At 47.9% G+C, this 126,363-nt stretch overlaps 2 protein-coding genes across 2 annotated transcripts; both read right to left on the minus strand.

Moving 5' to 3' along the window:
- Positions 1–9,244: 9,244 nt before the first annotated feature.
- LOC137543866 (golgin subfamily A member 6-like protein 25) lies at positions 9,245–15,420 on the minus strand (the record flags this gene model as incomplete). The annotated part of the gene is made up of 3 exons (XM_068264935.1): positions 15,371–15,420; positions 10,003–10,100; positions 9,245–9,904 (listed from the first exon to the last, which is right to left on the minus strand). A coding segment is annotated over exon 3 (580 nt), but the record flags the coding sequence as incomplete, so codon positions are not given.
- A 7,885-nt stretch (positions 15,421–23,305) lies between these two features.
- On the minus strand, positions 23,306–90,586 carry LOC137543867 (zinc finger protein 585A-like). The gene is made up of 6 exons (XM_068264937.1): positions 90,074–90,586; positions 75,818–77,107; positions 32,838–32,938; positions 27,201–27,293; positions 26,515–27,103; positions 23,306–24,628 (listed from the first exon to the last, which is right to left on the minus strand). The coding sequence occupies exons 1-6, from the start codon at positions 90,537–90,539 to the stop codon at positions 23,496–23,498; spliced, it is 3,672 nt and encodes a 1,223-aa protein (XP_068121038.1). The 5' UTR covers positions 90,540–90,586; the 3' UTR covers positions 23,306–23,495.
- Between the last annotated feature and the right edge of the window lie 35,777 nt (positions 90,587–126,363).

A 126,363-nucleotide genomic window follows, 5' to 3' on the forward strand; every position in this document is an offset into this window, starting at 1 on the left:
GCCTACCCTCCCACCCGGCTACCTAACTGCCCTCCCGGCTACCTAACTGCCTACCCTCCCACCCGGCTACCTAACTGCCCACCCGGGCCGGCTACCTAACTGCCTACCCTCCCACCCGGCTACCTAACTGCCCACCCGGCTACCTAACTACCTACCCTCCCACCCGGCTACCTATCTACCCACCCGGCTACCTAACTGGCTGCCCACCCGGCTACCTATCTACCCACCCAGCTTCCTATCTGCCTACCCTCCCACCCGGCTACCTAACTGCCCACCCGGCTACCTAACTGCCTACCCTCCCACCCGGCTACCCTTCTGCCTACCCTCCCACCCGGCTACCTAACTGCCCACCCGGCTACCTATCTACCCACCCAGCTACCTATCTGCCTACCCTCCCACCCGGCTACCTATCTGCCCACCCGGCTACCTATCTACCCACCCAGCTACCTATCTGCCTACCCTCCCACCTGGCTACCTAACTGCCCACCCGGCTACCTAACTGCCCATCCAGCTACCTATCTGCCTAACTGCCCACCCGGCTACCTAACTGCCTACCCTCCCACCCGGCTACCCTTCTGCCTACCCTCCCACCCGGCTACCTAACTGCCCACCCGGCTACCTAACTGCCTACCCTCCCACCCGGCTACCTATCTGCCCACCTGGCTACCTATCTGCCCACCTGGATACCTATCTACCCACCCAGCTACCTATCTGCCCACCCGGCTACCTATCTGCCTACCCTCCCACCCGGCTACCTATCTGCCCACCCGGCTACCTATCTGCCCACCCGGCTACCTATCTACCCACCCAGCTACCTATCTGCCTACCCTCCCACCCGGCTACCTAACTGCCCACCCAGCTACCTATCTGCCCACCTGGCTACCTAACTGCCTACCCTCCCACCCGGCTACCTAACTGCCCACCCAGCTACCTATCTGCCTACCCTCCCACCTGGCTACATAACTGCCTACCCGGCTACCTAACTGCCTACCCTCCCACCCAGCTACCTATCTGCCTACCCTCCCACCCGGCTACATAACTGCCTACCCGGCTACCTATCTGCCTACCATGCCATGGGCGTCCCTACATAGGGCAAAATGGGGCATGCGCACTCCCCTGGCTAGCTGCTGCCCCCCCCTAGCTACCCGGACGTGGCTGGCCCGCCCGCCCTGGGGTGGCAGCGGAGAGAGAAAAGAAGCGGCAGGCACAGCGGCGCTGCCTGCCGCATCACTTAATTCTAAAGGGGGGAGCGAGAGAGGGGGAGCCCCAAGGTGAGGGAAGGGGGAGGGGGAAACGTCCTCCCTTCCCCACCGCTTCTCTTCTCTCTCCGCTGCCACTGAGGACACCTATAGATCTGGCTATTTAAACTGGGGACACCTATAGACCTGTCTATCTATACTGGGGGGCCCTGTCACTACATACACCGGGGGGGGGGGTCCCTGTCACTGCATACACTGGGGGCTCCTGTCATACCTAAACTGGGGGTACCTGTCACTAACTGAACTGGGGGGGGGGGGCGCCTGTCAATACCTGAACTGGGGGCACCTGTCACTACCTGAACTGGGGGGCCCTGTCACTACCTAAACTGGGGGCTCCTGTCACTACATACCCTGGGGGGCACCTGTTACTACCTTAACTGGGGGGCACCTGTCACTACAAACACTGGGGGCTCCTGTCACTACCTAAACGGGGGGTATCTGTCACTAACTAAACTGGGGGCTCCTGTCGCTACCTAAACTTGGGGGTCCTGTCACTACCTAAGCTGGGAGGCTCCTGGTGCTACCTAAACTAGGGTGCACCTGTCACTACCTAAACTATCCAGGCCAGCCCAGCATCACCACCAGCCAACCAGCCCAGAATCACTGTCAAAAAGGCCACAGCATCACCACCAACAGTCAGGCCAACATTTACTTCAACCAGCCAAGTACAGCCCAGCATCACCGCCAGGCCGGCCACAGCATCACCGCCAGGCCTTTCAGCCCACACATCATCCCCAATCCAGCCAAAAACAGTATTGCCTGGCACAGCAGCCAGTAGAGGAGAATTCAGAAGCCAGGTGAGAGGTGTCTACCATATTAAGGGGGCATTCTGCCTATTTATGTGAAATGCTGTTTATTTATGTGCCTCATGACTGCTGAATTTGTCTTGTTGGGGGCCTCATGGTTACTGAATGTCTTGTTGGGGGCCTCATGATTGCTGAATTTGTCTTGTTAGGGGCCTCATGATTGCTGATTTTGTCTTGATGGGGGACCTCATGATTGCTGAATTTGTCTTGTTGAGGGTCACATGATTGCTAACTGCGAGACTATGGAAAAAGCTGAATCATCATCATATGAGACAATAGCTACTTTTTAGCTTTTTAAAACAGAAAATAAAACTGGGAGGTTCTAAAAAAAAAAAAAAAAAAAAAGAATACCTTTTTCAGGAGTAGGATGGATGAAATTGTTTATCTTCACAGTTTATTTTCAACTTGGATTTTCCATAATGTTCATGTATGAGTTAAAACGTTTTTATTTAGTTTAAATTGCTGTTGCCACTTTGCAATAGATAAGTGACTTTTGGGTTGCAGTTTGGGCACTCTGCCTTCAAAAGGTTCGCCACCACTGTCCTAATCTAATGTCCCACCATTCATGCAAATTTGTCTCCACCCATGACTACACCCACATTCTGGTCCATGACCACACCCAATTCTTCCATGACCGCACCACTTCTTCCCCCTCCCCCTTTTTTCTATCTGCCCACCCGGCTAGCTATCTGCCCGCCCTCTCACCCTGCTAGCTATCTAACCTATACTGGGGGCAGCTACCTATCTAACCTATACTGGAGGCACCTACCAATGTAACCTATACTGGGGGCAGCTACCTATGTAACCTGTATTGGGGGCATCTACCTTGCTAGCCTTTACTGGTGGCAACTATACTGGCTACCTATATTGGAGGCACCTACCTAACTAACCTATACTGGGGGCACCTACCTATCTAACCTATGCTGAGGGAAACTATTCTGGCTACCTATATTAGCCCACTGCCTTACTGTTACAGTTACATTACAATTACCCCCCACCCATGTGATGTCATGTCCACACCCATTTTTTTTTGTCGCTGCGCGCTTTGCTTTTTGGGGGGGGGGGGGGGGTGTTGGTAAATTATCCTCACCGGGTGTCAAACACCCTAGCTACGCAACTGGAGGGGGGCGCAGCTTGGAAGGGGGGGAATTGGGCACAATTACATGTGTGAGCCTCAAAATGGGGGGGGGGGGGGGGAGGGAGGAGGAGGAGGAGAGGGGGTGGGCCCCAGGCTGAAACTTCCTTGGTGGGCCCTTGGTGTCCCAGTCCGACCCTGGTCCCACAGCGCTCTTTAAACTGCGGGACCTTCTTTCTCCCTGTTGTGGCTGCTGCTGTGACTGGCTGCTAGGCAGCAGAGGTCCTGCCCCCTGCCTGCAGACACAGCCAGTCAGTAAGTACAGAGGCGCATGGAGCGCGTCATTTGAAATGGCAGAGGGGCTGCTGTCCCAGTCCTGCCTGATGTCTGCAGCTTTCCTGCGGTGCGTGTGGAGTGCCAAATGTGCCCTCAGTCCCAGCCTCCTGCCGCTTGCTTGAAACACAAAAGGACAGGGACACTGGCCATGCATGCAGACTTCAGCTCCGGACACTCTTCCTGGTAAGCTGACACTTCCTCTCCCCATTTGTCTAGCCCTGTGCTCACACAGCTGCCCCCTCCCCGTATCTCTGTCTCTCTTCTGTGTGTAACCCTTTCACTGCTGGTGCCCTGTTAGCCAATTTAGCTTGTTGCAGCAATGGAAGTTTTATTTAAAGTTTGTTTAAAAGTAAAAAGGTTTCACTAACCTGGGGCTTCGGCCACCCCCTGCAGCCATGCTGAACGATCCTCCGGTCCAGCGCCGCAGCTCAGTTTTATAATCGCAACCCAATGGCCGCCGCATCTGCGTGGCCCTGGCCGTACGCAACCTTGTTCATGTTCGCCAAACCGGAAGCATCCTGCGCAGCTGCAATATGTTTTCTCTACATGAATGAATGTGTGCAACGAGGGCTGTGCAGGTGCAGTGGCTATTGATTTGCAAGTCGGCGAGATGGAAATGTAGCCACTACAGGGGACGGGGGGATCGTTCCAAGACAGTGTGGGCAGAGGGCAGCGGCAGGGGCCTGGCAGAAGCCCCAGGTAATTGATTTTTTTTGTTTTGTTTTTAAGTTATTTTAGTCTTCCTTCAAGTGTACCAGAGACATTTTAAAATAAAGGTTTTATACATACCTGGTGCTTCCTCCAGCCCCCTCCGCACCAATCGTTCCCACGCCGCCATCCTCAGCCTTCTGCAGCTCTGATACCGTAACTTCCTCCAGTAGTGGCCAGTCTGCGCAAAAGAAGTGCGCCGTCTACGTCTCTCTCCGGCAGCTGCAGACTGGCCGCGACAAGAGGAAGTCACGGGACCTGGTGCCGGCGATAGAGAAGGCTGAGGACGGCAGCGTGGGAGCGATCAGAGCGGATGCGGCTGGAGGAAGCCCCATGTATGTATAAAACTTTTATTTTAAAACGTCTCTGGTTTCCTTTAAGTAAACCTAATGTGGTCAGTGTAATTTACCAAGGGCTTCTACTAGCCCGCTGTAGTACTTCTGGTCCCTCTCTGCTATCCATTCAGCAGCTGTTCCCTCCGAAAGCTGCATGTGCCTCCTCATTTGCGCTCCCAAACCTGGGAGCATTCTGCATTTGCACAGCTTGTAAAAATTGCTACTGCGCATGTGCCAAATATTTCCAACTATGGGAGCCAGATCGGGGAGGCATGTGGCCGCTCATGTGTAATAGCCAGTAGCTGACTTAGTCTGGCAGCTTTCAGAGAGGCACAACTGCTGAATGGATCAGACTGGAAGCATGCATTTGAAATCGGTGCTGGTAGACTTGGGCGCAGGATACAGCCGGTATATGGCTGATCCTGCTTCTGCACAAGTCCGGGACGATTTAATTACTATTCCCCCTCCAGGCCGCCATGGATAGTGGGGAATGAAATAATTCGGCTTCCAGAGATTGCTGGAGGCCGAATTATTGTGTTTTTAAGCAACTTCAGCTCCGTCTTCTGACGGCGCCGACGTTACTCACTGAGCGCCGCTATAGGACTGATTCCTATAATAGTCTATGGTGGCGCTGGCTGCGCCCAAATCTAGCAGCGTTGAAAAGCACTGCTCTGGACTGGAATGTCAGCAAGGGGCCTGAAGGACTGCAGGGGGCTAGAAGAAGCCCCAGATAAGTTACACTGGGCACCTTAGATTCACTTACGGTATCGTTTTAAAGGGAACCTTAACCAGAGGAAGAAAAAAAAAAGAGTTTAACTTACCTGGGGCTTCTACCAGCTCCCTGCAACCGCCCTGTCACTGAACAATCATCTGGTTCCTAGCAGTGCCCCTCTTCCGGCCAGGCGACTCGACGACCACTGCACATGAGCAGCCCTGGCCGCGCTCCCTTCCTTGGAAGTGTTCTGCGGATACGTAGTAGAGATTTGGAGTGGCTGGATAGTGTACTGGTTAAGGGTCCTGCCTTTGACATAGGAGACCAGGGTTTGAATCCTGGCTAGTAAGGAGTTCAAGGCAAGACTCACTAACACTGCAGGGTGGCCTTCTGAGCGCGTCCCAGTGGCTGCAGCTCTTGAGCGCATTGAGTCTGACAGGAGAAAAGCGCTATACAAATGTTTCGATTACTATTATTATACATTTCCCGTCCACGCACAATCAGGAGGTGCACGGACTGGGGCCGCACATCCAGAAGAAAAAAAAGTGCTGCGGGGGACCGGAGGATCGGTATGTCCCGGTGCGGGGGCCTGGAGGATCGGTATGTCCCGATGCGCGGGCCCGTAGAATCGGTATGTCCCGATGCGGAGGCCCGGAGGATCGGTATGTCCCGATGCGCGGGCCCGTAGAATCGGTATGTCCCGATGCAGGGGCCCTGGGGATCAGTATGTCCCGGTGCGGGGGCCCGGAGGATCGGTATGTCCCGATGCGGGGGCCCGGGGGATCGGTATGCCCCGATGCGGGGGCCCGGGGGATCGGTATGCCCCGATGCGGGGGCCCGGGGGATCGGTATGTCCCGATGCGTGGGCCCGGAGAATCGGTATGTCCCGGTGCGGGGGCCCGGAGGATCGGTATGTCCCGGTGCGGGGGCCCGGAGGATCGGTATGTCCCGGTGCGGGGGCCCGGAGGATCGGTATGTCCCGATGCGGGGGCCCGGAGGATCGGTATGTCCCGGTGCGGGGGCCCGGAGGATCGGTATGTCCCGGTGCGGGGGCCCGGAGGATCGGTATGTCCCGGTGCGGGGGCCCGGAGGATCGGTATGTCCCGGTGCGGGGGCCCGGAGGATCGGTATGTCCCGGAGCAGGGGCCCGGAGGATCAGTATGTCCCTATTGACATTATAGCATCATGCAGTTGGCCCCGCCCACATCATTTTATGACCACGCCCCCAGGGCCTATGGGTTGTGTTTTCCCCCCAGGCCAAAAGTTCCCAGTCCTCCCCTGTGGCGTACAGTATCTCCTCCTCATTTGTTGGCGCTATGATGTTATACTGAGGAATGGAGATGGCCTTTCATATGGTGTACAGTATCCCCTCCTCATTTGTTGGTGCTATGATGTTACACTGAGGAATGGAGATGTGACTTTCATATGGTGTACAGTATCTCCTCCTCATTTGTTGGTACTATGATGTTATACTGAGGAATGGAGATGGGCCTTTCATATGGTGTACAGTATCCCCTCCTCATTTGTTGGTACTATGATGTTATACTGATGAATGGAGATGGGCCTTTCATATGGTGTACAGTATCCCCTCCTCATTTGTTGGTACTATGATGTTATACTGATGAATGGAGATGAGCCTTTCATATGGTGTACAGTATCCCCTCCTCATTTGTTGGTACTATGATGTTATACTGATGAATGGAGATGAGCCTTTCATATGGTGTACAGTATCTCCTCCTCATTTGTTGGTACTATGATGTTATACTGAGGAATGGAGATGAGCCTTTCATATGGTGTACAGTATCTCCTCCTCATTTGTTGGTGCTATGATGTTATACTGAGGAATGGAGATGGGCCTTTCATATGGTGTACAGTATCTCCTCCTCATTTGTTGGTACTATGATGTTATACTGAGGAATGGAGATGGGCCTTTCATATGGTGTACAGTATCTCCTCCTCATTTGTTAGTACTATGATGTTATACTGAGGAATGGAGATGGGCCTTTCATATGGTGTACAGTATCTCCTCCTCATTTGTTAGTACTATGATGTTATACTGAGGAATGGAGATGGGCCTTTCATATGGTGTACAGTATCTCCTCCTCATTTGTTGGTGCTATGATGTTATACTGAGGAATGGAGATGGGCCTTTCATATGGTGTACAGTATCTCCTCCCCATTTGTTAGTACTATGATGTTATACTGAGGAATGGAGATAAGCCTTTCATATGGTGTACAGTATCTCCTCCTCATTTGTTGGTACTATGATGTTATACTGAGGACTGGAGATGGGCCTTTCATATGGTGTACAGTATCTCCTCCTCATTTGTTGGCACTATGATGTTATACTGAGGAATGGAGATGGGCCTTTCATATGGTGTACAGTATCTCCTCCTCATTTGTTGGTGCTATGATGTTATACTGAGGAATGGAGATGGACCTTTCATATGGTGTACAGTATCTCCTCCTCATTTGTTGGTGCTATGATGTTATACTGAGGAATGGAGATGGGCCTTTCATATGGTGTACAGTATCTCCTCCTCATTTGTTGGTGCTATGATGTTATACTGAGGAATGGAGATGACCTTTCATATGATGTACAGTATCTCCTCCTCATTTGTTGGCACTCTGATGTTATACTGAGGAATGGAGATGGGCCTTTCATATGGTGTACAGTATCTCCTCCTCATTTGTTGGTACTATGATGTTATACTGAGGAATGGAGATGGGCCTTTCATATGGTGTACAGTATCTCCTCCTCATTTGTTGGTGCTATGATGTTATACTGAGGAATGGAGATGGACCTTTCATATGGTGTACAGTATCTCCTCCTCATTTGTTGGTGCTATGATGTAATACTGAGGAATGGAGATGGGCCTTTCATATAATGAACAGTATCGCTTAGAATGAATGAATAAACCTGGAATTTCCCGCTAAAATGACTGAATTTATAAAGCCTTCCTGCAAGAGGTATCTTTAGTTTTGTGATTTGCCTTACAAACTCCATACTTATCTTAAGGGGCATAACTAGGAATCACTGGGTCCCCCTGCCAAACTCTGGATGAGGCCCTCTCCCCCATTTGCTTTTTGCACAGGTAAACTAAGAACCAAAGTTATTCAATTGGCTAGCGCCAATGTGTTTCTCCCATGCGCCAACTTGAATGTGTTTTCCCCATGCAGATAAAAACAGACAGCAGTAAGGGACTGCACTCATTTTCTCTATCAGTAACATTAGCTTCTGTAATAAAACCTGCATGTTTTCACACATACAGACACACATGGTGTGCAGAAAACACATACAGAAAACCAACAGATGGTCCCAGCCTCAGCATATTACACTCACTCTGTCCTCCTCTCATGGAACCGAAGAGGCTCTGCAGACTTCTCCAGCATCACTACGGTACAGAACACTTGGAGAGGGGAGAAGAGGCAGAGGCTGGGGGCGGGGCGTTGTACAGAAGACTCAACTGCACACTGAATAGGGACTGTCTACAAATCTTAGTCTACAAAACTTTGTATGATTTGTTATCAGTGGCTGAGTAGATTTAGTCATTAGAACAGATGTGCAGTGAGCAGAAAGCTTTTTTTATCTCCGTGCCCAGACTCCTCAAGCATCACTACAGTACACAGCATTTGGGAGGGGGTACAGCAGCACTGTACACAAGATGCTGCTGAACACTGAATAGGGACTGTCTACAAATCTTTGTCTACAAAACTTTGTATGATTCCTTATCAGTGGCTGAGCAGATGTAGTAATTACAAAAATTGTGCAAAGAGCAGAACGTTTTTTCTCTCCATGCCCACAGTTGTCAGTCTCTCAGGATAGGGAAAATAAACCATTACCCCCACGGGGCCCCCTGAGGCTTCTGGGCCCCCTGCGGCTGCATCCCTTGCAGGGTCTATTGTTACACCCCTGCTTATTTTATGAAATCATGTGAGGATCATTCTGCTTATGTTACACTCCCAGACATAAAATCAATATGTGAAATATTTCTAATTTGTTTCTTACTTACTTTCACTGATATCTAGAGAACATCCCTCCTCCTTACTTGTCCTCCTTATGTCACCCTGCTCGGTAGACTGCTGATCACTCCTCATATACATCTCTTCTTCCTCCTCTTTACTCATCATGTCCACCTCCTCAAAAGAGTACTGATTACTCCTCACATAGGTCTCTTCTTCTTCCTCTTTCATTATCCTCATGTCACCCTCCTCCATAATCTGCTGATCACTCCTCACATCTATCTTTTCTTCTTCCTCTTTACTTGTCCTCATCATGTCACCCTCTTCCATAGACTGCTGATCACTCCTCACATATGTATTTTCTTCTTCCTCTTTAATTGTCCTCATCACATCACCCTCCTCCATAGACTGCTGATCACTCCTCACATATGTCTCTTCTTTTACCTCTTTAATTGTCCTCCGTGTTTCACCCTCCTCCATAGATTGATGATCATTCCTCACATATGTCTCCTCTTCTTCCTCTTTAATTGTCCTCCTCATGACACCCTCCTCTACAGACTGCTGATCACTCCTCACATATGTCTCCTCTTCTTCCTCTTTAATTGTCCTCATCATGTCACCCTCCTCCATAGACTGGTAGTCACTCCTCACATACGTCTCTTTTGTTTCCTCTTTAACCTTTGTTTTGAAAAAATAAACTGGTCTTCATCCTTAAAAAAAAAAATACAAAACAACATTTTAGCATTGAAGGATTGAGACTACAAATATAAAATAGTCATAGTTACTGCCCATTCATAGTTCCACCTACCTGATAATGGTGGGGAATGGTGATATCTTCCTGTGGACAATCCTGGTAATAAAGAGGACCTGTACATCTCTCTGGTGGGGTTGTCATACGGGATCTACCTGTAGGGAACACACACACACTGACTGAATATGAGGGGACAAGGCAACAAACAATTCTCAGAGTTTTCTCACAAAGGTTTCCTCAGCTCATTAACATAATACTTGTCCAACACCCAGCAAGGGAAAAACACTGAAACATAGGTAAGAAAAATAAAAGTATGGAAAATTTGGTACAAACTTTGAGTACTTTTTTGTTGGGTTCTGAAGAGACATCTCAGTGATACGGTGTAGAAATATCTCATGTGAGAAAGCTGGAGAGAATCTAATCAGGGACAATGTTTCTATGGGCCTTGGTCAGTATAAAGGAAAAGAAAATAATAAAAATCAGACTTTGTACAGCGAGGGACACAATATGTCCCAAAGCCTCCTGAGGACTCCCAGAAGCGGTGTTACGTCACATGGGGGACAGCGGGGGAACGAGAACGCCGAGAGGGGACAGGAAAGGCTCAATAGGATTAATCACTAAAGATTTGCTTTAACTGGAACTTTCCATGGGACCAATGATATTCAGAAATGAATGATTACTTAAAGGTCAACTGAAGTAAGAAGAATATGGATGCTGCCTTTTTTTCCTTTTAAACAATACCAGTTGCCTGGCAGTCCTGCTGATCTATTTGGCTGCAGTAGTGTCTGAATCTCACCAGAAACAAGCATGCAGCTAATCTTGTCAGATCTGACAATAATGTCAGAAACACCTGATATTCTGCATGCTTGTTCAGGGTCTGTGGCTAAAAGTATTAGAGGCAGAGGATCAGCAGGGCACCCTGGAAACTGGTATTGCTTTAAATGAAATAAATATGGCAGCCTCCATATCCCTCTCGCTACAGTTGTCCTTTAACTTCCACAAAAAGTATGCAAGTCCTCGTGTATCTAAGCAAGTATACAGTCTGCATGTATCCTATAAAGTATACAAGTCCTTGTTCTTCCCACTCCCTGCTATTAAAGTGAACCTAAACTGTGGATAAAAAACAGAGTTTAATGTACCTGGGGCTTCTACTGGCCCCCTGCAGAAGTCCTGTGCCCTCACCTTCATGGAACGATCCTCCGGTCCCCCGCAGTGGCTATGCAGTGGCCAGTCGCTGAGCCACTGCGCCTGCACAGCCCTGGCCACGCACATCCCCGCTCACGATGCCATCCTGCTCAGGTTATACGCTTTTTTTTTTATCCGCAGTAAGGTTCACTTTCAGTATCCAGGACTTTGTATATCCCCCATAAAGTATGACAGTATATCACAAGACTGAAAGTGAATCTTAAGTGAAAATAAATGTGAAATTCACAGCTACCTGCTCCTTCCTTAGGTTATCAGGCCCCTTCTTGAGGCCAGCCTCCTCCTCCCATTCTGCCCACTCTGCGTCCTCTCTTTGTGCGCTCCTGCACAGCTGTGTACTGGGCATGCACTGTTACTACTGTTTCTAAACCATGCATGTCAAGGCCTCATCCTCACCTGTGGGCGCTGTGCACAGCCATTTGAAAGCGCTATCCACATGGACAGCGCATGCACCCCACTCCAGCTGGAACCAGTCAGAGATGGTCGGGGGGGGGGGGGGGGAGGGGGACTACAGCAGCAAGACCAGATTTGTACCCTTTACCGCCCAAGGCCACTGCCAGCAGCCACCCCCCTTTAGCATAGGTAGCCAGATGACCCTCCCCTTTAGTATAGGCAGCCAGATGACCCTCCTCCCCACCTTCAGTATAGGTAGCCAGATAACCCTTCCCCCCCTCCAGTTTACATAGCCTGATATCCCTCCCCCACCCCCCTTTTCTCTAGTATAAGATGCCAGACCCTTTGCCCCCGTAATATAGCTTGCTGCCCACCTGCACTTGATCCTGTGGTGCCCTAGACCATGGCATATGTGGCCTTGGCTTAAAGGGAAGGTTCAAGCAAAATAAAAAAAATGAGTTTCACTTACCTGGGGCTTCTACCAGCCCCATGCAACCATCCTGTGCCCTCGTAGTCACTCACTGCTGCTCTAGTCCCCTGCTGGCAGCTTTCCGACCTCGGAGGTCGGCGGACCGCATTGCGTAAATTTTTACGCATTCCCGCTAGTGCAGGAACATTAACACATACATTTTTACGCATTACTGGTTCAATGCGTAAAAATGTACGCATTGAACCAGTAATGCGTAAAAATGTATGTGTTAATGTTCCTGCACTAGCGGGAAAGCGCAAAAATGTACGCAATGCGGCCTGCTGACCTCCGAGGTCGGAAAGCTGCCAGCGGGGGACTGGAGCAGCAGTGAGTGACTACGAGGGCACATGATGACTGCATGGGGCTGGTAGAAGCCCCAGGTAAGTGAAACTCATTTTTTTTATTTTGCTTGAACCTTCCCTTTAAATCTGGCCCTGAGCAGCAGTATGGAGGGGAGGCCAGGCACATGAGGGGGCCACTGAGTGTCTGATAAAGATCTAGCTATGAACATTACATCTACTTTTGTGTCAGGTACACTTGCAGTAACTGCCCCAGAGTGCTCACAGGCTGCCAGAAGCTGCAGGGATTGGCAACGGCTGAAAAGCCAGCTGAATAAGATTTACCTCACACTATCCATTGCTGATCCCTGCCAGGATAGAATATTCTGGGGCAGCAACCTCTGCTTGGATCCCGGGCCAATCAAATGCATTTCCAGGTCATTTGGATCAGTTCCAATCAGCATAAGATTTGCATGGGACCCGGAATCACCAGGAAGTCATTAACCCTTTCCAAACCGCTTTTTATGATCACACACTGTCTCCCTATCTCTTAATTTTACATGGCTGTGTGGGGGGAACGTGGGTGATCTCTGAGCGCTGCTGCAAAGGGTACCGGTGGAGTTTGTACACAAGGAAGTAACTCGTCTATAGGGGGATTGAGAACCATGCCAGCTCTCGCGCTGTAGCTCCGCCTTGTATAGCATGCTCGCCAGTGTAATATGCAATTACACAGCGTGGCGTGGTGCAGAAGTGCGACAAAGTGTCAGGCTTAGTAATAGTCTGAGCAGCCTGATGCCGGGCTGAACTATATCCCACCACAGTGCAGGCAACAGTCTACTTTAGGGGACCCAGCGGGAAACCTCATAGGGAAAGGTTCTACCTTGGCGGTAATGACGAGATCGGTTCATCCATTACCGCCGCGGTGGATTTCTCAGCCCCTGGAGGGTCTTTTTACATAAAATTTTTGGAGAAAAAAAATTTTTGGAGCACGCACTGATCCCCCCCGATTGCGCTGTTTTAAACATACCCCCCAGAGCCCGCGCCAGCGCAGCCTCTCCATAGCCTCCAAGGGTCGCAATGATGGCATTTAGAACTGCGCTTGACGTCAGACGTCATGCCCGATCATCGCGATAGCAATGCCTGAAGCTATGGCGGAAGTCTCGGCCATCGCGGGATCGCGGCCAGATAAATATTGCCGGGGGCTAACGGAGGGAGGAGGACAGTGCCGGGGGACTTGGGGGCAAAGTGTAGCTAGCCTAGAGCTAGCTACATCAACATAAACACATTTAAAAAAAAAAAAAAGCCACCCGTGGCCGCAATTGATCGAACGCCAGGGTAGTTAATCATAGCACCCTCTTACAAAACAAAGTCTTGTGATTGGCTAAACAGCGTGGGCGGAATTTACTCCTACCAATTGGAAACCTAGCAGTTTAAAGAGAATCTGTATTGTTAAAATCGCACAAAAGTAAACATACCAGTGCGTTAGGGGACATCTCCTATTACCCTCTGTCACAATTTCGCCGCTCCCCGCCGCATTAAAAGTAGTCAAAAACAGTTTTAACCACTTCAGTGCCGGGGGGGGGGGGGTTGCCTGATCGGTGCTGCGTGGGCTCTCCAGCCCGCAGCACCGATCAGCTGGCAGCCAGGGCGATCAGGCTTCCCCCCTTTTTTCCCCACTAGGGGGATGTCCTGCTGGGGGGGTCTGATCGCCGCTGGCTGCTGCGCTTTGCCGGGGGGGGGAGGGGGCTCTTCAAAGCCCCCCTCCGCAGCGCTTCCTGGCCTCCTTCCCTCTCCCTCCCTCCCCCTTGCTCTGTGAGCGGCGCAGGACGGAATTCCGTCCTGCGCCGGATAGGATAGGCTTCAGCCTATCAGGTGCCGGCGGTCCCCGGCCAATCAGAGGCCGGGGATCGCCGATCTCTGCCACGGCGCTGCTGCGCAGCAGCGCCGTTTACATGTAAACACCGGGGAAGATCTTCCCCGTGTGTTTACATTTACCCTGCGAGCCGAACTGACATGGAACGGCCGCTCCATGGACGCCACTTCAGGATTCAGGGGCGTAGTTAAGCGTACGTCGAATCCTGAAGTGGTTAAAAAAGTTTGTTTGTAAACAAACAAAATGGCCACCAAAACAGGAAGTAGGTTGATGTACAGTATGTCCACACATAGAAAATACATCCATACACAAGCAGGCTGTATACAGCCTTCCTTTTAAATCTCAAGAGATCATTTGTGTGTTTCTTTCCCCCTGCAGCTCACTGAAGAGTTACAAGCTGATTGTTTGTTTACTCTTGCAGACAGCTCTGCCTGGTTGTCTGTAATTCTGCAGTATGTGACTCATCAGTATGTGAACAGAGGATTTATCCAGCTTGTAAAAGATAAGAGAGCAGAGAAAAGCTGGCTAATGTAAATAACACACACACACAGGGGAGTGTGCATAGAGGGGGCCTGCAGGGGAGGCGTGCATAGCAGATTACACTGAAGAGTTGGCAGCCTTCCAGACACAGGACGTCAAGTCCGACAGGGGAAAGATAAGCTGATTTATTAGAGATATGGTGATAGTAGAAAGTGCTGCAGTAAGCCAGAGCACATTATAATAGGTTTAGGAACCTGTAGGATGGTAGAAAACACAATGACATTTTTGTTACAGAGTCCCTTTAAGAGTGTGCCATCCAGCCAATCACATTGGCTAAATTTACCAATGAGGATTTTTGCTGGGTCCCCAAAATGCACCAACGTAATATTTATATCACGTGGCGCAGCGGCAGTCTAAATGGTTCAAAGTGAGGGAGTTAGTGGCAGATGCTGGGCCACATCTGGTGAGTGCACCTCCAGCGACAGACATACTTTTCCAGTCTGACAGCAGGTGCTGGGGGGACAGTCTACTGTCAGATGATCGGGAAGGGGTTACCCTTTCTCCATATTCAGGGGAAGTTAGAGTAATCACAGTATATACAGTTAAACTATTTTAACTAAATATGATTAGCTATTTGTTCAAAAAAAAGTTACCCCATGCATCAGTAGCACACAGGCCATGTCATCATTTATTTTAATGTGGTGTTATTATTAAGCAAAAACTCATTACCTCCTCTGCTGTCAGTTCCAGAAATGTCTGCATTTCACTTCCTGTTACCTCTAACCCAGAACTTCCTGTTCGTATGCTCCGCCTTTTCCTGCTTACTGCTTCTGGCTATATGTCACCACCTGGTGTTTGATATAAAGAACTGCAGCTTCAGCAGGAGACTTAATGGTCTGGAGGGGGTTTTGAAACAGCTGCCCCATTTTAGTCATTACTGTTCCATATATTACAAGTATTAATGGGCAACGTCCACTGACGGAGTCAGAAATTGAGTCAGAAATCTGGAGACTTTATTAAATTCTAGAGCCGCCAATGAATCAATCAGCAGCATGTTAAGTTGCCCCTTCAGGAAGGAATTAGTCCCCAGATAGTTTCACTTTAGCCCCAGAAGTTCCACTTCATGTGGCGCAAACTTTTCCAATTTCACAAATTTTTTGATCATCTCGAAGTGCCAATGATGATCCAAACATTCCTGTTTGACAGGATCCAGGATTGCTTAAAAGCAAAACACTGAGGGCTTGTTCACACTTTGCGTTTTGTTTGAGTGCCGGTGATTTAAAAAAAAAAAATCGCGATTGCATTCACGCTTTTTAAAATTCATAAGTGAAAGAGTTCACTTCCTGACTGATGTCAGGAAGTGAAAAAATGGAATCGCTCCGCAAAAGCGCTTACAAAAGCACTTTGTACAAAACCGTAGCAGTGGAGCACCGGGAAGGTGGGAAAAACGCGCAAAAAATTTAAAATCGCTGGCGTCAGCGATTTCCATTTTAGATGTGAAAAAAGCCAAAATGTCAGATTGAAAGAGGCACTGTAGTGGCATATACCTGTAGAAGAATATACTAAAGATAACACTTTCAATTATCCTGGTTTCAGCATCAGAAAAACTTCCAATATCTATTTAATTCTGTACATTGGTATGTAGCACCGCCTTCCCAGTGATGTCACAGCCTAGGCTGATTAGTTATGCAGAATTCTCACCCCAGAGCATTCTGGGAGACTGGGTATATTTTGTACTGGCTTCAGAACAAAGACTAAACAATGATTCTGCAGAATCCTGACAGCACTAAAGATGTCGCCATCTGTGATAAATTTCAGATCGTAAATCAGGGTAAGGAGAGATTTCACAAGGCATAAACACTAAATTAATGAATACGGGGACTGAGAGGGAGAGAGGAAAGGAACAGACAATGCACAGAGGTATGTGGATCCAGCAAGGTATACCTATAAAAATGGCGCCCGCTAAAAATAGTGCAGAAGACCAGCCAGCACCTATTCAGTAAGGAGACCTTGGGCAAGACTCTCTAACACTGCTACTTCCTACTGAGCTCTCCCTAGTGGCTACAGCTCTGGTGTTTTGAGTCTCACTCAGGGGATGCCGACCTGGCAAGGGGATCCCAGAGCTGCTGCGAGGGACAGATCGGCTGCAGGGGCTGGAGGAAGCCCAAGGTAAGTAGATTTTTTTTTTTTTCATCTTTGGATGTTTCCTTTAAGTAGCTTTGCCTCAGGTCACCATTAACCTTTCTGGAGGTATGATTATTTCTGAATTTTAGCGTCTGAAAGCAGTGCAATTTTTTAACCTGGTTTTAGACCCTGCAGCATTCCCTGCACATTACTCATCTCCCATGGATCCAGCTCCGAGTTACCGATCTGAGCTGCGGATTTCCGTAATGAGCCTGACTCGGGGTTACTGATAAGGAGGTTAAGACACAGAGGAAGGGTGGGGCTTCTTACTGGGTGGGGCGCTTGTGACCGCAGGACCACTGGAGACTGTTCCTGGAGGGATTATTCCCCAGAGGATGCAGCAGAGCAATTAAATAATTTCAGGCACAAATGGAGAACATAGATCGCTTATATTATTTCATCTTTTTAATACAAAAAAACTACAACAACAATGCAAAATAATACAGAAGGAATAAAAACGAGCTTTATGAAAACAAAAAGACAGGACAGTTAAAACAAACTTTACAAATAAAAATGAATATGCAGCAATATTCAGTGAAGCTATTGGTTACCGTTTTCAAACATTTTCTGCAAAAAAATGTTGTGTTTTTGAGAAGGATGAGTCCTCTGTGTACTGATCACATTCTGCACTGAGGACTGTGAGTAGGTGGGACCCCCCCCGTAATTCTATACACATAGAGGGGCTGGAGGGCTGTGTATAGGTGGGGCCCCTTGTGATGCTGTGTGTGGGGGCTGGAGGGCTGTGTGTAAGTGGGACCCCCTGTAATCCTGTGTGTGGGGGCTGGAGGGCTGTGTGTAAGTGGGACCCCCATGTGATCCTCTGTGTGGGGGCTGGAGGGCTGTGTATGGATCGGACCCTTTGTGATCCTGTGTGTGGAGGCTGGAGGGATGTGTGTATGTGGGACCCCCTGTGATCCTGTGTGTGGAGGCTGGAGGGATGTGTGCAAGTGTGATCCTGTGTGTGGGGGCTGGAGGGCTGTGTGTGGGTGGGACCTCCTGTGTCCTGTGACCTCCTGTGATCCTGTGTGTGGGGGCTGGAGGGCTGTGTGTGGGTAGGACCCCCTGTAATCCTGTGTGTGGGGGCTGGAGGGCTGTGTGTGAGTGGGACCCCCTGTGATGCTGTGTGTGGGGGCTGGAGGGCTGTGTGTGAGTGGGACCCCCTGTGATGCTGTGTGTGGGGGCTGGAGGGCTGTGTGTGAGTGGGACCCCCTGTGATCTGATGTGTGGGGACTGGAAGGTTGTGGCCACTGTGCACAAATTCCTGTATTCTGGGAAGTGGGAGTCAGACTCCTCTACACACTCTTATGCAGCAATGTGTACTACTGCTGTACTACGATGCAGCTACTGCTGATCCCAGATGAGTACACATCGCAGTGTAAGAGTGTTTAGAGGAGCCTGTCTCCCACGTCCAAGAATACAGGTATTTCTGCACAGCGGCAGACAGATGTTTGCCTCTGAGCAAGCATTACCTTGATAAAGGGGCCTTACACGGCTCTGGAACGTTGGGCATCTGCTATTACATGGAACCAATAAAGATTTACTTTGGATGTGCCAGCTCTTTTTTCTATTGAATATTGATGAGAAGGCTCCACTCCACCCAGCAGACTCCACGTTTATGTTCTCTGTAGGGTCTCCACTACGTTCTCATACAGCTCTTACTATTGATAGAACAATTCATACTTTCCAAATGTGAAACTGTAACCTCACCAGCTCTCAAGGATGTAACATAAAAGGCATTTCATTGCTGCCAAAGCTTAGGAATTTCAAAGTTACAGTGGGATGCGAAAGTTTGGGCAACGTTGTTAATCATCATGATTTTCCTGTATAAATTGTTGGTTGTTACGAGAAAAAATGTCAGTTAAATGTATATATTTGAGAAGTGAAATTAAATTTATTGGATTTACAGAAAGTGTGCAATAATTGCTTAAACAAAATTAGGCAGGTGCATAAATGTGGACACCACAAAAAAGAAATGAAATTAACATCTAGTAGATCCTCCTTTTGCAGAAATTACAGCCTCTAAACGCTTCCTGTAGGTTCCAATTAGACACACTAAAAAACATCAGATGCGCTCTATAGCTTGTAACAATGAGAGTTCAGTTCACATAAATCACCATCCAGTAGCATAAGTCCATCCAACTGAATATCCCAGGGATTCAATCACTTAGTCTAAACGCTTTCGGTAGGTTCCAATGAGAGTCTGGATTCTGGTTGAAGGTATTTTGGACCATTCCTCTTTACAAAACATCTCTAGTTCATTCAGGTTTGATGGCTTCCGAGCATTGACAGCTTTCCTTACCTCACACCACAGATTTTCAATTATATTCAGGTCTGGGGACTGAGATGGCCATTCCAGAACGTTGTACTTGTTACTCTGCATGAATGCCTTAGTGGATTTTGAGCAGTGTTTAGTGTCATTGTCTTGTTGAAAGATCCAGCCCCGGCACAGCTTCAGCTTTATCACTGATTCCTGGACATTGGTCTCCAGAATCTGCTGATACTGAGTGGAATCTATGCATCCCTCAACTTTGACAAGATTCCCAGTCCCTGCACTGGCCACACAGCCCCATGCTGATGGAACCACCACCACATTTTACTGTAGGTAGCAGGTGTTTTTCTTGGAATGCTTAACCACAAGAAAATGTATGCGTGCTCAACATCAAGCTTAACCCTTACAAGTCTGGCTGTGCAAATCTGGCTAAAATGGCTTATCATGAGGCATGCTCATGCAAAAATGCATTTGCTTTCACATGCCAAACTTTGCAGGGTCAAAAACTAATACATTTTTACGTTTTTCTTGGAATACTGTGTTGTTTTTCCTCTATGCATAACGCTCCTTGTTATGCCCAAATAACTCAATTTTAGATTCAGCAGTGCACAGCACCTTATTCCAAAATGAAGCTGGCTTGTCCAAATGTGCTTTAGCATTCCTCAAGCAGCTCTGTTTGTGCTGTGGGCGGAGAAAAGGCTTCCTCTGCATACAGCATCTCCTTGTGTAAAGTGTGCCGAATGGTTGAACGACGCACAGTGACTCCATCTGCAGCAAGATTATGTTGTAGGTCTTTGGTTCTGGTCTGTGGGTTGACTCTGACTGTTCTCTTTTCTAGGTCTGCCACTTGGAGCCTTAACTTGAACTGGGCCCGTGGTCTTCCATTTCCTCAATATGTTCCTAACTGTAGAAACAGACAGCTGAAATCTCTGAGACAACATTCTGTATCCATCCCCTAAACCATGATGCTGAACATTGTTTGTCATCAGGTTATTTGAGAGTTGTTTTGAGACCCCCATTTTGCTACTCTTCAGAGAAATTTAACAGAGAAGGGAAACTTACAATTGACTCCCTTAAATACTCTTTCTTATAATTTGATTCACCTGTGTATGTAGGTCAGGGGTCACTGAGCTTGCCAAGCCAATAATTGGTTCTAAAGGTTTTGGAATCAATAAAATGACAAATAACAAATGACCAAATGTATGCACCTTCCTAATTTTATTTAAACAATTATTGCACACTTTCTGTAAATGCAATAAACTTCATTTCACTTCTCAAATATCACTGTGTGGGTCTCCTATATGATATATTTAACTGACATTTTTTCTCGTAACAACCAACGATTTATATGGGGAAAATCATGACAATTATCAAGGTTGGATGCGGTTGACAGGTGAGTGGTTAGGGAGAGGACCGTGTGGGAGATGTGCCTACACGAAGCGTCCCTGTTAAACGACGCAATTCACGATTGCGTCCAACCGAAGCCTCCCACCTGAATGCTAATCTATGTAATTCCTGCTAGGTATGGTACAGCAGGCAAAGGGTGTATGACAGTGCACCTGATTGGCTGACTAGCATCTGCTGGCCAGATAGAGGCAGGATATTGCTCTGACTGGAAGTTAGCAATTGTGTTGTTTGCAGTAGGCATTCAGTTTAGAGGTGGTGGGATGAGTTCCCTGGAGGTGAGAGGTCCAGGGCTTGCTCGCACTTCCCTCTAGGTGTCGCATGGTGGTTTGGGGGCCCCAGTGAGTGAGAGAGACCTGGGGCCCCTGGGCTGTCATGTGGACCAGTGTTTGTAATTATCAAGGTTGCCCAAACTTTTGCATCCCACTGTATATTATGATGGCATCTTCTGTTGGGAACAAAAAAACTCCTTGCCAGGTAGCTGACATTCTACCCTGTCAGCTACCCGGCCTGTCATTGCCAACGTGGATGCCCCAGCATGTCGTCGATACAAGAAGATTCACAGGAGCCCCATATCAGCTGAGTTCTGGCGTGTAGCCCTGCCACCTTGCAGAAAAAGGCCATTGCCTTATTTTATATTAAAGGCCAGCGCCATTTCATGCAAGGGGCAATGGCAAGGGACAATGGCCTCAATTCACTAAGCAGTTTAGACTAGTCTACTGATGGTTTTTAGTCTACTGATGGTTGGGTCAGTTGCATCAAAGGGTAATTAGGTCAGTAAAGCAGGGGAAATCATCAAAAGATGCAATTCACAAACGAGTAGTTATGAATGACTGACATCCTTCTCCTTTGATGAGCTCTCCTCTGCATACAATTAAACTCCTGCATAATTAATTCAAAAGGTTCCATCCTCAAATCTAAACTACCTCACAGAATTACTTTACCGACAGAAATCAGCTGGTCTAATCTCCATCAGAAAAAGTGGGCGTGGTTACTCCTTGTTTGCCTTTGTGAATTGTGTAATTGCTGAATATTAGACCAGGTCTAAAGGTGCATACACACGCACTACGGAAGTCAACGACGGGTCCGTCAAACCCTCCCGCTGGGCGGACTTGAGCAGATCATTCAGGAACAGCCTTATCAGTCCGCCGACAGTGCGTACACACGCACTACTGTCGGCTGAAAGTCCGCCCAGCAGGAGGGTCTGACGGTCCCGTCATTGGCCTCCGTAGTGCATGTGTATGCACCTTTAAACATTACATCAAACCATAAGTAGACAAAAAAACATCTGTAGACTAGTCTAAACTGCTTAGTGAATTTAGGCCAATGTGTTAAGACATTCCAACTTTTAAGCATTAGTGTACCTCTGTGTTTTTTCTGTACACCAGAGATGCAATTTAACTAAACTTAGGAAATAGCTGTAGAGTAGCTGTTAAATTGAAATCAAAACTAGTCCTTGATAGGAGTACATTTAGAATATGCAGACAAAAATAAAGAACATCCAATGGGCCATAAGCAATCTAACGGTGGGGGGCATGTAAGAGAGATGTGCAGGTACTCTGCAGGAGAATGAGGGGATTCTTCCTCCATTACACATTCTTCATGCACAATCTGAACATGAATCAGGCCCTAAGCAATATAACTGTGGGTACATGTAAGAGTGATGTGCAGGTACTCTGCAGGAGAATTAAGGGATTCTTCCTCTATTACACATTCTTCATGCACAATCTGAACATGAATCAGGCCCTAAGCAATATAACTGTGGGTACATGTAAGAGTGATGTGCAGGTACTCTGCAGAGGAATTAAGGGATTCTTCCTTTATTACACATTCTTCATGCACAATCTGAACATGGATCAGGCCCTAGGCAATGTAACTGTGGGTACATGTAAGAGTGATGTGCAGGTACTCTGCAGTAGATTGAGGGGATTCTTCCTCTACTACACATTCTTCATGCACAATCTGAACATGGATCAGGCCCTAGGCAATGTAACTGTGGGTACATGTAAGAGTGATGTGCAGGTACTCTGCAGGGGAATAAGGAGATTCTTCCTCTACTACACATTCTTCATGCACAATCTGAACCAGGTCTATTGGTGATACCAATATACTCTATGTTCAATGTGCACGATATTATCAGTGGATTCACAGCAGCCCTGCAGGGAGTGCATATGTAGAGTATAGCACTACTTTATGACTCAAATATAATAACATATCAAATGTATTGATTTCATGAGCAAATGGAGTTTGCAAAACACGTAGAATTGGTACAGGAGCTGACAATAGTTACATGTGTTAAGCTAACACCCAAATGCACTTGTTTAAACAAATGACAGCTGATATAAAAAAAAGAATTACTCTCTTGTAATGAACTAAAATACATTTTAAAATGACAAATGAAGTTCAGTTTGCAAAATAGCCCAGCTGGATGTTGCTATAGTGACTAGAGAAGGTCAATAAAAAGCAAATAATTCTGAGTTGATGCAGGAGCATGCAAATTTAGCATGGAAATGTATGCAGCTTGAGAAAGGACCAATCAACCCCTGCAAGCTGCACACATTTGCATACCAAATTTGCATAAACCTGCATCCACTTAGATTTATTTGTATGAGAGAGAGAGAGAGAGAGAGAGAGAGAGAGAGAGAGAGAGAGAGAGCTCTGTTGGTGAGGAGAAAAGGGGGGGGGGGAATCAACCATGTGCTGAGTTGTTCAGCCGGCAGTTTGGCCTTAATGCTGCAGTGGCCATTTTAGTAATAAATGCCCTGGTCACTGGAGGGGGGGGGGGGGGGGTTAACACCACGGTCCTCAAGTGGTTAAATACAATTTAAATTCATTAGGAGTTGGAGTTAGAACATTTTAGTACGACTCAGATTATGGGTATAAAACTCTGAATCCAGATATATCAGGATAGGGATGGGGGCAGCCCGGCACCCAGAATGGTTTGTAGCAGGTCTCCTTGATTGATAGTTATGTCCCATGGTGTATATGTCAGCTGTATCAGTGGGTGTAAGACTTTTGGTGTCTGCTTAGATTTGCTTTAGCTGTAAAGCTTTTCCCACACTCAGGACAAGAAAAGGGACGCTCTCCTCTATGAGTTCTCTGGTGCTTAAGCAGGCTTCCTTTCTGACTGAAGCCTTTCCCACACTCTGAACACACAAACGACCGCTCACCAGTATGTGTTACCCGGTGTCTGAGTAGGTTACCTTTCATACTGAATCTTCTTCCACAATCTGAACATGAAAATGGCTGCTCGCCTGTGTGACTTCTCTGATGATCAATTAATTCCTTATTCCGAATGAAACATTTCCCACACTCAGAACATGAAAAAGGACATTTACCTGTGTGAATCTTCTGGTGCATAAAATAGTTTTCTTTGGTAGTAAAGCATTTCCCACACTCTAAACATGAAAAGGATCGCTCGCCTGTGTGACTTCTTTGATGGGCAAGAAAACTTTCCTTCCGAATAAAGCTCTTCCCGCACTCTGAACATGTAAAGGGACGCTCTCCTATATGAATTTTCTGGTGTTTAACAAGTTCTCCTTTCAGAGTAAACCCTTTCCCACACTCTGAACATGATAAAGGAAACACACCTGTGTGAGTGCTTTGATGTGCAAGGAGGCTTACTTTTGAAGCAAAACCTTTCTTACACTCTGAACATGAAAATGGCCGCTCATCTGTGTGACTTTTCTGATGTCTCTCAAGACTTTGTTTCAAACTAAAGCATTTCCCACACTCTGAACATGAAAAAGGACGCTCACCAGTGTGGCTTCTCTGATGCATAACAAGACGCGACTTCCTTGTGAAATATTTATCACATTCAGTACATGGAAATATCTTCTCACCTCCATGTCTGACACTACGAGATTTACCAGGAGATTCCTCAGAACCAGACAGGTCATGTGACTTCTCCTCACGGTGACCTCCTGGATGGGTATTTAGGCCCACTGGATGTGACCTATCAGAAGATTCCTCAGAATTAAAAGGATCTGGTGGTCTATCTGCAGCGTAAAGTCTGTGATGTGTATTTGGAATAATGGGCTTTACTCCTGGAGGATGCTGGGTAATGTCATTATCTCCTGCCGATACAGGAAAACTCCTCTTCAAGATATTTTCAACACTGTGCCCATCTGCTGGGAAATAAGCAGAGCATGAAAAGAAACCTCCATATTCTGTACTCAGAGGTCATGTATGTTCATCTTGCAGAATAAATCTCACATAGGGGTTGATGCACTAAGAAAATAGCGCACCTTATGCACACTACGGGCACTATTGGCAGCATAGCATGCATTATTACCTTTAGTCAGAGGAGCACTGCACAGCATAGCGAGCGCTTAGCCAATAACGTCATCCTGCCCATGACCCCTTCGGGTCCCGTAACTTTAAAGGAAGTGATCCCTGCACTTTCATTGGCCCAATAGGCTGCCTGTCATGACAGTCCATGAAGTTACTAGACCCGAAGGGGTCCAGGGGGGGATGATTGGACCGCCTGCTATTGGCTAATCTCTCGCTATGCGAGTGCTCCTCTGACTAAAGGTAATAATGCACGCTATGCTGCCAATAGTGCATGTAGCATGCATTAAAGTGCACAAGGTTAACTAGCGTTAGTAACAGGAGTTTGCTCATGCTATTTCTTAGTGAATCAACCCCAGAATTACAGCAAAAGAATGCAAATCACTAATATAGGAATAAAATACTATAACTGTAACACACTGAGGGATACGACATGAGGCAAAAACTCCTTGTTTGTTGGAAACATAATGTTATACTGAGGAATGGAGATGGACCTTTCATATGGTGCACAGTATCTCCTCCTCATTTGCTGGTGCTATGATGTTATACTGAGGAATGGAGATGGGCCTTTTATATGGTGTACAGTATCTCCTCCTCATTTGTTAGTACTATGATGTTATACTGATGAATGGAGATGGGCCTTTCATATGGTGTACAGTATCTCCTCCTCATTTGTTGGTACTATGATGTTATACTGAGGAATGGAGATGGGCCTTTCATATGGTGTACAGTATCTCCTCCCCATTTGTTAGTGCTATGATGTTATACTGAGGAATGGAGATGGGCCTTTCATATGGTGTACAGTATCTCCTCCTCATTTGTTGGTGCTATGATGTTATACTGAGGAATGGAGATGGGCCTTTCATATGGTGTACAGTATCTCCTCCTCATTTGTTGGTACTATGATGTTATACTGAGGAATGGAGATGGGCCTTTCATATGGTGTACAATATCTCCTCCTCATTTGTTGGTACTATGATGTTATACTGAGGAATGGAGATGGGCCTTTCATATGGTGTACAGTATCTCCTCCTCATTTGTTGGTACTATGATGTTATACTGAGGAATGGAGATGGGCCTTTCATATGGTGTACAGTATCTCCTCATTTGTTGGTACTATGAGGTTATACTGAGGAATAGAGATGAGCCTTTCATATGGTGTAGAGTATCTCCTCCTCATTTGTTGGTGCTATGATGTTATACTGAGGAATGGAGATGGACCTTTCATATGGTGTACAGTATCTCCTCCTCATTTGTTGGTGCTATGAGGCTATACTGAGGAATGGAGATGGACCTTTCATTGCATTTGGGGAGGGGTAAAGAGGCTTGGGGTAGAGCAGCACTGTACACAAGATCCTGCTGAACACTGAATAGGGACTGTCTACAAATCTTAGTCTACAAAACTTTGTATGATTTGTTATCAGTGGCTGAGTAGATGCAGTTATTAGAACAGATGTACAGTGAGCAGAAAGCTTTTTTATCTCCATGCCAGAACGTTTTTTCTCTCCATGCCCTCAGTTGTCAGTCTCTCAGGACAGGGAAAATAAACTTTAACCCCCACGGGGCCCCCTGAGGCTTCCGGGCCCCCCTGCAGCTGCATCCCTTGCAGGGTCTATTGTTACGCCCCTGCTTATTTTATGAAATCATGTGAGGATCATTCTGCTTATGTTACACTCCCAGACATAAAATCAATATGTGAAATATTTCTAATTTGTTTCTTACTTACTTTCACTGATATCTAGAGAACATCCCTCCTCCTTACTTGTCCTCATCATGTCACCCTCCTCGGTAGAGTGCCGATCACTCCTCATATACATCTCTTCTTCCTCCTCTTTACTTGTCCTCATCATGTCCACCTCCTCAAAAGAGTACTGATTACTCCTCACATAGGTCTCTTCTTCCTCCTTTTTAATTGTCCTCATGTCACCCTCCTCCATAGACTGCTGATCACTCCTCACATACGTCTCTTCTTCCTCCTCTTTGATTGTCCTCATCATATCACCCTCCTCCATAATCTGCTGATCACTCCTCACATATGTCTCCTCTTCTTCCTCTTTAATTGTCCTCATCATGTCACCCTCCTCTATAGACTGCTGATCACCCCTCACATATGTCTCTTCTTCTTCCTTTTTAATTGTCCTCCTTGTTTCAGCCTCCTTCATAGATTGATGATCACTCCTCACATATGTCTCCTCTTCTTCCTCTTTAATTGTCCTCCTCATGTCACCCTCCTCCATAGACTGCTGATCACTCATCACATACATCTCTCTTGTTTCCTCTTTAACCTCTGTTTTGAAAATAAACTGGTCTTCATGCTTAAAAAAAAAATACAAAACAACATTTTAGCATTGAAGGATTGAGACTACAAATATAAAATAGTCATAGTTACTGCTCATTCCTAGTTCCACCTACCTGATAATGGTGGGGATGGTGAGATATTCCTATGGACAATCCTGGTAATAAAGAGGACCTGTACATCTCTCTGGTGGGTTTGTCACACTGGATCTACCTGTAGGAGACACACACACTGACTGAATATGAGGGGACAAGGCAACAAACAATTCTCAGAGTTTTCTCACAAAGGTTTCCTCAGCTCATTAACATAATACTTGTCCAACACCCAGCAAGGGAAAAGCACTAAAACATGGGTAAGAAAAATAAAAGTATGGAAAATTTGGTACAAACTTTGAGTACTTTTTTTGTTGGGTTCTGAAGAGGCATCTCAGTGATATGGTGTGGAAATATCTCATGTGAGAAAGCTGGAGAGAATTGAATCAAGGACAATGTTTCTATGGGCCTGGGTCAGTATAAAGGAAAAGAAAATAATAAAAATCAGACTTTGTACAGCGAGGGACACAATATGTCCCAAAGCCTCCTGGGGGCTCCCAGAAGCGGTGTTACGTCACTTGGGGGACAGCGGGGGAACGAGAACGCCGAGAGGGGACAGGAAAGGCTCAATAGGATTAATTACTAAAGATTTGCTTTAACTGGAACTTTACATGGGACCAATGATATTCAGAAATGATTGATTATTTAAAGGTCAACTGAAGTAAGAAGAATATGGATGCTGACTTTTTCTCCTTTTAAACAATACCAGTTGCCTGGCAGTCCTGCTGATCTATTTGGCTGCAGTAGTGTCTGAATCACACCAGAAACAAGCATGCAGATAATCTTGTCAGATTTGACAATTTCAGAAACACCTGATATTCTGCATGCTTGTTCAGGGTCTGTTGCTTAAAGTATTAGAGGCAGAAGATCAGCAGGGCAGCCTGGAAACTGGTATTGCTTTAAATCTCTACAGTTGTCCTTTAACTTCCACAAAAAGTATGCAAGTCCTCGTGTATCTAAGCAAGTATACAGTCTGCATGTATCCTATAAAGTATACAAGTCCTTGTTCTTCCCCCTCCCTGCTATTAAAGTGAACCTTAACTGTGGATAAAAAACAGAGTTTAATGTACCTGGGGCTTCTACTGGCCCCCTGCAGAAGTCCTGTGTTCTCGCCTTCACGAAACGATCCTCCGGTCCCCCGCAGTGGCCAGTCGCCGAGCACTGCGTCTGCACGGCCCTGGCCACGCACATCCTCACTCACGTTGTCACCCTGCGCATGTTCAACTTCATGCCAAGGCCTCATCCTCACCTGTGGGCGCTGTGCACAGCCATTTGAAAGCGCTATCCACGTGGACAGCGCATGCACCCCGCTCCAGCTGGAACCAGTCAGAGATGGTCGGGGGGAAGGGGGGCTACAGCAGCAGCAGCAAGGCCAGATTTGTACCCTTTACCGCCCAAGGCCACTGCCAGCAGCCACCCCCCTTAAGCATAGGTAGCCAGATAACCCTTCCCCCTCTCCAGTTTACATAGCCTGATATCCCTCCCCCCCCCCTCTTTCCTCTAGTATAAAATTCCAGACCCTTTGCCCCCCTAATATAGCTTGCTGCCCACCCACACTTGATCCTGTGGTGCCCTAGGCCATGGCCTATGCGGCCTTGGCTTAAATCCGGCCCTGAGCAGCAGTATGGAGGGGAGGCCAGGCACATGAAGGGCCACTGAGTGTCTGATAAAGATCTAGCTATGAACTTTACATCTACTTTTGTGTCAGGTACACTTGCAATAATTGGCTGCCCCAGAGTGCTCACAGGCTGTCAGAAGCTGAAAAGCCAGCTAAATAAGATTTACCTCACACTATCCATTGCTGATCCCTGCAAGGATAGAATATTCTGGGGCAGCAACCTCTGCTTGGATCCCAGGCCAATCAAATGTATTTCCAGGTCATTTGGATCAGTTCCAATCAGCATTACATTTGCATGGGACCCGGAATCACCAGGAAGTCATTATCCCTTTCCAATCTGTTTTTTACCATCACACACGGTCTCCCTATCTCTTAATTTTACATGGCTGCCTGTGTGGGGAAGAACGTAGGTGATCTCTGAGAGCTGCTGCAGTGGGTACCGGTGGAGTTTGTACACGAGGAGGCAAACCGTCTATCGGGGGGGTTGAGAACCATGCCAGCTCTCGCGCTGTAGCTCCGCCTTGCATAGCATGCTCGCCAGTGTAATATGCAATTACACAGCGTGGTGTGGTGCAGAAGTGCGACAAAGTGTCAGGCTTAGTAATATTCTGAGCATTCTGATGCCGGGCTAAACTATATCCCACCACAGTGCAGGCAACAGTCTACTTTAGGGGACCCACCGGGAAACCTCATAGAGAAAAGTTCTTTAATCATAGCACCCTCTTACAGCACAAAGCCTTGTGATTGGCTGAACAGCGTGGGTGTAATTTACTCCTACCAATTGTAATCCTAGCAGTTTGAGAGTGTGCCATCCAGCCAATCACATTAGCTAAATTTACCAATGAGGATTTTTGCTGGCTCCCCAAAATGCTCCAACGTAATATATATATCACGTGGAGCAGCCGCAGTCGAAATGGTTCAAAGTGTGGGAGTTAGTAGCAGACACTGGGCCGGACTACATCTGGTGAGTGCACCTCCAGCAACAGACATATTTTTCCAGTCTGACATCAGGTGCTGGGGACAGTCTATTGTCAGATGATCGGGAAGGGGTTACCCTTCTCCAGTATACAGGGAAAGTTACAGAGTAATCACAGGTATATACAGTTAAACTACTTTAACTAGAGATGATTAGCTATTTGTTCAAAAAAGTTACCCCATGCATCAGTAGCACACAGGCCATTTCATCATTTCTTTTAATGTATTGATATTATTATATTAAGCAAAAACTCATTACCTCCTCTGCTGCCAGTTCCAGAAATGTCTGCATTTCATTTCCTGTTACCTCTAACCCAGAACTTCCTGTTCGTATGCTCCGCCTTTTCCTGTTTACTGCTTCTGGCTATATGTCACCACCCGGTGTTTGATATAAGGAACTGCAGTTTCCACAGGAGACTTGGGGTATTGAAACAGCTGCCCCATTTCAGTCATTACTGTTCCATATATTACAAGTATTGATGGGCAACGTCCACTGACTGAGTCAGAAATCTGGAGACTTTATTAGATTCTAGAGCCGCCAATTAATCAATCAGCAGCATGTTATTTAAGTTGCCCGCTCAGGAAGGAATTCGTCCCCAGATAGTTCCACTTTAGCCCCAGAAGTTCCACTTCATGCGGCGCAAACTTTTCCAATGTGACACATTTTTTGATCATCTCGAAGTGCCAATGATGATCTAAACCAGGGGTAGGGAACCTTTTTGGCCGAGAGAGCCATAAACACGACATTTTTTAAAATGAAATTCCGTGAGAGCCATACAATACGTCACCAGTAAATGCACATAAGAGACAGCTTTTCACCAGTTAATGCACGTAATGACAGACAGCGTTTCCCCAGTAAATGCACACGAGAGAGCTTTTCACCAGTTAATGCACATAATGACAGACAGCCTTTCCCCAGTAAATGCATGTAATGAGACAGCGTTTCACCAGTTAATGCACATAATGACAGACAGCCAGTGTCCCCAGGTAGCCAGGTGTATAGATATCCCCAGTATATGTAGCCAGGTGTATAGCTGTCCCCAGTATAGGTAGTCAGGCTAGTGATGGTGGGCTGGGGGCCCCAGGGCACCTCAGGCCTGGCTGGTGGTGGACTGAAGGCCTCAGACCTGGCTGGTGGTGGTGGGCTGGGGGCCCCAGGGCAGCTCAGGCCTGGCTGTTGGTGGTGGGCTGGGGGCCCCAGGGCACCTCAGGCCTGGCTGTTGGTGGTGGGCTGGGGGCCCCAGGGCACCTCAGGCCTGGCTGGTGGTGGTGGGCTTGGGGCCCCAGGGCACCTCAGGCCTGGCTGGTGGTGGTGGGCTGGGGGCCCCAGGGCAGCTCAGGCCTGGCTGTTGGTGGTGGGCTGGGGGCCCCAGGGCAGCTCAGGCCTGGCTGGTGGTGGTGGGCTGGGGGCCGCAGCGCAGCTCAGGCCTGGCTGTTGGTGGTGGGCTGGGGGCCCCAGGGCAGCTCAGGCCTGGCTGGTGGTGGTGGGCTGGGGGCCCCAGGGCACCTCAGGCCTGGCTGGAGGTGGTGGGCTGGGGGCCCCAGGGCACCTCAGGCCTGGCTGGTGGTGGTGGACTGGGGGCCCCAGGGCAGCTCAGGCCTGGCTGGAGGTGGTGGGCTGGGGGCCCCAGGGCACCTCAGGCCTGGCTGGTGGTGGTGGGCTGGGGGCCCCAGGGCAGCTCAGGCCTGGCTGTTGGTGGTGGGCTGGGGGCCGCAGCGCAGCTCAGGCCTGGCTGGTGGTGGTGGGCTGGAGGCCCCAGCGCAGCTCAGGCCTGGGTGGTGGTGGGAAGGCTTCAGGTCTGGCTGGTGGGCTGGGACCCCCCAGTGGGGCGCTCAGAGTCAGGCCTGGTGGTTGGTGGTGGTGCCGTGCCGGGCTCAGCTCAGGGCAGCTCAGGCCTGGGTGGCTGGTGCAAAAAAAAAAAAAATATTAGGGCAGGTGGCTGGCTGGACAGTGGACACCCACCCACCCACCTTGAGCTGCCTTGAGTCTTCCTTCCTTGAAGTTCCCATTCCTGCTGCTGCTGAGATCTAGCTGAGTGGCTTGGCTGAGTGACTCGCCTGCTCCCCCCCGCCAAGCGTGATGGATGTTCTGCCTGTTCCCGCTGGCTGCGCCGACGTCTACGCGTCACACGTAACGTGTGACGCGTCACACACACACACACACACACACACAGACAGCGCCAGCGAGATGGAGGAGAAAGGAGAAAGGCGGAATTCTGGCAGGGGAGGCGGTGCCGATGAAGGAGGCACACATGTAAATATAAAGACCCGGCATGGAGGAGGGGGCGGCGGCGCAGATTTCAGAAGTAAACACAGGCTCTCTGGCCGCTCTGTCACACGTATTTTAGCGAGCCAGAGAGCCATATGCGGGCATGAAAAGAGCCATATATGGCTCGCGAGCCATAGGTTCCCGACCCCTGATCTAAACATTCCTGTTTGACAGGATCCAGAATTGCTTAAAAGCAAAACACTGAGGGCTTGTTCACACCTTGCGTTGTGTTTGAGCGCCGGCGATTTTTAAAAACGCTCTGAAATCGCTAGTGCAATGATTCCTTATGGGATATCAGCGTGTTTCCTCCGCTTTTCACTCAGCAAAGCCCTGCATGTAAGGCATAGAATGGAAGGTATAGGAAAAGCGCAAAACGCTCACAAATCGCTTTATCCGGCGATTGCGTTCACGCTTTTATGAATTCATAAGTGAAAGAGTTCACTTCCTGACTGATATCAGGAAGTGAAAAAACAGAATCGCTCCGCAAAAGCGCTTACAAAAACGCTTTGTACAAAACCGTAGCGTGCAGTAAAGCACCGGGAGGGGGAGGAACGCACAAAAAAATTAAAATCGCTGGCGTCAGCGATTTCCATTTTAGATGTGAACAAAGCCGAAATGTCAGATTGAAAGAGGCCCTGTAGTGGCATATAGAAGAATATACTAAAGAGAACACTTTTAATTGTCCTGGTTTCAGCATCAGAAACACTTCCAATATCTATTTAATTCCGTATATTGGTATGTAGCCCCGCCTTCCCAGTGATGTCACAACCTAGGCTGATTAGTTATGCAGAATTCTCACCCCAGAGCATTCTGGGAGACTGGGTACATTTTGTACTGGCTTTGGAACAAAGACTAAGCAATGATTCTGCAGAATCCTGACAGCACTAAAGATGTTGCCATCTGTGATAAATTTCAGATAGTAAATCAGGGTAAGGAAAGATTTCACAAGGGATAAACACTAAATGAATGAATACGGGGACTGAGAGGGAGAGAGGAAAGGAACAGACAATGCACAGAGGTATGTGGATCCAGCAAGGCATGCCTATAAAAATGGCGCCCGCTAAAAATAGCACCGAACACCAGCCAGCACCTATTCAGTAAGAAGACCTTGGGCAAGACTCCCTAACACTGCTACTTCCTACTGAGCTCGCCCTGGTGGCTGCAGCTCTGGCGTTTTGAGTCCTCCAGGAGAAAAGAGCAATATTAATGTTCTGTGTCTTGTCTAATTCCTATAGTAAAATATTGCTAATCTTTACCAATATTTTACTATGACCTAACCTAACCCACTCTCACACAGAACCCTCCCTCTACCTATGCCTAACCTTAGCCACCCCATGGTGCCTAACCTAAACCACTACCCATGTTGCCTAATCTTAATGATCCCCCCTCCCCCGTGCCTAACCATTTTGTGCCTAACCTTAACACACCTCTTCTTTTTTTTTGAAAGTATAATTTTTATTGATATTTTTAACATACAAACAAACGGTGGCGCTTGCTGAACCATGGCAGCGCCAAAACATTTAGTAACATTTGACATGACTGGTTTCGCTGGTGGATGGGCTCGCAGGCCCATATATTTCAGAATCAAAACACAACATTACTGTCATCTTTGGCATAAAAATAACCCAGACATAAGAAAAAATAGTATTGGCTCGGGTGTATCCCCGCGCAAACTCCCAGTAGAGACCTCTATCAATGTTTGGCAACTAATCGTCAAATTTGAGCTTATAGTGTGATATCCAGCAGGACCATATTTTTTTAAATTTCTTAGGACATTTTCTCTTGAGGTATACAGGTTTAATAATAGCCAGTTCCTTGTGAACATAAGAGGTCCAATCTTTTTTGCTAGGGGGTTGAGGTTGCTTCCATCGTAAGATAATGATCTTTCTAGCGTAAGCTATAAGAGACCTGTATGTTTGCATTTTATGAGTAGATAATGTGCTGTCAGGCAGAGATCCAAGCAAGGTTTGTTCAGGACTTAGCTCAAAAGCTGTTCCAAATACCTTTTGAAGTTCCAAATTAATCTGGGACCAGTAGGAACAAATTCGTGGGCATAGCCAGACTATATGGAAAAAATCTGCCCCCGGTTGCTGACATCTGCCGCACCTACCCGACGATGCGGGATCAATTTTAAGCAATTTGGCAGGTGAAAGATAGCTTCTATGGAGAAATTTCAGCGCGATGAGGCGATCTCGTGCCGCAACCCCCACTGTAGCAAAGTACCCCAGGATGGTATTCCATGTTTCAAGAGTTAAGTCTGGGATATCTGCCTGCCATGCTAAAAATAATTTATCCATTTTTGCTTGCCCCCTTAAGGGGAAAGTTTTATACATTGCAGAGATAACATGTTCAAGATCTCTCTTAATTATTTCCCCCTCAGTGGTATGGGACTGTACCAGCAGCTCTCCATTACCCTTCAGGAATTGGGCCCTAAACGCATGGTGTAGCTGTATGTATCTAAAGTGCATATTACGGTGTAAGTTATTGTCCTGTTGCAGAGTATTGAAGGTTTTAATTTGGTGGTTGCTCGTTATGTCCTTTAGTTTGTAAATCCCATGGTCTGCCCAGATTTTAGGGTCTGGTATAGTTAGAAATTCAGGCAGGGCAGGGTTCATCCACAGTGGGGTATGCGGAGAAACCTGCCCTGGGTGTTGTAATGTTTTATTAATTTTTTCCCAAATTTTTACCGTCACTAACATGTTGTGTGTTGCCCGGGGAATGTGCTTACTTCCCCTAAAGGGTAGGCTGGAAAGAGCTAGGAAGGATCCCATTATCTCTGCCTCAAGAGCAGTAGCCGGATTATTTGGTGACTGTTCAAACCACCACCGAATAGTGACAGCGACTGAGGCCCAGTAATAGTGCTCAAAATCGGGTAGTCCGATACCTCCGCTGTTTTGATCCCGTTGTAAATTGGACAGTGCTATACGTGGGTTTTTGGGATACCACAGTAAGGAGGTAATCGCTTTATTTATACTCTGGAAGTATTTAGTAGGTATGTATACTGGGCTATTCCGGAAATAATTTAACACACCTCTTCTAGTGCTTAATCTTAACCACCACCCTAGTGCCTAATAGAGATGGCCCAAACAGTTCGCCGACAAACCGACTCGCACAAACTTCGGTGGTTCGCAATCGCGGTAAACCGTGAACTATATGCGAGTTTGACCCGCCCCTATACTACATCATTAGGCTCAACTTTGACCCTCTACATCACAGTCAGCAGACACATGGGGCTTGATTCACAAAGCGGTGCTAACCTACTTAGCACGTCTAAAGTCTTTAGACGCGCTAACCAGGGTGCTAAGTAGGTTAGCACCGGATTTCTCAATCAGATCGTGCGCTAACTTTGCGCGCGTAAAGTTTTACGCGCGCAAAGTTTTACGCGCGCTAAGTCCCATAGGCTTTAATGGGCACTTCGCGCGGTGCGCCCTGTGCTCTGTGCAGTACGCGCATAAAGTTTTGCGCGCGTAAAGTTTTATGCGCGAAAAGCTTGTTTAGACGTGCTAAGGGGGTTTTCACAGGCGTGCTAACAGTTAGCACCGCTTTGTGAATCAAGCCCATGGTAGCCAATCAGGCTACACTCCCTCCTGGAGCCCCCCACCTTATAAAAGGCAGGCAGCATCAGCCATTTCCCTCACTCGTGTGGCTGCAGACAGTATTTAGAGAAGGGAGAGCTTGCTGCAGAGAGACATAGGGAAAGCTTAGTTAGGCTCTTGTTAGCTTGCTCCTTGCTGATACTTATTGCTAAAAAGTGCCCCTCAACCAGGGGCGTAACTAGGCCCCACCGGGCCCCCCTGCAGAATTTCTGAACGCACCCCCCCCCCCCCCCGGGGCGTTTTGTGGGGTTTGGTGGGGACACAGCATGAGGGGAAAGCCATGGCCACATTCGGCGGGGAGGGGGAACGTTCCCCCCCCTCCCTCACCTTGGGGCTCTCCCCTCTGCGCTCCCCTCCAGCTTAAATTAGAGTCCGGGCAGCAGACAGATACATACCTTCCGTGCGCTCCAGCGTGCGTTCCTCTCTCTAGTCTCTGACATGGCCTCCTGTTATACAGGCCCCCCGGGGGCTGCAGGCCCTATTGTTACGCCAGTGCCCTCAACAGCACTTTTAAGAGCTAATGTTGTTCTTGTGATCTATTTTGTTTGTGTGTGTATGTGTGTGGCCCACTGACACTTGCATATACAGCCCTGTCAGTCAGTCGCAGCTGGCCCTTGGCCCCTAGCTAATTCCTACTGTGCCACTGCCAGGCCCAGCACATTCAGTGCCTACCTTTTCACTGCACGTGGGTGACAGGCAGCTACACATTTGTAATACCAATCACTGCATACCTGTTCATGTTTACTGCACCTGCATGACAGAAGCACGCAGTGTTATATGCCAGTCACTGCATACCTGTTCCTGGTACCTGTGTGTGTGAAAGCTGCACATTTGTAATACTAGTCACTGCATATCTGTTCAGGGTACCTCTGTGTGTGACAGCTGCACATTTGTAATACCAGTCACTGCATACCAGGGATGCTCAGCAGAGCTCGAATATTCGAGTAGCTCGAATATTCGAGCTCTTTTTCAGCTATTCGAGCTCGGTATTCGAGCTCGAATAGCTGCAGCTATTCGAATGGGCTATTCGAGTGAACTCGAATAGCCCACTCACTATTCGCGCTATTCAAGCAAACAGCGCTATTCGAGCTCGAATACCGAGCTCGAATAGCGTCATAGCCCAGATTGATGTCCTTAGAGCCAATCAGAGGGCTCCCAGGCCCTCTGACGGCAGCCAATCACAGAGGGGGACCCTGGCCAGCCCCTACCCTATAAATAGCGGCCGCCATGTTAGGTTTTTCCGTCCTTGCTTGACTTGTACAGAGAGAGATCTGCTCCTTTGTGCTTTGGCTTAGCAAGTGCTCTATTGTGGTCATTCACCTAGCGTTTTTGCTCACATACACCTGCTATACACACCTATATTGTTGTTAGCTAGATAGAGATTGTATTTTAGTTAGTAGCTTGTGTGTTACATAGAGACAGCTGCTGCTGCAGGCAAGCTTAGAGCTTTAGGCCTCAGGGCCTTGCCTGTGTGGGCAGCTGTCCTCCTGTCCTCTGTTAGTTTATTTCTCATCTATACCAGTGTTTGTGCTGTGTATTCTACCCTGTCTTGTCCTTTACTACTGAGTGATTATTGTATTTTGTAGTTATACTGTACTAGGGACACTCACTGTCACTGTTCATAGCTCCTGCGTGTGTGTGTGCGTGTACTGTCTGTAGTGTACAGTACACACACTCTATTTCCTTCCACTGAATCATCTGATTACTACTGATTATTGTATTTTCTAGTTGTACTTACTGTACTAGGGACACTCACTGTTCATAGGCTAGCTCCTGCGTGTGTGTGTGCGTGCACTGTCTGTAGTGTACAGTACACACTCTATTCCCTTCTACTGAATCATCTGATTACTACTGATTATTGTATTTTCTAGTTGTACTAGTGTACTAGGGACACTCACTGTTCATAGGCTAGCTCCTGCGTGTGTGTGTGTGCGTGCACTGTCTGTAGTGTACAGTACACACTCTATTCCCTTCTACTGAATCTTCTATTCCCTTCTACTGAATCTGATTACTACTGATTATTGTATTTTCTAGTTGTACTAGTGTACTAGGGGACACACTCACTGTTCACTGTTCACACTTACTGATTACTGATTATTGTATTTTGTATTTGTACTGTACTAGTAATCACTTAGCGATCTAATCACTTAGTGATTAGTGTCACCTCACCCACCAACCCACTCCATTAAAGTACCCCACTTTTTCACCCGCCCTTTTAAAAAACTTTTTTGTTTACGCCAAAAACATCTAAGATGTCTGGAAGTGGCAGCCAGCGCGGTTTGGGCAAGGGGAAGGGCAGCAAGGGAATCAGGAGGAGAGGGAGCAGCATTGTGGCAAGCCGCGCCACCATGCACAGTTCCGCAGCAGCAGCAGCTGCGTCAGTGGCTAACATTCCGCCTATAGCCACTGGCCGTGGACGCCTTGGGCGCCCAGCAGGAGCATCTGCAACTCACGCTGCAGAGACACAGCAGCAGCAGCAGCGTGTAGTACCTGCTCCTATTTTCCTCCAGCCGGGTCGGAAATGTCCCATTGAGGAAAAGGATGCAGCCACTGTGATGCAACTGATGACGGAGGATGAGCAGCCCGCCATCAGCTCTGCATCCGAGGCCTCCACCCTCACCACCACCACCACCACCACCACCACCCCTGTTCGCAGCAGCCGCCCAGCAGGGCCTGGGGAGGAGGAGGAGGCCAGTTCACCGTCACAAGTTGGCGACCTGTCACTCAGCAGTATTTTTACTCCAGGCACCATCAGGGTATTGTCTGCTGTTGTTGGCGATTTTGAGGAGGAGATGCTGATGGGCACTTTGGGGGAGGAGGGATTGGACAGCAAGACTGTGGCGACAGTCAAGCAGCCCATCCATGCATCAGCAGAGGAGTTTGGGGGGTCATCATCCCAGCAGGACATGTTTCAGGAGGGGGAGGATGATGATGATGATGACAGGGTGACAGACAAAGACTGGGTGCCACCAGCTCCTGGGGATGTCATCATCAGCAGCTCTGAGGAGGAGGATGCGCTTGTGGGCCTTGCAAGGAGGCGCATCATTGCAAGCATTGGCAGCAATAGGCAGGTCCCACAGCCTGCTGGTGTTTCAGGCTCAGCAGCAGCAGCAGCAGCAGCATCTGCCAGTACCACCACCAGCTGCACCCAAGCCCCCCCCCCCCCCCAACCACCACAGGGAGACAGGCAGCAGCGGCTCCAGTCCGTAGGGGGTTTTTCACGTCACCAATCTGGCAATTTTTCACCATGCCCACAGTTCACAGCAAGTACGCCACTTGCAACCACTGTCAGTGGAAGTTGAGCAGAGGTGCAGACCCCTTAAAGTGCAGCACCAGCTCTCTTATAAACCATCTTGCTGCTAAACATTACCACCAGCATGAGGAGTTCAAGAGGCTGAAGGCATCTGGTGCTGGCAGTGGCACCACACCCAGCACTGCACAGCCTTCAGCAGCAGCAGCAGCCACCCGCCCTCCTGCTCCTCCAGCACCACCAGCAGGAGTGCGGAAACGCACTGCTCCTCCCCCCTCTGCAACTCCTGCCGCCGACACTGAGGCCTGTTCTGGCAGCCAGTCCTCAGTGGCCTCCTCTGCTGTCTCCGCTGATTCCCGTGCCAGCAAAAAGCGACGCCAGAGCCTTTTGAGCGAGTCCTTCCAGGGGGTGGTTAGGGCTCTGCCTCCCAGCAGCCGTCGCGTGCGGCAGCTGAACGGCTTGCTGGCACGGGCCATGTGCTCCCAACACCTGCCGTACACGCTCGTGCAGGAGGGGAGCGACATGCGTGCGCTGCTTGCTTGTGCAGCCCCAGACTGGCAGCTCCCCAGCAGACACTTCTTCGCCCGCCAGGTCATGCCAGCACTGCATTGCTTTGTGATGGCCAATGTGGAGCGAGGGCTGGAGCATGCGGTTGGTGAAAGGGTCCACGTCACCATGGACTCCTGGAGCAGCCGCTTCGGGACAGGCCGCTACCTGTCCTTCACTGTCCACTGGGTCAGCTTGGTGGAAGGGGGTGAGGATGGGAGAGCAGCAGCGGGCACAGCAGCAGCAGCAACACAGTGGGTGGTGCCACCCCGCAGGGTCAGGGGAACTGCAGCAGGTTCCTCCGATCCTCTGCTATCCTCCGGCACACCTGGCCAAACCCCCCGCCTCAGCAGCAGCGTGAAGCCACGCCACCAGGGTTGCTCGGGTAGTGCTTTTCATTACCCGCCCGGATCCGGATCCGGGTACCCAGATACCCGGATCCGGATCCGGATATCCGGATCGACCTTGTCGATATCCGGATCCGATCCGGATATCCGAATAAATTACCCGCGGGTATCCGACCTATTCGGGTATCCGAATAGAAAACCCGGAAGTGCCCTTTAAATAGCTTTAAAATGGTTTTTAAAGGGAAATACTTCGTTCTGAGTGTGGGAAATATAAAAAAAAAACGACGTGGGGTCCCCCCTCCCAGACCTCTTTAACCCCTTGTCCCCCATGCAGGCTGGGATAGCCAGAATGCGGAGCACCGGCCGCGTGGGGCTCCGCACCCTGACTATACCAGCCCGCATGGTCCATGGATTGGGGGGTCTCGGAAGGGGAGGGGCAGCCAAGCTTTCCCCTCCCCCTCCGAGCCCTTGTCCAATCCAAGGACAAGGGGCTCTTCTCCACCTCCGATGGGCGGTGGAGGTGGAGGCCGCGATTTCCTGGGGGGGGGGGGGTTCATGGTGGAATCTGGGAGTCCCCTTTAAAAAGGGGTCCCCCAGATGCCTACCCCCCCTCCCAGGAGAAATGAGTATAGAGGTACTAGTTGTACCCCTTACCCATTTCCTTTGAGAGTTAAAAGTAAATAAACACACAAACACTTAGAAAAAGTATTTTAATTGAACAAAAAACATAACCATGAAAAAAGTCCTTTAATAGTCTTAATTAACCATTCATACTTACCTGTCCCTTTAAAAGCCAGTTCCCACGCAATATCCTCGGAAATATACTAATCAGTTACAATGTAACAAAGTTATTACAATGTAACAACTTTGTTACATTGTAACTACGCCGCACCCAACGTCACTCGCCGCTCACCCGCCGCATACGCGTCCGTGCAGGACCCGACAGAGCTCTGAGCTATATAGCTCAGAGCTCTAAGCATCTTTGAATTTGGGGTCCAAGGAGGAGCCCCATTGGTCCTTAGCAGACCAATGGGGTTCCTTCAAATCAGAAGGAACCCCATTGGTCTGCTAAGGACCAATGGGGCTCCTCCTTGGAGCCCAAATTCAAAGATGCTTAGAGCTGTGAGCTATATAGCTCAGAGCTCTGTCGGGTCCTGCACGGACGCGTATGCGGCGGGTGAGCGGCGAGTGACGTCGGGTGCGGCGTAGTTACAATGTAACAAAGTTGTTACATTGTAATAACTTTGTTACATTGTAACTGATAGTATATTTCCGAGGATATTGCGTGGGAACTGGCTTTTAAAGGGACAGGTAAGTATTAATGGTTAATTAAGACTATTAAAGGACTTTTTTCGTGGTTATGTTTTTTGTTCAATTAAAATACTTTTTCTAAGTGTTTGTGTGTTTATTTACTTTTAACTCTCAAAGGGAATGGGTAAGGGGTACAACTAGTACCTCTATACTCATTTCTCCTGGGAGGGGGGGTGGGCATCTGGGGGACCCCTTTTTAAAGGGACTCCCAGATGCCACCATGAAACCCCCCCCCCCCCCCCCCCAGGAAATCGCGGCCTCCACCTCCACCGCCCATCGGAGGTGGAGAAGAGCCCCTTGTCCTTGGATTGGACAAGGGCTCGGAGGGGGAGGGGAAAGCTTGGCTGTCCCTCCCCTTCCGAGACCCCCCAATCCATGGACCATGCGGGCTGGTATAGTCAGGGTGCGGAGCCCCACGCGGCCGGTGCTCCGCATTCTGGCTATCCCAGCCTGCATGGGGGACAAGGGGTTAAAGAGGTCTGGGAGGGGGACCCCACGTCGTTTTTTTTTCTATTTCCCACACTCAGAACGAAGTAAGTTAAAACTCTTCCCACTTGGGGGAATCTATGAAAATAATACACTATTGTTACCTGTGCAAAAAAAAACTGACATTTTCCGCATTTAAAAGACATTTGTTATGGTTTATCGCGAAATTACGGTATGGTTTAATGCGAAATTATGGTATGGTTTAATGCGAAATTATGGTATGAACGAAACACGAAAGGGGGGCTGGCCAGGGTTCCTTTCTGTAATTGGGTGCCAGGGCTTAGGAGCCCTCTGATTGGCTCAATGACTTTTTCCTACCCGGATCCGGATATCCATCGGATACCCGCGGGTACCCGCGGGTATCCGGATTATGCGACCAGATATCCGGATAGAGCTATCCGGATATTGGCCCAGGTATCCGGAATCCGGATCCGACCCGGATAGCTGAAATGGGTCGGATACCCGAGTTAATCCGGGTATCCGGGATCCGGATGAGCATCCCTGCACGCCACTGCCAAGCGCTGCTGCAGTTGGTCAGCCTTGGGAAGACCAAACTGACGGCAACCCATGTGTTGGCCAAACTCCAGGAGCAGGAGAGGATTTGGCTGACCCCCAGAGGCCTCAGAGTCGGAGAGGTGGTGGCCGACAATGGGGCCAATCTGGTTTCCGCAATCGACAGGGGAAACCTGACCCACATCCCCTGTCTTGCCCACGTGCTGAACCTGGTGGTGCAGAATTTCTTGCGCACCTACCAGGGGATGGGCGAACTGCTGGAAATGGCAAGGAATGTTGTGCGTCACTTCCGGCGCTCGCCTGCAGCCTCTGCGAGCCTGGAAGACGTGCAAAAGGAGCTGGAGCTGCCACGCCATCGGCTGATCCTTGACGTTCCAACTCGCTGGAACTCCACCCTGGCGATGTTGGAGCGTCTGGTTGAACAGAAGCACGCTGTCAACCAGTACCTTGCCCTGGCCACTGTGTCCGCCGCTCAGAAAAGGGACAAGACCAGCAACATCCCGTCCATCGTCCCCGATGACGACTGGGGGCACATGCAGCAGGTGTGCTTAGTGCTGGCTCCCTTTCTGCAGGCCACTAACATGGTGAGCAGGGACCATGCTATGGTGTGCGAGTGGGTGCCCCTGGTTTGTCTGCTGAACAGGGCCCTCGATGCTTTGCTGGAACAGGGAGCGGCAGCCTTGGCCCAGCAGGAGCGGCATGCAGCTGCACAGTCCACCTCTGAGGGGGAGGAGGAGGAGGACTTGGTGGAGGTCCCTGACCTTGCTGCTGATGAGGGGGATCAGCACAGTGCAGCTGAGTTGGTGCGGGGGTGGAGAGAGGATGAGGCGGCAGAGGAGGAGGATGAGGACAGCACTGCCGTCGATGTGCCAGCACACGTGGCCCGCCTCTTCCCAATGGCACCGCACATGCTGACGTGCCTGCGCAGGGACCCCAGGGTGATCCAGATGAAGCAGAGGGAGGATATCTGGATCAGCATGATGTTGGACCCGCGCCTCAAGGGGAAGTTGAGCCAGTTCCTGCCTCCTGCAGGAGGAGACCCAGCGCAACAAATAAGGAGCTTGCAGCAGGCCCTTGTTGAGCGCTTGGAGGAAGCCTTCCCCCAGCCTTCCACCCCCACTGTCCAGCCAGCACAGAGGCAGCAGCAGGTGCCTGCATCCAGCAGCAAGCGCCCCACAGACCTGCTGTCTCTCAGCAACGAGCTCTACAGGACTGTAGAGGCTCCAGCAGTGACTAGAGAGGAGGTGCATGCAGCAGCATCCTCCTCCGGTCACAGCCAGCGCCTGACCCGCATGGTGGCTGACTACATGGGGTCCTACAGCGGGCTTGACAGCGATGCCCCTGTTGATCCCATGGAGTATTGGGTCAAGCGCCTGGAGATCTGGAGCGAGCTGGCGCAGTACGCCCTGGAAGTGCTGTCCTGTCCCCCTTCCAGCGTGCTGTCCGAGCGCTGCTTCAGTGCAGCTGGTCAGTGGTGCTCACCGCCAGGTCGTGATCACGCTTACGCGTGGATTCACGACCATTTTGACGCATTCCGCCTCGGACACGCTAAGCCGTGAATAGATTTTCAACCACGAAAATCTGCTTCGGCTTCGCGTGAATGCGGACAGAAATCCGCATTCACGCTCGTGAAACCCAGCGCTGAAGTCGTGGTTAGCGGAAATGCGTCAAACTATGCGGAAGTGACACATTGCAGGCCAATCAGAGGGCCCCAGCCAGGCCCTAGCAACCAATCACAGGAGGGGAGCTATGCCCTCCCCTCCTGAATATAAAGTGGCGGCCATGATGGAAAAGCTCTGTCCTTGCTAGACTGTGGTGCTGAGAGGATTATCTCCAGGCCATTGTTGTTTGAGCAAGTGCATTTATTGTGTTAAAAACAAAGCGTTTTTTTTGCTAACACTGCTCTTATACTGTACACAGTTAGCTAGTCAGTGAGTGATTGCTGTAGTTAGTTGTAGTCAGTGTAGTGGGAGTGTGGGAGTCTAGTGATTATTTAACTGTGTGTAGTGCAGGCAGGTTCAGTGCTGCAGTGTAGTCAGTGTAGTGGGAGTGGGGATTATCTGTGTGTAGTGCAGGCAGGCAGGTTAGTGCAGCTGCAGTGTTCACTTGTATATTCCAGTGACAGTTATACACTTGTACTATTTGCAGGCAGCCAGTCACACCGCCGGCGCCGCCACTCTCTGCCAGCGCTGCCACTCTCTGCCAGCGCTGTTCATTCATTCTGTCAGTGACCTTGTGCCATGCCCAGTGCCCACTGCTCGCTCGCTGGCATATAAGCATCTCATTACACACTTGTATATTATTTCAGTGACAGTTATACACTTCACTTGTACTATTTGCAGGCAGCCAGTCACACCGCCGGCACCACCACTCTCTGCCAGCACTGTTCATTCATTCTGTCAGTGACCTTGTGCCGTGCCCAGTGCCCACTGCTCGCTCGCTGGCATATAAGCATCTCATTACACAGTGTGACATCCTTGTGTGCCCACTGCATCCTTCAGTGACCTAGTTGTATATCCAGTGCCCACTGCTGTGCCCACTGCATCCTTCAGTGACCTTGTACTGTGCCCACTGCATCCTTCAGTGACCTAGTTGTATATCCAGTGCCCACTGCTGTGCCCACTGCATCCTTCAGTGACCTTGTACTGTGCCCACTGCATCCTTCAGTGACCTAGTTGTATATCCAGTGCCCACTGCTGTGCCCACTGCATCCTTCAGTGACCTTGTACTGTGCCCACTGCATCCTTCAGTGCCGTTGTACTGTGCCTGGTGCATCCTTCAGTGACCTTGTACTGTGCCCACTGCATCCTTCAGTGACCTAGTTGTATATCCAGTGCCCACTGCATCCTTCAGTGACCTTGTACTGTGCCCACTGCATCCTTCAGTGACCTAGTTGTATATCCAGTGCCCACTGCTGTGCCCACTGCATCCTTCAGTGACCTTGTACTGTGCCCACTGCATCCTTCAGTGACCTAGTTGTATATCCAGTGCCCACTGCTGTGCCCACTGCATCCTTCAGTGACCTAGTTGTATATCCAGTGCCCACTGCTGTGCCCACTGCATCCTTCAGTGACCTTGTACTGTGCCCACTGCATCCTTCAGTGACCTAGTTGTATATCCAGTGCCCACTGCTGTGCCCACTGCATCCTTCAGTGACCTTGTACTGTGCCCACTGCATCCTTCAGTGACCTAGTTGTATATCCAGTGCCCACTGCTGTGCCCACTGCATCCTTCAGTGACCTTGTACTGTGCCCACTGCATCCTTCAGTGACCTAGTTGTATATCCAGTGCCCACTGCTGTGCCCACTGCATCCTTCAGTGACCTTGTACTGTGCCCACTGCATCCTTCAGTGACCTAGTTGTATATCCAGTGCCCACTGCTTTGCCCACTGCATCCTTCAGTGACCTTGTACTGTGCCCACTGCATCCTTCAGTGACCTAGTTGTATATCCAGTGCCCACTGCTTTGCCCACTGCATCCTTCAGTGACCTAGTTGTATATCCAGTGCCCACTGCTGTGCCCACTGCATCCTTCAGTGACCTTGTACTGTGCCCACTGCATCCTTCAGTGCCGTTGTACTGTGCCTGGTGCATCCTTCAGTGACCTTGTACTGTGCCCACTGCATCCAGTGATTCATTACTAGCAACATGTCTGGCAGGGTTTTGCGGGGTGAGAGGAAAGGGAGTTCAATTGCCTCAGCCACTTCTGGGACTGCTCCACGTCCAGGGAGAGGATGCCCAGCTGTACGTGGTCGTGATGCAGCAGAAAGGGGGGCAGCAAAGCCTGGGCTGAGTCAGCGGACGCCATTGTCCAAATATTTTAAAGTTTCTGGTCCCCGTGTGGTGGTTGAGCAAATGGAACCTGACGTACTCATGGACATCATGACTTCCTCCCAGACCTCTACTGTGAGCACCACTCCAAGCAGCAGCAGCAGCAGCCAACGTCCCACGCTTGTTGTGACATCCACCCCAGCACCCACTGGTCAGCAGCCCTCCCAGGATGACAGCGTTCTGTCCCTCAGTCCGGCATCTGGGAACCTGCTGATGCAAGAAGCTCAGGACTTACTGGGGACTGATGTGGCAGAGATCGAGATCGGGCCACAATCACAAGCGTTGTTGAGTTCTGGTGATGAAGAAGAGGGATCTGTGTCTGGGGATGTAGGGACAGAAGAGGAGGCGGGGGAGTCAGAGGAAGAGCTGGATTATGATGATGCTGCTGACGATGATGACGACGTTGTGGACCCTAACTATGTGCAGCCTGCTGAGTCCGGGGAAGAATGGTCAGAGCAGGATGACGAGTCACCTCGGCCTAGGCAAGGATATCGCCATATGTCAGGCAGGGGCAGGGGCATCGGCAGCAGTGGGCATGGAGGAAGTAGACAGGACACTGCTTCAGCCGGCACCACCACCATGCAACCCCCGGCAACTACTACCACACATTGTTCCACTGCACCCTCTGCTAGTGGGGGCCACAGTAAATTAAAGTTACCAGTGTGGGATTGCTTTGAGGAATGTACTGATGACAAAAGGTATGCGTTGTGCAGGTTATGCAGCAAAAGATTGAGCTGTGGGAAAAGTCTGAGCAAGATGGGTACCTCATCCCTCCAGGGCCACCTGAGAAGCCGCCACTGCCGCGAGTATGCGGAGTTTAAGAGGAAGCAGGCACTGCTGGCAGGGGTTCCTGAGAGCAGAAGGCCCACCAGCGCAGCAGCATCATCCCTCCCTCAGGGTCGTGAATCCCCCACAGCAGCAGCAGTAGTAGCACGCAAGCGCTCTTCCACCTCGGCTACTCAGGACACAGACATTGAGGCTGGCAGCCAGTGGTCGTCTCTCTCCTCTGTCTCCCCTGCATCCCAGCGTCGTCAAACCCTGCTGAGCGACACCTTTCAGGGTCTGATCAAGCCTCTGCCTCCAAGCCACAGGCGGATCCGCAAACTAAATGGCTTGCTGGCCCGGGCCATGGCATCACAGCTGCTTCCCTACTCCCTGGTGCAGGAGGGGAGCGCCATGCGGACGCTGCTCCAATTTGGCATCCCCGAGTGGCAAGTCCCCAGTCGCCACTATTTCAGCAGGAGCGCGATCCCAGCACTCCACAAGTTTGCGGTGGAAAACGTGGCCCGTTCCCTGGACTACTCTGTGGGCAAGCGGGTCCACGTGACCATGGACTCGTGGAGTAGCAGATTTGGGACAGGTCGCTACCTGTCCTTTACGGCCCACTGGGTGACACTGATGGAAGGGAGGGAGGACAAGAGTGCAACAAGCCAGCTAGTGGTGCCACCACGCGGGATCAGGGGGGATGCAGAAGGGTCCTGTCACGACACTCCCTCTGCACCCGGAAAGCAAGCCCGCCTCGGCAGCAGCAGCGCCAAGCCTCGGCACTGCCAAGCCCTTTTAAAATTGGTGACCCTGGGGAAGGAGAGGCTTACGGCCACCAACGTCCTGGCCGCCCTCAGGAAGCAGGAGCGGAGGTGGCTGACCCCCAGAGGCCTGGAAGTGGGGTATGTGGCAGCCGATAACGGGGCCAACCTGGTGGCAGCAGTGCAGCAGGGAAACCTCCAGCACATCCCCTGCTTGGCCCACGTGCTCAATCTTGTGGTGCAGCGCTTCTTGCGCACCTACCAGGGGATGAGCGAGCTGCTGCAGGATGCCCGGGCGGTGGTACGCTTTTTCCGCCTGTCAGCCACTGCCTCTGCACTCTTGTCCACCTTACAGCAGCAGTATGGAAGGCCACAACACCGGCTGATCATCGACATGCCAGTTCGCTGGAATTCGACTCTGGCCATGTTGGAGCGGCTGTGTCAGCACAGGCTGGCTCTTAGGGCCTACATGCTAGACCCAAGTGTCCCCAGCAACCAGCAAGTCCCCATGTTTACTGCCACTCAGTGGACACTGATGCAGCAAGTATGCCTGGTGCTGAGTCCCTTCCTGGAGGCAACCAAGATGGTCAGTGAGGAGCGGGCCTCTGTGTGCCAGTGGGTGCCCTTGGTTTGTCTACTGGAGCAGGCAATGGACAATTTAATTGAGCGTGGGGATGAAGCCCTGAGGCAGTTGGAAGAACAGGAGCAGACGGCAGCACAGTCCAGCTCAGAGGAGGGCTCACAGCAGGTAGTGGAAGAGTTGGAGGTCCCTAACCTGAATGAGGAGGAGGAGGAGGAGCAGAGTGCAGCAGGCGTTGTACGTGGATGGCGGTTTGAGGAGGACAACGACATGGCACAGGAAGAGGACAGGCATGCGTTATGGGACAATGGCGAGGACGAGGAAGATCTTGCTGGCAGGGCCCACTTGTTTCCCATGGCTGTGCACATGTTGCGCTGCCTTCGCAGGGACCCCCGGGTGATCCAGATGCGTTCAAGGGAGGACATCTGGATTACCTTGATGCTTGATCCCCGTCTGAAGGGGAAGCTGGGAGACTTCATGACGCCATCCACCACCGAGCAACGCACAAGGGAGTTGAAGGAGGCCCTTGTGCGCAGACTACTGGAAGCATTCCCCCAGCCTTCCACCCCCACTGTAACTGCTCTGCCAAGCCAGCAAGAGGTGCCTGCCATTGCCACTAGCAGCACAACAACAACCACCAGCAGCAGCAGCAGCAAGTGGCGCCCCGGAGACCTGAAGAGCCTAAGCAAGAGCCTGTATGCAGTGCAGCAGCCCAGAACAGAGGTGCCCGCCACAGCATCCACCACCAACCAGCACAAGCAACGACTGACCACCATGGTGTCTGACTATATGGGGTCATCCAGCGGGCTCAATGACACCGACAGCCCCGTGCACCCCTTGGAGTACTGGGTCAAGAGACTGGACATCTGGAGCGAGCTTTCCCAGTACGCCCTGGAACTCCTATCCTGCCCTCCTTCCAGTGTCCTCTCAGAGAGATGCTTTAGTGCGGCCGGTGGCGTGGTCACAGAGAAGCGCTCTCGGCTCTCCCACGCCTCTGTGGACAAACTCACCTTCCTGAAAATCAACCAGGCTTGGGTGGAAGGTGAGTTCCTGGCCCCTATTGTCGGACACAGGGGGACATGAAGTGGCTGCTGCATGTGCTGTTGTTAACTATGCCTGCCTTTATAAAGACAGTTACTACCTGCCTAGTGCCTACCTTGGTTAATTTTTGGTGTTATGGTACTACTACCAGTAAGTTGCCATGGTCCTCCTTCTGAGCTGCTGAACTGACCGCCCGCTTTGTCCTCCTGACTCGCTACTACACTCTGCGTTCACACTGCCCGGTCACTGGGTGCATTTAATTTTTTGGCCAGCACTATGACGCTGTGCTACTACTACTACCACCAGTATGTTGCCATGGTCCTTCTGTGCTGCTGAACTGACCACCCGCATTGTCCTCCTCCTCCTGACTCAGTCGCTTCCACCAATGTACTCTGTCTGCGTTCACACTGCCCGGGTCACCGGGTGCATTTAATTTTTTGGCCAGCACTATGACGCTGTGCTGCTACTACTACCACCAGTATGTTGCCATGGTCCTTCTGTGCTGCTGCTGCTGCTGCTGAACTGAACGCCCGCTTTGTCCTCCTCCTCCTCCTGACTCAGTCGCTACCACGGTACCACCAATGCACTCTGTCTGCGTTCACACTGCCCGGGTCACCGGGTGCATTTAATTTTTTGGCCAGCACTATGACGCTGTGCTGCTACTACTACCACCAGTATGTTGCCATGGTCCTTCTGTGCTGCTGCTGCTGCTGCTGCTGCTGCTGAACTGAACGCCCGCTTTGTCCTCCTCCTGACTCAGTCGCTACCACGGTACCACCAATGCACTCTGTCTGCGTTCACACTGCCCGGGTCACCGGGTGCATTTAATTTTTTGGCCAGCACTATGACGCTGTGCTGCTACTACGACCACCAGTATGTTGCCATGGTCCTTCTGTGCTGCTGCTGCTGAACTGAACGCCCGCTTTGTCCTCCTCCTCCTCCTGACTCAGTCGCTACCACGGTACCACCAATGCACTCTGTTTGCGTTATCACTGCCCGGGTCACCGGGTGCATTTAATTTTTTGGCCAGCACTATGACGCTGTGCTGCTACTACTACCACCAGTATGTTGCCATGGTACTTCTGTGCTGCTGCTGCTGCTGCTGAACTGAACGCCCGCTTTGTCCTCCTCCTGACTCAGTCGCTACCACGGTACCACCAATGCACTCTGTCTGCGTTATCACTGCCCGGGTCACCGGGTGCATTTAATTTTTTGGCCAGCACTATGACACTGTGCTACTACTACTACCACCAGTATGTTGGCATGGTCCTTCTGTGCTGCTGCTGCTGAACTGACCGCCCGCATTGTCCTCCTCCTCCTGACTCAGTCGCTTCCCGCTGCTGCACTCTGCGTTCACACTGCCCGGGTCACTGGGTGCATTTAATTTTTTGGCCAGCACTATGACGCTGTGCTACTACTACTACCACCAGTATGTTGCCATGGTCCTTCTGTGCTGCTGAATTGACCGCCCGCATTGTCCTCCTCCTCCTGACTCAGTCGCTTCCACCAATGTACTCTGTCTGCGTTCACACTGCCCGGGTCACCGGGTGCATTTAATTTTTTGGCCAGCACTATGATGCTGTGCTGCTACTACTACCACCAGTATGTTGCCATGGTCCTTCTGTGCTGCTGCTGCTGAACTGAACGCCCGCTTTGTCCTCCTCCTCCTCTTGACTCAGTCGCTACCACTTTACCACCAATGCACTCTGTCTGCGTTATCACTGCCCGGGTCACCGGGTGCATTTAATTTTTTGGCCAGCACTATGACACTGTGCTACTACTACTACCACCAGTATGTTGGCATGGTCCTTCTGTGCTGCTGCTGCTGAACTGACCGCCCGCATTGTCCTCCTCCTCCTGACTCAGTCGCTTCCCGCTGCTGCACTCTGCGTTCACACTGCCCGGGTCACTGGGTGCATTTAATTTTTTGGCCAGCACTATGACGCTGTGCTGCTACTACTACTACCAGCAGGGTTGCTCGGGTAGTGCTTTTCATTACCCGCCCGGATCCGGATCCGGGTACCCAGATACCCGGATCCGGATATCCGGATCGACCTTGTGGATATCCGGATCCGATCCGGATATCCGAATAAATTACCCGCGGGTATCCGACCTATTCGGGTATCCGAATAGAAAACCCGGAAGTGCCCTTTAAATAGCTTTAAAATGGTTTTTAAAGGGAAATACTTCGTTCTGAGTGTGGGAAATATAAAAAAAAAACGACGTGGGGTCCCCCCTCCCAGACCTCTTTAACCCCTTGTCCCCCATGCAGGCTGGGATAGCCAGAATGCGGAGCACCGGCCGCGTGGGGCTCCGCACCCTGACTATACCACCCCGCATGGTCCATGGATTGGGGGGTCTCGGAAGGGGAGGGGCAGCCAAGCTTTCCCCTCCCCCTCCGAGCCCTTGTCCAATCCAAGGACAAGGGGCTCTTCTCCACCTCCGATGGGCGGTGGAGGTGGAGGCCGCGATTTCCTGGGGGGGGGTTCATGGTGGAATCTGGGAGTCCCCTTTAAAAAGGGGTCCCCCAGATGCCCACCCCCCCTCCCAGGAGAAATGAGTATAGAGGTACTAGTTGTACCCCTTACCCATTTCCTTTGAGAGTTAAAAGTAAATAAACACACAAACACTTAGAAAAAGTATTTTAATTGAACAAAAAACATAACCACGAAAAAAGTCCTTTAATAGTCTTAATTAACCATTAATACTTACCTGTCCCTTTAAAAGCCAGTTCCCACGCAATATCCTCGGAAATATACTATCAGTTACAATGTAACAAAGTTATTACAATGTAACAACTTTGTTACATTGTAACTACGCCGCACCCGACGTCACTCGCCGTTCACTCGCCGCATACGCGTCCGTGCAGGACCCGACAGAGCTCTGAGCTATATAGCTCAGAGCTCTAAGCATCTTTGAATTTGGGGTCCAAGGAGGAGCCCCATTGGTCCTTAGCAGACCAATGGGGTTCCTTCAAATCAAAAAATAAAGCTGCGCTAATGGAAAGGCAAATCACATGGAGCGCACTAATAAACAATACTGTAAAATTGTCACCAAATGTCACTTTTTAAAGATTAGAAGCGCTCAGGCTGAAAGTAAGAAAAAAGTCACTTCACAAAGTCACCATCCAGTATTTTGAACTATGTCCAGCTGATTCTAGGACTCAAAACAGCGCCAGATAGTATAAAATCATTTAATAAAAAACGGGTAAAAAAGTATCAAACTCACAAGCGTAGGAGGTAAACAGGCATGTAACACATATGCGCAGGGCCGTGCAGAAGGTCCTTAAGTGGGGGGTGCTCAAATGTAAAAAAGGGGCCTGTCAATGCCTTCCCCCGCATGCCCCCCCCCCCTCCTCGTTTCTGGCTAGGGGAATATTGATTGTCATGCTGCTGAATGCAGATGATGGGTGCCATGTGGGTTCTGTGTGTAAGTACTGAGTGTCATGTGGGTTCTGGCTATGGGTGGGTATCGAGTGTCATGCGGGTGTTGATTGCAAGAACTTAGTGCCATGTAAGGTCTGGGTGCATGTACTGGATGTCATGTGGGTGCTGGGTGAAGGTACCGGGTGTGACATGGGTGTGAATACTTGGCGCCATGCCTGTACTGGGTGCTGGCTATGGGTGGGCTTTGGGCATCACATTGGTTTTGAATGCAGGTACTTTGGGTGCGGGTACGGGTTAAGTGGATACTTGGTGCAGATAGTGGGTGCCGTGTGCAGGTGTGAGTACTGGGTGCAATTTTAGGCCTGGGTGCAGATACTTGGTGTCATGTGAATGTGAGTACTGGTTGCCAGCTATGAGGGGAAGGGGTGGCTGATGGGAAAAGCAGAGGTCAGTGTAGGTGCTGCAGGAAGGGGCAGGGCCATGCAGAAGATCCTCAAGCTTGTCGTGCTCAAATTTGAAATCGATAAATCGTGTTAAATTGTGTATGTAATACCCCCTCTCCAGAAAGCAATAAGGCATTCTTAACCCCCCCCCCCCCCCCCCCCCCACACACACACACACACACACACACACACACACCTTTATAGCAGTATCAGGCAGACTTTGTGTCTCCTTCCAACTCTTTTGGTGCTACCACCCTCAAATCAGCAGTGATATTTGCCCACTGTGGGTTAGAGTGGGCACAGTGGAGCCCACTGTGGAGGCACAGACTCACCTTTCATTATTGGGACCCATGTCCCTCTTGATCAGCACCCAAGCCTCTTTTCAGGCAAACAAGTGTTTACCAATATGCAGTGGTTGCTAAGCATTAGTAGATGCAAAACTGCAGTAAGTGCCAAGGTGCAGTGGGTGCCCAGATGCAGTAGATGGTAAGACACAAAGATTCACTTTGTGGTAAGTTGCAGTGGGTGCCGAGATGCCAAAGTAAAGTCTGTGTCAAGCTGCTTTGGGTATCAAGGTCCAGTTTATATTGGGTGTTTATTTGCAGTGGGTGCTATGCAGTATTGAGTGCTGAATGAGTAGCAGATGGTGATAAACAATAGTGGGTGCCATGTGAGTGCTAATTGGTACAGGGAGCCATGTGAGTGTTGGACATGAGTGAGTAGGGAGTGCCATGTGTGGTCTGGATGTGTGCCATGGGAGAGTACCGTGTCTCATATGGGTTCGGACCAGGGATGGGTACTGGGTACTATTTGGGTGCTGGCCATGGACGAGTACTAGGTGCATATAATGGCTTTGGAACTTGGTGACGCGTGAGTACTGTGCCATGTGGGTGTTGATTATGGGGGTATGTGGGTCTTAGGTGCAAATACTGAGTGCCAAGTGGGTACTGGGAGTGAGCACATGGTGACATATGGGTGATGGGTACTGGCTACTGGGGTATTTGTTGTCATGTGGGTGCTAAAGGAAGATGCTGGGTGCCATGTGAGTTCTAGGTGCTGGCACAGGGTGTCATGTGGATTCTGGCTGTATGGGTGTGTATCAACCATCATGTAGGTGTTGATTGCAGGTACTCAGTCCCTTTTGAGTTCTGGGTGCAAGTACTGGATGTCATATGTGAGTGCTTGGTGTTTGTACTGGGCACTAAGTGGAGGCTTAGTGCAACTGGAACTACTGCAGATGAAACATGTGGGTGTTGGGTGCAGGTACTGGGTATCACATAGGTGCAAATGCTTGGTGCCATGCCTGCACTGGGTGCTAGCTCTGGGTGGGTGTTGTGTGTCACGTGGGTTCTGAGTGCAGGTACTTCGGGTGCTAGTACTGGTTATGTGAGTGGGTGCCATGTGGAGGCTGTGTGCAGGTGTGAGTAGTGAGTGACATGTCAGAGCTGGGTGCAAGTACTGTGCCATGTAGGTTTGAGTACTGGGTGCCAGCTATAGGGTGAAGGGGTGCAGGTATTGGGTGTCATGTGGCTGTTTGATGCAAGTACTAAGTGCCATATTGAGGCCGCATGTGAGTATTGGGTGCAGGGTGCTTGGTGCAAGTACTGGGTGCTTGCTATAGTGGGGGTTACTGGTTGAGTGTAATGTGGGTGCTGAATATTGGTGGGATTGCTGTGGGTGCAGGGAGTTGGAGGTCACTGTGGGTACTGCTATGAATGGCATAGTTGCTGCTAGGGGAGCTTGAGGTCAGTGTGGTTGATCGGGAAGGGTAGGTCACTGTGGGTGCTGGGGGGAGAAGTAACTGTGGGTGCTTTGGAAGGTAGAGGTCAGTATGGATGCTGGAGGAAAGGGAGGTCACTGTGGGTCCTTTGGGGGAGATCACTGTGGGTCTCGGGAGGTAGAGGTCATTGTGGTTGCAGTGGGTGGGAGGTCACTATGGGTGCTGCTATGAATGGCATAGTTGCTGCTAAGGGAGGTAGAGGTCAGTGTGGGTGCAGGGGGAAGGGTAGGCCACTGTGGGTGCTGGGAGAAGTCAGTGTGGTTACTGGAGGAGGGAGTGGATGCTGGGTGTTGGGAGAAGCCACTGTGGGCGCTGGCAATGGGAGAGGTCACTGTAGGTGCTGCTTTTTGGATGGGAGGTCCCTGTGGGTGCTGCAGGGGACAGGAGGATAGCCACTGGGGGAGGGAAAAATCACTGTGGGTGCTGGGGGAGGGATAGGTCAGTGTGGGTTCTGGGGTAGGCAGGATCACTGCTAGAGCTGGGGAGGGAGAGGTCACTGTGGGTGCTAGGTGGAGGGAGATGTCACTATGGGTCCTAGGTGGAGGTAGAGATCACTGTGGGTGCTAGGTGGAGGGAGAGGTCACTGTGGGTGCTGGGGGAGGGAGAGGTCACTGTGGGTGCTAGGTGGAGGGAGAGGTCACTGTGGGTCCCAGGTGGAGGGAGAGGTCACTGTGGGTGCTGGGTAAGAGAGAGGTCACTGTGGGTGCTAGGTGGAGGGAGAGGTCACTGTGGGTGCTAGGTGGAGGAAGAGGTCACTGTGGGTGCTGGGTAAGAGAGAGAGGTTACTGTGGGTGCTAGGTGGAGGGAGAGGTCACTGTGGGTGCTAGGTGAAGGGAGATGCCACTGTGGGTACTGGGTAGGGAGTGGTCACGGGGTACTAAGTGGAGAGAGAGGTCACTATGGGTGCTGGGAGAGGTAGAGGTCAGTATGGGTCCTATGTGGAGGGAGAGGTCAGTATGCCACACTAGGATTCCTGTCTGGGCCTCTTCACTTGAAAGTTCGGAGCTTCCCACGGGTGGGCAGTGCTTATTGCGGTCAGGGCGGAGCTTGTTTTGCGCGGCGAGAGGGGCCTTTTTTGAAGATTTTAAAAAGGGGGGTGCCTGGGCACCCAGAGCCCCCCCCTGTGCACGTGCCTGCATATGCGGATGCAGTCCCGGGTAGCCGCTCACACACACGCTGCCTCAGACCTTCCTTTGCTGCGACTTCCTGCTTGTGCCGGTCATGTGACGTAGCTCCGCCCTATGCATTTCGTCATGAAAAATGACTCATCAGGGGCTCACCTGTTTTGAGTCCTAGAATCTGGTCGTGTTGGTCTGATCCCTGCTCTGTCTCCCGCTCATGCTGTATATCCTTACCTCCGGATTTATTGGAGGCTGACTGGGTGAGTGCGGACACTCAGGGGGGAGTGTGTCCAGGCACAGTGGTGTACCTTGAGCGGTGACGGGCTATACGTGTGTCTATTGGATTACGCTATGTCCCCTTTTTCTGTTTCCTTTTTATGACATGTTGGCTGTGGATTGAAGAAATCCTCCGGAGTCTTGGGACATTCAGCTGGACATAGTTCAAAATACTGGATGGTGACTTTGTGAAGTGACTTTTTTCTTACTTTCAGCCTGAGCGCTTCTAATCTTTAAAAAGTTCCTTCAAATCAGAAGGAACCCCATTGGTCTGCTAAGGACCAATGGGGCTCCTCCTTGGACCCCAAATTCAAAGATGCTTAGAGCTCTGAGCTATATAGCTCAGAGCTCTGTCGGGTCCTGCACGGCTGCACGGACGCGTATGCGGCGGGTGAGCGGCGAGTGACGTCGGGTGCGGCGTAGTTACAATGTAACAAAGTTGTTACATTGTAATAACTTTGTTACATTGTAACTGATAGTATATTTCCGAGGATATTGCGTGGGAACTGGCTTTTAAAGGGACAGGTAAGTATTAATGGTTAATTAAGACTATTAAAGGACTTTTTTCGTGGTTATGTTTTTTGTTCAATTAAAATACTTTTTCTAAGTGTTTGTGTGTTTATTTACTTTTAACTCTCAAAGGAAATGGGTAAGGGGTACAACTAGTACCTCTATACTCATTTCTCCTGGGAGGGGGGGTGGGCATCTGGGGGACCCCTTTTTAAAGGGGACTCCCAGATGCCACCATGAACCCCCCCAGGAAATCGCGGCCTCCACCTCCACCGCCCATCGGAGGTGGAGAAGAGCCCCTTGTCCTTGGATTGGACAAGGGCTCGGAGGGGGAGGGGAAAGCTTGGCTGCCCCTCCCCTTCCGAGACCCCCCAATCCATGGACCATGCGGGCTGGTATAGTCAGGGTGCGGAGCCCCACGCGGCCGGTGCTCCGCATACTGGCTATCCCAGCCTGCATGGGGGACAAGGGGTTAAAGAGGTCTGGGAGGGGGGACCCCACGTCGTTTTTTTTTTTTAATATTTCCCACACTCAGAACGAAGTAAGTAAAACTCTTCCCACTTGGGGGAATCTATGAAAATAATACACTATTATTACCTGTGCAAAAAAAACCTGACATTTTCCGCATTTAAAAGACATTTGTTATGGTTTAATGCGAAATTATGGTATGGTTTAATGCGAAATGATGGTATTACTTTTTCCTACCCGGATCCGGATATCCATCGGATACCCGCGGGTATCCGGATTATGCGACCAGATATCCGGATAGAGCTATCCGGATATTGGCCCAGGTATCCGGAATCCGGATCCGACCCGGATAGCTGAAAAAGGTCGGATACCCGGGTTAATCCGGGTATCCGGGATCCGGATGAGCATCCCTGACTACCAGTATGTTGCCGCCCGTGGTCCTTCTGTGCTGCTGAACTGACCGCCCGCATAGTCCTTCTCCTGACTCAGTCGCTACCACCACTGCACTCTGCGTTCACACTGCCCGTGTCCACTGACAACTCTGCTGCAATGTCATTGCTAATTGCTGCAAAAAAAAAAATAAAAATAAAAATTACAAAAACCTCTCTGGGCCCTTTTTGGCGTCAGCCACTCATCCTCCTCCAGCGGTACCTTCGCCGCCAAGTGCCATTGGAACTCGCCTTCACCTCTTTGATTGCTTAACGCGTATATCCCTTTTTAAAACCACGTATTACCAATTAATAGCCCCATTTACAGTGGTGATTTGTCTTTAAAAGCCATTAAAAAAATGTTGAAGTTATGTTGCCCCTTATCACCTCGATAATCCATGCAATTTGGGGGATTGTAGCATGTATGGGGGCTTTGTTATTAACGTTAAAAGAAATTCCGCCTCCGGGCAGGAATCCACGCGTGATTACGCCATTCACGGCAGAAAATCCGCGTGGTTGCTAGTGTTGGGCGAACATCTAGATGTTCGGGTTCGGGCCGAACAGGCCGAACATGGCCGCGATGTTCGGGTGTTCGACCCGAACTCCGAACATAATGGAAGTCAATGGGGACCCGAACTTTTGTGCTTTGTAAATCCTCCTTACATGCTACATACCCCAAATTTACATGGTATGTGCACCTTGGGAGTGGGTACAAGAGGAAAAAAAATTTTGCAAAAAGAGCTTATAGTTTTTGAGAAAATCGATTTTAAAGTTTCAAAGGGAAAACTGTCTTTTAAATGCGGGAAATGTCTGTTTTCTTTGCACAGGTAACATGCTTTTTGTCGGCATGCAGTCATAAATGTAATAAAGATAAGTGGTTCAATAAACAGGGACCACGCGGCAACGCTAACCCAGCAACAGCAGACGTGATGGAACAGGAGCAGGCGCTGGAGGAGAAGGCCACGGTTTTTGAGACACAACAACCCAGGCCTTGCATGAGGACAAGAAGCGTGCGGATAGCATGCTTTGTACCGCCATGCAGTCATAAATGTAATAAAGATAAGTGGTTCAATAAACAGGGACCACGCGGCAACGCTAACCCAGCAACAGCAGACGTGATGGAACAGGAGCAGGCGCTGGAGGAGAAGGCCACGGTTTTTGAGACACAACAACCCAGGCCTTGCATGAGGACAAGAAGCGTGCGGATAGCATGCTTTGTACCGCCATGCAGTCATAAATGTAATAAAGATAAGTGGTTCAATAAACAGGGACCACGCGGCAACGCTAACCCAGCAGCAGTAGACGTGATGGAACAGGAGCAGGCGCTGGAGGAGAAGGCCACGGTTTTTGAGACACAACAACCCAGGCCTTGCATGAGGACAAGAAGCGTGCGGATAGCATGCTTTGTACCGCCATGCAGTCATAAATGTAATAAAGATAAGTGGTTCAATAAACAGGGACCACGCGGCAACGGTAACCCAGCAGCAGCAGACGTGATGGAACAGGAGGAGGCGCAGGAGGAGAAGGCCACGCTTTGTGAGACACAACAACCCAGGCCTTGCATGAGGACAAGAAGCGTGCGGATAGCATGCTTTGTACCGCCATGCATTCATAAATGTAATAAAGATAAGTGGTTCAATAAACAGGGACCGGAAACGCTACACCATCCCAGATGTTCATTGGTCATGTTACTTGGTTGGGGTCCTGGAGTGTTGCGTAGTCATTTCCAATCCAGGATTGATTCATTTTAATTTGAGTCAGACGGTCTGCATTTTCTGTGGAGAGGCGGATACGCCGATCTGTGACGATGCCTCCGGCAGCACTGAAACAGCGTTCAGACATAACGCTGGCTGCCGGGCAAGCCAGCACCTCTATTGCGTACATTGCCAGTTCGTGCCAGGTGTCTAGCTTCGATACCCAATAGTTGAAGGGTGCAGATGGATTGTTCGACACAGCTACGTCATCTGACATGTAGTCCTTGACCATCTTCTCCAGGCGATCGGTGTTGGAGGTGGATCTGCACGCTTGCTGTTCAGTGGGCTGCTGCTGCATGGGTGTCAGAAAATTTTCCCACTCCAAGGACACTGCCGATACCATTCCCTTTTGGGTACTAGCTGCGGCTTGCGTTGTTTGCTGCCCTCCTGGTCGTCCTGGGTTTGCGGAAGTCAGTCTGTCGGCGTACAACTGGCTAGAGGAGGGGGAGGATGTCAATCTCCTCTCTAAAGTCTCCACAAGGGCCTGCTGGTATTCTTCCATTTTGACCTGTCTGACTCTTTCTTCAAGCAGTTTTGGAACATTGTGTTTGTACCGTGGATCCAGAAGGGTATAAACCCAGTAATTGGTGTTGTCCAGAATGCGCACAATGCGTGGGTCACGTTCAATGCAGTCTAGCATGAATTGAGCCATGTGTGCCAGAGTCCTACCAGAATCCTCATCATCCTCTTGTGAGCGTTGTGATAGTTGTTGTGATGCATCATAGTCGTCACCTTCCTCCTGGTCTGCTTCTGCTGACCATTCGCGTTGAATTGTGAAAGTCCAACGTGCACCGCTCTGGCCCTCGTCAGTGGTGGCATGAAATTCCTGCTCCAACTCCAGCTGTTCCTCCTCCTCTTCTTCGTCATAGCTGCTGGGGCCAGCGTTCCCTGAGGCGGATGGCCTGATGTTGGTACCATCACGCTGATCGTTTTCTCCTTCAGATTCCCCCAGTTGCATCATGACAGCTGTTTCCTTGATTTTTAACATCGACCTCTTCAGTAAACACAGCAGTGGTATGGTAATGCTGACTGAAGAGTTGTCACTGCTCACAAGCAACGTGGATTGCTCAAAATTTTGGAGGACTTGGCAGAGGTCCAACATGTTGGCCCAATCGGATCCACAGAAGCTTGGCAGCTGTCCGGATGCGCCTCGGTACTGCGCCGTCATGTACTGGACCACTGCACTCTTCTGCTCACAAAAGCGGGCTAGCATGTGCAGCGTAGAATTCCAGCGCGTAGGGACATCACACAGCAAGCAATGGTGGGGGAGATTGAAGCGCTCCTGCATCTTGGCGAGTGCCCCCGAAGCAGTACTGGAATTTCTACAATATTTGGCCACTCGACGCACCTTCAACAGAAGATCGGCCACGCCTGGGTATGTCCTCAGGAACCGCTGAACTACTAGGTTCATCACGTGCGCCAGGCAAGGGATGTGTGTCAGCTTAGCCAACCTTAAAGCGCGAATGAGATTACTCCCATTATCACACACAACCATGCCCGGTTTCAGGTCCAGCGGTGCCAGCCACAAATCCGTCTGTTCCTTTATTCCCCTCCAAATTTCCTCCCCTGTGTGCTGCTTATCCCCAAGGCAGATCAGCTTCAGCAACGCTTGCTGACGCATGCCAACAGCTGTGCTGCACTGCTTCCACGATCCTACTGCTGCTGGGTTAGCGTTTCCGGATGAGGTACAGCTTTGAGATGCGTTGGAGGAGAAGGAGTCAGAGAGGTAGGTGCTGCTGTTGTTATCCAGTGGGAGGGACGGCGGTGCAGCTGTTTGCGGCGTGGGCAACACCCGCGCCATAGCAGGTGAGGAATCGCTGCCAGGCTCCACAAGGTTCACCCAGTGCGCGGTAAGGGAGATGTATCGACCCTGGCCGAACGCACTCGTCCAGGTGTCAGTGGTGAGGTGAACCTTGCAGGCAACGGCATTCTTCAAGCTTCGGGTTATTTTGCTGACCACGTGCTCATGCAACTCAGGCACTGCAGAGCGCGCAAAGTGGTAGCGGCTGGGAACCACGTAACGTGGGATGGCCACTGACATCATGCCCTTGAAGCTGTTTGTCTCCACCACTCGATATGGCAGCATTTCGCAGGCCAGAAGCTTGGCTATGCTGGCTGTTACTGCCACGGCCCGGGGGTCATTTGCTGGCAATTTCCTCTTGCGCTCAAACATCTCCGACACAGACAACTGAACCGTAGCGCCGCACACGGAAGGGCTGTTGGTTGTTGTGTTTGATGAACACTGGGAGACCTCAAGAGCACTACTCCGGAAAGTGACAGTGTCAGCGTCGTCTGATGTTTGTGAATGTTGTGAACCACGCAATGGCTGGGCTACTGCTGCTGCTGAGGCGGGTCTGGTGGTGAGTCTGGTGAACCCAAGGGAGGCAGTGTTGCTGGTACCCTGTCCTGCCGCGTTTGCCCACAGAGTGGGATGTTTGGATAGCATGTGACGGCTCATGCTGGTGGTGGAGAGGTTGTTAATACTTTTCCCCCTGCTCAGGCGGGTCTTGCACACCTTGCAAATCGCCATGGTAACATCCTCAGTGCAGTCTTCAAAGAAAGCCCAGACTTTGGAGCACCTGCCTTGCTGGCGATTTCTGTTTGCTCCTCTTTTGCCTCTCACTTAACTTCCACGCTTGTGGTGCCTGAAATTGCGCGCCGCCTACCTTGTGGCACAAGGCGAACTCGTGCAGCAGTGGGTTCCTCAACAGACTCATCTGTGCTGCTGCTACGACGGCGATGTTCTCGTTCACAAACAAAATCTGGGTCTCTGTCCACATTGTCCATACCCTCCTCTTCCATCTCCTCAAACTCGTCATATGTCATTGTGGGGGGCCGCCGCCGTGGAGTAGAGCTCCCCAGAACAACCTCTGCGCAGCTCACTCCAACGTCGTCTTCCAGATCTTGTCGGCCGACCTCCTGCAATTGCAACCCCTCCTGCCCAAATTGCTCTGGGATTTGGGTTTCCGAGTCCTCCTCGGACTCGCCTTGTATTTCAGTGCGCGGTGCATTTCCCACAGTTAATGGTTGGGAATCCGGGCACAACATTTCTGGCTGTTCCTCCATTGACCTTTGAAAGGTGGAAGTTTGTTGGGCTGGGAATAGCTCCTGCGAATACCCCATTGTGTCCTGAGGTAATTCATCGGACTGGTTATCTGGCAGTTGTGTGCGTGGTGTCGCTGCCGGTTGTGTCAGCTTTGTGCCCACTGGCTCCTTGTAACTGGCTGAGGACTCGGACCTCGTACGTGATGTGCTGGTGCTGCTTAACCCACTGCTGGACGCTTGAGAGGTCATCCAAGTAATTATCTGGTCCTGTTCTTTTGGATTTGTGAGGGTTGTTGTCCTGGACAACATGGGCGGTATTGAGTGGGTTTTCTTGGGTGCTCCCCTGTGGCCTGTACGTGAACAGTCAGGGGAAACACCTCTTCCCTTGCCCCTCCCTCTTTCACCGGATTTCTTCCTCATTTCACTTATCCTTACAGTACACGCTGACTGGCAGCAGTACAGTGGCAGTACAGAAATGCTATACAGTACCACTATTCCCAGCAGCGACACAGAGCACAATGCTATACAGTGGCGGGTGAGCGGTGTACCACTATTCCCAGCAGCGACACAGAGCAGAATGCTATACAGTGGCGGGTGAGCGGTGTACTACTATTCCCAGCAGACACAGAACAGTAAACAGAATGCTATATAATGTGGCTGAGCGAGGTACACAGAGTGGCAGTAAACAGAATGATATATAGTGTGGCTGAGCGAGCGGTGTACTACTATTCCCAGAAGACACAGAGTGGCAGTAAACAGAATGCTATATAGTGTGGCTGAGCGAGCGGTGTACTACTATTCCCAGCAGACACAGAACAGTAAACAGAATGCTATATAGTGTGGATGAGCGGTGTACCACTATTCCCAGCAGCGACACACAGCACAATGCTATACAGTGGCGGGTGAGCGGTGTACTACTATTCCCAGCAGACACAGAACAGTAAACAGAATGCTATATAATGTGGCTGAGCGAGGTACACAGAGTGGCAGTAAACAGAATGCTATATAGTGTGGCTGAGCGAGCGGTGTACTACTATTCCCAGTAGACACAGAACAGTAAACAGAATGCTATATAGTGTGGCTGAGCGAGGTACAGAGTGGCAGTAAACAGAATGCTATATAGTGTGGCTGAGCGAGGTACACAGAGTGGCAATAAACAGAATGCTATATAGTGTGGCTGAGCGAGCGGTGTACTACTATTCCCAGCAGACACAGAACAGTAAACAGAATGCTATATAGTGTGGATGAGCGGTGTACCACTATTCCCAGCAGCGACACACAGCACAATGCTATACAGTGGCGGGTGAGCGGTGTACTACTATTCCCAGCAGACACAGAACAGTAAACAGAATGCTATATAGTGTGGCTGAGCGAGGTACACAGAGTGGCAGTAAACAGAATGCTATATAGTGTGGCTGAGCGAGCGGTGTACTACTATTCCCAGTAGACACAGAACAGTAAACAGAATGCTATATAGTGTGGCTGAGCGAGGTACAGAGTGGCAGTAAACAGAATGCTATATAGTGTGGCTGAGCGAGCGGTGTACTACTATTCCCAGCAGACACAGAACAGTAAACAGAATGCTATATAGTGTGGCTGAGCGAGCGGTGTACTACTATTCCCAGCAGACACAGAACAGTAAACAGAATGCTATATAGTGTGGCTGAGCGAGGTACACAGAGTGGCAGTAAACAGAATGCTATATAGTGTGGCTGAGCGAGCGGTGTACTACTATTCCCAGCAGCGACACAATGACTGGGGGGACCCTGGCTAGCGTGGCTGGAGCGTGAACTACCCTGCCTGCCTACCTAAAGCTAAACCCACAGACAAATGGCGGAGATATGACGTGGTTCGGGTATTTATTTACCCGAACCACGTGACAGTTCGGCCAATCAGAGCGCGTTCGGGTCCGAACCACGTGACCCGTTCGGCCAATCACAGCGCTAGCCGAACGTTCGGGGAACGTTCGGCCATGCGCTCTTAGTTCGGCCATGCGGCCGAACGGTTTGGCCGAACACCATCGGGTGTTCGGCCGAACTCGAACATCACCCGAACAGGGTGATGTTCTGCAGAACCCGAACAGTGGCGAACACTGTTCGCCCAACACGCGTGGACGCGGGCGAAAATCTGCATGCGGCGGGGCCGAATGCGGATTTTTTTTTGCAACCACGCGGATTGCCGAATTCGTGGATGAGGCACATCCGAGCACCCCTACAGCTGGTGGCGTGGTCACCGAGAAACGCTCACGTCTGTCTCACAAGTCTGTGGACAGACTGACGTTTCTCAAGATGAACCAGGCGTGGGTGGAAGGCGAGTTCCTGGCCCCTGTTGTCGGCGAGAGGGGGACATGAACTGGCTGCCGGAACCATCGTTAATATGCCTTACCACCCTTTACTACCTCCTGGCTCCTTCTCACTACTAAGCCAGCCTGGTTCAGTTTGACTATTACGTCGCCTGTAGCCACACATTTTACACCTACAGTGGGCTGCTGTGTACTGCCCTGCTGCTGTCTGTCTGTGTTTCCCACTGCCAGGGTACACAGATTTACCTTCTGCTGCCACTCTGCCACCAGCTATTACGTCCAAAAATAGCTATATGTGTAATTTGCTGTAAAAAAAAAAAAAAACATAAAAAAAAAAAAAAGGTTTAATTTTTCTGAGGTGCCCGGGTTGAAAACGGTGTTGTCCCAGTTGTGTATTGGACACGATGTGGGCTGCACGACTGCTGTCTGGGACCTCCTGTTGTGTTTATTTACAGCCCTGGTATCACTGCTAGGTACCAGGGCTATTATGTCACGCTGCCTACCTACCTGCTGCCACACTCACACTACTCCTCCATTCCTCCTGCTGCTGCTGCTGTCTGTCTGTGTTTCCCACTGCCAGGGTACACAGATTTACCTTCTGCTGCCACTCTGCCACCAGCTATTACGTCCAACAATAGCTATATGTGTAATTTGCTGTAAAAAAAAAAAAACATAAAAAAAAAAGGTTTAATTTTTCTGAGGTGCCCGGGTTGAAAACTGTGTTCAATGCAATACAATACAGTCAATAACATTTCTATAGCGCTTTTCTCCCATAGGACTCAAAGCGCTTGGGCTCTCTCAGATTCAGTAATTAGTAGGATGAAGTATTCACACAACAAAAGTTATATTCCTGCAAATGCCAAACTGAACAGGTGGGTTTTCAGTCTGGATTTAAACACGTCCAGGGATGGAGCTGTCCTGATCTGCTGAGGTAAGGAGTTCCAAAACGTAGGGGCAGCATGGCAGAAGGCTCTGGGACCAAAAGTTTCCAAGTGGACTCTGGGTATGACTAGATTATTAGAACCTGTTGATCTGAGAATGCGGGGATTGCTACGCAGCTGCAACATATCTTTCATGTATCCAGGGCCTAGATTATTCAGGGATTTAAATGTCAGTAGGCCGATCTTGAATAGGACCCTCCATTCTATAGGTAGCCAGTAAAGGGAGTGCAGGACTGGCGTTCTGTGGCAGTGACGGGTTTGGTTGGTTAGCAGTCTGGCAGCAGTATTCTGTATCAGCTGTAGGCGGTACAAGACCTTTTTTGGAAGGCCAGTGTAAAGAGCATTGCAGTAGTCCAGTCGGGATGTGATGAAGGCGTGGACTAAGGTTAGCAGATATTCTGGGGGTATGAGGTGCTTGATTTTTGCAATGTTCTTCAGGTGAAAATAGGATGATTTCACCACAACAGAAATTTGAGTTCTGAAGTTTAAATCCCCATCAATTAGGACTCCCAGGCTACACACATGATCAGAGCTGCGTAGATCCGTGCCTCCTATTCCCAGTGGTGAAGTCTGCAAGTTAAATTGTTTTGTTATCATGCTCTGCCCTCCAATCAGAAGGACTTCAGTTTTGTCTGCATTTAGTTTCAGCCAGTTGTCATTCATCCATTTCTGTAGTTTACTTAAGCAGGCGTTTATAGTTAGAGTTGGGTCTGTCACACCAGGCTTGAAGGAAAGATATAGTTGGGTGTCGTCTGCATAGCAGTGGTATGTCAGGCCATGTTTTTGGATTAGTTTTCCCAGCGGTAGCATGTAAATCGTGAAAAGCAGGGGAGAGAGGATTGAGCCCTGGGGCACCCCATACTTAAGTGATACAGGGGTGAACAGGAAGTGTTGTCCCAGTTGTGTATTGGACACGATGTGGGCTGCACGACCGCTGTCTGGGACCTCCTGTTGTGTTTATTTACAGCCCTGGTATCACCGCTAGGTACCAGGGCTATTATGTCACGCTGCCTAACCTACCTGCTGCCACACTCACACTACACCTCCATTCCTCCTGCTGCTGCTGCTGTCTGTCTGTGTTTCCCACTGCCAGGGTACACAGATTTACCTTCTGCTGCCACTCTGCCACCAGCTATTACGTCTAACAATTGCTATATGTGTAATTTTCTGTAAAAAAAAAAAAAACATTAAAAAAAAAAAAAGGTTTAATTTTTCTGAGGTGTCCGGGTTGAAAACTGTGTTGTCCCAGTTGTGTATTGGACACAATGTGGGCTTCACGACCGCTGTCTGGAACCTCATGCTGTGTATTTATGGGCTGGTACCACCGCTAGGTACCAGGGCTATTATGTCACGCTGCCTGCCTCATTGACTGCCTGCTGCCACACAATCATCCTCCTCCTGCTGCTGCTGCTGAATTTACCTCCTGCTGTCTGTGTGTTTCCACTGCCAGGGAGCACATACAATGGCGCTTCCAGCATGCGCCACCAGCTATTACGCTCAAAAATAGCTGCATTTCTTTAAAAAAAAAATATATATACTTTTTAATACTTTGTGATATTATTTTTAGAGGTGTCCGGGTTGAAAACTGTGTTGTCCCAGTTGTGTATTGGACACGATGTGGGCTTCACGACCGCTGTCTGGAGCCTAATGCTGTGTATTTATGGCCTGGTACCACCGCTAGGTAACAGGGCTATTATGTCACGCTGCCTGCCTCATTGACTGCCTGCTGCCACACAATCATCCTCCTCCTGCTGCTGCTGCTGAATTTACCTCCTGCTGTCTGTGCGTTTCCACTGCCAGGGAGCACATACAATGGCGCTTCCACCATGCGCCACCAGCTATTACGCTCAAAAATAGCTGCATTTCTTTTAAAAAAAAATATATATACTTTTTAATACTTTGTGATATTATTTTTAGAGGTGTCCGGGTTGAAAACTGTGTTGTCCTAGTTGTGTATTGGACACGATGTGGGCTTCACGACCGCTGTCTGGAACCTCATGCTGTGTATTTACGGCCTGGTACCACCGCTAGGTACCACAGCCTATTATGTCTCGCTGCCTGCCTCATTGACTGCCTGCTGCCACACAATCATCCTCCTCCTGCTGCTGCTGAATTTATCTCCTGCTGTCTGTGTGTTTCCACTGCCAGGGAGCACATACAATGGCGCCACCAGCTATTTATTACGCTCAAAAATAGCTGCATTTCTTTAAAAAATATATATATATAAGAGAAATAAGTGAAGAAGAAGAAGACAATATAGAAGAAGAAGAAGATATAGAAAAAGAAGAAGAAAAAGAAGATATAGAAAAAGAAGAAGAAAAAGAAGAAATAGAAAAATAATAATAAGAAAAAGGAGAAATAGAAAAACAATAATAAGAAAAAGAAGAAATAGAAAAACAATAATAAGAAAAAGAAGAAATAGAAAAACAATAATAAGAAAAAGAAGATGAAGAAAAACAATAATAAGAAAAAGAAGATGAAGAAAAACAATAAGAAAAACAATAATAAGAAAAAGAAGATGAAGAAAAAGAAGATGAAGAAAAAGAAGATGAAGAAAAAGAAGATGAAGAAAAAGAAGATGAAGAAAAAGAAGATGAAGAAGAAGAAGAAGATATAAAAGATAAAGAAGAAGAAGTATATACAGTACTGAACAGAATTTTGGACACAACTTCTCTTTCCACCTTTTTTTTTTTTTTTCAAGGAACATCCCCACATAATCACTTGCTGTTGTTACTTGGAAAAAAAGATGTTTCTTGCATCATTCACCCCCAAAACAAGTGTTGGAAGCTATTTAAGGCCAATTCGAATAGTCAGCTCGAATAATGAGCTCGAATACCGAATCGAATAGTGAGCTCGAATTCCGAGGTCGAATCGAATAGTAAAAAATATTCGACTCGAATATTCGACCGAACTCGAATAATTTACTATTTGAATTTGACCTAACTCGAATAATAAAAAGGGGTATCCGAGCATCCCTGGTGGAGACTCAATGATCTTGTGGGGTATTGAAACTGCTGCCCCACTCCAGTCATTACTGTTGCATATTGATGGGCAATATCCAGGGACTGAGTCAGAAATTTGCAGGAGACTATTAGATTCCTGAACCGAGAATGTTTTGATCAGCAGTGTGTTTTTTCAAGTTGCCCCTTCAGAAATGAATTAGTCTTCTGAAAGTTTCACTTCACCCCCTACAAGTTCCACTTCATGTGGAGCAAACTTTTCCAATTTGACCAATTTTGTGCTCACCTCTAAGATTCAAAAATTCCTGTTTGACAAGATCCAGACTTGTTTAAAAGCAAAACACTAAGTGTCAGATTTAAAGAGGCACTATAGGGGGGTGCATGCACTGCACGCTAGAGGAAGGAGATCTTGGGCAAGATTTGGGCATTTTGAGTCCCTAAGGACAAAAGTGCAATATAAATGTTCAGTGTCTTGTCTAATTTCTATGGTAATATCAGTAATCTTTACCGATATTTTACTAACCCTACACAGAACCCTTCCTCTAAGCATACCTAACCCAACCCCCTCTCCCCCAGGAGCAGTTGCTTAACCGTAACCACTCACTAGTGCCTAACCTTAACCACTACTCACATGGCCTAATCTTAACGACCCCCCCCCCCCCTGTGTCTAACCACTTCATGTCTAACTTTAAAGGATACTTGAGGTGACATGATGAGATAGACATGATTATGTACAGTGCCTAGCACACCAATAACTATGCTGTGTTCCTTTTTTTCTTTCTCTGCCTGAAAGAGTTAAATATCAGGTATGTAAGTGGTTGACTCAGTCAGGAAGTGACTACAGTGTGACCCTCAGTGTGACCACCCTCAATAAGAAATTCCCCTTTTTACCTTTTTCTTGCTCTAATGAGCCATTTTCTGCTAGGAATGTGTTCTATAGTTGGAATTTCTTATCAGTGAGGGTCACACTGTAGTCACTTCCTGTCTGAGTCAGGACTGAGTCAGCCACTTACATACCTGATATTTAACGCTTTCAGGCAGAGATAGAAAAAAAGGAACACAGCATAGTGATTTGTGTGCTAGGCACTGTACATACCCATGTCTATCTCATCATGTCACATGTCACTTCGGGTATCCTTTAACCTACCTCCTCTGGTGCCTAATCTTAATCCCCTATAGTGCCTAAACTTAACCCCTAAAGAACCCCCATTACTCCTAACACTAAAAACAACCTGCTGCCGACTAACTGTAATCCAGATATTTTCGCCACCATGTGGCAAAAGTAAGAGCAGCAATTAGGCCCCATGCACACCAAAAACCGCTAGCAGATCTGCAAAACTATAGAGGTTTTTGAAGCAGATTTCAGAGCGATTCTAGGTGTGTTTAGAGATGTCTTCTAATCATGCCTAGCGCTGTTTGGAGCGTTTTTGTGTAGCAGATTACACATATTGGTACAGTAAAGCTGTTACTGAACAGCTTCTGTAACAATAACGCCTGGAAAGCAGCTCTGATCTAGTGTTTTTCAGAGCGTTTTCCACTTTCCTATACTTTAACATTGAGGCAAAAACACTTCAGAAATCTAAAAAATGCTGCAACCCCCGAGTGCATTTGGGGGAAAAACGACCCGCTCTGGTGTGTACCATCCCATTCACTTTCATTAGCCAAGCGGTTTCCCCCTGCAATTGTTTTAAAAACCGCTGCAGAACCGCTCTGGTGTGCACCAGCCCTAGAGGTAATAAGGTTAATTATGGCCCCTGATAAATAGCCTGCTATAGTCACCATAATAATAGTTTATTGCAGCTTTTACTATTGGCACCTGCAACGGCGCCATTTTTACCTGCTACTTCCAGCATGAACATACCACTGTGCTTTTCTTAAAGGAAAAGTCTGAGGGGAGAAAAAAAAAGATCTACTTACCTGGGGCTTCCTCCAGCCCCTGGCAGCCGATCTGTCCCTCGCAGCACCTTCGAGGTCCCCTCCGTTGCAGATGCCGACCTCACCACGTCGGCATTGCCTGCGCACCGCCACTCCGCTCGCAATGCGCTCACGTGGCCTGGAACATTGTGTGGCCCCGGGAGCACGACCATGAGCGGCGCCATTGCACGCAGGAGATGCCGACCTGGCAAGGAAACCCCGGAGCTGCTGTGAGGGACAGATCAGCTGCCAGGGGATGGAGAACGCTCCAGGTAAGTAGATTTTTTTTAATCCTCAGATGTTTCCTTTAAGTAGTTTTGCCTGGGGTTATCATTAACCTTCCTGGAGGAATTATTATTTCGGAGTTTTAGCATCTGAAAGCAGTGCAATTTTTTAACATACTTAAAAAAAAATCATATCGCTAGATAGATCTGCGGCAGCCCTGAACATTACTCACCTCCCATGCATCTAGCACAGAGTTACCAATCTGAGCTGTGTGCCTGAGTTACTGCTAAGGAGGTTAAGACACAGGGGAAGGGGTGGGGCTTCCCACCGCAGGACCACTGGTGGGATTATTCCCCAGTGGACACAGCGTGGACACAGCAGAGCAATTAAATAATTTCCGGCACAAATGGAGAACATAGATCACTTATTTTATTATTTAATCTTTTAATACAAAAAAAAAAACTACAGCAGCAAAGCAAGATAATGCAGAAGAAAAAAGAACTTCCTTTATAAGAACAAAAAGACAGGACAGTATAAAACAAACTTTACAAATAAAAATGAATATGAAGTTATTGGTTACCGTTTTTAAAAAAAATGTTGTGTTTGTGACAAGGATGAGGCCTCTGTGTACTGATCACATTCTGCACTGCGGTCTGTGAGTAGGTGGGACCCCTCTGTGATCCTGTGTGCGGGGGCTGGAGGGCTGTGTGTGGGTGGGACCCCCTGTAATTCTGTGTGTGTGTGTGGGGGGCTGGATGGCTGTGTGTGGGTGGCGCCCCCTGTGATCCGGTGTATAGGGGGTGGAAGGCTGTGTCCACACTGGGGCTGGAGTGCTGTGTGTGTGGGGGGGATGGAGGGCTGTGTGTGGGTGGGACCTCCTGTGATCCTGTGTGCGGGGGCTGGAGGGCTGTGTGTGGGTGGGACCCCCTGTAATTCTGTGTGTGTGTGGGGGGGGGGGGGGCTGGATGGCTGTGTGTGGGTGGGACCCCCTGTGATCCTGTGTGTGGGGGCTCGAGGGCTGTGGGTGGGTGGCACCCCCTGTGAACCGGTGTAGGGGGGGTGGAAGGCTGTGTGTGGGTGGCGCCCCCTGTGACCTGGTGTGTGGGGACTGGAAGGCTGTGGCTGCTGTGCAGAAATTCCTGTATTCTGGGAAGTGGGAGTCAGACACCTCTAAACACTCTTACGCAGCGATGTGACTACTGCTGATCCCAGATGAATACACATTGCTGCGTAAGAGTGTTTACACACAGGAAATTCTGCACAGAGGCAGACTTGCTTGGAGGCATTACCTTGATAAAGGGGCCCTATGTGGCTCCAAAACGTTGGCCATATGCTTTTACATGGAACCAATTAAGATTTACTTTGGATGTGCCAGCTCTTATTTCTATTGAATATTGATGAGAAGGCTCCACTCCGCCCAGCAGCCTTCACATTTATGTTCTCTGTAGGGTCTCCACTACGCTCTCATACAGCTCTTACTATTGACAGAACAATTCATACTTTCCAGATGTGAAACTGTAACCTCACTAGCTCTCAAGGATGTAACATAAAAGGCATTTCGTTGCTGCCAAAGCTTAGGAATTTCAAAGCTATATTAAGATGGAATCTGCTTTTGGGAACAAAAAACTCCTGGCCAAGAAGCCGACACTCTACCCTGTCAGCCATCCTGGCCAGTCAATGCCAACGTGGATGCCCTATCATGTTGTTGATATAAGAAGATTCACAGGAGCCCCGTATCAGCTGAGTTCTGGCGTGTAGCCCTGCCACCTTGCAGAAAAAGGCCATTGCCTTATTTTATAGAAAAGGCCAGGGCCATGTCATGCAAGGGGCAGAGCTATGCACCAGAACCCAGCTGATATGGGGTTCTAATGAATAAATTAACCGGACAATGTGTTAGGACCAGGGCTGTGGAGTCGGTACAAAAATCTTCCAACTTTGACTCCTCAGGTTAGGATTCCACCAACTCCGCCTCCTTGACTCCTCTAATTTGCATATTACAATCTTGTTGATTGAAAGTATGTAACATAAAATGAATCTCTTAACTGCCAATGCTTAGGAATTTTAAAGGACGATTGAACTGAGAGGGATATGGAGGCTGCAATATTTATTCCCTTTTAAACAATACCAGTTACCTGGCTATCCAGCTGATCTTCTGCCTCTAATACTTTTAGTCATAGATTTAGGCCTCGTTCACATCATACGCGCTTCCATGCACATTTGGAAGCGCGTATGACGTGGTAACATGCAAGAACGGCAGAAGAGTATAGACAGCCCTTCCGCCATTCACATCAAATGCGCTGCGCAGCAGTACAATGTACTATGATGCGCTTGTGTACTGCTGCATGCATTCTGTCCGCAAGCGCAGAGCTGACCCATTCACTGTCAATTGATGGGATCAGCAGTGCAGCGGGTAGCAGCGCAGATGGCGTGCGATCGTACGCGTTGCGTTCTTATGCACGGCCATATGCGCTGCATAGATGTGAACAAGGCCTAAAACTAGTGCTTGGTAAGAGTACTTGTAGAAGGTGCAGACAGGAACAAAGGACATCTATCAGGCCCTAGGCAATGTAACTGTGGGTACATGTAAGAGTGATGTGCAGGTACTCTGCAGGGGAATAAGGAGATTCTTCCTCTATCACACATCCTTCATCCACAATCTGAACCAGGTTTATAGGTGATAGACAACACCTCTGTGTTCAATGTGCACAACATTCTCAGTGGATTCCCTGCAGCTCTGTGGGGAGAGCATATGTAGAGTATAGTACTACTGTGTAACAAAGTAAACCTGAGACATGAAAGTTTAATACATAACTGGGGCTTCCTCCAGCCCCCTTCAGGCTAATCAGTTCCTTGCTGTCCTCATCCGCCACCTGGATCTTCTGCTATGGTTCCAGGCACTTGAGCCAGTCAGACACAGTGCGCATGCACACACTCCGCCGCCAGGAACGTACTACACCTGCGCAGCACTATTCCGCAGATGCAGAACGTTCCCTGGCTGTGGAAGCGGCACGTGTGCGCTGACTGGCTGAAGTACCTGGACTCATAGCAGAAGATCCAGGTGGTGGAAGAGTACAGCAAGGGACTGATTAGCCTGAAGGGGGCTGGAGGAAGCCCCAGGTATGTATAAAACTTTTCTTTTCATCCTTCTCAGGTACCCTTTAATTCATAGTCACCAAACCAAATTTTAACATATCAAATTATTTGAGTTCATGAGCAAAAGGAGTGCATACATTTGCATAAACCAGCATCAACGCAGAATTATTTGCATATCATTAATCATCTCTATTAGTGACACAGCTACACATCAGGCTTTATACTTACAGCATAGATGTTATTTTGTGTATATATAAGAGATTCCTGTGTACACATCATATATACTGTACAGTCACAATCAGATATGTATATCTGTCTTTAAAAATATGGGGACTGCTTTATTGAAGCAGCACAAGTAACTATTTTGAATTGGTTTATTTCATTTTTTGTGAGCTAAGCACAGCTATTACTGTATGTATAAATTATTTATGATGACTATTATCTGAGAGATAGAACATTTTAAGATATTTTCTATCTTAATTACAGCTTAAATTAATTAGGAGTCGGAGTCGGTGCATTTTTTCCCGACTCCGACTCTAGGTACCCAAAAATTGCTCTGACTCCACGACTCCAACTCCACAGCCCTGGTTAGGACATTCCAACTTTTAAGCATTAGTGTACTGTACCTCTGTGTTTTTTCTGTTCACCAGAGATGCAATTTAACTAAACTTAGGACATAGCTGTAGACAGAGTAGCTGTTAAATAGCAATCAAAACTAGTCCTCAATTAGGAGTACTTTTAGAGGGCGCAGAAAGGAAGAAAGAACATCCAATGGTCCCTAGGCAATCTAACCAGGGCTGTGGAGTCGGTACAAAAATTTTCCGACTCCAACTCCGACTCGTCAGTTTATGAAACCCCGACTCCAACTTCAACTCCGGGTACCCAAAATGGCTCAGACTCCGACTCCTTAGTCTAATACTCAACAGGGCTGTGGATTTTGTACAAAAATCATCCGACTCCTGACTCTGACTCCACAGTTTATGAAATCAACTACTCCAACTCCGACTCCAGGTGCCCAAAATTGCCCTGACTCCGACTCCAACTCCACAGCCCTGAATCTGACTGTGGGTATAAGTAAGAGTGATGCGAATGAGTGAATTCTTCCTCTATTACACGTTCTTATGTACAATCTGAACCAGGTTTATAGGTGATAGACAACACCTCTGCATTCAGTGTGCACAACATTCTCAGTGGATTCACAAAAGCCCTGCAGGTAGTGTATATGTAGAGTATAGCACTACTGTATGACTCAAATGTAATATCATATCAAATTAATTGATTTCATGAGCAAATGGAGTTTGAAAAACATGTAGAATTGGTACAGGAGCTGACAATAGTTACATGTGTTAAGCTAACACCCAAATGCACTTGTTCAAACAAATTACAGCTTGTATAAAAAAAAGGATTACTCTTTTATAATGTACTAAAATACATATTAAGATGACATATGAAGGTCAGTTTGCAAAATCGCCCATCTGAATGTCGCTATAGTGACTAGAGAAGGTCAATAAAATGCAAATAATTCTGAGTTGATGCAGGAGTATGCAAATTTTGCATGGAAATGTATGCAGCTTGAAAAAGGACCAATCAACTCCTGCAAGCTGCACACATTTATACACAACATTTGCATAAACCTGCATCAACACAGAATTATTTGCATCTCATTGACCATTTTACAGCCGCGATGGTATTTATTACATATGTATTATATATAAAAGATTCCCATTTACACATCAATTATATATAGTCACCATTAGATATGTGTATCTGATTTCAAAAGTATGGCAACTGCTTTATTGATGATTAGTTCAAGATTTCTTTCTCTGGACTAGGCACTGCTATTACTGTATATACAAGTCATTTATGATGGTCTTTGTCTGAGAAATAAAATATTTTAATATATTTTTTTCTTTTAATTACAGTTTAAATTCATTAGGCGTTGGAGTCTGAGAATTTTAGTATGACTCCAGGTATAAAACTCTGAATCCAGGTATATCTGGATAAAAAACAGAGAGAAAGGTGTAGCCCAGCACCCAGAATGGTTTGCAGCAGGCCTCCTTGATTGATAATTATGTCCCATGGTGTATATGTCAGCAGTATCAGTGACTGTAAGACTTTTGATGTCTGTTAAGACTTACTTTAGCTGCAAAGCTTTTTCCACACTCAGGACAAGAAAAGGGACGCTCTCCTCTATGAGTTCTCTGGTGCTTAAGCAGGCTTCCTTTCTGACCGAAGCTTTTCCCACACTCTGAACACACAAACGGCCGCTCGCCAGTGTGTGTTGTCCGGTGTGTGAGTAGGTTACCTTTCATACTGAATCTTCTTCCACAATCTGAACATGAAAAGGGCCGCTCTCCTGTGTGACTTCTCCGATGATCAATTAATTTACTTTTCCGAATGAAACATTTCCCACACTCTGAACATGAAAAAGGACGCTCGCCAGTGTGAATTTTCTGATGATCAATTAATCTCCTTTCCTGAATGAAACACTTCCCACACTCTGAACATGAAAAAGGATGCTCACCTGTGTGACTTCTCTGATGATCAATTAATTTAGTTTTGCGAATGAAACACATCCCACACTCTGAACATGAAAAGGGCCGCTCTCCTGTGTGACTTCTGTGATGATCAATTAATTTACTTTTCCGAATGAAACATTTCCCACACTCTGAACATGAAAAAGGACGCTCGCCAGTGTGAATTTTCTGATGATCAATTAATCTCCTTTTCTGAATGAAACATTTCTCACACTCTGAACATGAAAAAGGACGCTCACCTGTGTGAATCTTCTGGTGCATAAAAAAGTTTTCTTTGGCACTAAAGCATTTCCCACACACTGAACATGAAAAGGGGCGCTCACCTGTGTGAACTCTTTGATGTTCAAGCACTTTTTCTCTCCGAGTAAAACACTTCCCACACTCAGAACATGGAAAAGGACGATCACCGGAGTGACTTCTCTGGTGTCTTAGACAGTTTACTTTTGTAATAAAACATTTCCCACACTCTGAACATGGAAAAGGACGCTCACCAGTGTGACTTCTCAGATGGACAATAAGACTCGACTTATTTTTGAAATATTTATCACATTCAGAACATGGAAATATCTTCTCACCTCCATGTGTGACACTACAAGATTTACCAGAAGATTCCTCAGAACCAGACAGGTCATGTGACCTCTCCTCACTGTGACCTCCTGGATGGGTGTTTAGGCCCACTGGATGTGACCTATCAGAAGATTCCTCAAGAATACAAGGATCTGGTGGTCTGTCTGCAGCGTAGCATGTGCGATGTATATTTGCTATAATGTGCCTTACTCCTGGAGGATGCTGGGTGATGTCATTATCTCCTGCCGATACAGGAAAACTCCTCTTCAAGATATTTTCAACACTGTGCCCATCTGGTGGGAAATAACAAGAACATGAAAAGAAACATCCATATTCTGTCCTCAGAGGTCATGTATGTTCATCTTGCAGATTAAAAACCACACATAGGGCTTGATTCACAAAAGGGTACTAACTTAGTTAGCACGCCTAAAGCCCTTTAGGGCGCACAAAGTTCAGCGCTGCCTGTACCGAAACATCGAACCGGGTGCACCTAAAACATTGCACCAGGTGCGCCCCAAAACTTCGCACACTGCGTCATTTCGGGCACACCCGGTGTGACGTTTTAGGCGCACCCGATGTGATGTTTCACGCGCTACGGGCAGCGCTAAACTTTGCATTCGATCAATAAAAGCTTTAAGCATGCTAACTGAGTTAGCACCTTTTGTGAATCGAGGTAATAGTCACAGCAAGAGAACAAAAAGCACCAATATAAGAAAAAAATATCATAATTTTAACACACTAAAGCATAAGTCATGAGGTGAAAACCATCATTTGTAGTGGAACATGATGTTATACTGAGGAATGGAGATGGGCCTTTCATATGGTGTACAGTATCTCCTCCTCATTTGTTGGTGCTATGATGTTATACTGAGGAATGGAGAAGGACCTTTCATATGGTGTACAGTATCTCCTCCTCATTTGTTGGTGCTATGATGTTATACTGAGGAATGGAGATGGACCTTTCATATGGAGTACAGTGTCTCCTCCTTATTTGTTGGTACTATGATGTTATACTTAGGAATGGAGATGGGCCTTTCATATGGTGTACAGTATCTCCTCCTCATTTGTTGGTACTATGATGTTATACTGAGGAATGGAGATGGGCCTTTCATATGGTGTACAGTATCTCCTCCTCATTTGTTAGTGCTATGATGTTATACTGAGGAATGGAGATGGGCCTTTCATATGGTATACAGTGTCTCCTCCTTATTTGTTGGTACTATGATGTTATACTGAGGAATGGAGATGGGCCTTTCATATGGTGTACAGTGTCTCCTCCTCATTTGTTGGTACTATGATGTTATACTGAGGAATGGTGATGGGCCTTTCATATGGTGTACAGTATCTCCTCCTCATTTGTTGGTACTATGTTATACTAAGGAATGGAGATGGGCCTTTCATATGGTGTACAGTATCTCCTCCCCATTTGTTAGTGCTATGATGTTATAGTGAGGAATGGAGATGGGCCTTTCATATGGAGTACAGTATCTCCGCCTCATTTGTTGGTACTATGATGTTATACTGAGGAATGGAGATGGGCCTTTCATATGGTGTACAGTATCTCCGCCTCATTTGTTGGTACTATGATGTTATACTGAGGAATGGAGATGGCCTATCATATGGTGTACAGTATCTCCTCCTCATTTGTTGGTACTATGATGTTACACTGAGGAATGGAGATGGGCCTTTCATATGGTGTACAGTATCTCCTCCTCATTTGTTGGTACTATGATGTTACACTGAGGAATGGAGATGGGCCTTTCATATGGAGTACAGTATCTCCTCTTCATTTGTTGGTACTATGATGTTATACTGAGGAATGGAGATGGGCCTTTCATATGGTGTACAGTATCTCCTCTTTATTTGTTGGTACTATGATGTTATACTGAGGAATGGAGATGGACCTTTCATATGGTGTTCAGTATCTCCTCCTTATTTGTTGGTACTATGATGTTATACTGAGGAATGGAGATGGACCTTTCATATGGTGTACAGTATCTCCTCCTCATTTGTTGGTGCTATGATGTTATACTGAGGAATGGAGATGGGCCTTTCACATGGTGTACAGTATCTCCTCCTCATTTGTTGGTGCTATGTTATACTGAGGAATGGAGGTGGGCGTTTCATATGGTGTACAGTATCCCCTCCTCATTTGTTGGTACTGTGATATTATACTGAGGAATGGAGATGGGCCTTTCATATGGTGTACAGTATCTCCTCCTCATTTGTTGGTACTATGATGTTATACTGAGGAATGGAGAGGGGCCTTTCACATGGTGTACAGTATCTCCTCTTCATTTGTTGGTGCTATGATGTTATACTGAGGAATGGAGATGGACCTTTCATATGGTGTACAGTCTCTCCTCATTATTTGTTGGCACTATGATGTTATACTGAGGAATGGAGATGGGCCTTTCATATGGTGTACATTATCTCCGCCTCATTTGTTAGTGCTATGATGTTATACTGAGGAATGGAGATGGGCCTTTCATATGGAGTACAGTATCTCCGCCTCATTTGTTGGTACTATGATGTTATACTGAGGAATGGAGATGGGCCTTTCATATGGTGTACAGTATCTCCGCCTCATTTGTTGGTACTATGATGTTATACTGAGGAATGGAGATGGGCCTTTCATATGGTGTACAGCATCTCCTCTTCATTTGTTGGTACTATGATGTTATACTGAGGAATGGAGATGGGCCTTTCATATGGTGTACAGTATCTCCTCCTCATTTGTTGGTACTATGATGTTATACTGAGGAATGGAGATGGACCTTTCATATGGTGTACAGTATCTCCTCCTCATTTGTTGGTGCTATGATGTTATACTGAGGAATGGAGAGGGGCCTTTCACATGGTGTACAGTATCTCCTCTTCATTTGTTGGTGCTATGATGTTATACTGAGGAATGGAGATGGCCCTTTCATATGGTGTACAGTATCTCCTTCTCATTTGTTGAAACTATGATGTTATACAGAGGAATGGAGATGAACCTTTCATATGGTGTACAGTATCTCCTTCTCATTTGTTAGTACTATGATGTTATACTGAGGAATGGAGATGGACCTTTCATATGGTGTACAGTATCTCCTCTTCATTTGTTAGTGCTATGATGTTATACTGAGGAATGGAGATGGACCTTTCATATGGTGTACAGTATCTCCTTCTCATTTGTTGGTACTATGATGTTATACTGAGGAATGGAGATGGACCTTTCATATGGTGTACAGTATCTCCTCCTCATTTGTTGGTACTATGAGGTTATACTGAGGAATGGAGAGGGGCCTTTCACATGGTGTACAGTATCTCCTCCTCATTTGTTGGTGCTAGGTTATACTGAGGAATGGAGGTGGGCGTTTCATATGGTGTACAGTATCCCCTCCTCATTTGTTGGCATTATGATGCTATACTGAGGAATAGAGATGGACCTTTCTTATGGTGTACAGTATCTCCTCTTCATTTGTTAGTGCTATGATGTTATGCTGAGGAATGGAGATGGACCTTTCATATGGTGTACAGTATCTCCTCCTCATTTGTTGGTACTATGATGTTATACTGAGGAATGGAGAGGGGCCTTTCACATGGTGTACAGTATCTCCTCCTCATTTCTTGGTGCTATGTTATACTGAGGAATGGAGATGGACCTTTCATATGGTGTACAGTATCTCCTCCTCATTTGTTGGTACTTTGATGTTATACTGAGGAATGGAGATGGACCTTTCATATGGTGTACAGTATCTCCTCCTCATTTGTTGGTGCTATGATGTTATACTGAGGAATGGAGATGGACCTTCCATATGGTGTACAGTATCTCCTCCTCATTTGTTGGTGCTATGATGTTATACTGAGGAATGGAGATGGACCTTTCATATGGTGTACAGTATCTCCTCCTCATTTGTTGGTACTATGATGTTATACTGAGAAATGGAGATGGACCTTTCATATGGTGTACAGTATCTCCTCCTCATTTGTTGGTACTTTGATGTTATACTGAGGAATGGAGATAGGCCTTTCAAATGGTGTACAGTATCTCCTCTTCATTTGTTAGTGCTATGATGTTATGCTGAGGAATGGAGATGGACCTTTCATATGGTGTACAGTATCTCCTCCTCATTTGTTGGTACTATGATGTTATACTGAGGAATGGAGAGGGGCCTTTCACATGGTGTACAGTATCTCCTCCTCATTTCTTGGTGCTATGTTATACTGAGGAATGGAGATGGACCTTTCATATGGTGTACAGTATCTACTCCTCATTTGTTGGTACTTTGATGTTATACTGAGGAATGGAGATGGACCTTTCATATGGTGTACAGTATCTCCTCCTCATTTGTTGGTGCTATGATGTTATACTGAGGAATGGAGATGGACCTTCCATATGGTGTACAGTATCTCCTCCTCATTTGTTGGTGCTATGATGTTATACTGAGGAATGGAGATGGACCTTTCATATGGTGTACAGTATCTCCTCCTCATTTGTTGGTACTATGATGTTATACTGAGAAATGGAGATGGACCTTTCATATGGTGTACAGTATCTCCTCCTCATTTGTTAATACTGTGATGTTATACTGAGGAATGGAGATGGGCCTTTCATATGGTGTACAGTATCTCCTCCTTGTAACGATCGGTATCAGCATGCAGAGAGAATCTGATTATTGGCGATCTGCAGTATCACCAAGAATGCAGATATATACCCGATTATTGATAATCTGCAGTATCACCGATAATCCGATATATTGCTAACCTCTGGGCACCAGCAAAAGAACACAATAAAGACAGTAATATAAATCACAGAAGTGTGGAAATATCCACCACAGGGCAATTCCTCAGAGGTGTGGTTACCTCTGAATGGGAACCCCGTGCGTGAGATCCTCTAACCAGGCAGAGTGAGGAATCTCGACCCCTAGCAGTAATCGTCTGCTTGGGGCAGGCGTCTCGGAGAGGCAAGCCTCAGAGATAACCCTCCAGTGGGAGACGTCCCACTGAAGGGAGAATGGTCAGACAGGCAGAGGTTCGGCAACAGAGATGACAGATAAAGTACAAAGACAGAAGGCTAATTCGGTATCCAAGGCAAGCAGGGTCTGACAACGGTATATCAGATATGCGAGGCACCGAATCAGAAGACAGAGGAGTAATCAGAAAAGCAATAGGTCATAACAGATATCAAACAATGCCTAGTCTGAGTGCGAGGTCCTTGGTCTCAGCACCCTGGAACTAGTCTGAATAATAACACAGATTAACAGTACAAGTAAACTGGCTAACTGCGAATTCCCAGGTTCACCTGGTTCTAACACACTGTAGGATCTGACTAACGGTCTGAGTGCTTCCACGTAGTGATCGCAACGGCAGACAACCAGCAGCTGACAAGCAAGCTGTATATATAGTTGCAGGACTCTGCCGCCCCGCCCGAACCACTCAGCCAATCAGGAGTCCAGCAGGAATCAGCTGATCATCCTGATCATCTGACACATCTCCTGCTGGCATAAAGGTCCTGACTTTTGGCGCGCGCGTGCGTAGCCCTAAACCTGTGTGAACTAACAGGCTCAGCCACACCAGCTGCATGCTGCTGCGTGCAAACCGCCACGCTGGACGCGGAATCAGCAGCCTGACTGTTGTTGCATGCAGCGGCTTTTCCGCGTTCCACTCTGCTGCCAGACACACGCTTCCGCGTGCAAACCGCCGCACTGGATGCGGAATCAGCCGCCTGCTCAGTAGCACTCGCGGCGGCTTTTCCGCGATCTCTCACACTCCTCATCTGTTTGTGCTATGATGTTATACTGAGGAATGAAGATGGGCCTTTCATATGGTGTACAGCATCTCCTCCTCATTTGTTGGTACTATGATGTTATACTGAGGAATGGAGATGGGCCTTTCATATGGTGTACAGTATCTCCTCCTCATTTGTTGGTACTATGATGTTATACTGAGGAATGGAGATGGGCCTTTCATATGGTGTACAGTATCTCCTCATCATTTGTTGGTGCTATGTTATACTGAGGAATGGAGGTGGGCCTTTCATATGGTGTACAGTATCTCCTCCTCATTTGTTAGTACTGTGATGTTATACTGAGGAATGGAGATGGGCCTTTCATATGGTGTACAGTATCTCCTCCTTATTTGTTGGTACTATGATGTTATACTGAGGAATGGAGAGGTGCCTTTCATATGCTGTACAGTATCTCCTCCTCATTTGTTGGTGCTATGTTATACTGAGGAATGGAGGTGGGCGTTTCATATGGTGTACAGTATCCCCTCCTCATTTGTTGGCATTATGATGCTATACTGAGGAATGGAGATGGACCTTTCTTATGGTGTACAGTATCTCCTCCTCATTTGTTGGTACTTTGATGTTATACTGAGGAATGGAGATGGACCTTTCATATGCTGTACAGTATCTCCTCCTCAATTTTTAGTACTGTGATGTTATACTGAGGAATGGAGATGGGCCTTTCATATGGTGTACAGTATCTCCTCCTCATTTGTTAGTACTGTGATATACTGAGGAATGGAGATGGACCTTTCATATGGTGTACAGTATCTCCTCCTCAATTTTTAGTACTGTGATGTTATACTGAGGAATGGAGATTGACCTTTTTATATGGTGTACAGTATCTCCTCCTCATTTGTTAGTACTGTGATGTTATACTGAGGAATGGAGATGGACCTTTCATATGGTGTACAGTATCTCCTCCTCAATTTTTAGTACTGTGATGTTATACTGAGGAATGGAGATGGGTCTTTCATATGGTGTACAGTATCTCCTCCTCATCTGTTGGCGCTATGATGTTATACTGAGGAATGGAGATAGGCCTTTCAAATGGTGTACAGTATCTCCTCTTCATTTGTTAGTGCTATGATGTTATACTGAGGAATGGAGATGGACCTTTCATATGGTGTACAGTATCTCCTCCTCATTTGTTGGTGCTATGTTATACTGAGGAATGGAGATGGACCTTTCATATGGTGTACAGTATCTCCTCCTCATTTGTTGGTGCTACGATGTTATACTGAGGAATGGAGATGGACCTTTCATATGGTGTACAGTATCTCCTCCTCATTTGTTGGTGCTATGATGTTATACTGAGGAATGGAGATGGACCTTTCATATGGTGTACAGTATCTTCTCATTTGTTGGTGCTATGATGTTATACTGAGGAATGGAGATGGACCTTTCATATGGTGTACAGTATCTCCTCCTCATTTGTTGGTGCTATGATGTTATACTGAGGAATGGAGATGGACCTTTCATATGGTGTACAGTATCTCCTCCTCATCTGTTGGCGCTATGATGCTATACTGAGGAATGGAGATAGGCCTTTCAAATGGTGTACAGTATCTCCTCTTCATTTGTTAGTGCTATGATGTTATACTGAGGAATGGAAATGGACCTTTCATACAGTGTACAGTATCTCCTCCTCATTTGTTGGTGCTATGTTATACTGAGGAATGGAGATGGACCTTTCATATGGTGTACAGTATCTCCTCCTCATTTGTTGGTGCTATGATGTTATACTGAGGAATGGAGATGGACCTTTCATATGGTGTACAGTATCTCCTCCTCATTTGTTGGTGCTATGATGTTATACTGAGGAATGGAGATGGACCTTTCATATGGTGTACAGTATCTCCTCCTCATTTGTTGGTGCTATGATGTTATACTGAGGAATGGAGATGGGCCTTTCATATGGTGTACAGTATCTCCTCCTCATCTGTTGGCGCTATGATGTTATACTGAGGAATGAAGATGGGCCTTTCATATGGTGTACAGTATCTCCTCCTCGTTTGTTGGTACTATGATGTTATACTGAGGAATGGAGATGGGCCTTTCATATGGTGTACAGTATCTCCTCATTTCTTGGTACTATGATGTTATACTGAGAAATGGAGATGAGCCTTTCATATGGTGTACAGTATCTCCTCCTCATTTGTTGGTACTATGATGTTACACTGAGGAATAGAGATGGGACTTTCATATGGTTTACAGTATCTCCTCTTCATTTGTTGGAACTATGATGTTATACCGAGGAATGGAGATGGGTCTTTCATATGGTGTACAGTATCTCCTCATTTGTTGGTACCATGATGTTATACTGAGGAATGGAGATGGGTCTTTCATTTGGTGTACAGTATCTCCTCCTCATTTGTTGGTACTATGATGTTATACTGAGGAATGGAGATGTACCTTTCATATGGTGTACAGTATCTCCTCCTCATTTGTTGGTGCTACGATGTTATACTGAGGAATGGAGATGGACCTTTCATATGGTGTACAGTATCTCCTCCTCATTTGTTGGTGCTATGATGTTATACTGAGGAATGGAGATGGACCTTTCATATGGTGTACAGTATCTTCTCATTTGTTGGTGCTATGATGTTATACTGAGGAATGGAGATGGACCTTTCATATGGTGTACAGTATCTCCTCCTCATTTGTTGGTGCTATGATGTTATACTGAGGAATGGAGATGGACCTTTCATATGGTGTACAGTATCTCCTCCTCATCTGTTGGCGCTATGATGCTATACTGAGGAATGGAGATAGGCCTTTCAAATGGTGTACAGTATCTCCTCTTCATTTGTTAGTGCTATGATGTTATACTGAGGAATGGAAATGGACCTTTCATACAGTGTACAGTATCTCCTCCTCATTTGTTGGTGCTATGTTATACTGAGGAATGGAGATGGACCTTTCATATGGTGTACAGTATCTCCTCCTCATTTGTTGGTGCTATGATGTTATACTGAGGAATGGAGATGGACCTTTCATATGGTGTACAGTATCTCCTCCTCATTTGTTGGTGCTATGATGTTATACTGAGGAATGGAGATGGACCTTTCATATGGTGTACAGTATCTCCTCCTCATTTGTTGGTGCTATGATGTTATACTGAGGAATGGAGATGGACCTTTCATATGGTGTACAGTATCTCCTCCTCATTTGTTGGTGCTATGATGTTATACTGAGGAATGGAGATGGGCCTTTCATATGGTGTACAGTATCTCCTCCTCATCTGTTGGCGCTATGATGTTATACTGAGGAATGAAGATGGGCCTTTCATATGGTGTACAGTATCTCCTCCTCGTTTGTTGGTACTATGATGTTATACTGAGGAATGGAGATGGGCCTTTCATATGGTGTACAGTATCTCCTCATTTCTTGGTACTATGATGTTATACTGAGAAATGGAGATGAGCCTTTCATATGGTGTACAGTATCTCCTCCTCATTTGTTGGTACTATGATGTTACACTGAGGAATAGAGATGGGACTTTCATATGGTTTACAGTATCTCCTCTTCATTTGTTGGAACTATGATGTTATACCGAGGAATGGAGATGGGTCTTTCATATGGTGTACAGTATCTCCTCATTTGTTGGTACCATGATGTTATACTGAGGAATGGAGATGGGTCTTTCATTTGGTGTACAGTATCTCCTCCTCATTTGTTGGTACTATGATGTTATACTGAGGAATGGAGATGTACCTTTCATATGGTGTACAGTATCTCATTTGTTGGTACTGTGATGTTATATTGAGGAATGGAGATGGGCCTTTCATATGGTGTACAGTATCTCCTCCTCATTTGTTGGTATTATGTTATACTGAGGAATGGAGATGGGCCTTTCATATGGTGTACATTATCTCCTCCTCATTTGTTGGTACTATGATGTTATACTGAGGAATGGAGATGGGCCTTTCATATGGTGTACAGTATATCCTCCTCATTTGTTGGTGCTATGATGTTATACTGAGGAATGGAGATGGACCTTTCATATGGTCAGTATCTACTCCTCATTTGTTGGTGCCATGATGTTATACTGAGGAATGGAGATGGACCTTTCATATGGTGTTCAGTATCTCCTCCTCATTTGTTGGTGCTATGATGTTATACTGAGGAATGGAGATGGACCTTTCATATGGTGTACAGTATCTCCTCCTCATTTGTTGGTACTATGATGTTATACTGAGGAATGGAGATGGGCCTTTCATATGGTGTACAGTATCTCCTCCTCATCTGTTGGTGCTATGATGTTATACTGAGGAATGGAGATGGACCTTTCATACGGTGTACAGTATCTCCTCCTCATTTGTTGGTGCTATGTTATACTGAGGAATGGAGATGGACCTTTCATATGGTGTACAGTATCTCCTCCTCATTTGTTGGTGCTACGATGTTATACTGAGGAATGGAGATGGACCTTTCATATGGTGTACAGTATCTCCTCCTCATTTGTTGGTGCTATGATGTTATACTGAGGAATGGAGATGGACCTTTCATATGGTGTACAGTATCTCCTCCTCATTTGTTGGTGCTATGATGTTATACTGAGGAATGGAGATGGACCTTTCATATGGTGTACAGTATCTCCTCCTCATTTGTTGGTACTATGATATTATACTGAGGAGTAGCGATGGGTCTTTCATATGGTGTACAGCATCTCCTCCTCATTTGTTGGTACTATGATGTTATACTGAGGAATGGAGAGGGGCCTTTCACATGGTGTACAGTATCTCCTCCTCATTTGTTGGTGCTATGTTATACTGAGGAATGGAGGTGGGCCTTTCATATGGTGTACAGTATCTCCTCCTCATTTGTTAGTACTGTGATGTTATACTGAGAAATGGAGATGGGCCTTTCATATGGTGTACAGTATCTCCTCCTTATTTGTTGGTACTATGATGTTATACTGAGGAATGGAGAGGGGCCTTTCACATGGTGTACAGTATCTCCTCCTCATTTGTTGGTGCTATGTTATACTGAGGAATGGAGGTGGGCGTTTCATATGGTGTGCAGTATCCCCTCCTCATTTGTTGGCATTATGATGCTATACTGAGGAATGGAGATGGACCTTTCTTATGGTGTACAGTATCTCCTCCTCATTTGTTGGTACTTTGATGTTATACTGAGGAATGGAGATGGACCTTTCATATGGTGTACAGTATCTCCTCCTCAATTTTTAGTACTGTGATGTTATACTGAGGAATGGAGATGGGCCTTTCATATGGTGTACAGTATCTCCTCCTCATTTGTTAGTACTGTGATATACTGAGGAATGGAGATGGACCTTTCATATGGTGTACAGTATCTCCTCCTCAATTTTTAGTACTGTGATGTTATACTGAGGAATGGAGATTGACCTTTCATATGGTGTACAGTATCTCCTCCTCATTTGTTAGTACTGTGATGTTATACTGAGGAATGGAGATGGACCTTTCATATGGTGTACAGTATCTCCTCCTCAATTTTTAGTACTGTGATGTTATACTGAGGAATGGAGATGGGTCTTTCATATGGTGTACAGTATCTCCTCCTCATTTGTTGGTGCTATGTTATACTGAGGAATGGAGATGGACCTTTCATATGGTGTACAGTATCTCCTCCTCATTTGTTGGTGCTATGATGTTATACTGAGGAATGGAGATGGACCTTTCATATGGTGTACAGTATCTCCTCCTCATTTGTTGGTGCTATGATGTTATACTGAGGAATGGAGATGGACCTTTCATATGGTGTACAGTATCTCCTCCTCATTTGTTGGTGCTATGATGTTATACTGAGGAATGGAGATGGACCTTTCATATGGTGTACAGTATATCCTCCTCATTTGTTGGTGCTATGATGTTATACTGAGGAATGGAGATGGACCTTTCATATGGTGTGCAGTATCTCCTCCTCATTTGTTGGTGCTATGATGTTATACTGAGGAATGGAGATGGACCTTTCATATGGTGTACAGTATCTCCTCCTCATTTGTTGGTACTATGATGTTATACTGAGGAATGGAGATGGACCTTTCATATGGTGTACAGTATCTCCTCCTCATTTGTTGGTGCTATGATGTTATACTGAGGAATGGAGATGGGCCTTTCATATGGTGTACAGTATCTCCTCCTCATCTGTTGGCGCTATGATGTTATACTGAGGAATGAAGATGGGCCTTTCATATGGTGTACAGTATCTCCTCCTCATTTGTTGGTACTATGATGTTATACTGAGGAATGTAGGTGGGCCTTTCATATGGTGTACAGTATCTCCTCCTCATTTGTTGGTACTATGATGTTATACTGAGGAATGGAGATGGGCCGTTCATATGGTGTACAGTATCTCCTCATTTCTTGGTACTATGATGTTATACTGAGGAATGGAGATGAGCCTTTCATATGGTGTACAGTATCTCCTCCTCATTTGTTGGTACTATGATGTTACACTGAGGAATAGAGATGGGACTTTCATGTGGTTTACAGTATCTCCTCTTCATTTGTTGGAACTATGATGTTATACCGAGGAATGGAGATGGGCCTTTCATATGGTGTACAGTATCTCCTCCTCATTTGTTGGTACCATGATGTTATACTGAGGAATAGAGATGGGCCGTTCATATGGTGTACAGTATCTCCTCCTCATTAGTTGGTACTATGATGTTATACTGAGGAATGGAGATGGGCCTTTCATATGGTGTACAGTATCTCCTCCTCATTTGTTGGTACTATGATGTTATACTGAGGAATGGAGATGGACCTTTCATATGGTGTACAGTATCTCATCCTCATTTGTTGGTACTGTGATGTTATACTGAGGAATGGAGATGGGCCTTTCATATGGTGTACAGTATCTCCTCCTCATTTGTTGGTATTATGTTATACTGAGGAATGGAGATGGGCCTTTCATATGGTGTACAGTATCTCCTCCTCATTTGTTGGCGCTATGATGTTATACTGAGGAATGGAGATGGGCCTTTCATATGGTGTACATTATCTCCTCCTCATTTGTTGGTACTATGATGTTATACTGAGGAATGGAGATGGACCTTTCATATGGTGTACAGTATCTCATCCTCATTTGTTGGTACTGTGATGTTATACTGAGGAATGGAGATGGGCCTTTCATGTGGTGTACAGTATCTCCTCCTCATTTGTTGGCACTATGATGTTATACTGAGGAATGGAGATGGGCCTTTCATATGGTGTACAGTATATCCTCCTCATTAGTTGGTACTATGATGTTATACTGAGGAATGGAGATGGGCCATTCATATGATGAACAGCATCTCTTAGAATGAATTAATAAACCTGGAATTTTCTGCTAAAATGACTGAATTCATGAAAGCCTACCTACAAGAGGTATCTTTACGTTTGTGATCTGCCTTACACACTCCATCCTTATTCTACACAATCATGTGAGGATCATTCTGCTTGTGTTACACTCCCCAACATAAAATCAGAACCATTTCTACAATCTGTTTCTTACGTACCTTCACCGATATCTGGAGAACATCCTTTCTCTTTACTTGTCATCATCATGTCACCCTCCACTGTAGACTGCTGATCACCCCTCATATACGTCTCTTCTTCTTCCTCTTTAATTGTCCCCATCATGTCACTGTCTTCTGTAGATTGCTGATAACACCTCACACATGTCTCTTCTTCTTCCTCTTTATTTGTTCCTATCAGGTCACCCTCCTCCATAGACTGCTGATCACCCCTCACATATGCCTCTTCTTCTTCCTCTTTCATTGTCCTCATCATGTCACCCTCCTCCATAGACTGCTGATCACCCCTCACATATGCCTCTTCTTCTTCCTCTTTAATTGTCCTCATCATGTCACCCTCCCCCATAGACTGCTGATCACTCCTCACATATGTCTCTTCTTCTTCCTCTTTACTTGTCCTCATCATGCCACCCTTCTCCATAGACTGCTGATCACTAATCGCATACATCTCTCTTGTTTCCTCTTTAACCTTTGTTTTGAAAACAAACTACTCTTCGTCCTTAAAAAAATAATACAAAACAACATTTTAGCACTAAAGGGCTGAGACTACAAATATAAAATAGTCATAGTTACTGTACATTTATAGTTCTATCTATCTGATAGTGATGGGGTGTGGTGAGACCTTCCTGTGGACAATCCTGGGGATAAAGAGGACCTGTACAGATGATCTGTAAGAGGATCTGGTGGGTTTCTCATACTGGATATATTTGTAGGAAACACACACTCTGACTGAATATGAGGGCACAAGGCAACAAATAATTCTCAGAGTTTTCTTACAGATGTTTCCTCAGCTCATTAACATAATATTTTTTCAACCCCCAGCAAGGGAAAAGCACTGAAACAGGAGTAAAAGAAATTAAAGTTTGGTAAATTTGGTACAAACTTTGAGTACTTTTTTGCTGGGTTCTGAAGAGGCATCTCAGTGATACGGTGTGGAAACATCTCATGTGAGAAAGCTGGAGAGAAAAGGTTTATTGAATCAGGGACAATGTTTCTATGGGCCTGACTCGGTATAAAGACAAATTAACCCAGACTCCATACTGTGAGGGACTTCAGGAGTATCTAGGGACATGATGGCTCTCGAAGCCTTCTGAAGGCTCCCGGAGGTGGCGTAACTTCACTTGGGGTCAGCAGGGGACGAGAACTCAGAGAGGGGACAGGGAAGGCTCAATAGGATAAATCACTAAAGATTTGCTTTAACTGGAACTTTCCATGGGACCAATGATATTCAGAAATAGGTAATCTTGTCAGATCTCACAATAATATCAGAAGCACCTGATCTGCTGCATGCTTGTTCAGGGTCTATGGCTAAAAGTATCAGAGGCAGAGGGTCAGCAGGGGTGACAGGCAACTGGCACTGCTTAAAAGGAAATAAATAATACTATAAATAAGGAAATAAATATGCTATTATATCCCTCTCACTTCAGTTGTCCTTTAACTTAGACAAGAAGTATGCTAGTCTATAGTAAGTATACAGCTCTGCCATCTGCATGTATCCTATAATGTATACAAGTCCTTGTCATCCACCACTCCCCACCATTAAGTACCCAGGGCTGTGTATGTCCCGCTCCCTTTAAAGTATGACAGCGAGTCACAAGACTGAAAGAAAATCGGAGGTTAAAATAAATGTGAAATTCATAGCTCCCTGCACCTGTCTTAGGTTATCAGGCCCCTTCTTGTGGCTCCTGCTGTAGCCCCCATTCTGTCCACTCTGTGCCTTTCCTTGTGCGCTCCTGCACGGCTGTTTACTGGGCATGCACTGTTACTTCTGTTTCTGAACTGTGCATGTCTAGGACATCCTCACCTGTGGGCACTGTGCACAGCCATTCAGGAGCGTGATCCATAAGGGCAGGAAGAGTGGACAGTGCATGGACCCTACTCCAGCTGCAAGCAGTCATAGATGGTCAGGAGAGGCTATAGCAGCACTACGGAGGGGAGGCCAGGCACATGAGGGGGCCACTGAGTGTCTGATAAAGATCTAGCTATGAACTTTACATCTACTTTTGTGTCAGGTTACACTTGAAGTAACTACCCCAGAGTGTTCACAGGCTGTCAGAAGCTGCAGGGATTGGCAACGGCTGAAAAGCCAGCTAAATAAGATTTACCTCACACTATCCATTGCCGATCCCTGCAAGGATAGAATATTCCGGGTCAGCAACCTCTGCTTGGATCCTGGGCCAATCAAATGTATTTCCAGTTCATTATGATTGGATCAGTTCCAATCATCATACCATTTGCATGGGAGCCAGAATTGCCAGGAAGTCATTAACCCTTTCCAATCCGTTCTCATGTCACACATGGTCCCCCAACCTCTTAATTGTACATGGTTGTGCGGGGGGAGCGTGTTTGATCTTTGAGTGCTGCTGTAGTGGGTGGGGTGAGTTAGGAGGTGTAAGGCTTGGTGGTGTATTCTCCACAGTCAGCATGCAACGCATGAGCTGGCGTGGAGGAGGTACACACACTAGCACCAGGAAACAGGCTATCCCTAGTATAGTGGAGGGGAGGACTGACTCCAATAGGAGATTGTGGCGCACAGAGCCAGTGCAGATCTGACAGCCACAAACAATGCTCTCGTTATAACGTCTCAGCGCAAAGTAGCGCTGAGCGCATAAACCAGAACTGAGGAGATCAGGACAGGTAGACAGAATGAACGCTTGCTAGCTAGCGGCTACTTAGCGACAGCAAGCGTCCAAAACCAGACAGACTGGAATGAGGCAGCCAATGCGATGCGGCGATGGCGTGCCTCACAAAGACAGGACAGGATAGTCAGAAAATAGCAGGATTAAGATACATGAACGTAACACAGATAAATATACAATAAGTATGTTTTCCTAGCGTATTACAATTACAGCTATCAATGAAACTATTTGTAACGTCTGACTAACATATGTATATATCGGCAATGAACCGATATATGACATAAGCAGGAACGCTGACTAAGACTGGAGTAATACAGGGGACAGGACTCAGAAGGATTCGCTATCTCTTCGCAGAGATGAACGCAATCCACAAACGGTAACAGAACAGGATTCAGAAGGATTCGTTATCTCTTCGCAGAGATGAACGCAATCCACAAACAGTAACAGAACAGGATTCAGAAGGATTCGTTATCTCTTCGCAGAGATGAACGCAATCCACAAACGGTAACAGGACAGGATTCAGAAGGATTCGCTATCTCTTCGCAGAGATGAACGCAATCCACAAACAGAACCAGGAGCAGGGTAACTACCTCAGCACGGGTGGTCACGGTACGCGCAACCTACCAAAACGTGCTGGAAGCTGACTAACTGCACACAGGATATAAACAGTTCGTGTACGTATACATCAGCGACACTGATGTATTAACGTAACACAAATACAAGGAAAATAATAAACGTGCTGGTATGCATATATATTGGCAATGAACCAATATATGATGCAAAGACCAGCAAAGTATCTTTATAACAAGAAACACGATCGGGGGCTAAAGCGACAGCAAGGCAGGCTTAAGCTGAAGCTATGAAAACCCAAGGAAACCCTGCAGGAAGCAGATCTTTATACTGAGGTCATCCAATAGGAGCAGACATGCAGATTCCCACACAGGTGAATGATAATCAGTCACAAGCTGACAGCAGGGAAAGACAGACAAAGCTATGCAACTTGCATGGAAATAGATCAGAACTGCCTGAGCTGCAGCACTACTTCCAGCAATAGCTGCTGCAGCAGCGATCATTACAGTACCCCCGCCTTTAAAAGTGGATTCCAGACGCTTTTCAAAACTGAAATTTCCAACAAAACAGTCTGACTGATAATTCATGATGACCGGGACAGCCCGGCAAGACCGAATTCCAGAATCAGTCCCCACAAGACTGGACCCATCAGAACCAGAACCTACAGAACCATGCCCATCAGTACTACAAGCCCCAGTGTGACACCCATCAGAACCATGATTTCCAGAAGAAAGCCCTCCGAAACTCCCTGAGCGATACCCACCGCCTTCCAGGAACAGTTCAGAAACGCCAAAGCCTTTGCAATGCCCACCGGTACTGTCTTTACCAACACAAAACCCACTGTTGAACCAGTCCAAGGCACCAGGACAAGTTTTCTCAGAGACCTCCCAGAACACCTTGAAGCTCCAAAGAGATCCCCATAGGTCAGAATGCCCCTTAGGCTCACATGGAGAACTATCAAGAACCCCTATGGAACCTAGGGCAATTCCCGAGTCAGGGCCACAAGGACAAACATCAATATCAGGGCTTTCAGGGACCAGAACCATCTCTGGGCATGCAGGCAGACTGGCAATATCAGAACGTGTTCCCACTAAGGAAGCATCAGAGCACGCTAACACCTTAGACACACTTGGGCATTCTGGCACACAAAGAACATCTGGGCACACCGGCACAAGAGAAACCTCTGGGCATGTCAAGGAACTGTGAGCCTCAGGGTCAGCCAAGACAGGACCAAAACCAGGACTGGCCAAAAAAAAATCATCATGACTAAACTTCGCAACTACTGGACTTTTACACGAGAATGCTGGATCAGACTTAGATGTCGCTGATTCCAGCAAAGTCAGTAACAAATCAGATTCAGGGGCACTAACAAGACAGGACAAATCTTCTGATGTATGCACTGAGCCAGACAGGGACTCCACAACTACCTCTGGACTGGACAGAGACTCATTTAATACACTGGATTGGAGCTCATGAGGCGCTGCAGAACAAGTCAGTATTGCAGCAGCCCCCACTGGACTAGGCAAAACTGAGGAATTCCCTGGACAGGAAGGGGACTCTGGAACCTCTGCCACAGCGGCCAGAGAACTAGAATCTTTAAGGATACAGGGCTGGGTTTCAGGAACACTCATCAGACCGGACTGAAATTCTGAGATTTCTATTATTTTGACCAGAGAATCAGAATTATCCATGTTACAGGGCAAGACTTCTGAAACATTCAGAGGACAGGGCTGGAGTTCCTCGGCTGTTACAACACTGGAGAGGGACTCAACATTGGTTAAATCAGACTGTGTACAGGGCAAGGTATCTGACACACTTGCTGACGAGGACAATATTTCAATGGCTTCTGCTTTGCTGGGCAGAAATTCATCAAGTTTTATTAGAGCAGACTTTAATTCCAAAACAGCTGCTAGACAAGTGAATATTACTGCAACACCAACTGAGGTAAGCAGTGCTTCAGCCTCCTCTGCTAGAGGGTTTAAAGTATCCAAAGTACTGGGTGAAGCATAAGACTCTGCGACCACAGCTTCACTGGACAGGATCACTGAACAGTCCATATTGCAGGGCAAAACCATGGAAGCACCTGCTGGACAGCATAATGATTCTGTGACCTGAGTTTCATTGGAGAGATCTACTGCACAATTCATGGTACAGGGCAAATTTATTGGAAAATTTTCTGAACAAGGTAATAATTCTGCGATTTCAGGTTCACATAGCAGATGCTCTGAGCTATTCACGAAACTAGAGCGAGGTGTAGAAACAGGAAGATCAAGACACAATGTTTGCGCATCTGAATCACCATTCATTTGTAAAATTGGAAAATTCAGATGCTGGGGTTCTGAGTTTACTAGACAGGATTGCTGGGACTCGGAAACTGATGCAGTGCACCTACTGGCATCTGCTGGATCAGACAGGAGTTGAACTTTATTAACACAGGTAATTTCTGCAGAAGTGTTTGCAGAGACAGGCAAGATTTTTCTGGTGTCTGTTTCACTAAACAAAGAGTCATGAGTACTGGCTAGACTGGACTCGGAAGTCAGCAGGACCTCTGGATTCTCTGCTGAGAAATTTGCGCAGGGCAAGGTTAAGAATGTATCAGTGGCTTCTGTTTTACTGGGAAGTAACACTGAGTTATCCCTGGTACAGGGTGAAATTGCAGGAACTTCAATTTCACACAAAAAGAGCTCTGAATCACCTGCTGAATCAGCCAAAGGTGCTGAAGCAGGCGGGTCAGAACGCCAAATTTGCGAATTCGGAGTCACATAAAAATCATCCAAAATCAGTTCCCACACATCAATCAAGGGAGCCACACGGTCATACCTACACACACCAGCCTCTATTAGGTTATAGGCTGACTTAATGCATGCGTTCAATACCATTTCACTTTTTGCACTGTAAAATTGACAAAATGAACTTGAATCGTTCTTCCATTCACAGACCAGGGCTTCCATCTCTCCCCTCTCGAATGGAGGATCCCATGCATACTTAACAGCGAAACATTTAGGCTGATCACAGTCTGCAGATATGATTGTGGCAGGCACATGTATAGGGTTAATTAGCAGGTGATTGGCAGATTCCTTATTCTTAAGAATTTCCAATACCTGTAGCAAGTGTTGAACTGTAGTGTATGCAAACTTCCCTTGGTTCACAAATAAGTTGATTTGTTCAATACTCTGTAATATCTCATCATAATCATACTCAGATAATTCTTTTAAACAAAAATCTTTATTTTCCCTAGCCAGGGAGGAAAGTTCATTAGTAGTTTCATAAGTCCATTTAACTCCCCTGAAAGACAATTGCATTTCATTATCTGTTAATGGCAGAATCTCATTATAGGTCTCAGTCGCTAAGGATAATGATTCTGCAGATTGGACACGTTTCTTAGAACGTTTGCGTTTTGCCTTTGACCTTGCGGTTTTTGGTGATTTATTCAAAGCTGCAGGAAAATTATCAGTAACACTTTCTGCTTGCTGCTCATTCTTGCAAGCAATTGAAGGAGCAGCTGATTGGCCTGCTGCTAGGAGTTCATTAAGAGGAAAAGGCAATGGATCTATGCGCAACCAGTTATGGATCACAAACGCTAGAAATTCCAGCGGTCTATCTTTCAAATCGGAATGATTGAGAACATCAAATGCCCACTGGAATAATTCCCCTTTAAACAAAATATAACTTAGTTGGAGTGCCCAGGTTGAAACAGGAGTCGCTTGGAGATCAGGATTGGTCAGGAACCTGGCACATTCAGAGAAAAACTCATTTTCTGTTTCAGAGCTAAGTTCTTCAAATTTTTTAAAGGAACAGGAACCATAATTAACAGTGTCATACTTTCTGGGAATCCCCCCCACAATGGGGATTGGTAATGGGGTTTTCATAATGTAAGGCTTGGTGGTGTATTCTCCACAGTCAGCATGCAACGCATGAGCTGGCGTGGAGGAGGTACACACACTAGCACCAGGAAACAGGCTATCCCTAGTATAGTGGAGGGGAGGACTGACTCCAATAGGAGATTGTGGCGCACAGAGCCAGTGCAGATCTGACAGCCACAAACAATGCTCTCGTTATAACGTCTCAGCGCAAAGTAGCGCTGAGCGCATAAACCAGAACTGAGGAGATCAGGACAGGTAGACAGAATGAACGCTTGCTAGCTAGCGGCTACTTAGCGACAGCAAGCGTCCAAAACCAGACAGACTGGAATGAGGCAGCCAATGCGATGCGGCGATGGCGTGCCTCACAAAGACAGGACAGGATAGTCAGAAAATAGCAGGATTAAGATACATGAACGTAACACAGATAAATATACAATAAGTATGTTTTCCTAGCGTATTACAATTACAGCTATCAATGAAACTATTTGTAACGTCTGACTAACATATGTATATATCGGCAATGAACCGATATATGACATAAGCAGGAACGCTGACTAAGACTGGAGTAATACAGGGGACAGGACTCAGAAGGATTCGCTATCTCTTCGCAGAGATGAACGCAATCCACAAACGGTAACAGAACAGGATTCAGAAGGATTCGTTATCTCTTCGCAGAGATGAACGCAATCCACAAACAGTAACAGAACAGGATTCAGAAGGATTCGTTATCTCTTCGCAGAGATGAACGCAATCCACAAACGGTAACAGGACAGGATTCAGAAGGATTCGCTATCTCTTCGCAGAGATGAACGCAATCCACAAACAGAACCAGGAGCAGGGTAACTACCTCAGCACGGGTGGTCACGGTACGCGCAACCTACCAAAACGTGCTGGAAGCTGACTAACTGCACACAGGATATAAACAGTTCGTGTACGTATACATCAGCGACACTGATGTATTAACGTAACACAAATACAAGGAAAATAATAAACGTGCTGGTATGCATATATATTGGCAATGAACCAATATATGATGCAAAGACCAGCAAAGTATCTTTATAACAAGAAACACGATCGGGGGCTAAAGCGACAGCAAGGCAGGCTTAAGCTGAAGCTATGAAAACCCAAGGAAACCCTGCAGGAAGCAGATCTTTATACTGAGGTCATCCAATAGGAGCAGACATGCAGATTCCCACACAGGTGAATGATAATCAGTCACAAGCTGACAGCAGGGAAAGACAGACAAAGCTATGCAACTTGCATGGAAATAGATCAGAACTGCCTGAGCTGCAGCACTACTTCCAGCAATAGCTGCTGCAGCAGCGATCATTACAGGAGGCAACCGGTCTATTAGGCGGTTGAGACCCATGCCAGCTCAGGTACTGTAGCTCCGCCTCACATTGCATACTCACCAGCGTAATATGTAATTTTACAACGCAATGTGGTGCAGAAGGGTGACAAAGTGTCAGACTTAGTAATAGTCTGAGAAGCCTGATCCTGGGCTGGTCTATATCCGACCACAGCGCAGGCAACAGGGAGCACAAATGGGAGCTAGTCCTCATAGGGAACAGTTCCCCAATCATAGACCCCTCTTACAGCACAAAGCGTTGTGATTGGCTGAATAGTGTGAGTGAAATCTACTACTACCAACTGGAAACCTTGCTGTTTGAGAGGGGACCATCTGACTAAGTACGTTCAGTACATTTCCCTGTGAGGATTTCTGCTGGGTCCCCTTAAGTAGACTAGCGACCCAAAATGCACCCACATTTTTATATCATGTAGTGCAGTGGCAGCCCGACGGTGTTCAGAGTGTAGGGCTTTGTGCGACACTTTGGCCCACATGCAATTAACTTTTTCTCCCGAGTTCTCTCCTAAAAGATAATTTTCCATCTTCTCTTTGACATACCTTTTCAGTACTTTGTAATTGAAAAAGTATCAAAACGTAGTTGAAAAAGTATACTGAAAATTACTTTAAGTATTTTCTTGCTTGCTGATGGTTTAAAATGCAATATATTGACAAGATGTGAAAGTAACACCGAAGAGAAAACTCAGGGAAAAAAAAAGTTAATTGCATTATATGGACCCTTGTTTTAAAGGGGCAGATGCTGGGCTGGACTAGATCTGGTGAGTGCACCTTCAGACCAACCTCAGGAGCTGGGGGGACAGTCCACTATCAGATGATGGTGAAGGAGGTTACCCTTCTCCAGTATTCAAGCAACATAACAGAGTAATCACAGGTATATACAGTTAAAATACTTGAAATAGAGATGATTAACCATTTGTTCAAAAATAGTTACTCCATACACCAGTGGCACACAGACTGTCATCATTCGTTTCAATGTATTATTATCAAGCAAAATGGTATTACCTCTTCTGCTGCCACTTCCAGAAATGTCTGCACATCACTTCCTGTTACCTCTAACCCAGAAATTCCTGTTTGTATGCTCTGCCTTTTCCTGTTTACTGCTTCTGGCTATATGTCACCACCTGGTGTTTGATATGAGGAACTGCAGCTTCCACGGGAGACTCATGATCTGGTCGGGTATTGAAACTGCTGCCCCACTCCAGTCATTCATACCTCCCAACTTTTTGAGATTAGAAAAAGGGACAATTAAGCCACGCCCCTGCCACAACCCTGGCCACACCCCCATCACGCCTCCAGCCACGCATAATACCATAAAAATTTCATAAGAAAATATGTTGTTTTATAATTCAAACCACACTGGTCCTTTCTATCCTGGTTCATTTTCCTTCATAATAACATTTTAAAATTAGTAATATATCAATTTAAAGGATGGGAATAAAGTTTAGAGTCAATCAAACACATTTTTAGTATAGAAATGTATATATTTATATAGAAAGAGGGACAAAGTCCTGAAAGAGGGACAAATGAGGGTGATACAGGGACACAGGGACAGGGCTCCCAAAAAGGGACTGTCCCTCCGAAAAAGGGACAGTTGGGAGCTATGGTCATTACTGTTGGATACTGATGGGCAATGTCCATGGACTGAGTCAGAAATGTTCAGACTGTCTTAGATTTTGGAGCCACCAATTAATCAATCAATGTTCTTTAAGTTGCCCTTTCAGGAATAAATGAGTCCCTAGAAAGTTTCACTTTAGCTCAATGAGAGACAGTTGAGATAAAAGCTTCAGAAGACAGAGCTCTCTGGGATTTTTTTTGCAGAGCTCAGAGAAGCTCTTTTGCATATATAACAACTGACGTTTCTTAACTTTTCCTATAGTGAAAACAATATGAGACTCATATGTATCTGTGCTATTAATATTTTATTTCTTAGCTGGACTACACATACAAATCATATCATAAGTTTATTTTCACTTCAGATTCCATAGGTACTGTAGTGGCATATAGAAGAATATACTAATGATAACACTTTTAATCATCCTGGTTTCTGTATATATGCTATATCTATATGCTATGTGTAGAGTTGGGCCGAACCTCCGATTTTAGGTTCGCAAACCTGGTTCGCGAACCTCCGCGGAAGGTTCGGTTCGCGTTAAAGTTCGCGAACCGCAATAGACTTCAATGGGGATGCGAACTTTGAAAAAAAAATAATTATGCTGGCCACAAAAGTGATGGAAAAGATGTTTCAAGGGGTCTAACACCTGGAGGGGGGCATGGCGGAGTGGGATACATGCCAAAAGTCCCGGGGAAAAATCTGGATTTGACGCAAAGCAGCGTTTTAAGGGCAGAAATCACATTGAATGCTAAATGACAGGCCTAAAGTGCTTTCAAACATCTTGCATGTGTATACATCAATCAGGTAGTGTAATTAAGGTACTGCTTCACACTGACACACCAAACTCACCGTGTAATGCACCGCAAACAGCTGTTTGTGTAGTGACGGCCGTGCTGGACTGGTGCGCACCATGGCGAGAGTGCAGGTTTTGGTGGCTTTACAGCCCATATGGTCGCCTGGCTGATGTAGCTGAATGACAGAACAGTGACTGTCCAGCTGATCAAATTTGGTCTGACCACAATGAGGCAACGACCTTATTATCGTGGGTGTGCCCCCCGAGACACTCATCTAGGCGCCGGTCATTGCTTCATTGTGATACGCAAGCCCCTTCACCACGGCAAGGTAATGATCACGAAGGGGAATGGGCGCATGTACATGCCTTTTCTTTTGTTGTTGCAGCTGCCCGCAGTGCAGCCAGAAAAATTAGGCAGTCATGTTCACGCACCAGAAAAATTATTACAGCGGCCGCTGCTAGCAGCGGCCTAAAAAATTCAGCAATCCGCCTGGAGTCCCGGACCCTGTTGGTGGTGGCGGAGAAGGTAGTCAAGCGGCCTGCAGGCAGACATGCTGTGTGGAGGGACTGGGAATGACTTAGTCTTCTTGGGGCAGGCCAGGCAGCCAGTCACACGGCGTGCAGGCAGAGATGCTGTGTGTGCGGGGACTGACTTAGTCTTGGTGCGGGCAGCAGCCCTCCGGGATCCATGCCTCATTCATTTTGATAAAGGTGAGGTACTTAACACTTTTGTGACTTAGGCGACTTCTCTTCTCTGTGACAATGCCTCCAGCTGCGCTGAAGGTCCTTTCTGACAGGACGCTTGCGGCAGGGCAGGAGAGAAGTTGGATGGCAAATTGGGACAGATCTGGCCACAGGTCAAGCCTGCGCACCCAGTAGTTCAAGGGTTCCTCATCGCTGTTCACAGCAGTGTCTACATCCACACTTAAGGCCAGGTAGTCGGCTACCTGCCGTTCCAGCCGTTGGTGGAGGGTGGATCCAGAAGGGCTACGGTGAGGCGTTGGACTAAAGAACGTCCGCATGTCCGACATCACCATGAGATCGCTGGAGCGTCCTGTCTTTGACTGCGTGGACACGGGAGGAGGATTAGAGGCAGTGGTACCTTGCTGGCGTTGTGCCGTCACATCACCCTTAAAGGCATTGTAAAGCATAGTTGACAGCTGGTTCTGCATGTGCTGCATCCTTTCCACCTTCCGGTGAGTTGGTAACAGGTCCGCCACTTTGTGCCTGTACCGAGGGTCTAGTAGTGTGGCCACCCAGTACAGCTCATTCCCCTTGAGGTTTTTTATACGGGGGTCCCTCAACAGGCAGGACAGCATAAAAGACGACATCTGCACAAAGTCGGATCCAGTACCCTCCATCTCCTCTTGCTCTTCCTCAGTGACGTCAGGTAAGTCAACCTCCTCCCCCCAGCCGCGAACAATACCACGGGAAGGTTGAGCAGCACAAGCCCCTTGCGATGCCTGCTGAGGTTGTTCTCCTGCCGCTGTCCCCTCCTCCTCCTCCCCCAAAGAAACATCTTGCTCATCATCCTCTGAGTCTGACTCGTCTTCTGCACACGACTTCTCTTCTTCCTCCTCCTCCCCCCTCTGTGCTGCCGCAGGTGTTGAGAAAACAGCTGGGTCTGATGAAAATTGGTCCCATGCCTGTTCCTGCCGTAACGGTTCCTGGTCACGCTCATTCACAGCTTCATCCGCCACTCTACGCACAGCACGCTCCAAGAAGTAAGCGTAGGGAATTAAGTCGCTGATGGTGCCCTCACTGCGGCTCACCAGGTTGGTCACCTCCTCAAACGGCCGCATGAGCCTGCATGCATTTTCCATCAGTGTCCAGTTGTCGGGCCAGAACATCCCCATCTTCCCAGACTGTTTCATTCTACTGTAGTTGTAGAGGTAGTGGGTCACGGCTTTCTTCTGTTCTAGCAGGCGGGAGAACATGAGCAGGGTCGAGTTCCAGCGAGTCGGGCTATCGCAAATGAGGCGTCTCACCGGCATGTTGTTTTTGTGCTGAATTTCCGCAAAGCGTGCCATGGCTGTGTAAGACCGCCTCAAATGCCCACAGAACTTCCTGGCCTGCTTCAGGACATTCGCTAAGCCAGGGTACTTTGCCACAAATCTTTGAACCACTAGATTCATGACATGTGCAATGCAGGGTATGTGTGTCAGCTTCCCCATATGCAAAGCGGCAAGCAGATTACTGCCGTTGTCGCACACCACGTTGCCTATCTCCAGGTGGTGCGGGGTCAGCCACACATCCACCTGTTTCTTAAGAGCAGCCAGGAGAGCTGCTCCAGTGTGACTCTCCGCTTTGAGACAAGACATGTCTAAGATGGCGTGACACCGTCTTACCTGGCATGCAGCATAGGCCCTGCGGAGCTGGGGCTGTGTAGCTGGAGAGGAGAACTGCCACTCAGCCAAGGAGGAGGAGGACAGCGAAGAGCATGTAGCAGGAGGAGAGGAGGTGGCAGGAGGCCTGCCTGCAAGCCGTGGAGGTGTCACAATTTGGTCCGCTGCACCCTGCTTGCCATCGTTCACCACCAGGTTCACCCAATGGGCTGTGTAGGTAATGTAGCGGCCCTGCCCGTGCTTGGCAGACCAGGCATCTGTGGTCAGGTGTACCCTTGACCCAACGCTCTTCGCAAGAGATGACACCACTTGCCTCTCAACTTCACGGTGCAGTTGGGGTATGGCCTTTCTCGAAAAATAAGTGCGGCCTGGCATCTTCCACTGCGGTGTTCCGATGGCCACAAATTTACGGAAGGCCTCAGAGTCCACCAGCCGGTATGGTAACAGCTGCCGAGCTAACAGTTCCGCCACGCCAGCTGTCAGACACCGGGCAAGGGGGTGACTGGCCGAAATTGGCTTCTTCCGCTCAAACATTTCCTTCACAGACACCTGACTGCTGCTGTGGGCAGAGGAGCAGGAATCGCTCAAGGGCAGAGGCGGAGTGGAGGAGGGTGCCTGTGAAGGTGGAAGGGAGAAAGCGGCAGAAGCAGATAATGCACCTGATGGAGGAGGAAGAGGAGAAGGAGGGTGGCTTTGCTTTTGTGTGCTGCTGCTGCTTTTGCTCAGGTGGCCATCCCATTGCTGTTTGTGCCTTTTCTCCAGGTGCCTTCGTAAGGCACTTGTCCCTACGTGAGTGCTGGCCTTTCCACGGCTCAATTTTTGTTGGCAGAGCGAACAGATGGCTTTGGTCCGATCTGAGGCACACACATTAAAAAATGTCCACACCGCTGAGCCACCCTGGGATGTGGGCACTATGGGGACCTCAGCAGCTGATGCTGAAGGGCAAGTTGGCTGGCTGTACATAGGTGGCGATACATGGTGCTGGACTCTGCCACCAGCTGTTTCTGATGAAGAGCTGCCCCAGCTTCTTTCAGCAACTTCTCTCCTCCTACTACTCTCTGACTCCCCCTCTGAACTGTCCCCCTCTTCATCTCCTCTATTGGGAACATACAGAGGATCCCTATTACCCTCATCATCGTAGTCATCCTGCCCAGCTTCGCTTGCCTCAGACAAATCCAAACTTGCACCATCAGTAGGTCCTTCATCCTCCTGACACGTTACATCCATAGTGTTGCCGCGTAACTCAGACATATGAGCTGGTGAAAATTCATCTGGCTGTAACAACAATGGCTGTGCATCAGTGATTTCACCACTAAATAATTCTTGCGGAGTGTCAAATGCAGCGGAAGTGGTGCTAGTAGTAGCGCTGGTGGCTGAGCAAGATGAGGTGTTCTGTGTCGCTAAATACTCAACCACGTCCTGACAATCTTGGGAGGTGATGGGACGTGCCTTCTTCCGAGCACTGTACTGTGGGCCAGGTCCACACGAAATTACATTTACACGACCTCGCGCAGACCTGCCGGGTGCAAGGCCGGCCCTAGACTTTTTGCCGCCTGAGGAAAATTTAGAAAAAAATTGCCGCCGCCGCCGGCGGGGTAGCGGGCAGGACGGGGTATTGGGCCTAGCGGTGGGGAGCCCCTCGCCTGGGTCCCCCGATCTGCGCTCCCCTCCAGCTGTAAATAGGAAGTAGCCGATGCCCAATAGTAAGAGGCACGGGCGGGGAGGACTCACCTTTTCCGCGTTCCAGCGTGCGATCCACTGACGTCACTTCCTGCATCGCTGCCCACTGTATTGTAATACCCCCGTCCTGCCCGCTACCCCTCCGGCTCAGGGGCCGGCCCCCCTGCACCCACGGACGGGCGGGTGCCGCCCCTAGAAGTTTGCCGCCTGAGGCAAAAGTTTCACCCCGCCTCATGAGCGGGCCGGCCCTGGCCGGGTGGCCTTCCTCTGGCTCTGGCACTATCTCTTCCTCTACCTGTTTTGTCCATATCGGGTATGCACGGAGTGGTATATCACACTGCGTGCACTCACGTAGGTAGGTGGGTTCACTTAACTGCACAGGTACGCGCACTGATGCGGTGGGTTCACTGAACAGAACAGGTATACAGTGGCGGGTTCACAAAAAAGGTATGCAGTGGCAGGTTCACTGAACACAACAGGTATGCAGTGGCAGGTTCACTGAACACAACAGGTATGCAGTGGCGGGTTCACTGAACAGGTATACAGTGGCGGGTTCACTAAACAGAACAGGTATACAGTGGCGGGTTCACTAAACAGAACAGGTATACAGTGGCGGGTTCACAGAACAGGTATGCAGTGGCAGGTTCACTGAACACAACAGGTATGCAGTGGCGGGTTCACTGAACAGGTATACAGTGGCGGGTTCACTAAACAGAACAGGTATACAGTGGCGGGTTCACTAAACAGAACAGGTATACAGTGGCGGGTTCACAGAACAGGTATGCAGTGGCAGGTTCACTGAACACAACAGGTATGCAGTGGCGGGTTCACTGAACAGGTATACAGTGGCGGGTCCACTGAACAGAACAGGTATGCAGTGGCGGGTTCACTAAAAAGAACAGGTATACAGTGGCGGGTTCACTAAACAGAACAGGTATACAGTGGCGGGTTCACTAAACAGAACAGGTATACAGTGGCGGGTTCACAGAACAGGTATGCAGTGGCAGGTTCACTGAACACAACAGGTATGCAGTGGCGGGTTCACTGAACAGGTATACAGTGGCGGGTCCACTGAACAGAACAGGTATGCAGTGGCGGGTTCACTGAACAGGTATACAGTGGCGGGTCCACTGAACAGAACAGGTATGCAGTGGCGGGTTCACTAAACAGAACAGGTATACAGTGGCGGGTTCACTAAACAGAACAGGTATACAGTGGCGGGTTCACAGAACAGGTATGCAGTGGCAGGTTCACTGAACACAACAGGTATGCAGTGGCGGGTTCACTGAACAGGTATACAGTGGCGGGTCCACTGAACAGAACAGGTATGCAGTGGCGGGTTCACTAAACAGAACAGGTTTACAGTGGCGGGTTCACAGAACAGGTATGCAGTGGCAGGTTCACTGAACACAACAGGTATGCAGTGGCGGGTTCACTGAACAGGTATACAGTGGCGGGTCCACTGAACAGAACAGGTATGCAGTGGCGGGTTCACTAAAAAGAACAGGTATACAGTGGCGGGTTCACTAAACAGAACAGCTATACAGTGGCAGGTTCACTAAACAGAACAGGTATACAGTGGCGGGTTCACAGAACAGGTATGCAGTGGCAGGTTCACTGAACACAACAGGTATGCAGTGGCGGGTTCACTGAACAGGTATACAGTGGCGGGTCCACTGAACAGAACAGGTATGCAGTGGCGGGTTCACTAAACAGAACAGGTATACAGTGGCGGGTTCACTAAACAGAACAGGTATACAGTGGCGGGTTCACAGAACAGGTATGCAGTTGCAGGTTCACTGAACACAACAGGTATGCAGTGGCGGGTTCACTGAACAGGTATACAGTGGCGGGTCCACTGAACAGAACAGGTATGCAGTGGCGGGTTCACTGAACAGGTATACAGTGGCGGGTCCACTGAACAGAACAGGTATGCAGTGGCAGGTTCACTAAACAGAACAGGTATACAGTGGCGGGTTCACTAAACAGAACAGGTATACAGTGGCTGGTTCACAGAACAGGTATGCAGTGGCAGGTTCACTGAACACAACAGGTATGCAGTGGCGGGTTCACTGAACAGGTATACAGTGGCGGGTCCACTGAACAGAACAGGTATGCAGTGGCGGGTTCACTGAACAGGTATACAGTGGCGGGTCCACTGAACAGAACAGGTATGCAGTGGCGGGTTCACTGAACAGGTATGCAGTGGTGGGTTCACAGAACAGGTATGCAGTGGTGGGTTCACAGCACAGGTATGCAGTGGTGGGTTCAATGAACAGGTATACAGTGGCGGGTCCACTGAACAGAACAGGTATGCAGTGGCAGGTTCACTGAACAGGTATGCAGTGGTGGGTTCACAGCACAGGTATGCAGTGGTGGGTTCACAGAACAGGTATGTAGTGGTGGGTTCACAGCACAGGTATGCAGTGGTGGGTTCAATGAACAGGTATACAGTGGCGGGTCCACTGAACAGAACAGGTATGCAGTGGCAGGTTCACTGAACAGGTATGCAGTGGTGGGTTCACAGCACAGGTATGCAGTGGTGGGTTCACAGAACAGGTATGCAGTGGTGGGTTCACAGCACAGGTATGCAGTGGTGGGTTCAATGAACAGGTATACAGTGGCGGGTCCACTGAACAGAACAGGTATGCAGTGGCAGGTTCACTGAACAGGTATGCAGTGGTGGGTTCACAGCACAGGTATGCAGTGGTGGGTTCACTGAACAGGTATGCAGTGGTGGGTTCACAGCACAGGTATGCAGTGGTGGGTTCACAGCACAGGTATGCAGTGGTGGGTTCACAGCACAGGTATGCAGTGGTGGGTTCACAGCACAGGTATGCAGTGGTGGGTTCACAGAACAGGTATGCAGCCAGACAGGAACAAGTTAAGCCTAACTAATCTTTCCCTGAGAGACAGTCTGCAGCAGCTCGCCCTACTCTCACTAACGCAGGCAGCACACGAGTGACCATAATGGCCGCCGCTGCTTGCCTTATATAAGGGGGGGGTGGGGCTCCAGGGGCTAGTGTAGCCTAATTGGCTACACTGGGCCTGCTGACTGTGATGTAGAGGGTCAAAGTTGACCCTCCATGTGCATTATGGGGCGAACCAAACTTCCGCAAAGGTTCGCCTGCTGGACGCGAACGCGAAACACTGAAGTTCGCATGGAACCGTTCGCAGGCGAACCGTTCGGCCCAACTCTAGCTATGTGCTGTGTATTGGTATGTAGCCCTGCTGTCCCAGTCAGGTCATAACCTATACTAACACAAATATCGTGAACAGGGATGCTCACAAATTCAAATTTGGATGAAATTTGAATAGGGTTATTCGAATTTTATCCTGCTAATTACAGCAGCTGTGCATGTGGCCGAGGGGGAGTTAAGGTGGGTACACACGTCAGATTAAAGTCTTTGGAAAATGAAAGATCACAGACCAATTATACCCTTTTCCATGTAGTATGAAAGCCATACCTACACAGTCTATTCTATGGAGCTGAACTCCCCATCAGATAGAAATCTTTGCAAGATGCTGCACACAAAGATGCTGTACACATGCAACAGATCAGTATCTGCAAAAGATCTGTTCCTGCAAAAGATCCGTTCCTGCAAAATGCATTCAAAGTCTATGATATCTGCAGATCTCATACACACCTTGTTTAACGGACAATTATCTGCAGATCAGATCCACCAGGTTGGATCTTCAGATCGACAGATAATTGTCTGATCTGCAGATGATGGTCCGTTAAACAAGGTGTGTATGAGATCTGCAGATATCATAGACTTTGAATGCATTTTTCAGAAACGGATCTTTTGCAGGAACTGATCTTTTGAATGTGTACAGCATCTTTGTGTGCAGCATCTTGCAAAGATTTCTATCTGATGGGGAGTTCAGCTCCATAGAATAGACTGTGTAGGTATGGCTCTCATACTACATGGAAGAGGGTATAATTGGTCTGTGATCTTTCATTTTCCAAAGACTTTTATCTGACGTGTGTACCCACCTTTAATCTTACTCATCATATTCTTCTTGCTCCGTCCCTCGGCGCCTCCCACGCTGCGTTCCAATCGACGGTCACGTGACTATACACTTCCTCCTTCAACCCGGAAGGAGGAAGTGTATGCAAGCATTGTGACCACCAGATTGGAATGCAGCGCGGGAGGCGCCGAGGGACGGAGCAAGAAGACGCCTGATGGGCAAGAATAACCCCCTTGACCACCCGCACAGCTGCTGTAATTAGCAGGATGAAATTCAAACAACCCTATTCAAATTTCATCCGAATTTGAGAGCATCCCTGATCGTGAATAACCTGCTGTTATTCACGCTATTTAACCTTGTGAACCTTAATGCACATTATATGCGCTATTGGCAGCATAGCGTGCAATATTACCTGTTGTCAGAGGAGCGCTCGCTATACTCAGCGTAGCGAGTGCTTGTAGTTTACGCTGGCATTTACCCAGTGTTATACGTTGAATGTTTTGAGATTTTAATCGAATGATATAAAATATTTGATGACTTGATTTCTGCACGTGGCTAGGGCCCTGCTATTTGGAGAATTAAGTTATTGGTTTATGGTGTCATGAGATTAAGATATCAAAACTATTGTTTAATATAGTGATACTTATACAATATTGGTTAATAGATATACAGTATAATGCTAAAGTTGAAAATGAACATTTAGAGGTCTGCTGAGATGTGTGCCTTTCGTTGTGGAATTTAAGGTCACAAATGTCAAGACCAATCATCATTAGAAGTGTAGAAAATAGATCTCTGTCAAGCTAGGCTTCTGGTTGCAGAAATTGTATCTTGATTTTATGGTCAACAGGTGGTTTCCGGGTGACGTGATTTAATCCTAGGTTATTCTGAGTTAGGAAAGGAGGCTTTATTAACCATATGTAGTTAAGACTCAAAAAAGTTACATCACAGCATTATTGTTGGTCCAATCAGAAGGCAGAACGGCAGGAATACTGAGGACTAACATATATATAAGAAACCAGCAGGAACGTCTGGACTCACACTCTCACATTCATTCATTCTCTTTACATACAGGCACATATACACACATACATACGCTGTAAGAAGACTAATGCAGACTACAAATTCCATATACAGATTACACAGCAATTTATTCATTCTGTTTTTATATCTTTTGTAACTGATTTTGATGTACCAAAGAACTGTACCTTATTGATTTTTGAACATCTATGGAGATCAATAATGTTTAATTAAAATCCACATTTCACTGTCTCCTGAGGACTTTGTTTCTAAACCAAACTTTTCAAACCCCATATAACACTCAGTAACGGGCACTCCGATCATCCCGCCCTGCCCCGTTACTGGGTAAATGCCAGTGTAAACTACAAACACTCGGTATGCTGGGCATAGCAAGTGTTACTCTGACAACAGCATGCTATGCTGCCAATCAGAATCAGAATCATTTATTTCGCCAAGTACAATGGGGGTTGTACCCCAGGCGCGGAGCTAGGGGGGGTCGGGGAAGGACAAGTGCCCCCGGGCCCGGGTCCCCAAGGGCGCCCAGCTGAGCTGCGTTTTTTTTAAATTTCTTTTGGGGAGGGGAGCAGCGCAGAGAAGAGGGAGAGCTGTGCGGACGGTGGAGAAGGGGGCCATCTCCCCCCCTTCCCTCACCTTAGGGTGCTCTCCCTCCCAGGCTCGCTGTCCCATCCATTATTGTCCGGGTGGCTGGCAGCGGCGGGCGGAACTCACCTCCGTCTCGCTCCAGCGACAGAAGTTCAGGTGCCGCAGCCGCTGCTATTGTCTGGACCAGACCGAGTAGCGGCAAATCCATCCGGCGCTGCGACGAGATGGAGGTAAGTTCCGCCCGCCGCTGCCAGCCACCCAGACATTAATGGAGGGGACAGCGAGGGAGGGAGAGCAGTGCACCCTAAGGTGAGGGAAGGGGGGGAGATGGCCCCCTTCTCCACTGCTGCTCACAGCTCTCCCTCTTCTCTGTGCTGCTCCCCTCCTGCTGGGGGGGGACACACCTGGCTACCTACTCTGGGGACGTATAACCCTGACTACATGTACTGGGCACATATACCCCTGGCTACATATACTGGGCACATATACCCCTGGCTACAAATACTGGGCACATATACCCCTGGCTAGTGGCTACATATACTGGGCACATATAACCCTGGCTACATATACTGGGCACATATACCCCTGACTATATATACTGGGGCACATATACCCCTGACTATATATACTGGGCACATATACCCCTGGCTACATATACTGGGCACATATAACCCTGGCTACATATACTGGGCACATATTATACCCCTGGCTACAGGGCTGTGCAGAGGGTCCTTAAGTGGGGGGTGCTCAAATTTAAAAAAGCGGCCTGGCAACGTCTTCCCCTGCATGTCCCCCTCCTCGTTTCTGGCTATGGGGGTATTGGTTGTCATGTGGGTGCTGAATGCAGATACTGGGTGCGATGTGGGTTCTGAGTGTGAGCACAGAGTGTCATGTGGGTTCTGGCTACAGTTGGGTATCGAGTGTGATGCGGGTGTTGATTGCAAGTACTTAGTGCCTTGTAAGATCTGGGTGCATGTACTGGAAGTCATGTGGGTGCTGGGTACAAGTACTGAATGTGACATGGGTGTGAATACTTGGCACCATGCCTGTACTGGGTACTGGCTATGGGTGGGCTTTGGTTATCACATGGATTTTGAATGCAGGTACTTTAGGTGCGGGTACGGGTTAAGTGGGTGCTTGGTGCAGATAGTGGGGGCCATGTGAAAGCTGTGTGCAGGTGTGAGTACTGGGTGCAATTTTAGGCCAGGGTGCAGATACTTGGCGTCATGTGAGCGTGAGTACTGGGTGCCAGCTATGAGGGGAAGGGGTGGGTGCTTGGAAAAGTAGAGGTCAGTGTGGGTGCTGCAGGAAGGGGCAGGGCCATGCAGAGGATCCTCACAGGGGTGGTGCTCAAATTTGAAATTGATAAATCATGCTAAATTGTGTATGTAATATCCCCTCTCTAAAAAGCAGAAGGCAGTTTTAACACACACACACACACCTTTATAGCAGTATCAGGCAGACTTTGTGTCTCCTTTCAACCAACTCTTTTGGCGCCACCACCCTCAAATCACCAGTGGTAGGTGCCCACTGTTAGTAGGTTAGAGTGGGCACAGTGGAGCCCACAGTGGAGGCACAGACTCACCTTTCATTACTGGGACCTCTGTCCCTCTTGATCAGCATCCAAGCCTCTTTTCAGGCAAAGAAGAAGGGGTTACCAATACGCAGTGGTTGCTAAGCATTAGTAGATGCAAAACTGCAGTAAGTGCCAAGGTGCAGCGGGTGCCCAGATACAGTGGGTGGTAAGATGCAAAGGTTCACTTTGTGCTAAGTTGCAGTGGGTGTCGAGATGCCAAAGTACAGTCTGTGTCAAGCTGCTGTGGGCACCAAGGTCCAGTTTGTATTGGGTGTTTATTTGCAGTGGGTGCTATGCAGTATTGGGTGCTGAATGAGTGCCAGATGGTGATAAACAATAGTGGGTGCCATGTGAGTGTTAATTGGTACAGGGAGACATGTGAGTGTTGGACATGTTAGTAGGGAGTGCCATGTGTGGTCTGGATGTGTGCCATGGGAGAGTACTGAGTCTCATATGGGTTCGGACCAAGGATGGGTACTGGGTGCTATTTGGGTGCTGGCCATAGATGGGTACTGGGTGCATATAATTGCTTTGGAACTTGGTGACGTGTGAGTACTGTGCCATGTGGGTGTTGATTATGGGGGTATGTGGGTCTTAGGTGCCAATACTGAGTGCCAAGTGGGTACTGGGAGTGAGTACATGGTGACATATGGGTGATGGATGCTGGATAGTGGGGTATTTGTTGTCATGTGGGTGCTAAAGGCAGATGCCGGGTGCCATGTGGGTACTGGGTGCTGACACAGGGTGTCATGTGGATTCTGGCTGTATGGGTGTGTATCAACTATCATGTAGGTGTTGATTGCAGGTATTCAGTCCCTTGTGAGTCCTGGGTGCAAGTACTGGATGTCATATGTGAGTGCTTGGTGTTTGTACTGGCCACTAAGTGGAGGCTTAGTGCAACTGGAACTACTGCAGATGAAGCATGTGGGTGTTGGGTGCAGGTACTGGGTATCATAGGTGTGAATACTTGGTGCCATGCCTGCACTGGGTGCTAGCTATGGGTGGGCATTGTGTGTTCTGTGGGTTCTGAGTGCAGGTACTTTGGGTGCTAGTACTAGTAATGTGAGTGCAGATAGTGGGTGCCATGTGAAGGCGGTGTGCAGGTGTGAGTAGTGAGTGCCATGTTGGGGCTGGGTGCAAGTACTGTGTCATGTGGGTGTGAGTACTGGGTGCCAGCTGTAGGGTGAAGGGGGGCAGGTACTGGGTGTCATGTGGCTGTTTGATGCAAGTACAAAGTGTCATATTGAGGCCAGATGTGAGTATTTGGTCCAGGGTGCAGGTACTGGGTGCTTGCTATAGTGGGGGTTACTGGTTGAGTGTAATGTGGGTGCTGAACATTGGTGGAATTGTTGTGGGTGCAGGGGGTGGGAGATCACTGTGGGTACTGCTATGAATGGCATAGTTGCTGCTAGGGGAGGTAGGGGTTAGTGTGGTTGCTGGGGGAGGTAGAGCTCAGTGTGGGTACTGGGGGAAGGGTAGGTCACTGTGGGTGCTGGGGGGAGTAACTGTGGGTGCTGAGGAAGGTAGAGGTCAGTATGAGTGCTGGAGGAAAGGGAGGTCACTGTAGGTCCTTTGGGGGAGGTCACTGTGGGTCTTGGGGGAGGTAGAGTGGGAGGTCACTATGGGTGCTGCTGTGAATGGCATAGTTGCTTGCTGCTAAGGGAGGTAGAGGTCAGTGTGGGTGCTGGGGGAAGGGTAATTCACTGCTGGTGCTGTGGAAGGAAGAGATCAATATGGGTGCTGGAGGAAGGGGAGGTGACTGTGGGTGCCTGGATAGTCAGTGTAGTTAATGGAGGAGGGAGTGGATGCTGGGTGTTGGGAGAGGCCCCTGTGGGCGCTTGCAATGGGAGAGATCACTGTAGGTGCTGCTTTTGGGATGGGAGGTCCCTGTGGGTGCTGCAGGGGAAAGGTGGGTAGCCACTGGGGGAGGGAAAGATCACTGTGGGTGCTGGAGGAGGGATAGGTCAGTGTGGGTGCTGGGGTAGGCAGGATCACTGCTAGAGCTGGGGAGGGAGAGGTCACTGTGGGTGCTGGGGGAGGGAGAGGTTACTGTGGGTGCTAGGTGGAGGGAGAGGTCACTGTGGGTGCTAGATGGAGGGAAAGGTCACTGAGGGTGCTGAGTAAGGGAGAGTTCACTGTGGGTGCTAGGTGGAGGGAGAGGTCACTGTGGGTGCTAGGTGATGGGAGATATCACTGTGGGTACTGGGGAGGGAAAGGTCAGTATGGGTCCTAGGTGGAGGGAGAAGTCACTGTGGGTGCTAGGTGGATGGAGAGGTCACTGTGGGTGCTAGGGGAGGGAGTGGTCACTGTGGGTACTAGGTGGAGGGAGAGGTCACTATGGGTGCTGGGGGAGGTAGAAGTCAGTATGGGTCCTAGGTGGAGGGAGAGGTCAGTATGCCACACTAGGATTCCTGTCTGGGCCTCTTCACTTCAAAGTGTCCCAGGCGGGGGGGCGGAGCTTCCCGAGGGTGGGCGGGGCTTATAGAGATCAGGGGCAGAGCTTATTTTGCACCACGAGAGGGGCCTTTTTTGAAGTTTTTTTAAAAGAGGGGGTGCCTGGGCACCCAGAGCACCCCCCTCTGCACGTGCCTGTCCACCAGGATGGATTTTCAGATCTGCAGATGAAGTCTGTTAAACAAGGTGTGTATGAGGATCTGCAGATATCATAGACTATGAATGCATTTTGCAGGGACGGATCTTTTGCAGATACTGATCTTTTGAATGTGTACAGCATCTTTGTGTGCAGCATCTTGCAAAGATTTTTATCTGATGGGGAGTTCAGCTCAATAGAATAGACTGTGTAGTGTATGGCTCTCATACTACATGGAATGGGGTAAAATTGGTCTGATATCTTTCATTTATCTTTCAAGTGTGTACACACCATTAGGCAGTCACACAGGAGTTAATGAAAGCCTACTGTGTATAGCTAAATTTTGACCACAGACATCCAGTGAGTAATTGTGCAAAGTTTAGAAAGCTTGGCATTTCAAACGTGATATCGGCAGCAGTATATGTTTTCTCATTGAAGTCAATGACTAAAATCTGAATGGCTGTTTTATTGGCCCACCTTTTTTTCCCCCAATCTATTAGCCCCAGTCATCCAGTGACCAACACTTTAAAGGATACCACAACTGACAAGTGGCATAATGAGATAGACATGGGTATGTACAGTGCCTATCACACCAATAACTATGCTGTGTTCCTTTTTTTCTTTCTCTGCCTGAAAGAGGTAAATATCAGGTATGTAAGTGGCTGACTCAGTCCTGACTCAGACAGGAAGTGACTACAGTGTGACCCTCACTGATAAGAAATTCCCCCTTTTTTATCTCTTTCTTGCTCTCAGAAGTCATTTTCTGCTAGGAAAGTGTTTTATAGTTGGAATTTCTTATCAGTGAAGGTCACACTGTAGTCACTTCCTGTCTGAGTCAGGACTGAGTCAGCCACTTACATACCTGATATTTACCTCTTTCAGGCAGAGAAGGAAAAAAAGGAACACAGCATAGTTATTTGTGTGCTAGGCACTGTACATACCCATGTCTATCTCATTATGCCACATGTCAGTTGTGGTATCCTTTAAAGTTTGGGAAGCCAGGAGTTCAAAGTTTAAAAATGGCTGCAGTTTTCCTTTCTCAACTGAAAAGCAATGAGTGAAATTTGATTGGTGGCTCCATCCACTTGCTAACCCTGAGGGCATGTTTCCACTAACGCGAATTCGCATGCGTTGTCTGCATGCAAATTCGCATAACCAATACAAGTGGATGGGCCTGTTTGCACTTGTCAGGAATTGTGGGCGGTTTGCTGTCCAGAAAAAATCTGTACGGCAGACCCGTCAGAATTCGCATGCCGCACACCCGCACGCGAATCGCTGGTAATGTAATTTAATAGGAAAACCGCAATCGTTTTTTGTCTTGCGGTTTTCCATGCGTTTTCGTCTGCGTAGTCGCATAAAAACCTATGTCAATGCTTACCGGCATTGACATGGTTAAAATCGCATAGCGCAAATCGCGAGCGATTCCGTGTGAAAATCCGCATGGAAACGCAAACGAATCCGCACCCGCATGCAGATTCGTTGACGTGATTTTCGCGTCAAAAATGCAACACACAAGTGGAAACGTACCCTAAAACAAAGTCACCCAATAACCAACTGTGTTAACTTTGGGGTTCTTGGCATCAGTAATGTAAAAATGGGAGCAGTTTGAATGTCTCCATTGAAAACAATAGGTGAAATTTGATTGGGTCTTGTTGGTCTAACACACAGTTTCAACATTTTACACACACCCCTCCCCTTCCCCTGTGACATTGTGATTAACTATACAAAGTATTTGGACTCTGACATTAATACTTTCATGAATGGCAGCATTTTTTTAATTATCCCACTGAGTAGAAATTCAAAGCTATGAGAGTGACAGCAGTTGGAAAATTTAAACTGTCGCATTCAACTGCCATAAGGCAGTTTAGCTGCTGATGACATCAGGTGGAGGAGCTGGTCCAGAGGGTAAATGTCACTGCCTGCTAATCACAAGGTTAGCGGTTCAAGTACCACCCAGGACATGGGCAGGTGGCAAAAAAAAAAAAAAAACCTCTCTGAGCCAAGGACACCAGTGTTTTTAGGTCACTGTCGTTTTTTGACACAGCATAGCACAGACTATTTTACACTACAAGGTGAATGGCCCTTTACTGAGCCCCAGCAGGTCCTCACACTTTAACCACTTCACAACTGAGGGGTTTTACCCCTGTAGCACCAGAGCAATTTTCACCTTTCATCGTTCCTTCCATTCATTTGTCTATAACTTTGTCATTATTTATCGCAATGAAATAAACTATATCTTGTTTTTTTCGCCACCAATTAGGCTTTCTTTAGGTGGGACATTATGCCAAGAATTATTTTATTCTAAATGTGTTTTAATGGGAAAATAGTAAAAATGTGGGGGGAAAAAATCACTATTTTTCAGTTTTCGGCCATTATAGTTTTTAAATAATGCATGCTACTGTAATTAAAATCCATGAAATGTACTTGCCCATTTGTCCCCTTTATTACACCGTTTGAATTATGTCCCTATCACAATGTTTGGTGCCAATATTTTATTTGGAAATAAAGGTGCATTTTTTCAGTTTTGAGGCCATCCCTAATTACAAGCCCATCATTTATAAAGTAACAGTGTTATACCCTCTTGACATAAATATTTAAAGAGTGCAGCCCCTAAGGTAACTATTTGTGTTTTTTTTATTCAAATTTTTTTTTATTACCCCCCCCCAAAAAAAAATGTGGAGTGTGGGAGGTAGTGAGTTAATTTATAATGTAAAACTATATACAGTGATGTGAAAAACTATTTGCCCCCTTCCTGATTTCTTATTCTTTTGCATGTTTGTCACACTTAAATGTTTCTGCTCATCAAAAACCGTTAACTATTAGTCAAAGATAACATAATTGAACACAAAATGCAGTTTTAAATGATGGTTTTTCTTATTTAGTGATAAAAAAAACTCCAAACCTACATGGCCCTGTGTGAAAAAGAAATTGCCCCCTGAACCTAATAACTGGTTGGGCCACCCTTAGCAGCAATAACTGCAATCAAGCGTTTGCAATAACTTGCAACAAGTCTTTTACAGCGCTCTGGAGGAATTTTGGCCCACTCATCTTTGCAGAATTGTTGTAATTCCGTTTTATTTGAGGGTTTTCTAGCATGAACCGCCTTTTTAAGGTCATGCCACAACATCTCAATAGGATTCAGGTCAGGACTTTGACTAGGCCACTCCAAAGTCTTCATTTTGTTTTTCTTCAGCCATTCAGAGGTGGATTTGCTGGTGTGTTTTGGGTCATTGTCCTGCTGCAGCACCCAAGATCGCTTCAGCTTGAGTTGACAAACATTCTCCTTCAGGATTTTTTGGTAGACAGTAAATTCATGGTTCCATCTATCACAGCAAGCCTTCCAGGTCCTGAAGCAGCAAAACAACCCCAGACCATCACACCAGTGCTGGTCGTAATGGAAAAATCTACGCTTACGGATCATTACGCGTAATTTTATGCTATTACGCATTACGCAATTACGGTTACGGCGTAGGAAATGATCTACGGTACATCACTGTAATTACGCGTAAACTTACGCAGTTACGCGTAAGGATACCGTAATGTAGGCGCTTACACTACGATGTTACGCGTAGTGCCGTAATACCCATTAATGCGTATTTTTGACGCATACAGACGATATGTACGCGATAGCCGTCAATGTGACAGTTATTGCGTACATATCGTCCGTATGCGTCAAAACGTACGCTTATACTGAAGGGCGGGAGAAGATACTATTGGTTGCTTAGGATGTTGACTGATTGGCTACTCTTAGAAAAGGGGAGTTTTTACGTTAGTAATTACGCGTAAAATTACGCGTAAGTGTTCGTAAAATTACGCATACCTAGCAATTACGGTAGACAGTGTAATTACGATACCACTTTACTGCTTACGCGTAAATAATTACGCGTAAGACCGTAAGTTACGCGTAGCGCTTACGCGTAAATTTACATTAAATTACGATGCGTAATTACGCTCATGCGTAATTTCGGCCCAGCACTGCATCACACTACCAACACCATATTTTTTTGTTGGTATGATGTTCTTTTGCTGAAATGCTGTGTTACTTCTACGCCACATGTAACGGGACTAGCACCTTCCAAAAAGTTCAACTTTTGTCTCGTCGGTAGATGTTGTCCTGGGGTCTTTTGTGGCCTTTCGGATGAGTTTTCTCTGCGCTCTTGGGGTAATTTTGGTCGGCCGGCCACTCCTGGGAAGGTTCATCACTGTTCCATGTTTTTGCCATTCGTGGATAATGGCTCTCACTGTGGTTCGCTGGAGTCCCAAAGCTTTAGGAATGGCTTTATAACCTTTACCAGACTGATAGATCTCAATTACTTTTGTTCTTATTTGTTCCTGAATTTCTTTGGATCTTGGCATTATGTCTAGCTTTTGAGGTGCTTTTGGTCTACTTCTCTGTGTCAGATAAGCCCCTATTTAAGTGATTTCTTGATTGAAACAGGTGTGGCAGTAATCAGGCCTGGGGGTGACTACAGAAAGTGAACTCAGGTGTGATAAACCACAGTCAAGTTATTTTTAAACAACAGGGGCAATCACTTTTTCACACAGGGCCATGTAGATTTGGAGTTTTTTTTCTCACTAAATAATAAAAACCATCATTTAAAACTGCATTTTGTGTTCAATTATGTTATCTTTGACTAATAGTTAACGGTTTTTGATGAGCAGAAACATTTAAGTGTGACAAACATGCAAAACAATAAGAAATCAGGAAGGGGGCAAATAGTTTTTCACATCACTGTAGTTATATATGAAAAATGCTTTTGAGTGTAGTTTTACTATTTGGCCACGAGATGGCCACAGTAATTTTTTGTGAATGGTCCTGTGAGCGTCCTATGAGCGTCGGAAGGACGTCAATGAGGCTGGGAAACTTTTTTTTTTCTCACAATGATTGCGATGCTTCTCATAGAAGCAGCTGATCATTACGGGGGGATTAAGATCAACAAACGGGAATGTTTTTTCCCGTTCGTTGATCTGCAGGTGTGCGGGCGGCGGTGTGCGGGAGTGTGTGGGAGCGCGGACAGTGGCGGTAGCTGCGGGGGGAGGGGGGGGGGGCGGATATCTCCGTCCCTGGTTGTGAAGGATGGAAAAAGGAGCAGAGATATCTGCAAATGTGGGGGTTAAAGTGGTTAGATTGAAATTTGCATATGGGGTTCTCCCACAGTACCCCATATGAGTGCTCTTTTGCCTCTGCTGGTGGAAATTAACCACTTGAGGACCACAGGTTTACATCCCCCTAGTGACCAGGCGATTTTATTTTTTTACAATTCAGCACTCTGCAGCTTTAACAGTTTATTACTCGGCCATACAACTTAGCAGCCAAATTAATATTGCCTCCTTCTCTTCCCACCAACAGAGCTTGTAGTTGGTGGTATCTGATTGCTGCTGCGATATACATTTAAAAAATTTTTTTTCTCCCGCCTGCCATATATGCACCCCCACTGAGATCCAACCACAATATAATTTGAGTAAGATAATGTAGATCCATGAGTAAGATAATGTAGATCCAATCACTACACGCTCCATTCGTGGCTGGCTGGCTGATCACGGATACCCGCTCTGTTTAAGAGCAGGGAACACGTGCGCATGCGCGCGTTGCATTCCCTGCAAATCTCCGCCCTCCAGGACTTGACACCAATCGGCGTTCGGCGGGCCTGGGAGAGCCACTCTGCGGTGTAAGGCTACATACACACTTGAGATAAGTCTTTGGAAAAAGCAAGATCACAGACCAATTTTACCCCCTTCCATGTAGTATGAGAGCATACTCTACACAGTCTACTCTATTGAGCTGAACTCGCCATCAGATAAAAATCTTTGCAAGATGCTGCACAGAAAGATGCTGTACACATTCAAAAGATCAGTATCTGCAAAAGATCTGTTCCTGCAAAAGATCCGTTCCTGCAAAATGCATTCATAGTCTATCTGCAGATCCTCATACACACCTTGTTTAACAGACATTCATCTGCAGATCATCTGCAGATCAAATCCACCAGCAGGGCCGTGCAGAGGGTCCTTAAGTGGGGGGTGCTCAAATTTAAAAAAGCGGCCTGGCAACGTCTTCCCCTGCATGCCCCCCTCCTCGTTTCTGGCTATGGGGGTATTGGTTGTCATGTGGGTGCTGAATGCAGATACTGGGTGCGATGTGGGTTCTGAATGTGAGCAGAGTGTCATGTAAGTTCTGGCTACAGTTGGGTATCGAGTGTGATGCGGGTGTTGATTGCAAGTACTTAGTGCCATGTAAGATCTGGGTGCATGTACTGGAAGTCATGTGGGTGCTGGGTACAAGTACTGAATGTGACATGGGTGTGAATACTTGGCACCATGCCTGTACTGGCTATGGGTGGGCTTTGGTTATCACATGGGTTTTGAATGCAGGTACTTTAGGTGCGGGTACGGGTTAAGTGGGTGCTTGGTGCAGATAGTGGGGGCCATGTGAAAGCTGTGTGCAGGTGTGAGTACTGGGTGCAATTTTAGGCCAGGGTGCAGACACTTGGCGTCATGTGAGCGTGAGTACTGGGTGCCAGCTATGAGGGGAAGGGGTGGGTGCTTGGAAAAGTAGAGGTCAGTGTGGGTGCTGCAGGAAGGGGCAGGGCCATGCAGAGGATCCTCACAGGGGTGGTGCTCAAATTTGAAATTGATAAATCATGCTAAATTGTGTATGTAATATCCCCTCTCTAAAAAGCAGAAGGCAGTTTTAACACACACACACACACCTTTATAGCAGTATCAGGCAGACTTTGTGTCTCCTTTCAACCAACTCTTTTGGCGCCACCACCCTCAAATCACCAGTGGTAGGTGCCCACTGTTAGTAGGTTAGAGTGGGCACAGTGGAGCTCACAGTGGAGGCACAGACTCACCTTTCATTACTGGGACCTCTGTCCCTCTTGATCAGCATCCAAGCCTCTTTTCAGGCAAAGAAGAAGGGGTTACCAATACGCAGTGGTTGCTAAGCATTAGTAGATGCAAAACTGCAGTAAGTGCCAAGGTGCAGCGGGTGCCCTGATACAGTGGGTGGTAAGATGCAAAGGTTCACTTTGTGCTAAGTTGCAGTGGGTGTCGAGATGCCAAAGTACAGTCTGTGTCAAGCTGCTGTGGGCACCAAGGTCCAGTTTGTATTGGGTGTTTATTTGCAGTGGGTGCTATGCAGTATTGGGTGCTGAATGAGTGCCAGATGGTGATAAACAATAGTGGGTGCCATGTGAGTGTTAATTGGTACAGGGAGACATGTGAGTGTTGGACATGTTAGTAGGGAGTTCCATGTGTGGTCTGGATGTGTGCCATGGGAGAGTACTGAGTCTCATATGGGTTCGGACCAAGGATGGGTACTGGGTGCTATTTGGGTGCTGGCCATAGATGGGTACTGGGTGCATATAATTGCTTTGGAACTTGGTGACGTGTGAGTACTGTGCCATGTGGGTGTTGATTATGGGGGTATGTGGGTCTTAGGTGCCAATACTGAGTGCCAAGTGGGTACTGGGAGTGAGTACATGGTGACATATGGGTGATGGATGCTGGATAGTGGGGTATTTGTTGTCATGTGGGTGCTAAAGGCAGATGCCGGGTGCCATGTGGGTACTGGGTGCTGACACAGGGTGTCATGTGTATTCTGGCTGTATGGGTGTGTATCAACTATCATGTAGGTGTTGATTGCAGGTACTCAGTACCTTGTGAGTCCTGGGTGCTAGTACTGGATGTCATATGTGAGTGCTTGGTGTTTGTACTGGCCACTAAGTGGAGGCTTAGTGCAACTGGAACTACTGCAGATGAAGCATGTGGGTGTTGGGTGCAGGTACTGGGTATCATAGGTGTGAATACTTGGTGCCATGCCTGCACTGGGTGCTAGCTATGGGTGGGCATTGTGTGTTCTGTGGGTTCTGAGTGCAGGTACTTTGGGTGCTAGTACTAGTTATGTGAGTGCAGATAGTGGGTGCCATGTGAAGGCGGTGTGCAGGTGTGAGTAGTGAGTGCCATGTTGGGGCTGGGTGCAAGTACTGTGTCATGTGGGTGTGAGTACTGGGTGCCAGCTGTAGGGTGAAGGGGGGCAGGTACTGGGTGTCATGTGGCTGTTTGATGCAAGCAGTGGTGCTCAGCAGAGCTCGAATATTCAAGTAGCTCGAATATTCGAGCTCTTTTTCAGCTATTCGAGCTCGGTATTTGAGCTCCGAATAGCTGGAGCTATTCGAATGGGCTATTCGAGTGAACTCGAATAGCCCATTCACTATTCGCGCTATTCGAGCTAACAGCGCTATTCGAGCTCGAATACCGAGCTCGAATAGCGTCATAGCCCAGATTGATGTCCTTAGAGCCAATCAGAGGGCTCCCAGGCCCTCTGACGGCGGCCAATCACTGAGGGGGACCCTGGCCAGCCCCTACCCTATAAATAGCGGGCCGGGCGCCATGTTCCGTTTCTCCGTCCTTGCCCGACTTTGCACAGAGAGAGATTTGCTCCTTTGTGCGTTGGCTTAGCAAGAGCTTTATTGTGGTCATTTACCTAGCGTTTTTGCTCACATACACCTCCTATATACACCTATATTGTTGTTAGTTAGATAGACATTGTATTTTAGTTAGTAGCTTTTGTGTTACATAGAGAGAGACTCAGACAGCTGCTGCAGGCTTACAGCTTTAGGCCTCAGGGCCTTGCCTGTGTGGGCAGCTGTTCTCTCCTGTCCTCTGTTTATTTCTCATCTATACCAGTATTTCTGCTGTCCTTTAGTACTGATTGATTGTATTTTGTATTGTAGTTATATACTGTAACTGTACTAGGACACTCACTCAGTCACTGTTCATAGGCTACTAGCTCCTGCGTGTGCGTGCACTCACTGTCTGTGTACTGTACACACACTCTATTTCCTTCTGAATAGTTATATACTTTAACTGTATTAGGACACTCACTCACTGACACTGTTCATAGGCTACTAGCTCCTGCGTGTGCGTGCACTCACTGTCTGTGTACTGTAGTGTACACACACTCTATTTCCTTCTGAATAGTTATATACTGTAACTGTACTAGGACACTCACTGTCACTGTTCATAGGCTACTAGCTCCTGCGTGTGCGTGCACTCACTGTCTGTGTACTGTAGTGTACACACACTCTATTTCCTTCTGAATAGTTATATACTGTAACTGTACTAGGACACTCACTGTCACTGTTCATAGGCTACTAGCTCCTGCGTGTGCGTGCATTCACTGTCTGTGTACTGTACACACACTCTATTTCCTTCTGATTACTGATTGATTATTGTAATTTCTGGTTGTACTTACTGTTACTACTTACTGTACTAGTAGGGACACTCAGTCACTGTTCATAGGCTAGCTCCTGCGTGTGCGTGCACTCACTCACTGTCTGTGCACACACACTCTATTTCCTTGTGATTATTACTACTGATTATTGTAACTTCTAGTTGTACTTACTGACTCTGTTACTACTTACTTACTGTACTAGACACTCACTCAGTCACCTCGCCCACCAACCCACTCCATTAAAGTACCCCACTTTTCACCCGCCCTTTTAAAAAACTTTTGTGTTTACGCCCACAACATCGAAGATGTCTGGAAGTGGCAGCCAGCGCGGTCTGGGCAAGGGGAAGGGCAGCAAGGGAATCAGGAGGAGAGGGAGCAGCATTGTGGCAAGCCGCGGGCGCGGCCGCGCCACCATGCACAGTTCCGCAGCAGCAGCAGCAGCGTCAGTGGCTAACATTCCTCCTATAGCCACTGGCCGTGGACGCCTTGGGCGCCGCCCAGCCGGAGCATCTGCAACTCACGCTGCAGAGACACAGCAGCAGCAGCGTGTAGCACCTGCTCCGATTTTCCTCCAGCCGGGTCGGAAACGTCCCATTGAGGAAAAGGATGCAGACACTGTGGTGCAACTGATGACGGAGGATGAGCAGCCCGCCATCAGCTCTGCATCCGAGGCCTCCACCCTCACCACCACCACCACCACCCCTGTTCGCAGCAGCCGCCCAGCAGGGCCTGGGGAGGAGGCCAGTTCACCGTCAGTCGCTGACCTGTCACTCAGCACTCTTTTGACCCCAGGCATGATGAGTCAATTGTCTGCTGTTGTTGGCGATTTGGAGGAGGAGATGCTGATGGGCACTTTGGGGGATGAGGGATTGGACAGCAAGACTGTGGCATACCTCCCAACATTTCAATGTCCCAAAACGGGACAATTAGGCCACACCCCTGGCCACGCCCCCCAACCCCTAGTCACGCCCACCCCAGGGGAAAAAAAAGTTTTTTTTTATTTTTTAAATAATTTTGTTATTAAATTACTCCCAAATGGGAGGGTGCCGGGGTGGTGGTGGTGAGGAGGAGGAGGGGGTGGCCAGGCAGAGAGAGGGGGGAAAAAAAGCCGATCGAGGCACCAGCCCGCCCGGTATGCGGCATGTATGGCCGCCGCCGCCGCCATCATTATCCTTCTCCCTCCCTCCTAATGTGTCCCCCAGTGTCCCCTTCCCCCCCGCACAGTAATATGGGCAGCGGAGCGGGCAGTGAGTCTTACCACTGCCTCTTCGCTGCGTACCGGGATCTCCTCTGATCTTCTCGCTTCCTGTGACATCACAGGAAGCGAGAAGATCAGAGGAGATCCCGGTACGCAGCGGAGAGGCAGTGGTAAGACTCACTGCCCACTCCGCTGCCCATATTACTGTGCGGGGGGGAAGGGGACACTGGGGGACACATTAGGAGGGAGGGAGGGAGAAATAAATAGCGGCGGCAATCCATCCCGCATGCAGATCCCCGGGGCTGGTGCCTCGATCAATTTTTTTCCTTCTCTCTGCCCAGCGGCCGGGACAGAAGGGGGGCAGCGCGGGATGGCGGGAGGGGCCCCCCAAATCGGTACAGTCCCGATCAAATCGGGACTGTTGGGGACTATGCTGTGGCGACAGTCAAGCAGCCCATCCATGCATCAGGAGAGGAGTTTGGGGGGTCATCATCCCAGCAGGACATGTTTCAGGAGGGGGAGGATGATGATGACAGGGTGACAGACAGAGACTGGGTGCCACCAGCTCCAGGGGATGTCGTCATCAGCAGCTCTGAGGAGGAGGAGGAGGATGCGCTTGTGGGCCTTGCAAGGAGGCGCATCATTGCAAGCATTGGCAGCAGTAGGCAGGTCCCCCAGCCTGCTGGTGTCTCAGGCTCAGCAGCAGCAGCAGCAGCATCTGCCAGTACCACCACCAGCCGCACCCAAGCCCCCCCCCCCCCCCCCCCAACCACCACAGGGAGACAGGCAGCAGCGGTTCCATGCCGTAGGGGGTTGTTTTTGTCACCAATCTGGCGCTTTTTCACCATGCCCACAGTGTACATCAAGTACGCCACTTGCAACCACTGTCAGCGGAAGTTGAGCAGAGGTGCAGACCCCTTAAAGTTCAGCACCAGCTCGCTCATCAACCACCTTGCTGCGAAACATTTCCACCAGCATGAGGAGTTCCAGAGGCTGAAGGCATCTGGTGCTGGCAGTGGCACCACATCCATCACTGCACAGCCTTCAGCAGCAGCAACAGCAGCCACCCGCCCTCCTGCTCCTCCAGCAGCACCAGCAGGTGTGCGGAAACGCACTGCTCCTCCCCCCTCTGCAACTCCTGCCGCCGACACTGAGGCCTGTTCTGGCAGCCAGTCCTCAGTGGCCTCCTCTGCTGTGTCTGCTGATTCCCGTG

The sequence above is a fragment of the Hyperolius riggenbachi genome, unplaced genomic scaffold (genome assembly GCF_040937935.1).
Source record: "Hyperolius riggenbachi isolate aHypRig1 unplaced genomic scaffold, aHypRig1.pri scaffold_270, whole genome shotgun sequence".
NCBI lineage: Eukaryota > Metazoa > Chordata > Amphibia > Anura > Hyperoliidae > Hyperolius > Hyperolius riggenbachi.

Coding starts and splice junctions, on each gene's coding strand:
- LOC137543867 (XM_068264937.1), bottom strand. CDS start 90,539: ATGTATGCGATTAGTGATCAGCAGTCTATGGAGAAGGGTGGCATGATG. Junction 27,294..32,837: donor GTCTCCCAGAATGCTCTGGG/GTGAGAATTCTG, acceptor TCCTACAGGTAG/ATCCAGTGTGACAAACCCAC. Junction 24,629..26,514: donor TTCTCTAGATATCAGTGAAA/GTAAGTAAGAAA, acceptor CTTATTTCCCAG/CAGATGGGCACAGTGTTGAA.